This window comes from Dama dama, chromosome 25 (genome assembly GCF_033118175.1).
Source record: "Dama dama isolate Ldn47 chromosome 25, ASM3311817v1, whole genome shotgun sequence".
NCBI lineage: Eukaryota > Metazoa > Chordata > Mammalia > Artiodactyla > Cervidae > Dama > Dama dama.
This window is the reverse complement of record NC_083705.1, coordinates 14,062,972-14,194,947: the sequence shown is the minus strand read 5'-3', so window position 1 is coordinate 14,194,947 and position 131,976 is coordinate 14,062,972. Positions and strand designations below refer to the sequence as shown.

Sequence of the window (131,976 nt, the reverse complement as noted above, 5' to 3'; positions counted from 1 at the left end):
ATGAACTAGCCCTCATAGTCAACAAGAGTCCAAAATGCAATACTTGGATGCAATCTCAAAGACGACAGAATGATCTCTGTTCATTTCCAAGGCAAACCATTCAATATCACAGTAATACAAGTCTATGCAACCAATAATGCTGAAGAAACTGAAGTTGAACTTGCAGGTTCTATGAAGACCTACAAGACCTTCTAGAGCTAACACCCAAAAAAGATGTCCTTTTCATCATAGGGGACTGGAATGCAAAAGTAGGAAGTCAAGAAATACCTGGAGTAAGAGGTAAATTTGTCTTTGGAGTACAGAATAAAGCAGGGCAAAGGCTAATAGAGTTTTGCCAAGAGAACTTACTGGTCATAGCAAACACCATCTTCCAACAACACAAGAGAAGACTCTACACATGGACATCATCCAATGGTCAACACTGAAATCCAATTGATTATATTCTTTGCAGCCAAACATGGAGAAGCTCTATACAGTCAGCAAAAACAAGACCAGGAGCTGACTGTAGCTCAGATCATGAACTCCTTATTGCCAAATTCAGACTTAATTTGAAGAAAGTAGGGAAAACCATTAAACCATCCAGGTATGACCTAAATTAAGTCCTCTGATGTATACATGATAATAATTAATTTATACTTTACAAATAGCTTTACCATGAACCATCTCTTTAAAGCCATGCAGCATTTTACAGCAGAGGAAGCGGGGGGGGGGGGGGGGGGGTCCAAAATGTTGAGTGACTTCCCCAAAATAAGAGACAATGACAGAGACATATACACTCTTAAACTTTTAAAAACTGAATTATAAATATGTGCAGAAAAATGCTCCAGTCAACAGTGTATAAAATAGATAGATCTATAATGTATAGATAGATTTTCACATAGTGAATACATCTACATAGTATCCACTGAGGTTCAGAAATGATGCACAGCAGAAACACTTCATGTCCTTACCCAGTCCCAGGTAAGGACTTCTTTCTTGACTTCAAACAACATCAATTAGTTTTTCCCATTGTGTTTAATTTCTCTTTCTTACCTTCATACAGGATCAATTAGGTTTGCCTGTTGTGTTTGATTTCTTTCACCTGTTATGTTTATGAGATACAAGTTATTGCATAAGTTTATATATATTTGAATATACTATCATTGATTCAGTCATTCCACTGTTGATGGACATTTGGCTGTTTCCAGTTTAGGGTCATCATCAATCATGCTGCTGGGAACATTATATATTAATATATATATAGCAGAATATATGTTATAGGATATATCTTAGTGTGGAATTGCTTAGTGTATTCATATTTTCAGCTTTAGCAGCTACTGACAGAGAGGAATTTAAAGTGGTTGAACCAATTTTCACTCCCACCAGCCAAGTTTGATAATTCCAATTGCCCCATCCCTTGGGGTTGTCTGTTTCATTTTAGCCATTCTAATGGATGTGTTTATCAGGACTCTGCAGAAGCAGAACCAGTAGGGTGTGCGTGTACATGTGTGTATGTGTGTAGACAAGTCCAAAATCTTCATGACAGGTCAGCAGGCTGGAGACCCAGGGAATAGTTGATGCTGCAGTTCAAGTCTGAAGGCCATCTGCTAACAGAATCCTCCTTTCTTCAAGAAAATTCATTCTTTTTCTATTTTTTCTATTAAGGCTTCCAACTGAGGTAATAATGAGTACCATCCATATTATGGAGAGTAATCTGTTTTACTCCAAATCTACTGGTTTAAAGAACTTCCCAGGTGGTGCTAGTGGTAAAGAACCTGCCCGCCAATGCAGAAGACATTAAGAGATGCAGGTTGGATCCTTGGGTCAGGAAGATCCCCTGGAGAAGGGCATGGCAACCCCCCACTCCAGTATTCTTGCCTAGAGAATCCCATGGACAGAGGAGCCTGAAGGGCTACAGTCCACAGGTCACAAAGAGTCGGTCACAACTGAAGCAACTTAGCATGCACTGGTTTAAATGTTGATCTCATCTAAAAAAATATCTTCACAGACACATCCAGAATGTTTGACCAAATATCTGGGCTCTGTGGACTAGGAAAGTTGAGACATAAAATTAACCATTACAATGTGATATTGCTTTCTTGTAATTTGCATTTCCCTGATGATGTATGAAGGTAAGCTTATTAGCCATTTGGATATTATCTTTTGCATTTTAATCTCTTGCCTATTTCCAAATGGGGTTCTCATTCTCATTCATTAAGAGGAGTTCCTTATATATTCCATAATTTGTTAGTTGTACATATTGCAAATTTCCTTCTCTTCTGGGCTTCACCTTTTTATTCTCTTTATATTATTTTCTTCCTTAGAGAATTTACTTGTTTCTGGCATGCAGTTAAGGTAGGGGGATTTCATGTTAATCCTATCAGGAATTGGGTTTTTTATAGGTTGGCTTCAGTCTTTATACAGGAAAGTGTATGTCTTGAAAGAGAAAGTGTTAGTTGCTCAGTCATGTCCGACTCTTTGTGACCTCATGGACTATAGCCCGCCAGGCTCCTCTGTCCATGGAGTGGGTTGCCATTTCCTTCTCCAGGGGATCTTCCCAACCCAGGGATCAAACCTGGGTCTCCTGCATTGCAGGTGAATTCTTTGCTATCTGAGCCACCAGGGAAGCCCCAAATGTATGTCTTATTTGGTCTTATTCTTTAGAATAAAGCTCTTCAGGTGTCCCAACTTAAAATCTAGTGCATTTACTAGGACCCTAGACCTGACTGGCCTGGACTCCAGATTTTATTCCTTTAGTCCATTGGACTGCCTGTAGTTCTGCTCAATGTCTTAGCCTCTAGGCTGCCACATCTGTTGCGGGAAAGCTATGCTGAATATTGAGTCATTGCAGTGCCTTTTTGTCCCTGGAACCTTGGCTCCTCAAAGTCTTAGCACCTCACTAGCTTTCCAATTCTTTTGAACAGATTTGTTTCCTTTTTTCATTCAGGGTTTGATCTTTTTCTTGGTGAAAGAGACAACAAATCTAACACAAATTATTTCGCCCTGGCAAGAACAGGGGTGGGACAACTATAGGGAAGTCTGCAGTCATGGTGCCTTGTGAAGCTAACCACATGAAACAATCACAGAGCTCACAGTCACTGTCCCTGTCGCCTGAGGCCTCCCCAGGGATCCACTGGAGCTCAGCATGGATGGATACTGACGAGATGACCAGCAGCATGACAGGAGTGCCTGGTGGGTGAAAGGGCTTTATACAGTCAGAACCTTCTCACCATTCAGCTCTCAGCCTACAGGCCCGTTCTGAAAGAACCCACCCTGGGACCCTCTCTCCAAAGCATTCCCTTTCCCCAGTCTCTGCCTTATACATGGTCTCTACCATGACCTGAAATTATCTTTTTCATATAGTGGCTTACTTGTTTATTGAGTACCATACCCAAAATTGCTACATGAAATTAAGAACCTTGGCCCTTTTCTTCCCACATCATGTTCTCGGGTGTGTAACACAGTACCTCATGCACACAGGCATTCCACATTCATTGGCTGTATTAATGAAGAATTCAGGCAGACCTTGAAGATATTGTGGATTCAGTTCCAGACCACCACAATAAAGCAAATACAGTGATAAAGTGAATCACATGAGTTTCCCAGCACATATGAAAGTTATGTTTACACTATACTGTGGCTTATTAAGTATGCAATAGTCTTGTGTCTGAAAAAACATGCACATACTTTAAAAATACTGTCTGAAATTTTCTAATCATCCAATCTGTCAACAAGTTTTAGTAGTAACATCAAAGATCACTGATCACCATAACAAACATGGTAATCATGAAAAAAGTTTGAAATATGACAAGAATTACCCAAATGTGACACAGAGACAGGAAGTGAGCTAATGCTTTTGGCAAAAAGGGCATAGATAGACTTGTCTGAGCAGGGTTGCCACAGACCTTCAATGTGTAAAAAACGCAATGTCTGTGAAGTGCAATGAAATGAATTGCAATAAAATGAGGTGTTTCTGTAGCCAAATGAATGGCCGGACAAGTTATAAAAGGACAAGAGCAGAAGGAATGAAAGGCAAAAAGTCCCGTGGGAACCATCTCTCACAAAAGACCTTTGCGAAGAGCATGTTTCCTCCTGTCCTGGCTTTTGCTCTTTCCCAGCCCCACCCCACTTGCCTGCAGCCTCCTCCATTTCTCCCAGAACTCACCTCCCTCAGAAAACCTCACCCTGCCCAAGAGGGGCTCATCCCTCTTCTCTTCTTGTGTCTTGGAATCCCAAGCAATGTCTTTGATGTCCACCAGGTAGGTGACGGCTTTCTCTGCTCTGTCCAACTGATAGAGATGGTGGTGGGACTTGAGTCCTAAGAAGGAAGGTGGATATGAGTGTCCCAATCCCAGTTGGGTCTGTCAGCACGGCAGTTTCTCTTTACTGAGTTACTTAGTGAAGATAAACCTTCATTTGCTGTGGCTACATACAGGTCAAAACTCTATGGAAGAGGTACTTCCCTGGCAGTATAGTGGTTAAGACTCTGCATTTCCAGTGCAGGGAATGTGGGTTCAATCCCTGGCTGAGGAACTAAGATCCCACGTGTCTCATGGCCAGAAAACAAAACTCAGTGGAGGAAAAGCTGGATGTTTCTCCTGCTAGCCTTAGAGGCCAGACCTCTAATTCTCTCCTGTTCCCCATCTCACCTTGTTGCTGCCATCTCAAAAGAAGCCATCCCTGATGTTATCCACTGTGTTTCCAAGGGCTGGCACCAGTTTTGCCCTATCAGTTCCACTGGCTTTCTTTGACTTTAGTCTTCTGATCACAGGTAGGGAGAGCGTGCTGACTTATCCCACTGATTACATAGCCACGTATCCTCCTACGTACAGCTAGTAGTCAGCCCTTTGTACCAGGGTGTTCTGCCTCTGCCATTCCACTGCCATGAAGGCCCCTTACAAAGTGCAGTCCCTTTCATGGGTCCTTGGGGAGCTGACTTCTGCCTGCATTTTCAGCCTCATCTCAGCTCTCCCTTGGCCTCCAGCCCTACCCAACCTCTGTCAGTTCCTCAAAGGCATTGAGTCTGATTTCTCTGTGAGCCATTGCGAGCAGCATTTGAACTATTCAAATTCTCTCCTTCTCGCCTCAGTTGGCTGCTCTTTCTCACCCTTCAGAACTCATCTCATAGGTCCCTTCTTCAGAAAACGTCCCCCTCAGCAGATGACTGAATTGCCCCTTATGTTCTCTTATGGCACTGAGGACCATGGTGGAATAAGCTTATTACAAATTATAATCACCTGTTTACAGGTCTAACTCCCTAGCTAGACCCTGGACAGGGACCATGCCTATTTGCTCTTCGAGCTGCTGTTAGTTTGCTCATGCCTGTCTCCCTCCAGACAATGAACTTGATGAAACTGAGGCAGTGTTTCTGCTCACCTTCATATCCCGGTGCGCTGCCGCGTGCCCGGCGTGTAGTAGGTCCAGAGGCACCCACAGCCCCATGTCCTCCTCCATACTAGCAGCTAGCTTTTACTGAATGTTTTCTATGTACCAGACTTCTGGTAAACATTTGCATGGGGTATATAGTTTATTTCTCACAATCACTTTGTAAAATAGGATCATCAGCCCCACTTCAGAGTTGAGGAAATGTAGGCACAGGAGAGGTTTAGCAACTCAGCCAAACTGACAATATTAAAGTCCTAGTGAGTGAGTGAGTGAAGTTGCTCAGTTGTGTCTGACTCTTTGCAACCCCCATGGACTATAGCCCACCAGGCTCCTCCGTCCATGGGATTTTCCAGGCTGGAATGGGTTGCCATGTTCTTCTCCAGGGGATCTTCGCAACCCAGGGATTGAACCCAGGTCTCCCACACTGTAGACAGACTGTTTACTGTCTGAGTCACCAGGGCATCCCATTAAATTCCTAGAGCAGAGATCAAAGCTGGGCCATGTGGCTCCCACACCCACGCCCTTAACCCCTGCTCAGGACTCTCCCTATCACGACTTCTACCTCTCTGTGTGATAGCGGGCCCCTCCTCCACTCCAACACCCCACCCGCTGCCCGCCCCCCCGTCCCAAGAGCTTCTTCCCATGAAGACAGCAGCAGAAGCGGGACCAAATGGATGAAGGGCTGACTTAAAAGTGAGCAGCCGTTTTAGCTGCTCAGCTAGCATTTTCCACCAGGTGGCAGTCGCAGCTCCCAGATAAAATCGTCTCCCTTTACTTCCCTCCACTTTGAGAAATAAAGAACTCCATTTTTATTTTTTGCCAAGGAATGAGTAGTCTGAATTCAAACCCCAACTCTTCCTCAGTTGAGCTTTTTGAAAATGGCACTTGGAGAAAGCGTGTTTCCCATCCCTAGGCACCGTAGGGTGCGTGGCCAGGGCTGCTCGGCCAGGGCAGGTGAAGTTCAGCACCCGCGTGGGGGGTGCCCTGCGTAGGGAAACCAGGAGCAATTATGAGAGATGTCGTTTCAGCACGAAAAGGAGAGGACTGCTCCTCCCTCCGCCACCTCTCATCCAGCAGCTGCAGGAGCAGAAAACCGAAGGATGCATATTCCTAGTCGTGAATTTCATTTGGCCAGCAGCAGGCCCGGGGACATATGGTCCCCTGAGGAGATAGCCGCAGATGACTGTCAGAAAAGGGCCTTTCCACCTCGTCTGTGCCTGAAATGTTCCTTTGCTCTCCGGGCTCTGCCGTGTGCTTCTGGCAGCTTCCACTATGTTCCTGTGAGTGGGATGGGCTGGCGGGCCAGAATGGTCCTTGATGCCAAGCCCGCCTCAACTTTCGAAAAGCTAACCCCAGGACATCGAGAAACAAAGAAACCCAGGCCAATTCTATGGCAGAAGGAGGGATGCAAGAGAAAAGATTTTTTTTTTATGAAGAAATTGTGATATGTTTAAAATGTTTACATCAAACCAATAAATGGCATTAACCCCCAAAATACAATGTAACAGAATTATCCTTTTCTCCAGGAAATTCCAGGAATTATTTTTAAGACTGAATTCTTTGTGCGTTGTAAGCAGCCGGTGTGATAATGGCACTCAAGCTTAAAGGTGCGTGATGGCTTGACCTATTCCCATTCCTTTTGCTGGATCTCTGCGGCCACAGTTTAATGTCAACTGTCTCCATTTGGGGCCCTCTGTGTCTGAAAGGACTTGGATCCCTGGGGGCCTAGACTAACATTGGGTTTGTTGAGAGAGAATGGATGGGAAGACCTCACCCTATGGGGAGCGGAAAGAGAAACTCTAGACTTGATAGTGGGGAAACTGCGCCTTTTCCCGTTCCCTTGCTGCCTTACCACACTAACCCGATACACACACACACACACACCCCTCAGCGCCTGGTTTCTGAGCCCGATCCCTAAGATTAACTGAATTGTCTACGTCCTCCATCTATCTCATCTTCCTTTCATATACCCTCTCCGAATCAAAATAACGCTTAATCAGAATTAGAGCCTGTTCAATGCTGCTAAGTGCCACTCAGTACTTGTTAAAGCAGGATCTCTGCGCCCTTTCAAACAAGCCAAGCATTTCAATGAGACTTCAGAGGACAAGGAGGGGACTGGGGTAAAGACCATCCTTTGTAATCAATACCCTCTTTCCAAAGCTTCTGTGTCTCCCAGTAGGATTAGGACAGGCCTTGCTTCCCTCTGCTTTCACGAAGGTTTTATCTTTGCTGCTGTGCTCCAAGGAAATGGGGTTAGTGCGCAGGGTCAATTGTGTCTCCTCCCAAAAGAGTGCAGCATGTGGGGTTTCGCCAAAGCCCAAGTCACTCGTCTCCCTCCCTCCCTCCGCACGCTTCGTCCCACACACAGCCCTCACACGCCCGCTCTGTCCTCTCTCTTGCCGCCATCCTAGCTCAGGCTGTTGCAGGAAAGAACGTGGAGCCAGAGAGGACGGTCACACCCAAGTCTCCGGCAAGCCCCTGGAACGGCCACTGAGTGTGGGTTCTTGGCTCCGCACAGGAAAGAATTCAGGACTGAGCCACAGTCATGTGAAAGGTTTATTTAGGGAGGCACACACTCCACAGAGTGGGGGCCATCTCGAGAGGCACCAGGGTAATGGGGCTGTCAGCTTTTATAGGGTGGGCAATTTCATAGGCTAAAGACTGGGAGGATTATCCCAACTATTTTGGGGAAGGGACGGACACTCCCAGGAGCTGGGCCGGTGCCCACTCTTTGGCCTCTTATGGTGAGCCTCGGGGCTGCCATGGCACCTGTGGGCGTGTCACTCAGCTTGCTGACCTGTTACAGAGTGCACCGAGGATCAAGGTCCAGTAGAAGCCAGTTGTTCGCCATCTTGGACCAAGCTGGTTCTAACCAGTTTATGTAGTGTTCTCAATGGCTGTCATTCTTTTAGAGATTGTGCCCTGTCACTTTCCTGTCTCAAAGGCTCTGTCACCCACCAACATCATCCAGAGACCCACCACCATCCCCTGCTAAACGGTTCTTCTGCTCCCATGCTTCTTCCCCTACAACCTATTCTCCATGCAATTGCCAGTTCAGTTCAGTTCAGTTGCTCAGCCGTGTCCAACTCTTTGCGATCCCATGAACTGCAGCACGCCAGGCCTCCCTGTCCATCACCAACTCCCGGAGTTCACCCAAACCCATGTCTATTGAGTCGGTGATGCCATCCAACCATCGCATCCTCTGTCATCCCCTTCTCCTCCTGCCCCCAATCCCTCCCAGCATCAGGGTCTTTTCAATGAATCAGTTCTTCACATCAGGTGGCCAAAGTATTGGAGTTTCAGCTTCAGCATCAGTCCTTCCAATGAGCACCCAGGACTGATCTCCTTTAGGATGGACTGGTTGGATCTCCTTGCAGTCCAAGGGACTCTCAGGAGTCTTCTCCAACACCACAGTTCAAAAGCATCAATTCTTTGGTGCTCAGCTTTCTTTATAGTCCAGCTCTCACACCCACACGTGACCCCTGGGAACCACAGCCGTGAGCAGACGCAGAGCGGCCACAGGTTAGCTCCCGTCACTCTGCTTCAGCTCCTCTGCAGTGGCTCTCCACCTGATTTAAAGATAAAATCCAAAGTCTGCACCCTTGCTGGGAATGCCTTTCCTTAGCTGGCCCCTTGCCATCTCTGGGCTCATCTCCTGACCCTTTCCTCCTGTCACTGAGCCCAGTTGCAGTACTCTGCCTTGGATGTACCAAACCCAGTACTGCCTCAGGACCTTTGCATGTGCTGTTTCCTTTGCCTAGAATATGCTTCCCTCAGATTTTGGCTTGGCTTGTTTTTTCTCTTACTATTCACATCTCGTCTTAAATCTCACCTGTCAGAGATACCTCCTCTAATCTCCCAGTTCAAGTAGCCCCATTCTCAGCCTCCACCATATTATCATTTTGTTTCTCTCATAACACTAACAGCACTATTTTTTTCTGGTTTATGTATGTGCCTGCTTGTGGATTGTCAGACTTCATCTTCTGAAATATAACTGCCAACAGATAGGGACTTTGCTGGCTTTGCCTCCCCAATATTTTTAGAGCTTAGAACAGGGCAAACACTTTTATAAATGATTGAATGAATAAGAAAATTCCTTGATATGATTCTCCTTTGCAAATTGCCACCTTTGTTTAACAGAATGCAAGTTCAAAATTGAGGTTAGTGGTTCTGTGAACAATAATAATCCCTTATCTTTGTAAGGCATTATCTCCTAAGATCCACCCAACAACTTCCAACACTAGGTGTGGGCATCTCATTTCACCAGGGCTCAGACTGCTGAAATGAATCACCAAAACCACACACACACACACACACACACACAGCTGAGGGCTCAAAATGTAGGTCTTTGTCTCTAGGATGTAAATGCCAAGAGGACAGAGATTTTGTGTCTTATCCCCAGGTGGCGCAGTGGTAAAGAATCTGCCTGCCAATGCAGGAGACATGGGTTCAATTCCTGGGTTGGGAAGATCCCCTGGAGGAGGGCATGGCAACCCACTTCAGTATTCTTGCCTGGAGAATCCCCATGGATAGAGGAGCATGATGGGCTACAGTCCATGGGGTCATAAGGAATCAGACATGACTGAGCACACACACACACATCCCCACAGTATCCTTAGAATAAATAATATGAAAATAATTGTTGAATGAGCAAACTCATGGATAGCATTCTCTCTTTGGGGCTAAGGCAGATTCTGAGACACAGCCTCAGAATCTGTATCTGACCGGTCTGTTCTGGCATCAGAGGAGGCCAGGTCTCTCTCGTCCTCCACCCTCCCTTCCAGGTCCTGGGTGCCCCCCCAGGGGCCTCCCCTTCCAGTCCGGGAGCTGCACCCACAACCCAGTCAGACTCTCTTCTCCCAGCACCCACTCTTGTTTCTCCGAGGTTTCCACAGGGACTAGGTTCTGGCTTCTCCAGCAGGTTCGGAGAAGCTTGTTAGAAATGCAATCTCGGGCTCTCTCGGGGCAGAACTAAAACCTGCATTTGAACAATATCCCCAGGTGAACCTGGCACCCACTGGCATTTGAGGACTCTGAGCTGCCTTTATCAAGCATTCCCATCTCTATCTTGCTTGGGAAATACCTGAGCCTTGAGGCCCCATGCAGCCCAGCCGTCCTCTTAATGGCAGTTTTGAGAGCTGGCCTTGGAAAGAGAACGAACGTCAGGATCCTGTGAGTCACCCATTCGGCAAACATTTAATAAGCACTTATGGTGTGCAAGGCACATGACAAGTCCTGAGGACACAAATAGGATTCAGGCAGCACTTGTCTGCCTCACCTAAAAAAGCAGGTACACAAATTATATATCGCGATAATTAGACACTGTAATAAATGCCAGTCAGAAGAAGAGCTTCTGATAACAAGTCAAGTGTGATGACGGTGAGTGCGGGAACAGAGGGCGTTTAGAAAGAATGATTCAGGAATTTATCTCAGAGGAGGTGATGTTTAATCTAAGCCCCAAAGGGTGAAGGAAGAGCCAGTTCTGTTCTGAGTTGAGGGTGGAGAGGGTGGGGCAGGGCAGGCAGATGATTTCTTACTGGAGGTAAAAAGGAGTGGGAAGACCTTGCCCATGGAAAGTGGCTTGCACTGGAGGAAAGAGAGAGGTCTGTCTTGTGCCGGGAAGGTTTGATGGAGAAGGGTTAGGAGAGGAAGTTGGGGTGGGAGCAAGGCTAGATCATTCAGGTCACCCACACCTGGGAAAACATGCTGATTTTATTTCCAGGGCCTTGGGGAGCTGTTGGAGGGCTTTATCAAGGCTTGGCGAAGCCAGATTTCTGCTCTACTCTAGCTGCATCGGGCAGAGCACTAGGCTTTCACAGCACCTGATCCAGTCATCGGAGCTGAGGATCACTGCCCCCTCTGACCAGAGATGGGTGGGGTTGGGTGTAATATCACAGAGGGGAACGGACTGGCCACAATGTCAGGATCTAGGACAATAATGGTCATGATAATAAGAGTCACCAATGTTTATAGTTTGTGGGTTTCTTTTTCTTTTTCATGATTGCCTCATTTAATCCTCATCTCAGCCTAATGATGGAGACGTTATTATTTGCCCCTTCCGATGGATGAGATGACCAATACTCAGAGGTTTCCTAGTGTGGCTGAAATCACTCAGCCAGGCGTGGCAAAGGGACAGAAATCCTGGGTGGTGGGGGGAGAGGGTCTCACCCCAGAGCCACACCCTTAACCCCACGGATCCCAAGTGGCCTCTACTATCCCACACCGTGCCTGGGTCACATTTGCCTGAAATTTGCTATTCGTGAGGGCAAAAGGGAAATAATTGAGGAACTGAAAGTCATATTTCCTCAAAGGCAGGATAATGGAGTGGTCAGCTGGGAGACAAAAGGCCTACTTTCAAGCTCCCACTCCTCTTTTCCTGCTTCTTTCCCTAAAGTGGAAGATTCCAGAAAACAAGTCCCAGCTCATGGCCCCTTGGCGTTTTGCTCACGTTGGTAGCAGAGGCTCAGCCCCTCTGCTACAGTGTATGGATTCCCCAACCCCCACCCCATAGGAGGAAGAAAGCAGGAACTAGGCGATGCGGTGCTGGGCCTGGAGTCTCTGCTTTCTCCGTCACCATGGCAACTCTGCCAGTCTAGATCCGGTGGAAATGTGAGACTAAGCAGGAGGTGGGAAGGCAGCATCAGAGGGTTCCCCCCGCTGCCAGTGACCCTGCCGCCCACTCCTGCCTCCCACCCAGCACAGGGTCCTGCAATCTGTACCAGTGTAGATAGTCACTATTATGATGCTACTAATCATACGTCATTATGTTGCTACTAGTAACAGGTAAACGCATTGAGTACTCACTCTGTGATAACACGGCAGTAACTCTTACCAGAAACAGACATGTATAACCCCAACGTTTGAGAATTACGGTACTCCACTCTCCATATGTATTAATAATTTAAAGAAGAAAATATAATGATATAAAACAAGTATGCATGCACTCTTACTCACTGAGTCGTGTCTGACTTTCTGTGAGCCTTAGGGCTGTAGTCTGCCAGGCTCCTCTGTCCATGGGAGTTTTCAGGCAAGAATACTGGAGTAGGTTGCTGTTTCCTCCTCCAGGACTGTGTGGATTGTGTTAGTAGCTCGGTCGTGGCCAACTCTTTGCAACCCCCTGGACTGTAGCCCACCAGGCTTCTCTGTCCATTGAATCCTCCAGGCAAGAATACTGGAGTGGATTGCTATTCCCTTCTCCAGAGGAACTCCCCAACCCAGGGATCAAACCCTAGTCTCCTGCCTCACGGGCAGATTCTTTACCATTTGAGCTACAGGGACGTCTCCTCCTCCAGGGGACCTTCCCAACCCCGGGACTGAACCCAAGCCTCCTGTGTCTCCTGCATCGCAAGCGGATTCTTTGCTCGCTGAGCCATCGAGGAAAACAAGTGTAAGGAAAGCCAAGCAAGATTCCAATTTCCCCCCTTTATGGGTGACCACACTGCAAAATCACCTCACCCTAGGAGAAAGAGAGGTGAGATTTTCATCAGGAGTGTGGGAGGCTACATCCTGGTTAGGGTGTGGTGTGCGTTGAGGGAGGTGCCATTGGCTTCTGGACACTAAACTGCACTTGACAGCTGAATTCTGCTGTCCTTCTCTTCCTGTCCTTTCCATTCCCTGCATGCGCCCCTTCACGTACCCTCTTCCCCACCACCTTCTGCTGCCCCTTGCAGGGGCTGCTGATCCTGTTTGAAGTGGGACACTTCAGGGCCGTAAATTTGAGTCCCCATTTGCATCCTTTCCAATTGCAGAATTTTGCATTTGGTCTTTGTTAGATTTGAAGACTTTGGGTGGCAAGTAAAAAGGAAGTTGCTGATGACTGTATTTGAGTATTGCCTAATGTCTCCCTCAGAAGGACCTTTTTGCAAATCTATGTTCCAGAATTCTAAGTTGCTTCTTCCAGGCTCCACAGCATCACATCTGTTCAGGAACAGCTGTTCAGGCTGCAGCGATGATCAAAGCCCTGCATTCCACAGCTCTGGTGCTCTAAAAATGGCAAACATTTCTTCTTTCTTTACATATATATACATATACATATATGGAACATAAATTCTCAGTAGAAATCTATTTTAACGATTTTGACATCTCGGCCCAGAAACAAAATATTCAAGTGCTGTTTTGAAATTTGACAGGAGACAGCAGTAAGAAAGCCTCTCCCTCTCTCCTTTGGATTTTCAATACTATTTTGGTTCTGATGACAGAGATGGTGCAGAGTCTCAAAGAGGCTTGATTTCTATATAGAACGTGTTCTATAGAAACAAGTAAAACCCTTTCATTTTGGTGGGATTTTCTTTGAATTTGAACAAATGATTTATAAATATATACAAGTATATTTTATCTGTGTTTGTCTGTCTGCCTACTTACCTATCCATTTATCCATTCATCCTTCATCCATTCATCCATGTGCCCCTCCATCCATCTACCCATTGAATCCATCCATTCAGCCAGCTAACTAGAGATCCTTCCTTAGCACCCATGTGATCAGGATTGGTTGGACCACTTCTTAGGCTCATGACAATTTAGCAGACAACATAATAACCACAAAGAATAGCCATCACCTTATTGTTAAAGACATCCCTGTCAAACAAAATGAATTTTTTTGATAGGAAGGACTGATGTTGAAGCTGAAGCTGCAATACTTTGGCTATCTGAGGTGGAAGAACTGACTCATTGGAAAAGATCCTGATGCTGGGAAAGATTGAGGGCAGGAGAAGGGGATGACAGAGGATGAGATGGTTGGATGGCATCACCGACTCAATGGACATGAGTTTGAGCAAGCTCCAGGAGTTGGTGATGGACAGGGAAGCCTGGCATGCTGCAGTCCATGGGGTGGCAGAGTTGGACACAACTGAGTGACTGAACTGATGTATCCTTTTAGTATAACTTCTTGGTGACTTCTTAGTCAATGCAGTGGGGAGGGTTGGAGGATAGAGGTTTAATAAAATTTTTCTTGTTAGAAACTTACAGGGGGTGAAGTGAAACAGCACCTGTGTGTGAACCCTAACTTTGCAAACCAATGAACCTCTCTGAATGTTGACCACCTTTAAAATGAGCATGCCAACAGTACCTGCCTCATCGGGCTGTGGGGGCAGGCAGAGAGGCACAATGCCTGCACTTGGTGAGCACTCCATCTGTGTTAGTAGATGTTGTTATCGGGATCATGACTAGTACTCTCACAGCTATGGATTGCTTGTGTTTCTGGGATTGGGAGTTCACTGTGCTGGAGAAAAGGTCCTTCCTTTTTCCTTGTTTCCTGCCCTCAAACTGATGTGTGTCCTTTCCTGGTAGTGAAGTCAAAGAGAAAAGATATGCACTAAGGAATCTGGAGTTCTTTGACGTAAAAGAAATGACAAGGTTTCAATTCCTTTGCCCCTACTCCTGGAAATGTATAACCCAGTCTGACTGCTGAATCACAGACACACTTTTAAGGAAGGCCAGTGGGACAGGCAAGAATTGTACAGGTGAATGGGAGTCACCCAGGCTTGACAGAAAAGACTTGGCTTCCTTCCCTGGCCTCTGCTACCCACCTATATGACCTTAAATAAATCCTTAAACCAAGAACTAGTTCTTGAGGAGCAAGCGGCCTCATGTCTGGGTTCACAATCAAAACTCACCTTCTCTCTAGAGAACTGCTTCATCATCCTCCCTCTATACTTTCAAATATGACAGCTTGCACCCAGATTATGTTTAGGAATTAATTTTTTTGTCTTAAGAATAAAAAAAATTCTATCCATCGCTATTCTAGGAGCAATGAGGGTTCAATTCAATTCACTCAGTCGTGTCCAACTCTTTGTGACCCCATGGACTGCAGCACGCCAGGCTTTCCTGTCCATCACTAACTCTCAGAGCTTGCTCAAACTCACGTCCATTGAGTAAGTGATGCCATCCAACCATCTCATCATCCTCTGTCGTCCCCTTCTCCTCCTACCTTCAATCTTTCCCAGCATCAGGGTCTTTTCTAAGGAGCCAGTTCTTCCACATCATGTGGCCAAAGTATTGGAGCTTCAGCTTTAGCATCAGTCTTCCAATGAATATTTCAAGACTGATTTCCTTTAAGATTGACTGATTTGATCTCCTTGCAGTCCAAGGGACTCTCAAGAGTCTTCTCCAACACCACAGTTCAAAAGCATCTATTCTTTGGTGCTCAGCTTTCTTTATAGTCTAACTCTCACATCCATACATGACTATTGGAAAAACCATAGCTTTGACTAGACAGACCTTTGTTGGTAAAGTAATGTCTCTGCTTTTTAATATGCTGTCTAGGTTGGTCATAGTTTTTCTTCCAAGCAGCATCTTTTAATTTCATGGCTGTAGTCACCATCTGCAGTGATTTTGGGGCCCCCCAAAATAGTCTGCCACTGTTTCCATTGTTTTCCCATCTATTTGCCATGAAATAATGGGACCAGATGAGGGTTACAGGGGAAGAATTGGGGATGTGGTAGGTGGGAATTGGAGTCCAGGCTTTACCATGCACTAGCTGTGTAAGCTTCTAGGTCACCCAACCGTTACGGGGCAGAGTTTTCAGTATTTCGCTCAGTACCTTGTGGGCGAGGAGTGGAAGGTGTAACCTGCCGACGTATGTAAGTGCCTGACCCACCACAATTGATGAGCAATTGCTAGTTTCCTCTTCCCAGAACCAACCGCCATCGTTGCAGTCATGAAGCCATTCCACATCCATTCCCCACCCCTGCAGTTAGACACACAGGGGGCCGCCTGGCTTTTCCCTCTAATGAGAGGTGAATTATGCTTCGATTCAGTCAAATAAGAGGGCTCAGGTCTTTCCTGGATTCTGTCTAAAACCTTATACTGCTTCAGAGACATATCACTGCCAGTTCTCTTCCTGGTAACAAGTTAAAGACGCTTGAGTTTAGTGGGGATCCTTCATGGATATGTTTGGTTCTATTCTTGCGTCTTTTGGTGTTGGGGATGGGGTTAGAGAAATGTTGAAAATAGTCTCTTTAAAAATGGTGACATCTGCTTGACTGCATTGACATTTTGATGGTGTTAAAGCACTGCTTACTGAAATAGAACTCCAATGAAAAGGATGAAGCAAGCGGAGGCTGAATTTCTGGCACTGTATTCACTGACTCACCACACTCTACCTCCCACCTATCCACAAGCAGGTTTTTACTGACACTTAGTCAGATTGTATGCTATAGAAAATACTGTGTTTGAGCACACACTGGATTTCGATGCTGCTGTTCATTTTTAACTTCTTTGAGTCAAACTGTACTTTTCCAACTTGGTCACCATAATGAATCACAGTGACACTTTTTTTCCCCCAGCCCGCCAACAATGACACCTGATTTGACTAGAAAAAGATTCGAAGTTAAAAAACACCAGAAAAGACTCAGGCATGCCAAAACAAAATGTTCTCTAATGAAAGAGGCTGAATGAGTGCTGCCAGATGAGGAGTTCATAGTGGGGCACAAATGTGCGTGTTCTGATTTCTCATTTATCTGAAGCTTGTGGTTCCTATTCTGAGCATGGGGTGGGACTGTGTACTGAGGGAAGTTGGCAAAAGACATTTTTGAAAGAGAGAAGTGATAGGCATTCCCAGAAAGGTAGACAGCATCCCACAGAAGACCAATTCAGAGCACAGGTTTTGTGGGTGACATGGTATTTGTGGCACTCATGAGCCATAAGGCTTGATCTGAGCTAGAGAGGAGATAATCAAAATAGCTTTGCAAGCTGATAGTTCATGCATACTAATCTCTTTTTCTCCTGGGGTGGGAACAGAGGGAGGAGGGGAGGAGCTGAACTGGGAATCGGACAGGGGTTAGAGGTTAGGCAAGTACGTAGAATCCCAGTTAAGTTCAATGCAGGACGAGGCGACAGCCGAGGATAAGACTCGGCCAGGACAGGAACAAAGGCTGATGCCAGCAAACATATTAACACGTAAAGCAGGGTACCCCAAAGTACCCCAGTGCCAGGAGATCCTGTTTTACCTGGAGACAGTGTTCCACAGTCTGAGCAATTTGGGGGGAAAAACATTTGAAACAAAGCAAATAGGTTTTCTTCACTGCAGAATTTCTCAAAGCCAACCCAATTGCCTATTTTCTAAGAAACAGGATGCTTTACTTTCTAAGCTAATTTAATGACAAATTTTTGTTGTTGTTGTCCTTTTCTCACAGTAAGGACTATTGGGAAACAAATATTAAAAGTTTCTTATTTATTATTCTATCAGTACATACTTCAGAAAAATAATCCCTTAAATGTGTCTGACTCTCTTCATTGACATCTTCAATGCTCCTTAATTTTTAAAATCAGGGATTTACTTTCCCAGACTTTTGAGCCAACTTTTAAGTATTTCTCAAACTTGAAAAAAAAAAAAAATTCCTAACAAAATGACTTATTTTCCTTCTGAACTGGGTGTGAATACAAACCTGTTACCAAAGAAGTTATGAAATGACTTCATTGTTAAGGACAGTTAAGAATGGAATAGAGCTTTCCTTGTTGGTTGGATTTAGGTAAGTGACCAGTGAATAAAATAAGAAAATACAACCCTTATAACCTTGCACACCCTTTCCAGAGTCACCATTCTGTGACTTAGGACAGCAGAAGTATTGCACCTATATATTATTTCAAGATACAGTTGTTACATCACTTATAGTTGATACAGTACTTGCCTAAAATAATTATTTCCTGAAATAAAGAAGCTAAATCTACCTATGTCTTCCCCCTTGCCCCTACAGTGCTGAAACCATGCCAGAAAGTTCAGGGATACTGCAGAGGTGGCAACCAAACATCACCCACATTCTCCTGCGTCCCTGGGGCTGTCTCACGGGCATGGCACGGAACTCTGAACATACTGTCAGACAAAGCTGCTGTGACCCAGTATTCTTGGGGGGTCCTATGCACTGCTGGGTTTGGTTACTACTATCAGAAACTCCTATAGTTGAACGAGTTGCATACTGGGAATATTTAGGCAATTTAGAAGCAAAAGACCTTCAGAGTCCATTTGTCTAAGGACAAGAACTGCTTCTTCCAGGCTTAAGAATACTATGCTCAAAGTAAGAAGGAGTAGAAATTAAATTTTACACAATAGGATATATTTTAGGTTTAGGTTCTAGGTATGTGGTTTCAATCCCTTGGTCGGGAAGATCCCCTGGAGAAGGAAATGGCAACCCACTCAAGTATTCTTGCCTGGGAAATCCCATGGTCAGAGGAGCCTGGCGGGCTACAGTCTATGGGGTCGCAAAGATTCAGTGACTAAACAACAAAAACAAAAACCTTAAAAGCTTGAAAGTGCAGTCTTAACATATAAATGACTGACACACCACAGTACTCAGTGGTCCACATGATTTATGGACCAATCCAAAGATAACACTTTCAGTTCACATGCTGTAAAGAATATAATCCCAGAGGCCACGTCCTGTGATGTGAGGACATAGGGAGGAACCGGAGGGTTAAAATTCAAGAGACACTTGTTAACCCAGATCCTCTTGCTGGCATGGCCAGAAATCAAGGTTCTTCACTGACAAAGACTCAAAACTGAACCTCTCAGACACCGACTTTCCCTATTAAATAAACACATGTTCCCCTACTTTCATCGGACATTTGGCCTTAAGCAGATGACTGAACACTGGGATCGCGGGCTCAGGCCTCACACACATGCTGAAGACTACAGATAAAAAGCTCTCTGCAGGGCAGCGTGTAAGTAACTATGCAGGCCAAAGACAACCACCACTGACATTTAGGTGTTTGCATAAGCAAGGCACATCTGCCAGGAGCACTTACACGACCAACATCTTTTCATTTCAGTTTCTTCTGTTTTGGCCAAAGAATATATTCCTAATATTTTTTAAATGTTATATATTCCCAACCCTGGAAGCACAATCTACTTATGTTGAAAATAAATAAGTATATTAAAAGAAAGCTGAGTTAAAAGTTTTATTCATTCAACATCTCACATTACAAATATTTAAAAATTATACGCATACTGGTATAAATAGTCATTTGCAAACTATTTAATAACATTAATTTTCCACTAGCACTTCAACAAATGAACTCTTTTAAAAAAGGAACTGTGTTATATAACTTAAGAGTAGAACATACAAAAATAGGAACTTAACGTGAAAATGACTTTAATAAAAAATGAATTACCCTTATTTAAAATGCTATAATAAATACTACAACCTCCCCATACACAGTAAAAACTATATGGAAATTCAGCCAAGTAGTACAATTAACTGACATACTTAAATAACTTTTCCTTCTGATAATATGAGCAATACACTGGAAAAAAAAACATTAGGGATTAGTAAAAACTAGACATCCACTTGCTAAAAGTTTCACTTCCAAAAAATATAACAAAAATCTGATGAAAATTATAAAAACTAATTATACTTTAAATTTTAAAAATATAAAAAATAAAACAGTTGAATACAATATTGTCCCAATTCTTACAATGCTATCAATCACAGTAGCTTTAAAATAAGATAATAAAATAAAGCAAATGACCAAAACCTCTTTTATTCCATTTTTAAAAATAATCTCAAATTTACATTAGTAGAAAGATTGATTTCTGATTCTTTTCTTTAGAAACACCAGCAAGAAAGAGGATTACTCTTAACAGTAGAAAATGACATTTTTAAATGTCTGCAATTAAAAACAAAGAATTACACTGCAAAGATCTTTCAAAAGTTTGAAATAAGTATTGCACATAACTTGAAGTTAACTTGCCACAATTCATCACATTCAAGTTTTAAATCACCTTTTAACAGAAGATTCAACTCTTCAAAACAAAAAGGGTGAATTATCAAGTCTTTCCAACAGCACTCTCATAAAATGCTAAATTCATTCACTGCAAGTTTTATTTTGCATTCTGCAGAGGTCTGTGTATGGAGAAGTATATATATTATACCAAAGCGTGGGGACCAGAAGGGGAAGGGAGAGGGTTCCTTTACATAGAAAATAATCAGAAACACTTTATTTTACATTGCAAAAATAACCATGTAATTACTCTGTAACTACATTGTAAGTACATGGCTGGTGCCATGCTAGTGCGCTAGAACTACATGCTTGGTAAATTGAAGTGATACCCTAAAATCTGTAAACTAATTACATGTTAATTATGTTTTGAGTTACATGGTAACTCCCAACTACAATCCCATGTAATCTGAAGGACATTTAATCAATAAAGTTCAGAGTAATAGATAATAATTGTTTATGCCCTGTAAATTGAAGTGTAACCAAATAATCTGTAAACACGCTTGTCACACAATCACAAGTAAATATTAGTAGAATAACAATTTCTTACATTAGTCATGCATACTAACATTACACACCTGTCCCACGGCAGGCTATTTTTTTTCTTTATATATAATTTAAAAGAGCAGACATCTCTGAATCAAACACTTAACATCAATTTATTAATATTAAAAATGGCTAAACATTCACCAAAAATGTCTGCATTATGAATAATTTTAAAAACTTAGTAAGAAGCTGTAGACAATTTTGTTAAATTTCTACCCTATGCTTATGCATTTAATTTTTTTTTAGGAACTACAGTGTTATCTGTCATTTTCATGCGAATTTTTTTTCATTAATTTGTTACTTTACATAGACTATCTCTTAAATTATAGGTACACCAATAGCTGGTGCTGGGGAAGGATGTTTAAGCAACATGCTTTCTCTTCTCTGCAGACTCTAAAATAGCATTGCCAGTGCACAACATTCATAATTTAAAATGTATGCAGAGCACTGAAATGTATAAAAAGCAGAATATAAGAAAATAAAATTTATTAAAATTATTTATATTAAAAAATGAAGTATATGAAGATCTCTCAGTAATAAAAGTACAAAAAGCTACTCTTTGCAATATGAAAAATTGAGGTATTGCATAAAGAGATATCCCGTCAGTGAAAAGTGTGCCTAAAAATGTTCACTGTTGGAAAAACAAGATATACAAAAGTAGTGCATAACAAATATACATTATGTGCATGACAAAATAAGTTAGCTACAAAAACACTGTACCGAAATTCAGCAGGTCATGTACAAAGGGAAAAATTATTATTCAAAGCTAGTTCTCAAACAGTGTTATTTCTTGTTAGCTCATCACACCTGTTTACTGAGTAGGAACAGCACGACAGCACACCCCAAGCCACCTACAAGCATTGAAAAGAATAAAAAGTGGCAAATGAACATTCCAATTAGAATTATGTTATTCAGGAGAAAAGAAGAAAAAGTCCCTGACCAGCTACACAAGAGCACCCTCCGTTCACATGACCGCTTTCAATATTTGCAGGGGATTCTTTAATAAGCAGCTCCCTTTCTTGTGTCTGACTGTTAAGACAGCAAATGCCTCCATTTTGACCTTTGGAACTTAACAGGTATACAGTTCATTAAAGCCTGGATTAAAAATAAAGGATTGCTTTTCCTAAACATGATCAGTAGGGGTCATCAGTCAGGTGGTTTCACCGCAGTGCTAGGGCAAGTCTTTGGTTTTGAAGGATCCAAGATGGTACTGTTAGGTAGCACAACTAGCAAGATTGCCATTCGATTTTTGTTTTTAATGTTTTGCACACTGATGATAATAATCCTTTTCATGGTGGATAGGGCATTTCATAAGAGAATGTCCAGTAAAATAAAAGTTACTTCCAATGACCAGGGCTTCAAGAGACTATTTTTCAATTTACCCCTGAAGCATACTGTTCAACATATAATAACGCCTTTCAAAAGCTAGAGTTTTATTTATAATAAAGCATGCATTACTTGATGAAGTTGGCACTTCAAACACTGACTATGTCCCATGCTAAATTCTGAAACTGTAATGTTATTTTATTTTATAGGAAGAGTAAGATAAACATACGTACCTTTGCACAGATTTACACAGTTACTTAGTTCAACAGTGCAAAACACTTTGCAACTACTTTTTGTTTTCATTTTCTATGTTACAACTAAATTACAGGATATCCAAAGTAACTTTAAATCTAAAAGTAAGCCAATCAGCAGCCAATTTGAATATTGGTTTTGTCTTCCAGTTTTGGCTACACATGGTAGTCTAACACAAAATCAAAAATGATATCCTTGAGGTATCTCTTGATCTGTTTGCTTGCTTTTTTTTAATGTCAAAATGGAGAGCAAAGGCTGACACCTGATGAGTGTTAGGAAATTAGGATATAGAGTTTATATATAACATCAAAAATAAAATTTATACATTTGTTCTTTAGGAGAGGAAATGCTAGTTTTCCCACCAGTTGTCGTTAACTCTAGCTTTGGTAGGTTTCCTGGGGCTGTGACCAGATAAGTAAAAGTTTAAAAATAAATAAGTGCACTCCCCTCAGAAATAAATGTACCCAACTTTTACATTCTAAATTTAAAAACCTGTTTAAAAGAAAATAAATCTAGCTCTGCCTACTTTACTTTTTTTTTTTTCTGATGTGGTAGTAACTTTGAGGCATAATGAAATAATATTCTGCCTCTAAACCCTTAAAATTAGTTATAATGCTGCTTCAATCTTGCTCATGCATTTGTGTTTGCTTTAACATGCTCTTTCCTGTTAATAATTGTTAACTTCCTCCACTGCTATTGAAAGAACAGAAAGGGAATGGGAAAAAAAGAGAGGCAAAAAAGATGAAAGAAAAGAAAGAGAAAGGCAAAAGCACTTCCCTGGGGGAAACCCCGCATCAAGAGAGACTGATAGTGTTATTGTTATGTGGTTATTTTAATAAAAGTATTCTTATCTGTTATATTATCAACAATAATTTAATTAAAAACCCAAAATACTCTATTGTTTCATTTTTCTTTTAATATTTCTCTCTCTCCTCTAAGAAAATGCTGCAGGAAGTTTGGATCCTCTTAGTCTCCAGCAAAACAAGAGAATGAAACTTCCATGCAACATGATGGCAATACAAAAAAGGAGTTCATACATCTTGTTTTCAGTGACACGGGAATCTACAAAACACCTATATTATAGGTCATTCTCTCTGTTAGACTACTGTTAAGTTACAGACTGCACAAAAGGACATGCCAGCGTGAAGAGGTTGAGGAAGGGGGCAGAATTAACAGAAGAGTGCACTTATTCTGAGGCCTGAAAATGAGCACTGTAGTTATCCTTTAGTTCCAGCGGAATGAAATATGTCGAGGACGGTCACCACCTTCCTTCACCAGGGGCTTGTGGAATTCCCTGCCAGCACGAGAATGAATAGCAGCCCAGCAATATTCACAGTAATACTGCAGACAGGTAACATTAGCACAGAAAAATGGAGCGAATTTCCCCCCACAACGGGCCCCCTGACATTCATCACACAGCTGATCATCCAAGACATATGGCTTAACTTCCACCTGCAATCAAAAATAAAAGAAAGGCGGTTAACACTTCTCAGTGAATGGACCTAACAACTCAGACTGTGTGTGTACATTTCCATCCACTGTCTGAATGAATCTGTGCCAAGGTGTCCAAAAGGAAGGGTCAATAACTCCTTTACTGAAATTAAATTATCATCTTTTAAGAAACTGGTAAGGTTTTTATGCCCATTATTTTATATTTTTGTCTTATTAATTAAAGAGGTTTCAAATGAAAGACAAGGTTCCAGCATAAATTTAAAAGTGAAGCCAACTTAATGTTGGGAGAGTTTTCACAGACACAAACGATCACTTTAATTAGTGGATCTGGATTCTTGTCATACATGGAATTATAATTTGCACAAGACCAACTAAGAGATTCCCAGAGCCACAAAATAACACTTCAATGTACAAATCTGAGGGAAGCTTCCTGACTTCCACACCGTAAGCCTCTGAGCTGTAAGAAGGCTTGGGTCATGGTTTCTATTTACAGTGTACACATCCTGGGTATTATAATAAACCTCAAACTCCAGGAAAACAAGACTCAGCCATAGTACTCATAATCTAAAACCTTGCTTTGTTCTTTGTCAGGAAGAATGGTTTACTTCAGTCTAAAAGTCAGAGGTAAATTTATAAAACTGGGTCTGTTCCAGTGTTCAATAGGCCAATCTGTCATTTGAGCCTCTCAAGCATTAAAAATAACCTGGCTCTTAATTCTCCAGTGAGAAAAAGAGTTGGTTATTTTTAGTCTTGGAGAGACTCACGATTGAAACTCCCTTACACCAGGCTATTACTACCACTGGTGCCATCCACTTCTGACAAGGAATCCTTACAAAGGTAGACCACGAACAAAAAGAGGAGTGACACACAAGGCCAGAAGAGCAGATCTAACAAGAAGATTAGGCTTCTGGCCCCGAGGCCATTCCATAACATCTACAGTGTGGCAAGAACACTGGCCAAAGAACTGGAGATCCTAGCGGAATACAAGATAAGTCTGAATTTCTAATGGCTAACCTTACAACTCCTAAACCGATGATGGAATGAAGCAATGAGGTGGGAAAGACTGTTACTCAAATGTACATATTTTTTTAGTGTAAATAAAAATCAAGGAGGTATGTTAACACATACAGCAACTAATCCTGCCCCCTTCCTCCATATTTATTAACAGATCTATACCTTTCTCTTTAACATATTCACAGTATGATGACCACTAGGATGAGAAATTTTCAGCTACCACTTATGTGGAATATACATGAAATGGAACATAAGCAGTAAATGTAAACCACTGCTGCTGCTAAGTCACTTCAGTCGTATCTGACTCTTTGTGACCCTATGGACAGCAGCCCTCCAGACTCCTCTGTACCTGGGATTCTCCAGGCAAGAATACTGGAGTGGTTGCCATTCCCTTCTCCAAAGCATGGATGCATGCTCAGTCGCTTCAGTCATGTCTGACTCTGTGCAACCCTACGGACAGCAGCCCTCCAGGCTCCTCTGTCCACAGGATTCTCCAGGCAAGAATACTGGAGTGGGTTGCTATTTCCTTCTCCCACGTAAACCACTAGTGACTGACTTTTTTTTTTGAGCACAGGGCTTTGGAGTGCTGGATATCTCAGTCAGCCCTAACCAAAGTACCAGTCTGGCATGAAATAAGGAGCTGACACCAGAATGAAAATCAATGCACTGCTTTCTTCATCAAGAAGGTCTTTCTGTGAAAAAATTCAACTGAACTAAACACTGTGCTTCTTAGTGCAGTGGATTCACATTTTAGGGTAAATTTCTACCTCAACACAATGGATTCAGAGGCCACACTCCATCCACCAGAACATAAACCCATGAGTACCTAGGCACTAAAGTATTTGTTGAATGCATGAAACACAAAGCTAAGAAATTTGTGAATGCAAACAAGACACATAAGGGAACACAGAGTCTCAAATACAATACATTAAAAAACAGAAGAGTTATCTCAGAGGTTTTCTCCAGCCTTTTGATACAGAGGATAAACACAACAAAGAGGAATTTAAAGTGTGAAAATAATTCTAATGAACTACCACCAAATTTCAGGTGGTAAAAGAGATTACAAATAGAAGGATTCTGAGTTCTTCTACTTAATTTGTTATAATGAAATATTATTTCTTAGACACAGTCCTTGAAGTGCATTATTCAATCATTTGTTACACAGTGCATAGGAAAATAGAGCTTGCTGAGGTGTTCTTGATATCCCAGGTTAAAAAAAAAGGTGAGGAGATCTCAAAGGCATTCAAGTCTATACACTTAATATAATGAAGTACGAAGGATCTGGTAAATATTTACTGAATGACTAACTGAGCAAATGAATGGATGGCAGGTGATAGCTTAGGAAAGATTAAGTGGACTCAGGCAAAGTGCCTGGAGTACTTTGTCAGGCTACTCAGAACAGAGAGGCAGAGGAGGCCACAGGAGGTTCCTAGATATGCTCCAGAACTAGCATCTAGTGGATCCAATGGGCGTAAGTCAGCTGTCACCTTGCTGACACGTGAGTCTCATCCACTGCACGCTTGGGAACGGCACGGAGGGCCCCTCTGAGAACTCCGCAGAAGGCAGCCTGGGACTTACCCGTTTATCTATTTCTCCATGCTGCAGCTGCACGAAGCGGGCACTGATAGCAGCTATGTAACTCTGTTGATTCGAGAACGCGACTCGCCCAGCTCCTTTGGGGTACTTCAGCTCAGGGTCGGTATCGATCCCAGCATAGCACACGCCTCCGTACAGCCGGTCCATTATCATGGCGAGCTCCACTACATATGGAAGGAGCAGAGAGGACATCTGAGGCCAGGAAACATCATCTGGCTCACCAAAGGTTTCATCAAAAGAAGCTCATCTATCCATCATTATAGTAATTATTACAATGAAACTAGTTATTATAATCAGTTGTCCGCTGTGTTCGTTTTCGTCTGCTGTGACTAAGGACAGGGACTCTGCTGAGTGGTTCACATATAATCTAAACGACCCTATGACGCAGGTAGTGATTTCCTGGGGAAACTGAGGCACAGAGAGGACGATCAACCTGCGCAAGGCCACAGGTAGTAAAGTGGTTGTGCTGGACTTGCTACCCTGGTCTATCTGCTCCATACCCCGATGCCACTGTAAATTTACCAGTTAACAATGTAATGCTTAATAATCATTTAACACTAGAAAGCTAACTGGTAGACTCTCTGGGAGTCCTTTGAAAAGATTTCCATTAAAACCCTTTTACCTTTCCCTATAGTCTAGCTAATTTACCAAATTTCACACAGAAATTTGAAATAATAAATGAATCTTATTCTCCATGAAATGTTACAATTTTGAAATGGCACTCTTGTTCATTTTATGTTCTTCATCTCACCTATAATATTAAAACTCATATTATTTGAAGTTAAGGATGAAATTTCTTCTGTGAGTACTGCTCTAAAAACACGATGCACTGCTGAGAACCGTGTTGTATAGAGCTCAGTAAGTAGCTGTTGCACACATGGGGTCATGGGAACAAACAGTGAACATCTTGATACCTAATCCACCCCAGAAAGGCTTTCTCTCTTGGATGATGATGAGAGTGATGAGCATGAGCATGACGGGACCCTGCACTAAGCACCAGGCATCTGTTACCTCATTTAATCCTCAGAACAACTCTACATAAAGGACATACTTATAATTCCATTTGACAGATGAGCAAACTGAGAATTAGAGAAATCAGTTTGTCCAAAGTTACTCAGCTATTATAAACTGGAACAGAGCACATGAATTCAAGCTAAGACACTTGGAGTCCAGGACTCTCACTATTAAGAAATTACGGAAAATTTATCCTAAAAAAGTCTGTATAAGATATTTCTTATGCTAAAGTATAAACAGAGTTTTTGTTGCTCTGTTGGGTCATACCAGCTCGCAATGGTCGGGGAACACCACCAACAAATATAGTTTTTCGTGGGTCAAGAGGCTGTGAACCATCCATCACGAAGTCACTGTCACTGAGATTCCAAGGTCGAATCTGTACCTAGGGAGTGTGCAAACCAAAATGTCTCAGTCTCAACACAGGCGATTTATGTGGAAATGAAGTTTAAAATTATTACAGAATATTTTACTTTACAAAGTTGTAATTTATATAATTAAAAATCAATAAAGCTGGAAAACCAAAAAAGATTTAAAAGCATATCCCAACCCTTCATTTCATTTTTAAAAGTAATCTAACCAAGGCTAGAAATTTCAATTTAATTGCCTATTATAAACCAAACTGCTTAACAGTAACATAACTTTAATTATCTGTAAGTTAATTAACTATTTTACAGCTTATTTGGGCCTCGATCCTACCCAACCGCTCAGCAGCCATATAATTTAAATTTAGCATGGTATTTGATGTTGATTAGTATACAGTGCTAAGAAACTAGGATTGTGTGTCCAAATCTATGTCCAGGAAATGCAAACTACTCCTAATATTAACAAATCTATTGCATTGTAAAGCATTTCAAAATAAAAATATTGATATCTGCAGTAAATGTTTTATGATAAAACACTTCAGTGTGTCCATTACAACTAATCAATACTCTGGTTTCTCTTCAGGTCATATAAATCTTTCTCCTTTTTCAACACCAAGAATCAAGTACCTCTATTTAACTGTTTGCATTTATATAACCATTACAAATGCCCACACCAAAGGCTAAGGGGTTAACAGCAGGGTATTCCCAACAGGTACACCAACCAAGTCCCAAGGCCCGAAGTTTTCAAAATTAAATACCTATGGGGACCAGTAGGGGACAAAAATTCAAATAGAAAGAGTCTAGCCACACAGAAAACTGGGAACAAACCCAAGACACTAAGAGGAGCTCCACAAATTACTGCTTGAGCTAAGCCTACTGGAGCCTCCATCCTGAACTGGACCCCACCACTACGTATTAGTCAAGGGATAAGATTGTGGTTTGCCAGATTTGTCAAAATAGGCCAGTTGCTATTGCTACTATTCCTAAAGACTGTGTGAGCGTGTGCACAAGTCATGTCCAAATCCGTAACCCCATGGACAGTAGCCTGCCAGGCTCCTCTGTCCATGGCATTTTCTAGGCAAGAATACTGGAGAGGGTTGCCATTTCCTCCTCCAGGGCATCTTCCCAAAAGACTAAATTTTATAATAAAAACTCTTTTAGAAAGAAACAACATGTAATGGACATTTATGTATATACATAATTTATTTTATTAATACTTGGCAAGAGCACCATATGTAGTAAGTTATTTGTATAACGTAACTTGCTGCATATGGTATTGGGTAAAATCTTGACCAAAGAGAGGAAGGAGAAAGACAGGTATATTTGTGATTCTGAGTTCTATTATTCAGAGGAAATTCAGCTACTTTATATTTATCAAATGCATACTAGGTGACATCTTTTAATAGGAAGATTCACCAATACTTTAGTTAACCAAAAATTCAATGTCAAAATAATGTGCACAAATATACAGAATCTCAAGGTTAGGAAAATGACAACAACAAACTTTTTCATTTTGATTCTACCTACAAATGTTTCAATTAACAGATAAATTAAGATGTCTGTGTATTTTTCAGGAAAAATGAACAGAGGCAAAAATGAGAAGCTATTTTCATACTAGACTGCACTTACTGGCTTGTCCTTGATAGTGGGACTTGATACACACAGGTAGAGTTTTCCATCTTCTTCAATACATGCATCAATGAGAGCCTGAACAGAGCTTTCATCTTGAAACAGCAGGAATGCATAGCCTAATAAAAACAATTTTGAAAGACTTTTATTTTTCCCATTTTTTTCATAATTCTTCAAGTGAAAGGAGGCATAAAAGTAAGGAAAAGGTTAGAAAAAAATGAAACAAATAAACAAAAACCCCCAAAACTTAATCTCACCCAAAGTCTGATAATATCAACATTAAGTTCAATTTGTTATTATCATGAAACCTCTTTTAGAGTAAAATCAAATTTGAATTAAAAGTATATATTAAGTAGAAATTTTAAAGACACATTGGGAAAATGTTAGTTTAGCAACAAAAAGTTGTACACTGAAGGAGAACATTTATGAAGAAAATATAAGGATAAACTACACATGTATTTGAATCTTGAGAAATTACCTTTAGGAGGAAAATAGGATTTGCTCTCTGCTTTATGAGGCCAATCCACAATCAAAGGGCCAAAGCGACGAAAACTAGCTGTGATCTCATCTAATGAACAACAAACCAAAAATGCAGATGTAAATATTTTTATGAGCATTTTGGGAAATCGTTTAGAAAGAACAGTTTCAAATCTACTATTTACAAGAACAGTACACCAAGACCTCCTGCATCTCCTTCATCTGGATTCCCCCACTGTTAACACTTGTGCATTTGCCTTCCCCCTCTTCCTTTTTCTCCTTCTACTGATGCACGAATCTATTGATTGATCTACCATCTTTTTCTGATATGATGCTCTAGTACCACAAAATACAACTACTGGTAACTGCTCAAAGCAAGGTCACTCCCTTATGTACCAACATACAACTCTCCTCCAATAAGGAAATCAACAGTGATACAACATTCTCCCAATTCACAGACTCCATCCAAATTTTTAACTGTCACAGTAATATTTCTCTTTTCCTTTCTGATCCAGAATCCTATCTAGTATCATGCTACATTTTAGATGTCATGTTCTGAGGGTATCTATTTTTTTCAGTTTCCATAGTTCCTCATTCTTTCCTGTCTTTTCTATAATTGACAGCTTCAAAATATACAGGTCATCCCTTCTGCAGGATGGCTCTCAACCTAGGTCTGTACTAGTTTCCTATGAACTAGTAGTCCAACCAGGAGAGCTACCATGATGATGCTATGTCGTCCTGTCCTTGCACAAGGTATGTTAATCTTGATCTGCTAGTCGAGTTGCTAAATGTCTGTATTTCCCCACCAAAAAGAAACCATTCCCTTTGGATACGATCAATATTTTGTGGGGGAATACTGTGTTAACCATCAATATCCTGTTCCCTCATTAGACCTGGCATTTACTGAAAATTCCCGCCTATATCAACTACCACAATGATAACTGCCAAATGCTGGCTATCTATTTCTATCAATCCTTCTACATGTACTAGTTAGTATAATTCAATAAGGAAGAGTGTTCCCCTCTCCTCCATTTATTTAGTCATGCATTTATTTATATCAGTATGGACCTATTTTATTTAATGGGCTATAACCTGATTCTGGAGAAGGCAATGGTACCCCTCTCCACCACTCTTGCCTGGAGAATCCCATGGACGGAGGAGCCTGGTAGGCTGCAGTCCATGGGGTCACGAAGAGTCAGACACAACTGAGCAACTTCACTTTCACTTTTCACTTTCATGCATTGGAGAAGGAAATGGCAACCCACTCCAGTGTTCTTGCCTGGAGAATCCCAGGGACAGAGGAGCCTGGTGGGCTGCCGTCTACGGGGTCGCACAGAGTCGGACACGACTGAAGCGACTTAGCAGCAGCAGCAGCAGCGTAGCTTGATTCTCTATCATTTATTCAGTTTGTCCTCAAAATTGTCCCTGATTTGGCCAGTGGGTGTTCCTATATCCTTTGACTTACCCACCCCCCCACCGCCAAATCATTCTTCAAGTGCTTCCATACTATCTGACCCAAGAAGATAGCCCAGGCTTTCATCTTGTTCTTTTTCTGCCCTAGCCCCAGAATCAGCCTTTTTCCCCTCCAAGATATCCTGGATCCTTTCAGTGACAGAAGATACTTAGAAACTCAGATTTGGGTATTCCCTATAGTCATTGTTGATGGGTATTTATTGTTTCTAAGTCTTCTCAGAGGACAAAGCTAGGAAATACATGAACATACACAGACATATTTATAATTGTTTCTGTATCTGTGTACATTTATAAAACCGAGTTCATATTGGTACTTGTAAGTCCACTCCAACATCTCATGTCATTTTCTAGCCTTTCCCCTTCTCCTGTTTGTAAATTCCCTTCTCACTATGAGAAACCAAGCTCTCACTGGCCTCATTTTTTCACTCAACATAACCCATCTTTCAGCGAGCTGCCCTGGCAGTCTCCTCTGCCCTCCACCTCTGCACATAGTCCGTGCTGGCCTGATCTACTGGTCCCACACACACTGCTGCCATGGCCTCGGCACAGGCCCCTCCACATGTATGTCTAGGACACACCTCCGCTTGGCACCCTCTTCCTGCTCACCAACCATCCTCCTTGGACATCAACACCTCTGAGTCTTAGGAGGAAGGAAAAGGAAGGGGATATGGGATGGACAAGGAAGACTTAATCATATTTTACTATTAATGCAAATGACACCAGTCATGCTGTACTATATATTTGGACAACTAATGAACAGACTTTAGGAAAATAAATTTCCAAGGAACTTCTAAGAAAGAGTAGGTGAGCATGTGCAGAGAAGATCTGGGAGTAGGGCGGGACAGGAGAACAGAGAAGACAGATGAGAAACATTTTGAAATTCCAGTCTGCTAGGACTGTTCTCACCTCCTCCAGATTGTGAAGCAGTAGTCTGTATGAACTACTACAATGCCTGTTTCTACATTCAGCCCCCGTGAGATCACTAAATAAGGGAGTGATGTCAGTGTAACCTAGAGATACTGGTTCACAAATGACTCTTCCTAAGCAAGGTGAGCCAGCCTAGTAGGAGAACCATAATCTTCAGCAGGAAAGAAAAAAAGCCTCCAGCAGGCAGGAACTCCCTCAGATCTATTACAGAAAATTAAAGTGAGCACAGCAAGCAAGGCTCTCTAGTCAGAGGTGTCCCTACAAGCTTTCAGGGCTGCCCCCTAAGAGTTTGCACTCCTCAGGGCCCCAAAGGTCCACTTTCATCTGTGCTGCCTCCAAACTAGCAAGCCAGAATTTCTGCTCTATTGGTTTTGTGCTTTTCAATATTCCTTGAGGCAGCCTCGAGTAGGTCGTACAGTGAGCTACTTGCTTAACTGTCCAAGTTATTTTTCAAAGTATTAGCTCTCTTTTAGTTAGTGCTTCTGGTACAAAATTCATTAGGTTCTAAGTGATCTGCCTCTAGCCCACCTGCCCCATAAACTCTGTGATTCTTAGCATATAATTCTACAGAACACAGTATTTTTCAGAAATACACATTTCACATTTTAATAGAAAGGCCTGTCCACCTAAACTGCTACTGACTTATCAACATATGTGGTATGAGGCTAAAACAGGAGGACTAACACAATCCCCATTAATTCTGCTCAGTTTAAACCACTTCCTGTGCCAAACCACTTTCTGGTCAAATTTACCTGGGCTGCCAAGAATTTTAGGAATGATACATTTATGATCTCTTGGTAATTTTCCAAAAAGATACAGGTTATCTAGGCCAGAGAAGAAGTTTATCCTAAGCAAGGTCAGATAAAATTCAGTCTTCTTTTCTTGCATAAAGCATATAGTTTCCTCACTGAAGACCATCCAGGGCTCAAGAGTGTTAAGGATTTGACCTCTAAAGGGTCATAAAACCTAGAATTCATAATGCTAAGGAAACTGAGGATTCCAGCTAGAGAATGAGGAGGCTGCATCTGGGAGCTTACTGGACAACATCGTGATGAAGTGTTTAGCCCCAGATGAACACTCTGAACAGAAGATATGCTTTCTGAGGAGAGAATGGAGACTGAGTTTGCCTGCCCTGAAATCTCAGCACAGCTTCCTCCAGGACATTTTATCAAAGAGGAAAAAAAGAAAAAAAATCTGTGTTTATTTCAATCTTTGGCCATTTGGAAGCCATTTTGCCTCAACCTTCCAAAAGACTGATCATTTTAAGGAAAATGTAGTGGCACAGTAAATTAAATCTCAATCTAAATGGGACATTATTAAACCTCATTATTAGACCTTACAGGTTTTTAGAGAAAACCTTTCTATCCTCCATAACGTTTCTATTTCCATTCAGGAAACCAAGACAAAATAGATAAGGGAAAAAAGCAAGCAAGGACATATGGTTGCTATATGGTCTGCTACTTTGATTTCTGTCAGGGTCACTTAGACCCACAGTTAAATGAAATACTTCTGGATAACTAGTTCTCTGTTTTTTTGCACGATTGGCTTCTTACTCAGCCATCAGCTCAAGTATCACATCTGCAAAGAGGATTTACTTAACCAACAAATCTCACAAGTCTCTTCTGAAATTTTGCATATCATATCAACCTGCTTTCTTTTCAGGACTTACTGTCTAATATTTTCACACTTATCTCCCTTCGCCCACTAGAATACCAACTCTGTGTGAGCAGGGGCTTTCTTTCACAATCTTATTTACTAAATAATCCTAAGAATAGTGCACAGCATTCAGAAAGCATATAAATATTTGATGAATGAAAAAATATTCAGAAAATGATATAACTCTTAAGATTCCCTACAACTCTAGTTACATTTTTCAAAAATTCAGACTTAATCTAAGATTTTAAACTTATAAACAATTAACTGTACACTATATAGTCCATGGAATTCTCCAGGCCAAAATACTGGAGTAGGTAGCCTTTCCCTTCTCCCGGGGCACTTCCCAACCCAGGGATTGAACCCAGGTCTCCTGCATTGCAGGTGGATTCTTTACCAGCTGAGCCACAATGGAAGCCCAAGAATACTGGAGTGGGTAGCCTATCTTTTCTCCAGCGGATCTTCCCAACCCAAAAATCAAACCAGGATCTCCTGCATTGCAGGCGAATTCTTTACCAACTGAGCTATGAGGGAAGCAGCAGTCATAAAAGGTAGGAAATAGGAAAATGCATAACTGAATTTAGCCAAGGCAGGACACACAGACAACAGTGCAGTTAGCAGCTGTTTGCCCACAACAGAATCCTAGAGTTTTCCAAATGATGTTTACGCTTTTTGATTTAGTCCAACCACTTGCTTCAGCTGGTTTCCAAAGTCCTACTCCCTTTCCTTTCGAGAACTAATTTTATACGCTGTACTAGGAGACAGGACAAGGGAACAATGAAATCACAACTGAACACCTGGAGCCAGATAATATTATTATTATACTAACAGCAACCACTACCTATGTGTTATCTACTATGTGCCACAGTCTGGGCATTGCGCTGTGAACGGCTCTTTCTAAACATACCTTCATCGATGTCAGGAGGCAATCCACCCACAAACACCTTGCGAGAGTATCGCTCCACCCTTTCTCCATTCTGGTGAGTGAAGCAGTGGGGCGAACCCAGACCGCTGTGAAGAGGCTGATCCCCACGGCCATCATCCAGGAATCCATCTTCCATTGGAAACAGTGAGGATTGACCTGGAAGAGAAAGCAGGAAGGAAAAAAAAGCTAACAGAAAACGCTCCTTGCCATTGATTATCTTACACAAGAAACAAGGAAAACAGCACATCCAGTAACGCTGCTGCTTTTACCTTTCTCACCGAATAATAAATCACTTAGATATGCTCTTGAATTTCCATCACCTTAAGGTCTCAACTGAGTCAGAGAGAAAGTACATGGTTAAACAGAGGGCTGCTCAACCATCCCACTGGGATCCAGAAACTTGAGAGAGGTGAACTGGAAGTATAGTAGGAGAGAGCAGTCTTTTGAAAGTAGTTGGCAGAGACTGCACTGCCTTGGCAGGGCCCCATGGCCACTGGCAATCTAGATATATACACTAAGTATTAAATTTAACCATCAGATGCTAGATCACTTAAATTTCTTTAAAACATCATACAATATAGCCTGCCCAATTTCCTTTAAGACCGCCCCTAAAATGAAGAAGTTGATTTTTAAAGTAAGCACTCATCTTGGTTTACCTTAACTAATGGAAGGTCATGAAAACCCATTTATGCTGTTTCCTAACTTCATTAGCTACTCTGACAGAATTTAAGATTTTTAGGTATGCTGAAGATAAATTTTCTTTTAGTTGAGTAATCATCAGCTGGTACAGGTAGTATCTAATTCTAAAAACTAGTCATTAAATTTGCTGTTAGAAAATCCTATCGTATAGAATATAAAAGCAGAAAAGATCAGAGATACCAGTTGTGGTTAATATTCTTGCCATACTTACCTGCCAGCAAAATACAAACTTATAAATCATAAGCAAAATAAAGAGCTACAAAGAACTGTAGAATCTCTCAAAAACTGTTTTGTCACTTTTCAGGCTGCCAATTTACTTCTAGGTTCTGCATAAGGAATTTGTTAATGGATCCTGCAGAAATATATCTTAAGTGCTCTTCCTTCACTGAAACATTCCAATGTCTTTCTGTCACACTTGCCTTCCTTAACAGTATATTTAGTGCGAATTTACCCTATAAAATCACAGTTCAAAAGTTACATAATAAAGATAAAAAATGACTCTAAAATTGGAGGTTATTTCTGGATTTTCAAAAGTCACTTTTATTTTAAAGCTACCTTATTTAACTGACTTTCTTATAAAAAGGCAAAACTAATACAGGAGGGAAAAATAAAGTTTATTCACATACCTCTAGGAAATGATTCTTCAAAAAATTATCTAAAATGTCTAGAGCTTTTTCCCCCAATGTCTGAAATCTCTAGGATTAGGTATCTACTTAATCTAATTTTAAACAAAACACAGAACTATGCTTAGTAATAAATAGATAAATAAATAAATAATTTTGAAAGTAGATATAAGGTATTCAAGCATAACTTATACCTCCAACCTAATCAGGTATTTTGAGACTAGTCATACCATATTTTCCTTTTTAAATATTCTTAATTTTATTCTAAGATACTCCCTTCAGAAAGGAAAAAGAGAAACAAATCTTTAGATATAAATAAAATGAGTTTGAAATTATTTCAATTCAAATCCAAATCCTACCATTCCAACTCCCTCAGTTAGAATGTCTGTGATGTTAACTATAACACATAAAGTATATATCGATCACAGCTATATTTCACTCCCCCTCCCCGCTTCCCAGTAAGGGTTAGAAATTGAGCAAACTTGGGTCCTCTCCAAATACAACTGATACATTCAAAAGTTAGAAATAATAATGTTACCTCTCCTTCGCCCATATGTCCTTGCTGCATGTCAAATGAGAAAACAAAAAAACAAAAAAAAAAACCTTTCAAACATTGTCAAAAGAATCAACTGTGATTTCATCTACCAGCTTAAGAAACTGAAAAAACAAACAAACAAACAAAAAAACTGGCTATATTCCTTGTTTCCTGGTAAATGTCTCAAAAAAATATGGAATTTTGATGCCGAGAGGTCAATGAATTTTTTTTTAAAGTTCTTCAAAGACACTGTAAAAATCTATCGAGTCTTACTTGTATTAAGGGGAAGATTTCTGCTGTAACTGTCACCTGAGGTCCAAACTAGTATGAAACTAAGAAAGTATGTAACAGGGTCTAAATCAAGTTCCACCATATTGATCTTAATTTCTCTCAGAATTCCCTGCTAACTAGCCATTTAATTCATGACTTTTTTTTTTTACCACGACAGGATAAAGAGCAATTCTGTACTATTTCTCAATTATTCCCTAATGAAGAAACTCATAACAAATGAAATCTTTAGGCAATTTATAAACTTTCTTTTAGCCAGTTTCTTGTCCCTAACTAAATCTTCCATCATGACCCAGAAGTTGAAAAGCATTTAAAAGTTTGGCATTTTATCATGAAGTAGATTCCAACTAATAAGAGAAGAAAAAGAATACAAGATAATACAGACATATAATTATAAGTATATATCTGAATACTTGGGAAATGGCAGGATAAATTTCAAATCAGGAAACTTTTGAGAAAATGTTTTCCTCAAATGAACTGGAACTTGGTTGTGTAGTTACTCTAATTCTATTCAACATACACTTCCTGAACGCCTGACCTTGCTAATCACTATAACACACTGCTGTGACTGCAGGGAACTTATAGGCTCTTCAGCCTCATAAGCAAATAATGATAATGTGACTATTATAGCAACAAGCCTGTTAAGTGTCAGGAGCAATGGGAAAAGAGGAGGAGGAGAAACTGGTTTTGATTAAAGAGTCAGAGAGGAGAGGGTATGGCTCTGAGATAGATCTTAAAGGTAAAATAGAGAAAGGGCACTGCTGACCTGGCAATGGCACAAATAGGGGTGCTATAATACTCAGGGAAAGATGCCCAGAACAGAAGAATATGGAAGAAGTGAGGTCTTGGCTAGAGAGAAAATTTAAACAGAAAGCCTGGATAGGTTTTCCAGTTAGAAACTGTAACCTTTTAGGAGATCATTATATAAACTGGTCAAGGTTTTCACTCTTAGCTCTTTAGATAAATGCTAAGTACAACTCAGTTATAACTGAGTTACAAATATAACTTAGAAGTACCATGTGCCTATTTTCCAAAATGAAATCGTGTCTCATACCAAAGTAATTTCTAACATTATTAGACAATATTGAATTTCACCAAAGTACTTGGGCAAATGTATTAAAACCAATAAAACCTCCCTCTGCAGTTAGGTTTTTCACTTATAGTAATTCGTAAAATTGGGGTGAGGGTGGAGGTGTTTTCTTCCTTAGTGAACCTAACACAGGTTAGGAAGAGAAAGATATCACAGAAGTAGATATTTGTTTAAGAATATTCTATTCTTATGACCGCTTCAAAGACAATGGAGTTTGGGGAAACAAATGATTTGAAAATCTTGGTTCTGTTAATCTTGAAAAGTTGAGTGATGCTGCTTGGATTTCCGAGAAAACAGTTATTTGAAAAAGAGTAGGCATTTAGAAGCTACAAAATTAACATTAAAAACTCTCATGTGCATGCTGCGTGCTAAGTTGCTTCAGTTGAATCCAACATTTTGCAACCCCATGGACTGTAGCCCACCAGACTCCTCTGTCCATGGGATTTTCCAGGCAGGAATACTAGAGTGGGTTGCCATTTCCTTCTCCAGGGGATCTTCCCGACCCAGGGATCAAACCCACGTCTCTTATGTCTCCTGCATTGACAGGTGGGTCCCTTACCACTAGTCCCACCTGGGAAATCCAAATAGTTTTCACTACTTTAAAAGTAAGTTTCACTATTTCAAAAGTAAGATTCAAGAACAGTAAAGCCTATACATCAAAAGCAAAAATTGAAGACAGTCAAAGTCTTCAAATGTGTACTTTCAAACTTTCATTCTAAACCACAAAATTAAGCTGGTTAATACAAAAGAATTCACTTAAATTCAGAGATTAAATGCCAAAAACAACATTTTCCCACATTTAGGTTATAGGCGTATAATGCTTAAAGCAACAAAAACTGCCCAATTAAATAGGCAAATCAATATAAACTAATACCAAAAAATAAAAACAATGACATTCTGGAGCACAGAAAATAAGAATGCTTAAATTTTTTTTCCACTTATTATAATGATATACATTATTTTAATGTAGATTTGGATGTATGATATATATGTGTGTACTTTCATATATATATATATATATATATATATATATATATATATATATATATATATGATATCATAAGCATACACTTCAATGAACTTTCCATAACATGAACACATCTATGTAACCAGAACTCAGGTATGAAATGAACAGTAAATGATGTTACTTCATCTATGTATGAAAGAGGTACTAAAGCATTGTTCTCTCACTAGTTTCAAATTACACTTGGTGCAAACTGTATTATGATGAAATGCTTATAAGACAGATCTTCATCAGTTTCCTGAGGAAAATGTCAGACAGATTTCCAATCTCAAGAGTATCAAGCGTTACGCATTATTGCACATTTTACAAACACCAGAGGTAGTGGCAGTTTAAAAAATCATTTAAATAATGTTTAAAGAAATATGTATTTTGGAAAACTTCTAGCTAAGTCAGCAGAAATAAACTCTGCTTAGAATTTTCCAATAATTACCATAGAATATACACTGTTAAGACTTCCCTGGTAGCTGAGCTAGTAAAAAATTCACCAGCAATGCAGGAGACCCTGGTTCGATCCCTGCGTTCAGAAGATCCCCTGGAGAAGGGAAAGGCTACCCACTCCAGTATTCTGGTCTGGAGAATCCCATGGACAGAGGAGCCTGGCGGGCTACAGTCCATGGGGTCCCAAAGAGCTGCACACGGCTGAGTGACTAGGCACAGCACAGCACGTACACTGTTAGTTTTTAAAGGATGTATGTTAGTATTGAATACAAATCCTCTGGCTCCCATCAGAGTTAACATGAAGACTATTTATATGCTTATCACTTATATTACTTGGTTTTGATCTATATAATTTGTTGTTCAGTACTAAAATGATTCAAGAATGTTCTAAATGGGCTGGAAACATTATGGCTATAAATTTTTATAAGTTTTGGGTGAATGTTGCTATTAGATGTATTGATAAGTACATTATTTCCAAAATATCTTTACAAGATTGCTTACAAATGCCCTATATTCATCAGCAAATTTTCTCTAGTAAAATATTTCAGTAGTCTGGCATTCTAGACTTGCAAAAATGTACAGAAAGACTCTTATCAAGTCTTTTTCAACACATATTATACATATATATATATTATAAAAATGAAAATATCTCTTAAAAGTATCTTTTTCTTATTTGGTTGTAACATGTGTTAGAAAAGGAACAAATTAAACATAATAGTGGTATATTCACAAAATATATCACAAAAAATATAGTCATTTAAAAAATATGGTACATATTCAAGTGCTGATATTAAACATCTCGAAAATGTAGCTTGCATGAGGTACCTAAGTGTATACTGTATGATTCTTATTGTATGAACTTAACAATAAAGGAAATATAAATAGATACATGGGAATAAATATTTTTTCTAGAAACAACCACAAGAACCTTTGGGGCAGGAACTGGAATGATGAAAGAAAGACTGATTCCATTTCTTGTTTTATCCTTTTCTGTTGTATTCAAATTTACACTTTTACGTGCACTATATTACCATATTTGTTAATGGATCCTTTTGAGTTTTCTTCTTGGTACTTATATTAAAAACAAGACTTAAACAGGCATTTCTCCAAATAACAAACATATGAAGATGGCTAACAAACATATGAAGAGATGGTCAACATCACTACTTCAATGCAAATCAAAACTATAATCAGGTATCTCCTTCACCCCAGACAGGATGGCCATAATCAAAAAATCTACAAACAAGTGCTGGAGAGGGTGTGAAGAAAAAGGAACCCTCCTACACTGCTGGTGGAAATGTAAATTGATACAGACACTATGGAAAACAGTATGGAAATTCCTTAAAAAACTAGGAATAAAACCACCATATGACCCAGCAATACCACTTCTAGGTATATGCCCTGAAGAAACCAAAACTGAAAAAGACACATGTACCCCAATGTTCACTGCAGCACTATTTACTATAGCCAAGACATAGAAGCAACCTAGATGTCCATCAACAGATGAAAGGATAAAGAAATTGTGGTACATATATACAATGTAATACTGCTCAGTCATAAAGACGAATACATTTGAGTCAGTTCTAATGAAGTGGATGAACTTAGAGTCTATCATACAGAGTGAAGTAATCAGAAAAACAAATATTGTTTTTCACATATACATGGAATCTAGAAGGATGGTACTAACGAATCTGTTCGCAGAGCAGCAATGGAGACACAGACATAGTGAACAGACTGATGGACAAGGGTGGGGGAGAAGAGAGAGAGGGTGAAATAAACAGAGAGAGTAGCATGGATGCATATACACTAACATATGTAAACATACAGCCAATGAGAATTTGCTGCATGACTCAGGGACTCAAATGGGAGCTCTGTAATAACCTAGAGGGGTGGGAATGGGTGGAAGCTGGGAGGGAGATTCAAGAGGGGGGGCACATATGTACACCTATGGTTAATTCATGTTGATACATGTTGATACATTACAACCAATATTGTAAACCAATCATAAATCAAGTAAAAATAAATAATTTTAAAAAACAAATGATATATTAAAAGCATCCTTTCCTACATGAGGGCATCTGATTCTGTAAATAGGACTTTAATGAAAAGGAAAGAATTTGAGCCAATTGAACTGAGGTGAATGAACCTAGAGCCTGTTACACAGAGTGAAGTAAGTCAGAAAGAGAAAAACAAATACTGTATATTAATGCACATTTATGGAATCTACGAATATGTTATTGAAGAATCTATGTGCAGGGCAGGATAGAGACACAGATGGAGAGAACAGACTTGCAGACACAGCAGGGGCAGGAGAGGGCAGGACGAATCGAGAGAGTAGCACTGAACACACACACATCAGCATGTGTGACACGGAGAGCTGGTGGGAGGTTACCGCACAGCACGGGGGCTCAGCTCAGCGCGCGCTGACGACCCAGAGGGGCGAGACGGAATGGTGGCGGGAGGGAGGCTCAAGACGGAGGGGATGTGTGTATACTTATGGGTGACTGACGTTGTTGTACGGCAGAAACCAACACAACATTGTAAAGCAATCCTCCTCCAATTAACAATAAATTTTAAAAAAAGAACAGGACTTTAGGCTATAAAGGATAAAATATGGCTAGCTTTTAGTGGGCAATGAAAGACCTATACTACTTATGCTACCTCAGGCTGGTCTACCTCCATTTAGGCTCCCTGTTGAGAAGGTAGATAGCAATGCTACTTGGAAAAACAAGGGGAGATGGGTCAGAGTAGAAGATGTTATCAAATAACTTGTTTTTCCAGTAGGACCAAAAAAGAAGTATGTGGGACAATCAGTCAAATTAGTAAACCAGTTAAAAAGATATAAATCAAAGACTGGATGCTGAAAGGAGTTAATCTGTAACCAAAAGAATAAAGGTGGCAGAACCAAAAAGCAGACAATCATCACAAAGGCCAAAGTATATAATTCAACAAAGATGCAAAGAATCATTTTAAATGATTTTATAAATCATCCCCTAATTTCTTAATGGGTTCACTGTCACAAAATTATTTTAGATATATGCTTTATGGGTTTCCCTGGTAGCTCAGCTGGTAAAGAACCCGCCTGCAATGCAAGAGACCCCAGTTCAATTCCTGGGTCAGGAAGATGCCCTGGAGAAGGGATAGGCTACCTACTCCAGTATTCTCGGGCTTCACTAGTGGCTCAGCTGGTAAAGAACCCGCCTGCAATGCAGGAGACCAGGGTTCGATCCCTGGGTTGGAAAGATCCCCTGGAGAAGGGAACAGCTACCTACTCCAGTATTCTGGCCTGGAGAATTCCATGGACTGTACAGTCCATGGGGTCACAAAGAATCAGACACGACTGAGCAACTTTCATTTTCATATGATTTATAGAATTTCTTATGTCACATTGGCTTGTGTTCATACTAGCTTGCTATACTAATTCAAAGAATGCTGACAAGATATAATAAATATATGAGAGGATTATTTAAATTGCTTACAGAAGGGCAGAGACTGAATGTAATTCAGTTTCTGTATTTCCCAAACCCTCAGTTTATTATTTATAAAAATGGAAAAATGAATAACAAAAGATATCACATATATATATGATGGTCTGACAGACACTCAGTAAATAATAATTTTCTTCCTCCCTTAAAAGTAAACTCATATGTATATATTCTTAGGTTGATCTTCAACAGTTACTTTCAGCTCTTCATTACTATTCCAAGGCTAACGACTGTAGAGCACTGCAGAGTTTACAATAGGTTTTCATATTGTCTTTTTCATGAAAGGATCTTTCAACATGCTCCTTCCTGTAGCAGCTATGAACCATATTACATACATTTTCAGCATGTGACTACAATCTACATTTCTCCTGGGCAAATTATGCCCTCCCTTTCCATAGATATCTGTCCCCTACCCTCCCTAAGCAAACAATCTTCTCCCTTTAAAAGAACTGTAATTAAGAGATATTTTTCTATGCTAACTTTTAAAAGATTTCTTACTAATCTCTTCTGGGACAAGCAAGTACTTTAGCTGATGCTTCTAAGTGAGAGACATCCACAGAGGAAAAGAAATACATACATGCATCTGTTCAAAACTAGTCTTTTTTGCTGCTCTATAAACTTTCCCTGCCAGAAGCTTCATTTTTGAAGCAGCTAATCCTAAATACTAAAGCTGTAAAGTGGGAGGCTGAAGAAAAAAGTACCACACACAGGCACTTTTATACAGAGGTGGTGGTAGTGGTTAAATGTTAGTTTTCTTGGATAAAATAAAGTTTCAAGTTGGGTAAAAGGAAAATTAACCATTCAATCTGATATCTAGCTCAGAGCTAAACCAAGACACACCAGAGACATATGAGATGAATCTGGCCTATGCTTAGCACTGCTTTCTGACTTAGCTGAGAAACTGTTTCAGGGTTGTTTTTCACAACTATAAAATAAATACTCTAACTATAGTCCTACTATGTAAGATAAACTAGGAAATGTTATCCGTTAAGGGATGAATAGTGGTCCCTCCTCAAAATCCATATGCTAAAGTCCTGACCCTCAGAACCTCAGAATGTGACTATTTGAAACAGGGGCTTTAAAGAGGTGGTTAAAATTAAAATAAAAGAGGTCACCAGACTGGCCCTGATCCAATATAACTGGTGTCCTTATGAGATTAGGACATAGACTTTCACAGAGGGGAAAACCGTGTAAAGACAAGGAAAAGACAGCTATCTACAAGTCAAGGAGGGAAGCCTCAGAAGAAATCAACCTTGCTGACACTTTGATGTCAGACTTCGAGCTTCCAAGACTAGAAATAAATTTCAGTTTAAGCCATCTAGTCAGTGGTACCTGTTATGGCAGTCCTAGAGAACTAATTACAGTATCCAAAATGTAGCCAGAAAGTTATTTTATTTGTTTAGTACATTTAAAATCCAAGAATCTCCCCCTAAGGATGCCCCTCAAAAAAAATCTCTACAACTAGTAACACAACAATAATAATTCCCTAGGATACACAATTAATATTTGTTGAATTATACTGGCAATGCCTCTTAAAAGTCATGAGTGGTAATATGAAGGTAATTGCATAGTCTGAAAACCAATGATTGAGTACAGCCACGGGGAAAAAAGAAAGTAATCTGATCTGCTGGGTGAGCAAGCCCTTTTTTATCTTTGTACATGTAAATACTGATATTATTCCAATATAACTGCTGAAGCTAGTAGACTAAGTATTCTGAATCTTTTTATTTATTTAGAATTTAAACCCCACTTCTTCCCCCAAACCTTTGATTGCTTGAAAATTTCAAAACAAGTTATACAATAAAAGTCACGTTGAAATTCAAAAGTACATATAAGTTAGGAAACAGTTCTTTCATATGTTTATTCAAATAAAGCAAGAAATGGTTCTCAATTCAACAGAGGTTTGGAAGAAAAAGCTGAAAATTATTAACTGAAGCAAAGTAAAGTAGCTATATAATCACCTTTCTAAAGGTTTTTAAAAGCCTGAACAGACTACTTGTGATGGACAGAAAAGAACAGCTCCTGCTGGTTCCTTTAAGTCTCAAAGTTGAATAATGAATACAAAGCAACACAACATATTAGGCCTATTTTCAGCTTTCAGAAAAGGCTGAATGAATGTAAGATGTAAAGAGACTGCATTTAAAAGTAAATAAATTAAATTTCAGGTTATCTATCTTAATAAGAAACAAAGAAAGCATGTTCAATATTAGATAATTTTTTCAACTCACCATAATCTCTTGGTTTGTGTTTCTTTGTCCCCTTGCAAATCGTTAGCACTAATATTCCCAAAATGACATTCTAATTAATTTAGTTTGACTACATACCAGGTGCTATGCTAAATGATTTTACATGTACTTAATCTCCCCCACAATCCTACAAGATGGGTATCATTTGTGATTTTTGAGTTTATCTTCATTAAACACAATACATTAAACTAGCTCTGCAATACAGGAGCCCCCAAAACTTGAGCTATAGTGAGAACAAAGTGCTATTAAGAATTATCATATGAATGAGACCAATTTATCTACATGAGCAATCCACCATGGAAGATGTTTCAAAAATCTGACTGAAGAGAATGGGCAATTTGTTATTGCTGTTTAGTTGCCCAGTCATGTCCAACTCTTCTGCGACCCTGCCAGGTTCCTCTGACCATGGGACTTCCCAAGCAAGAGTACTGGAGTGGGTTGCCACTTCCTTCTCCAGGGGATCTTCCCGATTCAGGGATCAAACTGGAGTCTCCTGCATGCCTAAATCAAGGTGACTAAAGAACTGTCTTAATATCCCTCCACCTTGCATTAATTTCAAGATTTTTAAGCAACCTTCTATACTCTGGACTCTGCTGTCAGAGAGGGAATGGATCTATCCAGTATCTAGAGATACTGGAAGTATTTCCCCATTATGAATGTATAAACTGGCATCCAGTATAAGTCAGCTTGTTATTAAGAACTAACACTTGATCATACTGACAAAATCAAGTTCTGGGACCCTACAAAGCTGAATACTGGATCTGAGACCATGGCAGCCATAACCCCATACTCTGGGTCTTGCCTGAGGAGGTAGCAAGTTTCCCCTCTTTGACATCTCTTTGTTCTTTATCTTCCTATCTTTCAGTTTGAGATAGTGTTAACCTCAGTCAGTTTACTTCTAGAATAAAATTTCCATGTATACAACAGTAAAAAAACCATCTAGTCTACTTCTAGAGGGTGTAGGCAGTAAAATTTCAAAACACAAATATTTTTTTGGGGGGGAGTTACCTTTATTTTTCCTTTGCCAAGTGAGGGTCATTAAAAAATAACCTAATCTTGAAAGAAAGGATATTAAGGGGGGTGGGGGCGTATAAGAGGAAAAAAATCTTATAGTAGACTCTAAAAAACTAAGTGAATTTGGCTTTAAGGAAAACCCAGCAGAGAATGTTTCTTTTTCTCAACTCAACAAAGATACTCCAGGGACAACTGACCTAATTAATAATTTAGCAGTAATGAAACAATTGAGAGAATGAAGAGTTGATCCCTTTGCCTAAGACAGAACAACACTATCTCAGATCTTGGTTGCTTGCAATTTCCAGCACCTGACTCTGGAACTCATTCCACAGGAAAAGATGAAACCACACTACAATGGCAACCCTTATATTACTCCTCCTTATCCTGACGCCACTGTCACCAGTTTGGGATTTCAGTCTATACACAGTTATGCTGAAAGACTGTATTTTGGCATTATTTCTGGCACTGTAGCATGTAAAGACCAAAGACTGATGAACAAGGGAGGTTTTTACAAGCCACATGGTCTCCAGAGGATCTAATGCATGCAGCAACTCTCATAAATCAAATCTCCTTCTAACTTTTCTTGGCTCAATAATCCTATATTCTACAGAACACTGATTTTTAAACACTACAGAAAAAGAAATCCAGTTAAAAAAGTAAGTTTCAACTCCTAATTCATACTAGACCATGGACAAGGAGGAGGATTTTTTTTTGGTTTTGCTTTGTTTGGGGAATGTGGAGAATATGGTTATTTGGTCAAGAATATTTCACAGAAGTGGTGGGACTTAAAATGAGTTTTAGCAACTCATTTAGCAACTCATTCATAGTAGATGGCACTATGAATACACAAATTTGAAATCCATATACAATAGTAAAAGAGTGAAAAAGAAGTAAACAAGACTTCTGTATTCCACCCAATTATTTTAAACTATAGTCTTATAAAAAACTTTTAAAAAATTCTTAAATTCCTTCTGTGAGTAGATGGCCCCTCCTTCCTTAATAAATATAGTTTGCTTCAGAATACACATATAAAAAGAGAGCAGCTCAGGGGTAATATTTAGAATAGGCAAGGAGAATTTACTAAAGGCACTACGAAGGCTGATAAAACTTCATTTTTCTTGTTGTCATCAGATAACAAACAGTGAATGACCTTGTCCTTTGCAAGGTCAAGCTCTGTGGTCTTAGGCTGTTTTTTCTGATTTTAGATCTCTGATTACCTTCCCTTTCCTTTTCCAACTACACAGAAATGGTTTTCGTGTTGACATTTCAAAGGTCACTCTACAGAAGCAAACACTGAATTAAGCCATTCTTTATGTGTCATTATGGGATCTTCATTTATTTTCACTGTCACCAGTTTTAAGACAGCAAATTAGTTGGCTCTCATAGTTTAAAAAAAGTTTCTGCTCTAATTTGAAGGACCAGTAATTATTCATAAAGTATCTGACAGATTAATAGCAACTTGCAGTTATCATTGCAGGGCAAACTAATGTCATTTCTCCACCTGCTGAAGCACAACTACTATATTTTCTAACCAGTACTAACTTGTTTAAGTTCTGTGAATTTCACTAGGGTGAATCAATTATTATCACTTACCATTAATAAGCAGAGAGCTATCGGATCCTGGATATGAATAGTTTAGACGACCTAAGGGTAGAAGAAGGCCATTACTATATTTTTTTCATAGATGGTTTAAATGTATTCAACAACAAAGCTGAATTAACTGCTTAATAGGTATTTTAAAAACCATATTATGGGAATAAAACTTAGCTGTGCTAATAAACACACAGAGTCAGAGGACATACCAAACAGCATATTCACAAACATTCAGAAGGGAAGGCCTGAAAGTGGGAAAATAAAACACCCTTATATTTCACTATTCAGTCATTCTAATTTCCAAATCCCCATCCAAAGCAATCTTGACACCATGATGTTCTCATATCAACTCCTAATAATAATCTTCATGTTTTTCCCCCATAAATGTGCAAGTTTTCTTTCATGTGCAGTTCTTTACTGCTTTTTTAAAAGTATGTAGCTAGCAGTAGTATTTTTTATATGAATCATAACAAAAGTGCCAGTTTTATGCCTACATGTACAGACATGCCAGTAGGTTTAAATTCACATCTAGGGGAATAAATACAGAAAGTGAAGGAACACATTTCACTGTACTTACACATGAAGAAAATAGCAAAGCACACAGCAAAATGCACAGAGGCAGAAGAGCATTCAATAAATGCTGGGTTAATTTTCTCTGAATATTGAACCTAAAATGGGTATGCAAGATACCCATGAGAAAAGGGCTTATGAAAGTCTAAAATTTTTGGAGGATACACCATCTTCCACAAATAAAGGGAGGAATGCATTTCTACTCTGGAAGAGTTTCTACATGTAAGTTGAGGTATCCAGACTGCACATACTATGAACCTAGATCTATGCTATAAATTATAAAACTCATTATTACAACATTTTTATGTCTCCATATTCCACATGCCCTTCATACGAATGGTAAAGAACCCTCAAGTCTTGCTCATCTAAGCAATGGAAAGGGGAACTTGATGGCTAATTACCTACCAGAGTACAGCACTCTACGCACCAGGAGTAGTGTGGGAATATAAAATTGACTCAGAATTACAAACATTCCAATTAGGAAACAGCAGTTTAAACTGTGACCCCACAGAACCATAACAGACTCTCCAAGACAATAAAAACGGTGGGTAAGCAGAGCTTCTCCCGTGACGAGCAAGCCTTTCAGGATGCCGGGAAGACTCCAGACCCCACCTAGTTCCAATGAGCACTGTGGGAGCCGGTGCGTGGTCCTATCCACCAGCAGCCACACATTTAAAAGCATTTAGATTAATCCTTTGTCTGTTTCTTCATTTGCTATTATTTTCTCCCAATCTGAGGGCTGTCTTTTCACCTTACTTATAGTTTCCTTTGTAGTGCAAAAGCTTTTAAGTTTCATTAGGTCCCATTTGTTTAGTTTTGCTTTTATTTCCAACATTCTGGGAGGTGGGTCATAGAGGATCTTGCTTTGATTTATGTCGGAGAGTGTTTTGCCTATGTTCTCCTCTAGGAGTTTTATAGTTTCTGGTCTTACATTTAGATCTTTAATCCATTTTGAGTTTATTTTGGTGTATGGTGTTAGAAAGTGTTCTAGTTTCATTCTTTTACAAGTGGTTGACCAGTTTTCCCAGCACCACTTGTTAAAGAGGTTGTCTTTTTTCCATTGTATATCCTTGCCTCCTTTGTCAAAGATAAGGTGTCCATAGGTTCGTGGATTTATCTCTGGGCTTTCTATTCTGTTCCATTGATCTATATTTCTGTCTTTGTGCCAGTACCATACTGTCTTGATGACTGTGGCTTTGTAGTAGAGTCTGAAGTCAGGCAGGTTGATTCCTCCAGCTCCATTCTTCTTTCTCAAGATTACTTTGGCTATTTGAGGTTTTTTGTATTTCCATACAAATGCCATATGACCCAGCAATCCCACTTCTGGGCATACACACTGAGGAAACCAGATCTGAAAGAGACACGTGCACCCCAATGTTCATCACAGCACTGTTTATAATAGCCAGGACATGGAAGCAACCTAGATGCCCATCAGCAGATGAATGGATAAGGAAGCTGTGGTACATATACACCATGGAATATTACTCAGCCATTAAAAAGAATTCATTTGAACCAGTCCTAATGAGATGGATGAAGCTGGAGCCCATTATACAGAGTGAAGTAAGCCAGAAAGATAAAGAACATTACAGCATACTGACACATGTATATGGAATTTAGAAAGGTGATAACGATAACCCTATATGCAGAACAGAAAAAGAGACACAGAAATACAGAACAGACTTTTGAACTTTGTGGGAGAATGTGAGGGTGGGATATTTCAAAAGAACAGCATGTATGCTATCTATGGTGAAACAGATCACCAGCCCAGGTGGGATGCACGAGACAAGTGCTCCGGCCTGGTGCACTGGGAAGACCCAGAGGAATCGGGTGGAGAGGGAGGTGGGAGGGGGGATCGGGATTGGGAATACATGTAAATCCATGGCTGATTCATATCAACGTATGACAAAACCCACTGGAAAAAAAAAATAAAAATAATAAAAAAAAATTAAAAAAATAAAAAAAAAAAAAAGCATTTAGAAAGGAACTTTAGACCTCAGCTATCCTTCAATCTCTCAAAATCCTCTTTCAAACAGTCTCCACAGAAATAAACTCATGCCATGAGAAGAGAAAAGTGTTCTCTGTTGCTTTAATTAATCCACATGTGAAACTTGGGAGTCTAATATGAAACAAAATCTGAAAGTTTTTCTACAATTTAAAACCAAATACAAGGATTTTTTAAATTGCAAATTGCTTCACTTAAAATTTCAGTGTGTTCTTGTTTAGGGAGGAAAGGTAGGGATGGAGACAGGCAAGGAGGAGGTGAAAATTAACTTTGATATTTCAATTTCTTCCTAAAAATTGGCTTTGTTATTTAATGTTTATATACACAGCCAAGTATCTAAATCCAGTGAATTCCAGCTTAACTGCTTTAATTGCAAGCCCAGATCATATGACCTGTCACAAGAATATCTTTAAAAAAGCACAGCCTTGAGATGCTGGAACAAGAACATGACCTTAACTGTTAAAAACTTGGGAGGGAGGGAGGGAGTAGTGTTTCTGAGTCACCTAACTCGGAGCAGCAGCTGATTTTCTGTGATGAAACACTTGCATTACTTTTGCAGCTGTAAAACCCTTTAGTCAATGAACTAATAGTTATCACTCATACCATTTTTATCATAAAACACTTTTTAAAAAGATGATATAAATCAACACAGAAACAAAAATACTTAATGATATTAACTGAAGTTAAGTTTCTGCTATTTCTAAGAAGATACTCTTAACTTTTTAAAAAGGTATCATTAATGAAACCAAGGCTGTTCTGTATGAACTATAATGCCTCTTATTTGATACTAAAAAAGGATAACTAACAATGAGAATACAAAGATAAATTCCCACACTAGCTGGCCCAATTTAACTAGTCAAGTTCCACCTTATCAGAAACTCACTTTGGGGTACCTTTTAAGGAGAAGGAGATAATATTTCAACAAAACAGGCACAAAAATACCCCCTCACTCAGTTCTCTCAGTCTGCCTCAACAGACACCTCCTGAGATGCCACCCTGCACTCACAAAGTAGGTATCCTTTGAGACTTTTTCTGCTCCTCAGACTTCTAAATACTGTAATTCTATCCTTTAGCTAAGACAATAGGGCACTGAAGAATCACTGGCAAAATTTACAGTTTAACTATGAAAGTGATACTTGTTTTTATTTTTTGACCTGTTCTTATGATGAGTCCTATTGGGCTGGAATCAGTTATGCCCTCTGTATAGAAAATACACCTGTTAAATATTTTGTTAAACAAATAGCAATCACTTTCTATTTCAATTTTAAAATATTAGCAGTGACATGAGAAAACTTTTGGAAAAAACTTTCATAATGCTTCCCTACCCTTCCTGCCCTATCCTATAAATTCTTTCTATAATTAAAATATTTAGAATCATCCATTCATGACATCTGTTATGAAGAACACAGAGCCCTTCCTTTCTGGAAGTCCTCTGAAAGCTCCCATTATAAGTTCCATGTTACTCTAAAGTCTTCTACAAGCCTTTCACATTCTCCTTGTGTCCCTTTCATTTCTGCTCTACTGCTGCTACTGCTAAGTCACTTCAGTCGTGTCCGACTCTGTGCGACCCCATCCCTGGGATTCTCCAGGCAAGAACACTGGAGTGGGTTTCCATTTCCTTCTCCAATGCATAAAAGTGAAAAGTGAAAGTGAAGTCGCTCAGTCGTGTCTGACTCTTCATGACCCCATGGACTGCAGTCTACCAGGCTCCTCCGTCCATGGGGTTTTCCAGGCAAGAGTACTGGAGTGGGGTGCCATTACCTTCTCCATTATTTCTGCTCTAAAGATGCCAATTTTCTCCAGCATTTTTGCATTTTTCTATTCCATGGCTAGATTACTAACAACCCCCTCCCTCCAAGACCTCTTTGTTTCCAATGGAGAATATTTTCAAATCTTTTTTGTTTGTTTACTTGTGTTTTTTTCAATTATTTTCCCTAGGGCACCTTTCCCAAAAAAGAACCCCCCTTTTTAGATTAACTCACCAAATTTTATTTCTATCTATATTGCAATAGACAACCATCTTAGGTAATCATTTCAGCTACTCACTAACTATCTTATCTCTTTTAAGTAATAGCCCCTCTCTTTAAGCACTAGAGCTTCGTTGTTGCTGATGCTGTCATTAAACCTAGGTATCTTGAGTTTCCTGTTTGGGCACCAAATAAGCATTCAATGAGTTTATTCCACTGAACTTAAAACACCATCATTTCACAAATGAATACACTGAAGTAAAATAATCTAAATATGAATATAACCCAGTGTTTGTTGAGTTTTGTTTTTTGGTTTTTTGATAACTCATTTATCTATAAACATAACCCAGGCTTTGGTACAATTAGAATTGAATTCCTCAAGGGAAAAGGAAAGCATTAGGATTTCTGGCAAGTGAATCTATTTCGTGGATAAAATTCAGTCTGTGGAGGGTCTTACAATTGATTTTGTTATAAATACAAAGAAATACTGCCAGATCAGCAGTCCTAACCTTAAGGGACGCTATGACAGGAAAAGTAGTTGTCCCTGGAGGCCAGCTGTGGCATTTGGAGCCAGAAGCCTGGCATACATCATGCAGAAGGCATAGACTATATTTGGTGACATGACTCAACCTAGCCAAATATAGGCAACTGATACAGTGTGACTCTGGGGAACTACACTACCAAATTCTACAGCTTAGAAAAGATTCAGATTCCAAGTAGGCATTTGTGAGTTGGAAAGAACCAATATTTACCAACCAGAATGACTAAGAATTACTGGGGGGAGGAGGTGCTCAAAAGAACAGTATGTACTATCATAACTATCATATTAAAACACTAACTAAAGTAACCAAGTTAATAAGATGAAAGAAGGAAAAAAAAAACTAGGAGGAAATACTCTAATAAATTAGTATCTCTTATTTTCAAAATTAGGTAAAATAAGTTATTTTCTAAAAACTAACCCAGATAGTATTGCTACTGATGATGCAGCAGGAAATGATATAATAAATGCTGCCATTTCAAACACACAAGCAATAAAAAATATCAAATGTTCTACAGTGCTATTAGATTTCATGCTATGACCTTCTCTTTTTCAGTCATGCGAGCATTGTTGGGAACATGGTATAGGCCAAGGAGAGATACAAGGGACAACTCTGCAAGGCTGTGTAAAATGCAGCCATGCTGACCAAAACAGTGACAAACAGCCTGGAACTCTGAGTTACTTTTGTTAGATACTAACAAAAAGGGAGAGGCTTTCAGTGGACAGGCTTCCCTGATGACAGTAAAGCATCTGCTTGCCATGTGCGAGACCTGAGTTCGATCCCTGGTTTGGGAAGATCCCCTGGAGAAGGAAATGGCAATCTACTCCAGAACTCTTGCCTAGAAAATCCAACGGACGGAGGAGCTTGGTAAGCTACAGTCCATGGGGGTTGCAAAGAGTCGGACACAACTTAGCGACTTCACTTTTCTTTCTTGTCAGTGGACATCACTAAAATTTCTCACAGGGAAAGGATAAGCATGGACTTAGGTCCATTTCTAAGACATATCAGTTTATGAACACAGCACAACACTCACACAAATATATTCATACATATACATACACATTATTTGTTGTTGTTTAACTAGAGATGTTTCTCCTGGTTCTGCTCTTACTGCCATAAATAACTGTTTAAAGGAGGTGCTGTTCCTGTCTTTCTACATTTGCTGTTTCTACCAATATTGTCAGATTTGCAGCAAGATGGCACTGTGGGGGCCTGCACGGCGTAAGCAAGGCCCAAGAAATGATAAATTCAGTTTCTGAATACTAACTTTATACTTAAATGCAGAATACATATCAATATGAACTGATAAAAATGTGCTCATTATGTTCTATCACTTAATGATACAAAGGTCATTTTGTGTTTTATTGTTGGCATGTGGGAATATTAATTCTCCGACCAGGGATTGAACCCGCTGTGATCCCGGCATTTGAAATTCAGAGTTTTAACCACTAGATCCCCAGGCAAGTTCCCAAAGATAATCATTTTTAATAATTTCTTCCACTGACCTAAAAGTAACTCCACAAAGCATAATCAGTAACTTTATTCTACCTCATGACCTATCTGTGATACAATCAACTTCCAGTAAAAATGTTTCCATGCAAAATTATGAAGGAGACACCAGCTGGGACTGACATCAACTGGATGAAGGGTCTTGCCCCCCTCCCCTAAAAGCCATTTAAATTACACACACACACACACACACACACACACACACGCATACACACAGAATTCAGACTACACAAAACCCCTTTCCAGGATAGATTTGACTTTCAGTTTGAAGTCTGGAGCTTGTAAAAAATACTTGAATTCTCTTGCTTAACTCACTGCCATTTCTCTTCTAGATACTCTAGATATTCAGAACTACTGGCCCATTAACTTTCTCGTCTGGGTCCCTTCCTCTGTCTGGAATGCCTTCCTTTCTCTCTGTCTCCAGTGTTTCACCACTCAAGCCCCCTCCCTTTTATCCAGGTGGCATCTTTCTTAGGCCTCACATCCTATGGAAGGTACCTGCCCAAAGCCACCTGCTCCTTGGTTCAGACAGCCCTGTCGGCTCCATACAACACTCTTTACACTTACTATATACTGTATTTAAATCACCTATTTCTAAATTCTCTTCCTCTAGGACAACAAAATATTTGAGGACAGGTTTTGGGTCTCACATCCCAGAGCTTAGAGCAGAGAAAGGCACTCAATAAAAAGCTGTCGAATACATAAAACAGAGCTAGCAGCTAGTGGTCTCTCTGGCATGAAACAGACAGTGCAACGTGTAGAGCTGGACCAATCTCATCCAGTGAGGCAGGTTCAAGTCACTTAGCTTCTCTGAAGTAAAAACGGAGATATTTCCATGTACATGTGAGAAATTCGTACGATAACTTTTGCAGAATGCCCAAAAAAGTCCCCCTGGATAGATTATGTGTTCAATTAATAGTAATTCCTTTCCCTTCAGTAACTTAAAAGCCAGAGACAATTAACAGTTTCCCACTTGTGAGAGAAAGAAAGAGGAAGGATTCCTCCTTGCCAAGTAAGACCCAAACTGGAACCCTGAAGAAGGGAGTGGCCATCTGGGGGATTTTTCAGCTTCAGAGAAATGAGAGTTTGCTAATATTCTAACTTACAAACAGGGATATAATTCTTCTTTCAGGAGATGAGAGAAAAAAACCTAACTCTTTTCTTTTATGATGGCCAAACTGGCAAAGTAGCAGCAGTATTTTAGGAAATGAAAACTCTGGAAATTCAACTTAAAAATATTCTTTTCAATAAAAGCCAAAAAGGAGCTTCTTTTTGTGCCAATAGCTCAGATTTAATTTTTCAATTGTGATATGGTAGCTGAAAATCAGAGTATAGAGGGGCAAAAAAAAAAGGACAGAGAGAAAATAACATTTTATCTTTAAGATAAGTAAAGTCAATGGGCTATGCTTCTACAGATTGAGGAAGGTTTTATAAGGATTGCTTTAACTACAACCGAGGGCAGGTACAAAGGTGGAAGATCTAAAAGCATCTAAGAATTTCAGGCAGAAGGGAATGTCTAGAGAGACACCAGCAAAGAGCTGACCCAATTAAGGAATTCAAAAGATTTCCTACTGGCAGTAAACCTAACAACAAACCAGCAAGCAGGAAGGCTATTTTTATCCTTGCCAGAGGCCTTCTGACTCTGGATCCTACATTCAGAGGACACAGCAACAGGATAACTTGCCTTAAGAGGATGTTATGATACCAGCGATTAATGGCAACTTTTCAAGCTTTAAAATATTAGGCATGCTTTTTATTCAAAGTAAGCCAGCCAAAGCCAGTTAAAAAAAGAAAAGATAATATAACGGAAAGAAAAGTGGAAAAACAGACCGATGGGTAGTAAAAAAGTTTTAAGCATTCTAAAAACAAAGCCAAGGCAGTTAAAATTAAAATTAAATTAATTAAAATTCTATCTTGTAAAAAGGTTGACTAAAACAAGCATGTGTTATAAGAGACATATTTTAAAAGAACCAGTGGTTAAAAATAAATAATTGTAGAACTGACCTGAAGGTAAAGATTTTGAGAAGTGGCTCCCTGCACTGACACGAAGATCAAGACAAATCTATGGAGTTCCTAGGGACTATAAAATAAGTTGCTTGCAAATGACTGAGAACTTTAGAGACAAGCCACTCTTAACATTGGCTGCTTGCGTGCTGCGTCGCTTCAGCTGTGTGACACTGTGGACTGTAGCCTGCAGGCTCCTCTGTCCGTGGCATTCTCCAGATAAGAATACCGGAGTGGGTTTTCATGCCCTCCTCCAGGGGATTGTCCCGATCCAGGGATCGGACCCAAGTCTCTTATGTCTTCTGCACGCACAGGTGGGTTCTTTATCACTAGTGCCACCTGGGAAGCCCCTTAACACTGGTTACTGAAGTCCAAATCCCAAAAGCAATCAGCAGTCAGTAACTGGCATTCTGCATACACACCTATCAGCAACTAATCACTTACTGAATATAAATTCTGATGACTTGATTGAATCTTAACATTCACTTGAATTTCATATCTAGTTTCATTTGTTATTTCTCAAAAGGCCCTGTTCTTATTTTCCTTTATTAATACTAAAGGCACTTAGTCTTCCTCTTATTCATTAGTCTTCAAAACTAAATAATAAAAAGGCTGTTCGAAGGTGTCTGCAAGTTATCTGGAGGATAAGCTACATGAGGTCGAGTCTTATTTTTTATTTCCTGATATATCCCAACAGGCTAAAATAGTGTTTGGCACTATCTGCTTGATAACATATTTGTTTTATGAACAGCCTCCCATAACTTCAGACTTTACATATATATTCAAAGTGGTTCTCAAAGCAGAATGAGGGTGGGGTGAGGAGGGAAAGCAGTCTATCTGAATCACTTCTGGAATAAACATGCTTAAGTCTCACGACAGACCTGGTGAATCAGAATGAGGAAAAAGAAAAAGCCAGCTTGGAAAAGTTCCCTCAGTGATTCCAGACCTTCACCCTCTGAAAGGTACCCTCCAATAAGAAATTGGCAGGTGTGTGAAATGTGAATTTTTACAGAAGATTATGATAAAATACAGATTTTAAATTCTGTCCCCAGTTTCCTACAAAGAAATTAAGACACTTGAATGCCTAAAGTGTATTAAAATAAACGTTTTTAATGTTTGTCTCCTCATAAATGCCGCACATAAATATCTACTGTGTGGCTACTGGACCATCAGCCGGAGGCTATGTGTTCCCATCCTGATTCTCTAGGCACCAGTTAGTCGACTGACTTCCAAAGCTATTGTATCTCTTGGAACTATAGTCTCTTCAACCATAAACTGGAGACCACAAAACTCACATGGAAGGTTATTGTAAGGCTTAAATTAGAGATAATTTTCAGAAGGGGCAAAGCATAAAAGTCAAAGAAATGGTATCAGAAGTAATTGCCCTTTCACTTGAAACTTGTTGTTAACACTGCTTCCTATAAAGAATGTCCAGGTCCACATCAAAAAAGAAATATATAGACCAGCATCAAATGTGCACTGTGGTCTACTGCTACCCAATACATGGAGCGGGAATTTAAGCTGTAGCTAAAATGTAGAAGTACTACATGGCTTGAAGAAGGCCCTCTCCCCCTCCTAACAAGGGCACCGTGTTACCCCACACCAGGGTGCACCCCCGTTGTCACAGGGCTCCCTGTGCCCCTGGCACTATGCCAGCTGTAATCTGAACAGTCCACACCCCTAGCCATGCTTCAAAAAGCAAAAAGATGGCTACAGATGCCCCCGGAGACAACATTCCAAAATGCTAGTAATACGTGGTGGAGATGATACGCTAGGATAAGGTAAGTGACTCCTTACTCCCCCTTTGTCCTCATCCTCACCATTTTCCTCTATGGAATTCCTTTTTCAGTTATGTTCTTTTTGGTAATGGGGAACATTCTAATGGCAGGAGTTTAAAGCTGAACAATTAGAGAAGTTCTCCACAGCAGTGTTTCATAACATTTCATAATTATTAAGACCTACGCTAATCAAAATTTTTGCAGAGGCTCCCCACCATAACTGAAGCCCTCAAGCCCCACTCCAGTGGATATTACAAGTAAAACCATCACAAGAAAAGCCCTTAACAATAAAAGGCTATTGTGAATTCAGCAACACCTTTAAATGTATTTTCATTGTATTACATCAGCATCTGCATGCTTTAAAAGATAATCATGCAACATACACATAACACATCTATCATCTAACTGGAATGCTTGGTTCTAACAGTGTCCTGAAGTGAAGTCGTTCAGTCATGTCCGACTCTTTGTGACCCCATGGACACCAGGCTCCTCCGTCCATGGGATTTTCTAGACAAGAGTAGTGGAGTGGGTTGCCATTTCCTTCTCCAGGGAACCTTCTCAACCCAGGGATCGAACCCAGGTCTCCCACATTGTAGACAGACGCTTTACCGTCTGAGCCACCAGGGAAGTCCAACAGGTTCCTGGATCCCATCAAATAATTACTATGGCGGAAGAGGCCCATGATCCACAAATTAAGAACAGAAACATTACACAAAGCCAAGTGTAAACAACTGCTTTCTAGACATAGCATTTTTAGCCTGTCTCAAAAAGAAAAAAGGCACTCTAGAAACAAAGCCTCCACCCAACTGAGCAGATCTGACTGACTTCTGGTTTATCCCTTCTTCCAAGCTACTCAACAGTAAATGCTCACATGAAACCCATATGCTGTTTCCAGTCATTAAACCTTTAACCTTGACATTTAGGAATACCATGCCAGAGACTGTAAGGAATTGCTGATAGTAACTTAAACTTCACCAAGTTCAATCCCTTCACTTCCTCTTTTAGGTGAAGACACCAAGATCTAGAGGGAAGTGACCAACTTAAGCCATGTAACTGTTAATGGCAAAACCAGGTCTTAATATACTCCTCAGTGCTTCTCTTTATTTCTTACATTTTGGGAAAGTCTACTATAAGCTAACAACTTCTGATCTTTTACAATAAGGACATCAAGTGGCCAATTTATAAGCATCTCCATTAAATTAATCATGACAGACATTTACTATTTGGAATATTATAGCCAGTAGAAGTAAAGACTTTATTTTTAGATTCTTTATACAAATTAACAGTAATTAATCATGGCTGCTCTTCAGAAGATCTGCACTTCAGTGCTGGTTCTCAAGAATTAAAAAAAGTTGCTCTATTTGGTTGATTCCTCCTTCTCTTTCCCAATGTATAGCAACTGGCATCAGCTCAACTGGATACCAAAGAGATGATGGAATGACTTTCCCTTCAGAGTTTCACTAATGTTCTTAATTGACTGGTTACCAGGTAATAAGCAGAATAAAAAAGAGACCTGCTTTTAGAATGGAGTGCACTGATGTGCAACTGAATTCAGACTCAGTCTGTCAGACAAATCAGACAAAATAATGAAGCCCAGAGGCAGCCAGGCCATCTCCATACCTGACCTGAAAAGTAGTAACTAGTTTAAAAGTGAAAAAGGAGAGTGAAAAAGTTGGCTTAAAACTCAACATTCAGAAAACTAAGATCATGGCATCTGGTCTCATCACTTCATGGCAAACAGATGAGGAAACAGTGACAGACTTTATTTTGTGTGGCTCCAAAAGCACTGCAGATGGTGACTGCAGCCATGAAATTAAAAGATGCTTGTTCCTTGGAAGAAAAGCTATGACCAACCTAGACAGCATGTTAAAAAGCAGGAACATTACTTTGTCAACAAAGGTCTGTCTCAAGGCTATCGTTTTACCAGAAATCATGTATGAATGTGAGAGTTGGACCATAAAGAAAGCTGAGCAACAAAGAATTGATGCCTTTGAACTGTGGTGTTGGAGAAGACTCTTGAGAGTCCCTTGAACTGCAAGGACATCCAACCAGTCTATCCTAAAGGAGATCAGTCCTGAATATTCATTGGAAGGACTGATGCTGAAGCTGAAACTCCAATATTTTGGCCACCTGATGTGAAGAGCTGACTCATTGGAAAAGACCCTGATGCTGGGAAAGGTTGAAAGCAGGAAGAGAAGGGGACGACAGAGGATGAGACGGATGGATGGCATCACCAACTCAATGGACATGAGTTTGAGTATACTCTGGGAGTGGTGATGGATAGGGAGACCTGGAGTGCTGCAGTCCATGGGGTCGCAGAGTTGGACACGACTGAGTGACTGAACTGAAGTGAACTAGTTTAAAACTAGTTAAAAGGTACTTCTTTTGCAGAACAGCAACAAGTTCATCAACACTTCTCTCTTTTCCCTCTTTTAAATTTGGTAGTGAGGAGAGTGGCAACATGAGGGGAATAAATAAGGAGTAGCAAATAAAGAAATTAACAAATCAGGTATACACAACTGATGACTGAATCAACTGCCTACATTATTTAGGTTGAGATTCCATACATTTCAGGAAGAAATAATTTGTGGCACAGTTAAGCAACTGTTCTGCTTCCTGTTGTTAAATTGAATACAAAGAGAATCTCGGATATTTTTATGAGAGCTATGAATCAAGTGGCATGGCTTCCCCTCCCTCAATGTCAGCAAATAACATTCTAGGATTATATAACAGGATTAAGGAAAGTCTTAAACCTTCACAGACAACTCACCATTGTATTACTCCATAATCAAAAGGGCTTTCATTATGCAGATTAATAGCATATAGAGCTGTTCTAGTAGCTATCAGGAAATGAAACAGCAAGTCACCTCTCTACAGAATTTTACCATATAGAAGGAAAAAACAGAAAAATAGTAAGTGACACTATCAAAAGGTACAATATACTATTATTAATTTAGACATGAGGCATGAACAAAATGGATCTCTATAAATGTTCTGGACCTCCTTCTACTCTTTATACAGTAGGGAGATCCCTAATATTTTGACACTGACAACCTGCTGACAAAGTCTGAAAACCTTACTACTTAAACGCTATTCAGATTTCACTTCTGAATGGAAAATAATATTATCTGTCCATGTTGTAATATCTATATTTATTAAGTTTTACACAATACTTAATGTGAAAATGTACATTATAGAAAAGCACTCATAAAATTGCTACCTGATTGCTGCTTGGGTTTTGATATGGTATTTCTAAGTGTAAACTGTCACATATATTTATTTCTTAACCAATAAATATTACCAATTTACCAAGAAATTTACCAATTTCTTTACCAATAAATATTACCAATATTTATTTCTTTACCAATCCCTGCCCTGAATGTGAGTCTAACAAAATTAAATCACAACAGCCATAAAGTATATGAGCTTTAATACAGCTGCAAAAAAAAAGAAAAAGCTGTGTGAGTTAAAAGCATCTTTAGAAATAGTTAGGCTTTTTAACCTTCTAAATAACAAAAAATTTATCGTCACTTTCACCTCTGGCTCCCTTTACCCTCACTTCTCAACTGGGTAAAAACAGTGTTACAATAATGTTTTAAGATGCCTACTCAATTTTCCTGGACTCAAATAAGATTCTTTGTGTTCAACGTTCAGGATTAAGATGTGGAGACTGCTTGAGTAATTATGGACCAATCATGGATGACATAAGACAAATTCCCCTCTTGTGACACCTACTTATATGATTTTCAGAACAAATAAGAACAAGGGTCAATATTTCATCACCAACACGTGGAGGGCAAAGGATCACGACTTTGTATTTACCAGCACATGTTATATAAAAAGTCCGGCAGATGAGGATCTGGCCAAGGCACAAGGAGCATTTAGTATGAACCAGGTTGGTTTCAGTTCAGAGCTTAGAATAAGGAAGACTTCAGTCTCAGGCTACCAGCACATCAGTGTTCACAGACATCCCATTCTGTTCTCCTAGGAATTTCCCTTTCCCCTCCTCCCCTTGAAAAAGTTAAAACAAAACAAACCTGAAACAACAGCAATCCTCCAACCTGGAAAAGTACAGTCACACAGTTTGAAACCCACACCTTTGTAAACTCTGTGTACACAGTGCTATGAGGAATCAAAGGAATGCTGAGCAACACTGAACCAGAAAGGAGTGGGTCTGAATTCAGAAAACAACCTGCACCAGGAATAGAAAAGACAATCATGGTCCACCACTTTGTCCCCTCCTTCCTCACAAAGGAAGTTACCTCAACGCAGAAGCCCAGGTCCCATCCTTCAGCACAACTAAGCAAAAGAAAAAGACTGTTTAGGATGTTCCATTTCAGCAGTCAGGAAAGGGAGAGTGTAGAAGGAGAGGAAATCACTTCACTTCTCAACAGCCACACGCAAAGTTCACTATAACCAAGTTTATAAACTGTATTCTCTGCTGTGTGCCTTACTCCATTACTCAAGAGGCTTCTAAGAGTAAGGCAATTTTCTCCTCCCGAGAGCCCTCCGCTACTCACTCCCCTGCTATGCTGCTTTGAATTATTTGGTATCATCCAAACTGAGGAAGAAAGAACCAGCCAGGTTTGCAGAGCAGCTGCCTGGAAGACTCTTGAGTCTTCAAGGCTTGTAGTATTTAAAGATATTCCAATTCACCAAAAGACATGTGATACCACATAATGGTAATTTGCTAGGAAAGAGAAATTTGAATATGAATCCAAGTATAATTTAGTTGCTTTGCATTATCCATATCTTCTCTATGGTACTTTGTATCATGCACCATTAAATATGGTGCATATTTAAGAAAAATATGCACTGAAGAAAATATGCATTTTTCCTTGAAGAAAAACATCCATCTAATCCTTTAAAAAGGTGACTGGGGACTGGGTTGCATAGTAGTACATAGCTGTCTTTCCACAAATTGCCACTGATTTAAACAGAAAATGATGAAACACTATAAGAAATTATATCCCCCCCACCACTATTTCAAATAATTCATTTTAATAGTGTAGCAATAGAAATTACTTTGTAAAAGTTCCTTTCCTATTTAAAACTGCATGTACTCTGAAACTCACATTTATAACTGAATATAAAATTTAGTCCTATTTTCAGAAACTCTGATGGAAGGTTTCTAGAGCTATCTCGGTGTACATAAAGTCATATACAATATCTGTTCAAAACATCTGTATCAGTATATAAAACCTGTTCTTGAAGACACAGAACTACGTGACTACAATTTTACATATAGGAATATGAAAAGAACTGTGAATCCAAGGAAAATTTAAGGTTTTCTGGTTATTACTTATGATATCTTTTTAAAGTAGCACTAACTTTACTCCTTCCACTGCTGTAGAGATACAGAATTTAGGTAATTATTCCAACAGTCACTCTCTCTCTCACAGTGACACAAAAAATCTTACTCAAAATTAACAAAACTGGCTTTGTGTACTCAACTTTCAACTGACTTTCAAGATTTTCTTCTAGAGAGATTATTTTAAATGGTTTTTCTTAGCAACAAAGAAAAAAGGCACAGATGGAATCATCACTTGCGCACTCGTTTAGGCATTTGTTTCAAACAAATTCACACATATGAAAAATAGTCGGGGGAGAGCCCTCTAATTTAATGTGCAGATAAAGAAAAAAATTCCCAGAAGTTGTTTTAAAATGCAAGGTCACAATACCTTAAGCAGTCAGGAGTTAAAATACATAGCATTTGGGGGATAGGTCCAGCTCTTCAAATAAGTTCTTATTAAATGAATACATGACGCAAGTAAGGCACTAAGGTTTAACTGTACAACATACTCCCACACTTACTCAACATATGCAATAGGTTTCTCGGGCACCAGGGGAATATGTAAAAGACTGGCACTTTTAAATAACTTCCATTTCTGAATGCAATCATCATTGCCCACATGCAAATTAAGTATTTTAAAATGCCTGAAACTCAGCGAGACTGGGGTAGATAACACTGAGCTCCCCCTTCCAAAACCTGGAAGCAAGATGCATTCTGTAACAACATGAAGAGTAAAAGACTCTAATTTCACAATATTTCGAGGAAAATTAAAATGGTATTCTGATCATAACTTAGTTAATTAATATCTGAAGAACAACTATATAATGTTTTGACAATTTACAGATTGCCTTTGTTCACTCAATAATTTTGCTGTCTCATTAGGCTTTCCAGTGAAATGAAGCAAACTGGATATTAAATTGTTTTCATATATAGGATTTAAAACACTCAACCACTAATATGAAACTATGGATTGTTCAACTGTCTGACATCTGATAGTTTTCTTTCTGATAATTTGTCTCTTTATTCCAGTGCTGTCTCCCTCTGCTTCCAGTAATAACCATAAACCAGAAAACTGGTTTATGCCTATATTCCTTTATTCCATTCACATACAGAAAAGAAAAAAAAAGCCCCTTAATTTTTAGAGGACTCTCCTACGTATACTGAAAATAATACCACTTCATGAGTCTTTATTTCTCTGTGTCCACGCTATGCTTCAGAGACTAAAAGCAGATGCATTGGCACGTGATTTTAACCTATTTCATGGTGCTCCATTTCTAAACAGTAAGTACCAATTTCACAGGCAAGAGAAAACACAAATAACACTAAGACACAATATTTCCCAAATAAACATCTCAGCATCTACAATGGTAAAAGATTTTCCTGTCCAGGTGAAGGAATTACTTGATAAGCCTAATAATTATTGTAGCAATGTGCAAGCTGCCATCTCGGAGATAACTCAAAAATGGTGTACAGCGCAGGCTCTTAGCTTAGGAGACTGGGTATACAATGAGGAAAATGAAATCGGTCTCTGGGGAAGAACTGCTACAGATTGTCACTGGTGTTAGCTATGGAGAAGGCAATACATAATTTCATGGGTAAAAATAACATACAGACATGCCAGCTGATCAGTGAAAGGACCTAGAGATAAGGCAGAGGGAGGACCTTTTCCTCTCAGAGGTAAACCTCTGTACATGGAAAAGATGATAAGAAGCCTTAAAATTCTTAGAAAAACTATTTTTAAATAAACTGTAGGAAAAAAACCTAATGTAAATTATGAAATGAAAGCTAGCTATTCCATTTGCACATTTCTTTTATCTTTTTAAAGGCTGCTAAACAAGCCAACTGGAATCAACAGCATATTCATAAAAAAACTGAAAAATTATATTTGAAAGTTGAAAGTTTCTAAACATAGACATATTAACATCTTGTCTGTTGATGGCAAAAATAAAATTTTAAATCCTCTTTATTAAGGGAGTTTCTTCCCCCCCCCAAAAACTAAACTAATTTAATTTTTTTTAATGTAAATAAATAATACAGCCTTACAAATTCATTCAATTGACAGATCTTGTATAAATTTTAGGCTTTATTATTTAAACATATACACACAAACCACATATCTACGTGGGATTGCAAATGAAAATAAAAATAAATGAAGTCATTCAAAATACATTTTATAAAATCATTTTAAGATAAAACGAACCCAAATATAAAATCTGCCTCCACATGATAGTTTTTTAAAAATAATTTTCATATTAGTTCTTTTAATTGCATCTTTATACCATCTTTCTGAAAACCATATTGTTCTACACTAATCTCACAGAAATAATGCCTATTTTCTGTCTACTCTATTTCTAAGGAAGCAAAGCACATGAAGAGGCCACTTATTTCCTTTAAAATGGATAGGCATTATTACTTTAAAAGGAAAGAGGAGACTCTGACAAGAAATAAAGTGTTCCCATGAGCAAAACTGCACTGCAATGGACTACAATGGTACAAAGTTCATCATCTTGGTTTAAAAAAAAAAATAAATAAAGCACAACTACTGTCTGACATTTTAGGGCCATGAACTCATCTACGAAGTCCTTACTGCTCTTAAAAGGAAAAAATACACAAATTCATGTAATATGCTTAAGTCACCTTGGCACCTTATATTGAAACTGGTTTTCTCATTTGATAAGCATGAAAACAGACAAATAGATGTTTAGTAATAAAAATCAATACCATATATTGAGTGTTTTCTCAATGAACTGGGCAGTATGCTGGATTTTATAGACATATCATATCATTTAATCTTCTAAATCACCACAAACCAGTGGCAGAACGGCAATTTAAATCCCAGTCTCTCTGGCTTGAAAACCCACGGTCTTTCCATTCTGGCTTATTTCCTCTTATAAATCACAATTTTACAAAATCTTTGTGTTCCCATATTAGATCAATCAGATTTAACTCTGTCACCAGACTTATCTTTTAATTATCTCTAGAAAATGAGTCTAGGTAATTATTTAGGTAAGTATTGGTAATAAGAGATTAAAAAGGGAATATGGTGATTCAGATAGTAAAGACTACCTGCCTGCAATGCAGGAGACCCATTTTCAATCCCTGGATCAGGAAGATCTCCTGGAGAAAGGAATGGCTACCCACTCCAGTATTCTTGCCTGGAGAATCACATGGACAAAGAAGCCTGGTGGGCTGCAGTCCATGAGGTCACAAAGAGTCGGACATGACTGAGCAACTAACACTTTCTTTTCATAGAATAAAGGCAGAAGTTTATACAATAAGCCACTTACTGAACTAGAAAAGAAAAAATAAATCTGAGTTGTCCTGACTACATCTGATAAACCAAGCAAACGTTGTTAATCCTATTGGAAAAATGTGTACAAACTCTTATAAAAATACTAGAGGCTTACTTCTTAGAAGTGAAATGAAGTGAAGGTCACTCAGTCGTGTCTGACTCTTTGCGACCCGATGGACTATGCAGTCCATGGAATTCTCCAGGCCAGAACACTGGAGTGAGTATTCTAAAAGGAATACTGGAGTCTTTCTCTTCTCTAGGGGATATTCCCAGCCCAGGGATCAAACCCAGGTCTCCCACATTACAGGGGCATTCTTTACTAGCTGAGCCACAAGGGAAGCCCTACTTCTTAGAAGCATGACATAATAAAGGGTTTATGACTGCTGCCATTTGTAAACTGTTTCTCTGATAAAAGACACAGGCACTTATCATGAAAATGAGTTCTAATTATTATCCCTAGTATCTACAACATAAGAGAAGAGGCTCTTAAAAGAAGTTGCTGATTAAATCAATTTAAATCAATTAAGGAAACAACCACAGATTCACAGCAAGTTACAAAAAGTAGTACAGAAATTCTGTGTACCCTTTACTCAGTGTCCTTAATTGGGAACATCTTATGTAACTATAGTACAAAACCAGGAAAGTGAGACTCTACAATCCACAAACTATATTCGGATTTCTCCTTTAGCTACTTTATTTTAAAGTGTGCAGTTTTTCTGGTGCTATGAAGAGCCTTAGACTCTCCTCACTTATCTGCTGGGAAAACAAAGGGTCAGAGAGGCTGAAGGACTAGCCAAAGTCAGAGTGCTAAGAAGTAACAAAATAAAAAGCCAATTCCGAAAGACCATCTTTCCTCAGAAACAAAGCATACAACCCCACTGGAGAACATCAGAAGTCCATGAGGAATTCAGTAAAGACATTCAGAATAATCCTATTTCAAAATCAGAGAGATACATATTTTTTCACATAGTTTTCATCTTTCCAGACTTAAAAAAAATTTCTCATTAAAAAAGTTACTGTTATAGGTCTGCTGAAAAACAGTTTTACTGCATCAGAAATATGGTAAACCAAACAGAAAGAAAACTAGGCCAAGATAGTTACCACTTAAAGTCATAGGCTCCTTGCCACCTTTGATCCTAGTACAAAGCTGTCTTGGCAAAAAGCAGGCTCATAAACATTGAATGAATGAACAACTTAAGTGATAGGACCAAATATACCAAACAACCCAAATGTTTTTAAAAACAAACAGGTAAATTCTGCAGTATAATAAAATGAGAATTTTTGCAGAAAAATGTTTATTTTGTGGGGTAGTTTTCATAACATCAGAGCTAGAATGGCCCTTAAAGAACACCTAATCTGGTCATTCTCAACTCTGGCTACACATGAACATCATCTGAGATATTAAAAAAAATCATAAGCCACACCCAGGCATCTGTGTTTTTAAAGTTCCCCATTATTAAGTCCCTTATTATAAGAGTGGTTCTAAGTACTTTATTAGAGATGAAGAAATTGAGGCCTAGTCAAACTGCAATATCTTACTCAGTAAAAGAATTGAGACCAGGATCCAAGTGGGAATAGCACGATTTTTTTAACATAATATATAAAAAGGATTTCAAGAACTACAAAGTTTCATTTTAACTTTGAAACTGTTGGCCATTTAAAAAAAAAAAAAAAAAAAGGTGAAACTAGGCCAAAAGATCTATCAACATTTGAACTCTTCCTAGTGTATAGTTATTGTCATTGGTGAACAGACATACAGGTGAGCAATACTAAGCAGGTTTTGACTTAAAGAGTAAAAAAATGAGAAGCATGGTTCCCATCTTTCCAGTTAACTGCCCTCCCTTAGCAATTAGTACTCTTGTAGTTCCCTTAATTGGTATTGTAAAGAGCTTACAGTGGATGTCTATCAAGTAAGTTTGATTTTTGAACAAAATGAGATACATGTATAAAATAGATGGAACTGGATATTTAAAATGTGAACCTATAATACTTGCCATATTGCTCATCAAGTTACACAGATAATAATACACATTTTACACTATTTACTAAAATCAAATAGTTACATTTGGAAAATTACCTTTAATCGAATCATTTTCAGCTCTCATTATGTCAATGAGTGAACTCTCCAATGAGTGCATGTCAAAAGTCCTGGGGCGATCCTGTAAACACAAACAGCCAGAAACCACTTTTAAAATAGCATATAATTATAAAAGAAAATAATAAGCTGCATCTGATGGGACACAGATCAAAAAGCCGGAATTTTCTTCCCTCTCCATGTAAGGCACATTATTACTACATTTTATTTTTAACACTTGCAAAACACCAAAATCACAAGTACCCAGGACTCAGCAAAGACTGACTTGATTTCCAATAATAATCATCAATAAAAGCATTACTTTCAAGAACAAAGCAAAAACTATTCTCATATGGTTAAGAATATTAAATACATATAAAAATAGAATTCATAGACTTTCTCTGTCACTTAAGATTTCAGTAATGTGGCAAAGTTTCCCAAACTTGTTCCAGCAGTAATCTGTTAAGGTGACATCTACATGTGCTATTCAGAATAGCTATATTTACTCACAAGCCAAGATCTGAAAATAGTCATCAAATGTCTACAAGACCACTATGTGGCCAAGTAGTCTTGATTTTTCTGCCATTAGAATAAAGGGAAGACAGGATATGGAGAACACTGCTGGTCTCAACCCTTAACAAAACGGACTTCATGAGTGGGTGAGGAATCTGAAAATATACAACCATGCTGATGCTGCGGCATTCTTCAGGGTATTAGAGATCACTAAAACCAAAGTTTAGCTTGATAGTGAAAAGGAGATGAAAACATTTTCAAGTTAAATACTAAAGGGAAAGCAGTACAATACATGTTTCTGACCTACCTTGAGAATAAATATACACCTACAAAGATTATTAAGGTTATTAAATAAAAAGGAGCTTCCAAAGGAATTTTAGAAGTATGATTTCAGAACTCGCTCTTCAATGATATTTTTCTCTCATTACTTTTTAATTCAAAGTTTTGGCTTTTTCAAATAATATGCCTAATTTTATCCCCTCCCCCCTTTTCTTTCAGACTTAGGATCTCATTTTCCACATTCCAGCTAACTTCTAGAACTTTAAGTTTGATAGAGTACTTCTTCCATCTTTTGATCATTCTGACATTTCTCCTTTGTCCTTCTATAACACTACTCACCCTGTACTATTATTATTCTTCCCTGAAATAGGGACCACTCCTCCTGACCCCACCCACCAAACAGATATCCAAAAATGTTCACTGTTATGGGACACAAACTTTTTTTTTTTTTTAAGTTCCACAACCTGAAGGGTCCAAGGGTAGTTATACTTGGATATAATCTATATTTAAAGTAGACAGTGTTACAGGTTTTTTCCCCTGTGATGGCAGGGGATAAAGATGGGAAGGGGAGTCGATGTCTTAACATGCTCTTCTGCTCTAAACTAGTATGGCTCCCCCAGAATATCTTTCCCACTTTTCCTCCTGATTCTTTCCTCATTGTCCTCATCTTCTCAATATGGTCAACAGAGAGAGGCAAGAGGACAGGTGGCCAGAATGAGAACTTCTAAGTGTGTTCACAAAAAGGAGAAACTCTTCTGTTTTTAGCCTTCCTCATCTCAAGCACTGAATTAAATCAAAACTTTATTGCATATTCTTTTGGAAGTCAAGTGGATTTGAGGCATAACTGGAGAAAGAAGTTAAGAACAAATTCCACTATCTCATTCTGCAGTCACTGGATCTGTCCTGCCTTCAACAACCTATAAGTCACACTCAAAATCAGGCCAGCCACTATCTCTATTTCCACAACAAAATCAGTCTTGGAGACACTAATGCTCAGTGTCTTCACTTGCCTATGTCCTCTGACTGTCAGTTTCCCAAAGGTAGGAAGTATGTCTTACATCAAACATTCCCCATGTGTACAATTCCCAAAGGGTGATGGTGTGTTGAGATGTTGATCTCCTCAATACACAGGACTGCCCAGAGGGCCTGATGTGGCAGGAACTCCCGGGCAGACGATTTCTGCTTCTATATTTTCATTTTCTATGTATGCCATGACGTGAAACAGGCTGAAAAGCCTTGTTCCACGTATCTGTATCACTGTGCCTCACACAGGGTATGGCAGCTTAGAAAGCACACACGTTTCCTCAATTGATGAATGAATGAATTCCTTTGAGTAATTTTTATTAAATGTTGAAAGTATTTTTCCTCTCCTATTTCCTTATCTTGAGGTTTGTTTTTTAAATCCCCTTTCAGAGCTGGGCGGGGGGTAAGTAATCAAAATAAAACTGTAATGGCTGTGTGGGAGATGTAAGAGGAGACCTCAGCCTTTTTTTTTAATGCAACTACAGTAGTGAGCAACCTGTGAACTTTTAGGACTTACATTTTGCCAATCACTGAATGACAAGAGCACCCAAGAGAATCAGTTGGGAAAAAAAATTAGTGTTTTTGTTTGGTTTGTTTTATGACAGCTGCTTCTGGTAAGTCAAGAAGCATCCTTTTCACCTAGAGGTTTCCAAATGTGGTAGTGGAATTCAGCAAAGCCACTTCATACTGCCCCGCCCCAGGACTCTCCAGACTATTGTCTAAAACAAAAAGGTTTTTGCTAAAATAACAACCACTGACTTATGATTGGTAGAGTACATTAAAACTAAAATCCTAAATGAGTATCTAAATTTTCAGTAGTGCTTGATGGAATTAAAAAACAAACAAAAAACTCTCTATCCTTTTTATACTTTGACTAGCTTTCTTTTCATTTGTCACAATTTAATATAAATCTAATAAATAAATACCAATATACAAACTCTGACTCTCAGATGCAATGTGTTAAGAAGAATTTTCAGGCTCTGAATGGATTTAGAAGAAAACAGTGCCTCAAAAGACACATGGAAATGCAAGATACAAGTCCTACTGGCACAAGAACCACATTTTTGCCAACCCTGGTCTAATATGTTCACTTTCCTCGTAGCTCAGTGGGTAAACAATCTGCCTGCAATGCAGGAGGCCTGGGTTCGATTCCCTGGGTGGGAAAGATCCCCTGGAGAAGAAAATGGCAACCCATTCCAGTATTCTTTCCTAATATGTCTAACATGTACTTCTCCCCACAATTCAATCTTATTTGAAATCATAATTATTACAACTACTTTACATTTATATAACACTTTGTTTCTTATGATGCTATAGTAATTCAAGCCACATATTTTGCCAAGCAAATGTTCTGTTCTCAGACAGGGTCCAAAGTTTATCATTTTTGATTACTCTCTCACTGATTTTTTTCTATTTTAAATACCCAATTTTACCAAAAGGACTAAAGTATAAACATCTGTGCCATTAAGAAGTAGATGGAGGGGGACAGACACAAATAAACCCAAGAAATAAGAACAGACAGACAATGCTGGTTTTTCTGCCCAAAAACCAGAGTGTCAAATCAAGAATGTTCTGATTTCTACGTTTCATCCTTCGATTTTGCCTTTTTGGTTTGCTAATTGAGCCAAACGTCATAACCATTTATTTACTTTCTAAAATTCATTTCCCAGAAAGTAAACTAACTATAAAATAGAAATTGTTAAGTAATAGAATTTTCTTCTATTAGAATAGAAGAAAATTTCTTCTAATAGAATAGAATCTTCTTAATTTAACTTGAGATGGTGACCAAAATATGGACATCGGCCTAAATCCGTGGAACATTAGACACTAGGAAGTGTGACATGTCATGTGAGCTTGGGCACTTTCATCCTCTAGACCTCATTCCTGATCTGAAACAGGAAAGAGTCTAATTAAACCTCTAAGGTTCCTTTCCCAGCAACAAAATACATTTGTATTTTAGCTTTCCCATATCCTAAAATAGTCTGTGCTCTTTCAAGATTTGCAGTTTAAATTATAATGAGTTTGGCAGGAATCAAAGATGTGAATGAGGATGACTGATGAAAGTTTATAACTTCTTGCCCATAAAAAGGTGGGAGTTAATTAATTTTATTGATTAATAAGAAAATGAACTCTTATTAAGTCTTAAAAGGACAATCACTATGTTTTCATTATGCTATACATAATGCAAAATAACAAGCTTTATCAAAAAAGAAAAAATACCACAATTTATTGAAGGGGGAATGTTCTGATTTCCAATAAAAGCTCAAAATAAAACAAAAACACTGATGACTCTACTTGCTTCAACCTGCCACTGCCAGTTTATCTTGGCAGCCCACAGACAAAAGCAGATCTATTCTTTATTGAGAATCTACTAAGTATCTGACAATATTCTAGGTAGTTTTTAAATACTGTCATTAGTAATCTTCAAACCTCCTTATAATTTAGATTGTATTATTCTCAATTTTGGAGAAGGAAATGGCAACCCACTTCAGTATTCTTGCCTGGAGAATCCCACGGACAGGAGTCTGGGGGGCTACAATCTATGGGGTCACAAAAGAGTCGGACACAACTGAGCAATTAAACAACAATTCTCAACCTAATGATACAAACTAAGACCAGGGAAAAACACAGTTTATTGCACAGGTAGATTACTGCTTAGTTCAGCAGCTTAGTCTGGATTCAAGAACCCAAGTTTCACTCCAAAGTAGGTGGTGCTACTTTGGGTAAAATAATGGTCATGGCAGTCAAAAGACCACACTAATTAAGATACATATTAGAATAAATGAGACACTCTGCCTGCCTTAAGGGTCCTGGGGTGAGGAACATGCTGCCTAGTACCTAGCAAATAAGAGGCACTCAAGCATGACTCAATAAATGAAAAACAAAAAAAAAGAACAAAATGTATATAGGAAATATAGGATAATACAAAACTAGAGATACTAAAAACATAAGAGATAGAGAAGGCTTATCTTCCTTCTTCCTGTTGAGATGACACATTGATGTCTCCACAATTTTAAGAGACCTAACATGCATCTCTGATGCTTTTGAACTGTGGTGTTGGAGAAGACTCTTGAGAGTCCCTTGGACTGCAAGGAGATCCAACCAGTCCATCCTAAAGGAGATCAGTCCTGGGTGTTCCTTGGAAGGACTGATGTTGAAGCTGAAACTTCAATACTTTGGCCACCTCATGCGAAGAGTTGACTCATTGGAAAAGACCCTGATGTTGGGAGGGATTAGGTGCAGGAGGAGAAGGGGATGACAGAGGATGAGATGGCTGGATGGCACCACCGACTCGATGGGCATGGGTTTGAGTAAACTCCGGGAGTTGGTGATGGACAGGGAGGCCCGGCGTGCTGCAATTCATGGGGTCGCAAAGAGTGAGACATGACTGAGCAACTGAACTGAACTGAACTGAACTGAACATGCATCTCTAGGTTAACTAGAGCCAACCACAGGAGCAGCTATGGTAGTAGTGGTAGTAATATCAGTAGATAACATTTATCAAGATCTAATGCTTTACATGCATAATCTCATTTAGTCCTCACAAAATTCTATATAAAAAGTGTTCAGTTATTATCCCATTTCACAGATGAAGGCGTAGCTTAGCATGATTAAGTAACTTTATCAATGTCAGGTTAAGCACAGAATGCAGAATGAACCACCAGCCTGACTTCAGAAACGTGAGCTTAACAACCACGAATGAAAACAAAAGACCACCAATTATTTTCAAGGCTCAGCAAACTTGATTACAATGCGGAGATGATTTTTTTCTTTTTTTTTGGTAACCTCAATTGTTGTATTTAATATATTGAGTTGCATCAGTAACTGGTTGGTTTCAGTTTATGTCATCTCCACTTCACAGGGCAATTTCTAAAGGAAAAACCACAAAAGCCACTATGAAAATCAAAGTTGATAAAAATAACCTTCTGGCAAAACAAATTAGCATTTCAAAGAGCAAGACCTGTCCTTTTAATATACACCTGAATAATTCTGACTGCCACAGCCAAATAGGAAGATTTACATCAGCAAGTAACTGATGACACGGCTTTTTGTAACATCCCAGAAGTAGCCACAAGAAGCACATGAATCTGTAGGTCCATTACTACCAGGAGGAACAACCTGATTACAATTATGCCACAAACCAAAATTACAATTTCATAGACTTTAAAAAATATATCCAGATGAATAATAAAAGCCAGTGTTACTCATACTTAAGAGAATATCAGAATCATTTGGAGGTCCTATTGAAACAGCCTACAGGGTCAACACCTAAAGTTTTCCATTCAGTAGGTCTCAGTAGGTCCAAGAATTCACATTTCTACTAAATTTCCAAGTGAAGATGGGGACCACACTTTGAGAACCACTGAGTTAAGCAAGTCCATTCCACAGGTTAATTTCATTAGATACTTCAGAATGTGATTTATAGCTTACACCCTGTTTAACAATTATGATGCAGTCCAGCTTAAATATCAACTATTTTACAGTTTCCTTATGAAGAGAAAGCTTTTGCTCTCAAAACCAAAAACAAAGTCCTCTCTTCCAAGCTCTAAGATGCAATTTTTTTTTTTTACAATTAAGTTCAGTTTCAACAGAACCACCACTATAACCACTCCATTACTGGTTCTTGTCTTGTCATACTTGAGTTAGTATGTTTTAGCATTAGTAGACCTGACTAAAGCACAAGAGTCCCTTGGACTGCAAGGAGATCCAACCAGTCCATCCTAAAGGAAATTAATCCTGAATATTCATTGAAAGGACTGATGCTGAAGCTGAAACTCCAATGCTCTGGCCACCTGATTCAAAGAACTGACTCATTGGAAAAGACCCTGATGCTGAGAAAGACTAAAGGCAAGAGGAGAAGGGGACAACAGAGGATGAGATGGTTGGATGGCATCACCAACTCAATGGACATGAGTTTGAGTAAACTCCAGGAGTTGGCAATGGATAGGGAGGCCTGGAGTGCTGCAGTCCATCGGGTTGCAAAGAGTTGGACACGACTGAGCAACTAAACTGAATTGAACTGACATTCTTAAGAATCAAAGCCAAAATTCAGCTATACCCTTTACTCACTGTCTTCCTATAAAGACATACATGACTGTGAGCATCATTCTCAGATTGCTATGTATCTATACTAGCTCTTGGAACTTTCTCTCTCTGGCTTACTCTGGAAGTTTCTCCTTGGTGAAGAAGGGAAAGAAAAACATTTTGGTCTGAAAGGCAAAGTCTGTGCCAGTATAACAGTTGCCAAAATAAATACGAAATTTGAGATGCCAGCAGAACCCATAATTAATCAAAGGTAACTATGACAGTTTTAATCCAAAATTTGCCAAAACATAAATATTGCCTTGGATTAAATATTTAAGGCCACAGACATCAAAAGCTGACAATATAGTCAACTTTCAAGATTCCACTTTCAGATGACCCTCCCATCCCTATGCAAGCACAAGTCCCCTTTTCCCATATCCGCCAAGCACACTGACAGCCCATATTTATGAGCAAGTTCTGTGATGGCTACCCACTCCCTCCTTCCCTGGACTGTGAGCTCCACTCATCCGCAAAGCCACAGACTGCAGCACCTGTGCAGCCCATGGTAAGCCCCTCATCACTGCCGCCATCATTACTGAAATGGCGAACGTCCCTTCTGGCTCTGTGCTGTGTCTCAAATAAAAGATGCACGATTTCTGTGCATTAGTTCCTCATGACCATCATGTAAAGTGGGTACAATTATTGCCCCCATTTTAGGCTTCTCATGAAGCTATGAGAAGTTAAGTACTTGCACTCAAAGTCACCAAGTTAAGTGGTGGAGTCTACTTCATAGCAGAAGCTCAGAAAAGTGGTCTGTTATTAAATGAACTTTGTCACAACCTAGAAATTTCAATCTCTCAACACCGGCAAGGTATGAAATCCTTCACTGTATACAGGGTCTGAATACAGAGAACAAGTGTCAGAGGTTAAAGTGAAAGAAGTAATTATCTTAAGTAGGAAAAACCACAGTTACTAGCATCTCACATTTCTTAGCAGGGTCCCTCTTCAGTCAGTGTTTTCTCATTATGACCACTTTATAATGAGGCAAACAGTCTTACAGATCTTAGGCTACCAAGTGCTTCCTAATAGAATAATAAACTATAACAAAACAGATCAATGTATTTAGTATATTACCCTGATTGGATCAATAGCTCGATTTTCTCCCATGTGAACTGATGAACCAGATCTCTCCAGAAAGCCTTTGAGAAAATTTGCTTTTATTCCACCTTCACTAAATAAACCACATTCATGTTCAGTATTAGAAATCCTTAGAGTGATAAATATTTCTTGTCACCACTTGACCATATTAAAAAAACAACTTGGCATTCTAGACTTGATTAGTCAGTTCCTAAATCAATAGACCCCTTCTTCTTGTTAACCATAGATTCATTTCCACTTTACCTGGCAGAGGAAAATAACTAAAATCTATTCTAAGACTTGTGTTTAAATCACCACTTACTAGACAAGTGGTCTTGACACCATATCATCTCTGAACCTTGATTTCATCAGTGAAATTAGGATCTCCCTTATTTCACGTATCTCCCTTATAAAACTGGGCTGAGGAGAAATGAAATGAAGTCCATGATAGATCATGCACAATACCCACCAGTTAGGAGATCCACTCAGCAAACATTCCCTCTCCAGTGCGATGGCAGAAGAGCCCCAAACCAACATATTAAATTAGGTATTGTTTGTATCTGGATAATTCAGCTGTTCCGTGCTACTTCCTATAGCTCATTTTCAGAGGGAAACAAAAAAGGGGGGAAAAGATCTTTCCTACCTGATACACTATTCGGGGCAAGAGATCATTAATTCAGGATAGTGAGTAAGTTCTACTAAAACTCAGGCCTACCTCTGTCTTTGGCTGCTTACTGGCAGTCAGCATTCCTCTGCTACATATCTGCTGGGTGTGATCAGGGTCCGGAGTCATCAGAGAGAATGGTCACCCAAATACACAATCTTCATTCCTAAACTGAGGCTTGTATCCTGTACCCCATACAATCCATAGCATTTCTTCTCTTCCATGAGCCTTGACCATAACGTCAAAAGGCAGCCTGTGCCCACTGGCAGCCTCTGGGCTCTCACAGCTACCACCCTCACATCCTTAGCTCTCCAATGTCTCCTCAGCAGAAGGCACTTCTCAATATTCAGGCACAAAGCAAGAGGTCACCGACAGTTCAGTTCATAAGGAGGAGAGTGTGTCTACCTTGGTCATGTACTCCCACCATATGGTCCATAGAAAGCATAAAACATTTGCGGGTTGAAAAACAAGAGATGAAAAAGTGTGATGCAGTCCAAAGGTCTGCAAAAGATCCCAAACCTTTAAATTCCCCTTAAAAACAAAAACAAACAAACAAAAATACAGCCAAAAAGCTCTGAGTCCTGTCCTGTTCTCTCTCCTTTTGGAGAGCCTTCTCACAAATTCACAGAAATATAAACCCAGGAGAAAGCTGAGAAGGCGGAGAGAAAACTGAACAATCCCCTCCCCCAGATACCTGGTCATCAGCTGATATTCTAATGTTTTGTTGGATCTCTCTCCCTTTTCTTTGACAGACATGTGACCACCAGCACCCTTCTTGTCTGAGAAGGGAGATGTGGCCAATAGTGGCTTTTTTAGAGATTAGCATCAGGTTGAGCAGTAAAACAGGCTGAGCAGGTACAACAAAAATATGGGCCTTGCCTCAGTTTCTCACTGTCTTTTTTTAAAAAAACAACTAGAAGATATCTTTGTGTGTTTTTAAGAGGGGAAAAAAAGACTATCTTTTAGAAACACATACTAAACCATTTACAGATGAAATGATACAGTACCTAGGAAATGCTTCAAAATAACATGAAAGCAGGAAGAGAGGGTTAGGAAGATAGATCAAAGAGGACTGTCAAGGAGCTGATCATTGTTGGAAGCCAGGAGACATGTACATGGGATTTTGCTATATATTCTATTATTGAATATGTTTAAATTTTTCCATAATAAGAAATTTAAAAGACTTGGGGATGGGGGGAGAGACTTTACCCAAAGAGGAAGCAAACAAAAAAGCCAGTTGGTCACTAAATTTTCCAGCAGTGTTCAAGAAAATGAGAGCATCATCTGGGCCGATTCCCTAGTGCACTGAGTTTAATAAACAAAATTATAGTTCAGCTTATAAAATTCTTCTTTAAAGTTAAGCGCGAATTACCACACAACAGTTAAACAACAGTTTTCACATTTTAATAATCTGTGTGATTTCCAAATTTTGAATTAGTATTTCTAGTTGATGACCTTCTCTCTTATACCAACAGAATCTTTTGGAAGCCAAATATTAGAAATACTTCATCTTATTTCAAAAAAACACAAGACAAAAGAAATGAGAAAATGAAGGCTCAGGAAAGCTGAGTAGCTTACCTTACGTCACAGAGCTAGCAAGTGGCAGAGCCATAGCTGAAACTCAGATCTGAATTCCATACAATAATTAATAGCTTTTTCTGAGTAGCAATGTTCTTACATCAACTTTGTTTGGTTCTTTTTAAGGTTCTTATAGACAGTAAGGCTACAGCAACTGTTTTACTGACCAGCACCAGATGCATTCCTCAAAAACACCTGCAAGAACTATTACTAAAAATATGTTGTATAATGGGGCTTCCCTGGTGGCTCAGACAGTAAAGGATCCACCTGCATTGCGGGAGACCTGGGTTCAATCCCTGGGCTGGGAAGATCCCCTTGAGGAGGGCATGGCAACCCATTCCAGTATTGTTGTCTGGAGAATTCCCATGGACAGAGGAGCCTGGCAGGCGACAGTCCATGGGGTCACAAGAGTTGGACACGACAGAGCGACTAAGCAGAGCACAGCACAGCACATGCTGCATAATATGTAAATACAAACATGGCTTTAAAACGTATAATACTGAGGGATTAACTATAACTCATTATAGATCTGCAAGAAAACAATGATTGGGATATGTGTGTGTGTGTGTGTGTGTGTGTGTGTGTGTGATTCAGTCATGTCCGACTCTTTGTGACCCCACGGACTGTAGCCCACCAGGTTTCTCTCTGTCCATGGGATTCTCCAGGCAAGAATATTGGAGTGGGTTGCGCTTCCCTTCTCCAGCGGATCTTCCCGCCCCAGGGGTCAAATCTATGTCTTCTGCATCGCAGGTGCTTTCTTTACCAACTGAGCCACCAGGAAAGCCTGGTTGGGATATACCTGGCAACTATTCAGCAAACAGTAACTGCCCAATCTAAATATCCTACAATAGGAAAAATAAGTGTTTAGCTTAAGACTTTACACTTTAAAAATTCAGTTTACAAACATGAGAGAGGACCTGTGAGTGGTCCTTGACATATAATGAGACCTGAATTCTGTGACTCACAGGTTAAAGTTTGCCTTTTGTGGTACCATTTTGTCACAGAATTTTAAAAAAGCACATGTGTATAAGTGTATATTTATAAATGTAACCATTAATAAAATATTTTAAAATGCCCTTTATACATTGTTTCTGCTATACCTAAAGCTTAACCTGTTAGTTTTCCTTAGAGTTTAAACAACCCATGGATTAAGATGAAATATATATAACTATTGGGCTAGTTGTTAATATTTTTATAATGAGAAAAAAATCAGGTTTAGTATCATTAGAAGATTAGAACAGATCAGAAATAATTACAAATCAAATCGAAACCATTTTTATGAGATATCCAGTCCTGTGCCTAGCTCATAACATAGCAAGTTCTCAATAAATGTGTTATATTTGCTCAGTTACATCTGACATTTTGTGACCCCACAGGCTATACACTCCATGAAATACTCCAGGCCAGAATACTGGAGTGGGTAGTCTTCCCCTCCTCCAGGATATTTTCCCAATCCAGGGATCAAACCCAGGTCTCCTGCATCACAGGTGGATTCTTCACCAGCTGAGCCACCAGGGAAGCCCATCATACAAATTAATTAAAATATATATTAAAAAAACTTAATTTCAGGATAAAAGTTAAAACATATCCAATTTAAATCTATGGTGCCTTTCCTGTCTTTTAACCAACCCCATCAAAGTACAGTCTCCTTTAATGTATACAAAAACAATCAAATGTTGTAAATTTCTTAAAAATAGGCAAAATCTTTTAGACTACTGAAAGATGCAGACTGCTATTGCTAACAAAAGTTTAAGTACATAAACAATTTTAAACTCTTCAAAGAAACTGACAATTCTGCTAAATGTTTTATCTGCCCTGGGTTGCATCTAGCTTATTTAAAGGAGTATTCTGATGAAATTTCCTGACAGTTCAGTAGTTAGGATTCTTCCCTTCCATTGTAGGAGGCATGGTTTGATCCCTGTTCAGGGAATGAAGTTCTTGCATGCCAGGTGGCATGGCCAAAAGAAAAAGAAAAAAAAAGACGTATTCTGAGAAGTGTAGAATGTATGATAAGATACAATACTAAGAACTGCTCAAAAATCTGTCATAGATACTGAAGCTTTTTCTAATTAATTTCAAGATTGTACTCAATATTAGAAATTTTAATTTTATTTTAAATTAAACAAAAAAAATCTAAGCTACTTAATATGGCCACATAAAGTACCTCACAATAACCCTTCACTTATAGGTACTAATATCTTGATCAGGTACTGTTTTCCCAAATTTAAGTGACTTGCTCAAGGTCAAGCTAAATAGAGATCAGAGTCAAATTTAAGTCTGTTTGGATTCAGGACCTGTGCTTGAGTATACTGTATTTTTGGCCTCACATGACGGCCTTTCTCAGTAATTAGAAACTGATTAAAAATAGGATCTATACCTATATATTTCCATATACTAAGAATTTCCTAAAAACTTGAAAGTGGAACTCTTTCTAACTTTATAAAGTATTATAATATTATAAACTCCTTCTAAAAAATTATACATTACTATAAATGTATCATGGCAAAAATACACTTTAATTTCTGCAAGAACAATTTTCTCTGAACAACATAAAATGACTTCTGTCAGGAAAAGTTAAAATGAATGCTCATGTTACAAGCTCCCTGAGAAATGCATTATATATACTATCTATGTTGGGACCAAAAACTAAAGTACAACGTAGTGCTGAAAAAAATGTGATAATGGTACTTCAAGCTTATTTTCCTTATAGCAAGAGAGAGAAAAGTCATACGGAAAATAAATTTAGACTGCAAAATTCAAAACAGGCATATGTTAACTTTAAGCCTACTTTTCCATTTCTTTCTTATGAATACCAACAAAAACTATTCTCAAAAGCATAAACTCATAAACTAACAGCATCTTTCCAACTGTAACTAGCAACACAACCACATTCACTAGGCTTGCAATAAACAGGCATTTCCTGAAAGATGTTGAACAGTGTGTTGATCATATTCCACGGCTTTTCTGAAGACACAACAGAAAATAAAAATTTTCAAAACTACCCCGCCCAAGTTTTGATTTCATCATAAAAGCAATTAAACCTAGTTAAAAGGCTTTCTACAAAAAGGAGTAAAATTGTATCTGGTAGATTTTTCCCAAAGTTTTCCCAATATATCAATTCTGCTGGAGCCAGAACCATCTAACCCATGCTTTACATTTAAAAATAATGAGTTTCCCCTCTTCTAATATAAATAAATATAATAAGTCAAAGAAAATGTTTCCTATGCAAAGATCTCTCTTGGGACTACATGGAAAAAAAATGTAATAAAGTTGCACTTTAGATAATTTTAATAATTCACTATGACTTTTGAACATAAAGCAATGCAGTAACTTTCTGTTTTCAAATATAAGATGCCATGTAGAATTTTGTAGATCAATAAATTGACAACACAAGGAGAGTTATTAAAGTGACATGAATTATTTTGCCTGGTTAAGACAACTTAACAAATCCATGGTGACCAAAGCAAGTGGACTCTAAATCCTAAAATGTCTCCCTAACAACCCAGTTTTAAGACCATCTTTGTGACAGATTTTGTCTCCCCTCTTTCTTTTTGTTTTCTTTTTCTTTTTTGGCCTACTTCTTGGTTCTTAGCTAATAGAGATGCGGGCATAACTGAGCTAAATATAACAGAATACTAGAATCTATAGCACACAATTTTCATTTACTTCCTGTAAGGACAGAAGATCTAGGCACCCCTCCAAAAACGTGCTATATTCAAATATAATTATTGGCAGGTGCCCAATACATTATTTGGTTTGCACATCAGGATTCCAGGATGTGTTCGGCAGGACAGGTAGGATTCTTTTCCTCTTGAAGTAAGGGTCAAATCATGCCTTTAGTCACAAGATATGGACCTTGTTTCTTCATTTTGAAATTAAGACAATAAAACTAAACCTCATAGGGTTGAAAAATCCTATATAGGAAGTGAGATAACAAATATGAAAGCACCTAGCTCAGTGTCTGATATCTAGCATGTACTAAAACCAAAAAAATACTCATTTGAGAGCTATTATCTAAGTTTAATATTTTGAAGTTGACAAATATATTCTACTACTTTCCACTTTCAAAACTTTATAATTAGCTTTTGAACATCAGGTATCAATTATTCACTGTAAAAATTTTCTTCTTACCTACATGCTTCTGGCAGGCATTTCTTACTCCCACCCCCAACTCCTCATCTGCATCTATGTGAATAGATACTGTAGTATAACGGTTAAAAGCCTAATCTCACGTGTGAATAGTAATAATAACAATAATGTTTACTTCATGGGATTGAGTGAAATGAATTAATACATGTGAAAACAGATTATCATAAGCAGGCAATTATTAAATATACATTAGTTATCTGAAAACTGGATTTGAGGCATGTGATCTGAATTCACATAATGAGAACTTTAACTCGCTTCGGCAGCACATATACTAATACAAAGAAAATGCTAAGATATAATGCCTGTCATATCACTTATTTAGAAGATAATTCAATATTTTCAATCTTTGTTCCTGGTTCCATAAACATGGACAAAAGAGAAGATTAAGACTGGCCAAAAAAAATTAATTTAAAATGTCATAATGAATTTTAATTCACTGTATGTGGCCAAACCTGTGTTAAACAAATGTAAAAACCATTCTGATTCATTTCAAAATAAAATAAACATTGCCCAGTATTAGTTACATTTCAGGTAAATTATTTCCTTTTAATATAATAATTCCATGCTAGACTTTGAATACCAATATTATAATATAACCATGTAAATTCTATCCTGTAATTTCTGTAGTAAATTTTAAGATCTCTCTGTAACAACTAAGGAATTCTTTTTAATAGCGATTGAAATTGAACTACTAATGTCTAAAACATCTTTCCTAAAATTAATAGTTTAAGTTAATAAAGTTAAATAAGATAGCAGTGTTTAGAAAAAAGTATGGACTGCGAGTGCAGCAATTTAAATTTCACAGTAGCTTGCTTTAGGATCAAAAGGAACTTAGAAATCACCTAGGTCACCCCCCATGCCAATTTTATGAAGCAACTGAGGCCCCCAGATGCTATGACTTTGACAGGGCGAAGACCACAAACTAGGTGTCTGAGCTCCCAGTCAAAGAAATGTTCCTTCAAATATTTTCATATCAAATTTAACAAAGTAATTCATACCAACTCAAAATGGCATTTTTTTTAGCCAAAAATCTTTTCTAAAGAATAATTCTTTAAACACACACACACACACACACACACAAGTAAGCACCAAAGTACTCAGTTTACTAATTTCTTATATTTTCAAAACTCAATTAGGAATTTTTTCATAAAGAATTTTTTCAGATCACTTATATTTATTGTGACTTTCAAATCACCCTTCTCTCAGCTCCCCAACTCCCAACCTCTCTCTCTCTTCTCTTCTCTCACACACAGAAATACACACATTCTCCTAAAAATGGTGGGAATGGTATACAGAAATCAACAACTTAGTTCCTAATCCTACCATATTTGAACCAGGTATATTGACTCATCGTTTTTCCCACCCTCAGCATAACAGACAATTCTAAGGGAAGAGCTAGTTTCTAACAATATCTTTTAGTATCAATCTTAGTCTACTACATTATTATTTCATACATCAGCTAATCTCTTAAGAAATCATCTGACTGAAAAAATCTCACATGTTAAACACATCTCATCAGCCCCATAAAAATATTAATAATGTGTATATATGTATAATTTAGTCACTTTTTGAAATTAATTTCCCAAAGCAAATCTTTATCAAAAGTCAGTAAACTGAGAATGGAAAACAAACTATGCAGTCACACAAATCCATTCTGTCACTTGATTAGTAGCAAAATAAAAAAGAAAAGTATTTTCAATTGTGAGCTTAACCCAGTTAAAATGTTGAGAATGCCATCTTGGATTTTTAATTTGGAATATATGAATAATTTGCAAAAGTTACCTTTGCATTAAACTTCCCTTAAATTTATGTTCAAAGGACTATCAAAACCAACTTTTTAAAAACAGACTTCATGGAATTGCCAATGTATTAAACAGCCTTTTACCTGATCACTAGAGCATGAAAATTGCTCTCTTCAGTTTGAGTGAAAACCTTTTCTAAAAACAAAAGCCAACATCTTTTATCAACCTGGGCAAAAAAAATACTAAAAAAAAAATTTAAAAACAGGTTTCACCAAATATTTTGATACATCCTAACTATTATACCTGAATCCTTAGAGAATGGATAGTTAATTCCTGGGAATGACACAGAGTTCTCTTAGCAAATTTCCCTCCCTCTGAGCAAATTATTAATTAAAACAGATAACTCCACTTGTGCTGACATCATGTCTGGATACAGTACAACTATTTTGAAATCTGTTTTAGCCTTTGCAGAAAGATCTCTAAAATAACTTTTAAGATATAGCACAGTATGTTTTAATCCTTGCTTTTTAGCCTAGTACATCAGCTGTGTGCTTTTTGGCAAGTTATTATATCTTGCTGATGCTCGATTTTCTCATCTCTAAAATGGGGGTAATAATAGAACTTTCCTTGTGGGGTTCATTGTGAGGACTGATTCATATAAATTTCCTAAACACTTATAAATGATCATACCCCCAAAGAAAACAAATTTAGTAGGGCATCTGATGCTCAATTAACTCTGAAATTCCCTTTATATTATATCTATCAACTAGACTGACTGCTCATTAATTCAAAAACATCAAACAATGTGACTCTTGGAGAATAAGAATACACTGGTGGCAAAAAAGACAAGTAATCTTTGTCTGGACCTATTTTTAGGAATGGTTTAATTATCTACACCCCTAGTGTTAACACTGGGAAATAAACAAATGGGTGAAAAGGCATCATAAAAGAGACCAACAGTTTCATAGTATTCAAAAATAATTGGGGGTCAAGAAAATATTTACATCATTTCTCTAGCAGTCCTTACTAACACAAGGCAAGCCAGAATTTGCAAAAAAAATGTTTAATAGGAATTTCCAAATTGATGAATGCAAACTGTTCAGACTGCATGGTTCAGAGAGGTTTGGGGTTTAAAATATGACCAGAAAGAAAACTGTATTTCAGTAGTTGGTTTTCAGCGAATCACTACCTTACAGTGGTGAAAAATAAATTTGGGAGGGTATATAGTTATGCATATGGGCAGAAAATGCTAATCAGTTTCCATAATGAAATATATTTATATCTACATTATTTATTCTCACTTAAATAAGTAGGAAAAAACCTACCATGATTTTCTTGTCAGGCTAGAAAGGTACTGCAGTTAATAATCATGACATCACTAACTACCTGGTATTCACAATTATGCTAATTTATATGGTTATCTATGGAAAGATAACAATTAGAAAACTACAAAAAAAGAACAGTTGAATATTTTGTTCCAAATTACACTGCTCTCCTGCCAAAATAATGTCTGACAATGAACTCTTTTTCTAAGAAGAGCTCTGATATGAATACAGACAATTCAAACTCTCTTAGTTACATAGATATTACACCATGCCGTTTCCTTATTTCACCTTAATCTATTAATGGAACATAATCTTACCGGAAAAGGAAAAATGTTGTCAGCCCTGTTCAAGCTATCTTCCATCCAGGATTTAGGAGCAAAGGCAGAGCTGGGGCGAGCATACTTCTGGAGCTGAATATGATTGCTTGCAAAATTCTTCTTCAAAGGCGAGATGGAGTTCAGGGGCGTTATTCCTCCGTTCAGCCCTCTACGGTGATCCCGGCCTTGGGACCCTCCCCAGCCACCATATCCACCACCTCCTGGGCTCCAGGAAGAAGACGGTGTAGGAGAGGGACTCTGGTAACTGCTCCACGGAGAAGGGGGCTTGCTAAGATTATTCGCCAAATGAGGCAGCTGGTTAAAAGCAGCATTTCTATGTGTGAAAGGTGGGGGATGGGGACTGGCAGGAGACCTCCTTTGCTGCTGATGCTGGCTGTGATGATGCTGGAAATGAGGGTGATGAGGGTGGTGCTGTGAGAGAGGCCCAATTTGAGGAGAGAAGCTGCCTCCGAAGCCAGGGCTGACATGATGGGGGAAATTTTGAAACAACAGAGCACCGTTATTAGCCGAAGCAGCTGGGACCCCTCCCTGGTGAAAGAAACTTGCATCTTCATTGATGATTGTAGAGGAGGAAGGCGCTATCGCTGCTGACCAGTTACTGAAACCAGTGAGAGACGATGCGCTTGATGTCAAGGGTTGGGTCGAAGTACCTAGCCCCGTGGCTTCTTGATAATCAAACCCTGTCAACACTGGTGATTCGATTCTTATTTTCTCCTTCCCGTTGCCATTTTCTGAAGAATTGTCCCCTTGATTTTCTTCAGGTTTAGCCTTCTCAGTTTCAGGCAGTATTCCAGCTTCCTGACCTGGACTGGGTGAGAGCTGCTGCTTTTCCAAAGGGTCTTGCGGTTCCTGTTGCTGACTTTTTGCTTTTTCTGATCCCAAGATCTCATCCTGAATGTTATGGGTAGCCGGAGCAGGAAACAGCCAAGCTGACCCGGCACTGCTGCCATTGGCAGCTGTGTTATTATTTATAAAAGCAGCAGGGCTGGGGGTGGCATTTTGGTGATGGTGTGGAGGCTGCAGATGTGGATGGAATCTGACTGGAAAAGCAGATTTATTCCCAGTATTGCTTTGCACTAGCACTCCAAACCCGTAATCCCCCATTTATTATTTTTAGGCTCAGAATCTTAAGATAAAAAACAACAACCTGGTATCTCAAGCCTTTGTATCCTCTACTCCAAATGTAAGTTGCTTGTTTGAAACGTCTTATTTTAGCTAGCTCAAAGATGCAGCTTATCACCCTAAATAGTTCAGATTTGGAATTCTGGTCTCTGAAAGAAAAAAAAAAAAAAACTAAAAAAAAAAATCTTAAAACACTGACATGAATTCAACTAGGCTTATTTCTAGGAGGGAATAAAAACAAAGAGGGTAAAAATCAAGTCTTTGGTTAGTAAAATAGGCGCTTTCTTTTTCCAAAGGAAAACGTACATGAATGACAAAAACACAGCTTCTCAAGCATCTATGGATGTAGAAGAATAAGCATTGCGAGGAGTAAAAATATATATATATATAATTTAACAATCACATATGGTCTTCTTCAGCAGTTTAGATTCACTCACATAAAAATTAGAATAGGGCTAAGAGGAGAATAGGTTCTTTTCTTGGCAGCTTGGTTAAAAAAAATCAGGAATAATTTAAGAACATTATATATTATATATTTATATATATAGATTATATTAGGTTATCTGGGATAGGGGGCAAATTCCTGGTTGCGGGAGAGGAAATCAGCATTGACTAATGGAAAGATGACTGCAGGGAGGTTTCTGCTCTTCCTGGTCCTGTTTCTGCTCTTTCACGGGGTGCAGTTTTGGCCTCTGGGGCTGTTCCTGAAGCTCTGGGTGCAGATCTTGCTGCGGTCGCTGTTCCTGGGCTCCCCCTGGCCTCCTCTCCCCCATGAAATGGTTTGGAAACACACCCGTTTCTCCCTCGTGGGGGTGTCGCGATCAGGATGGATTAGGGAGACTCGACGAGGACGAGCTGGCGGCCCGGGGGTGCGGGGACCAAGGGGGCGACCTGGAAGGTCCTGCGGTTTCGGCCTCTTCCCCTCTCTGCGGCTCCGGGGTTTTTTTCCCTCATGGGACCCAGGGGCGGTTTGTTCAGTTCTCTCAGTTCGATTCTCCGCGGGGGGGAGGGGGGAGGGGGTGCGGGGGGGGGGGGAGGGAAAAAAAGAAAACCCCACTAGCTTAGTTGTTCTAAAAGAGAAGGGCCTCCCCCCTTTGCTCCCTCTCTTTTTGCCCCCAGATTTTTTAAAAAACTATAATTTAGAAGGCTTTTGTTTCTCCTCACGGTTGCTGGGCCGTCGTCGTCGCCGCTGCTTTACCCCGGTCCCGCAGTCCCCACTGTCGTAGTTGCGAACTCCGCCTGGCTCTTCTTCTTCTCTCCTTCTTCCCCCTCTTCCTCTTCTGCTGTCGCCGCCGCTGCTGCTGCCGCTGCCGCCGCCGCCGCCGCCGCCTCCCGGTGCCCGGGTCCAGCAGCCGCGGCTGAGTCCTTCTCCTCAGGACCTAGCCGAGTGAAATGACAACCAGCTGGAAAGACCTAGAGACACTTCCGGTTCGAAAAGGGAGGGGTGGGTTAGGGTAGACACCCCGCCCACCTGCCTAAAGGCCAATAAGCTGCTAGAATTCAGATAAGGCCACGCCCATAACCCGGGTGCCCTCCCAGGAAGGTCGAAAAGTTACGTCGAGAGACGCCCCTTCCGTCTGCGCCTCGCCCAGTGAGGCCTGGAGCCTGGAACTCGCTCTACTACCCGGTGGGAGCCCAGCGAGTCGCCATCTTTAGTGTGGGCAAAGGACTACTGCGCTGTTTATTTCGCTTAACCGCGCTCTGCAGGAGGAGCGTACCGGGACGCGCGGAAGAGAATGGATTGCCCTAACACTGTGGAAAAGAGCCCAGGAGTAGGAGATCGGAGTGGCTACCCATGAAACCGCGGATGAACGAGAGGACTGCCCAGAGTAAACGTGGTTCCCCAGGCATCTCGTGCTTTGGCTCGAGCTCCGCCCCAGAGGGATCTGGAAGAGGAGGCGGGTTTTACCAGCTGCTGTAAGGTGCCTAGAATTGCGTCTGTCCTTGTCCTGAAAGTGGATCTTAAACGGGACTCTCCCTTCACCTTCCATCCCCCCCACCCCCACTCCTCCTGCTTGGTTTAGGCTCCCGTCCGGTGCAGTGTTTCTGGCACAGAGATACAGCTGCTTTAGGCGTCCGTGGCCGAGCCCTCCTTATTCCCATCCGCTCTAATGGACCCTACACGCTTATTAGGGGAACATTTCCAAAACGAAGAATCTTAACCAGGATCCTCACCTGTTCTGCTCTCTCTACGACTGCCCACTACCTCCTTGAAAAAGACAAAACTTTTTATCCTGATATTCAAGGGTTTTGCACTCTGGGGGCAGTATATCTTAACATCTCATCTCCTCCAAACGCCCCACACCAAGCTCCTCCAAATATAATCTCAGTTCCTTTTTACCTTCCGTTTCCTCTCTCCTCCACCTGGTAAACTCTTACTTAGTTTTAGGAATCGGTTCAAAAGCTACCAGTTCTGTCTTCTGAAATCCCTCTTGAATGAATATCCATGGCCCAGTATATTTCTCATGCTTGTCACCCTCTATTGTAATGGTTGGTTATGTCTCCTGGACCTGTGGTCACCTGTGGGCTCTTTGAGGAGAGGACCTTGTATTGATAGATAGGAATCATCAGCGAATGGATGCTGAAAAAAAGAGTGAACAAACCAATTACAATGATATCCTTCCTGAATCCTCTTTTCAGGTCTGCCATTTGGTTTGGGGCTAATGTCTCTCAAACTTTCATCATTTAGGTTATTCATTTGCTACTCAAGGGTTCCTTGTCTTGTTCATATTTGTACATACCCACCACTATGACCACCATCAGGACCTGTATTAACAGCCCACTCTCAGCGAAGGTTCTAAAGATGTTGGGTAGTGAGTGTTTTCCTTTAGTAGAAAATGAAAAATGAAGAAATCACAGAAAATCCACAAGTGACTATGGCAAAAGTAGTGAGTAAAAAGGAGAGAGATCACAGACTTTTAAGAAAGATCTCATGAGAAGAAATGACTTCCACTTCCTTTCCCTAGCCTTTCCTCAATGGCCCCAACTTCTGCTGCCTCAGTTTATCAATCCTCCCATACTTCCCTGTAGAACACCTGTTTGGGATCTTCATCAGTTATTTATTTATTTATTTATTATTTATTTATTTATTTTCTTATGTCCTGAACATGAGTCTTTGTGACTCTGCTTTGAGTTCCTTGAGTGTTAGGGGTTGGGTCTTATTCTGCTGTTTATTCCCCATAACTGGTCATACTTTGAGACTGAGCTGATTCAATTAGGTGTCCTTTCCTCCAGCATGGTTTCCCTGACTCTCCTTTCTGTAGCATTTTGTAGATTCTTCTCATTTAGTTATTGCTGGTTGTCAGTTTTTTTTCACAGGCGGAGATTTTGTTTGATTTATCTGTGTGTTACTAGTGGCCATCAGAGGATTTGGCACAGAGTGGACTCAGAATATGTTTATTGAATGAATGAATGTTCAGTGTTCAGTAGATGGTTGAGAGTCTTTTGGGGCTGCCAATTCTTAGTGGCTGAAATGGCTGCCATGCTTGAAGGAAAGAGGATTATCTTTAGAACCAAACTGGTTATTTGAATCCCAGATCTACTGCCTAATTGTAGAGCTCTGGGCAGGAATCACCTCTACAAGCCCCTGGTTCCTTATCAATAAAATGTGAATGATAGTTCCTCTCTGGCTAGAAGGTAGTAAATTACATGAGATACAAGTGAAGTGCTGGGCTCATAGGAGGTTTTCAAAAATGTCAGTTCCTTATTGACATATTAAGCATAGAGAACTACTTCACTAGTGTCTTTTTCCCAGAAGCTGCATGCATGAGTGAATCTAGGAACAGAGGTCACTTTGTAGAAGGAGGAGGCACACCAGCACCATAGTCAGGATGCTGGTTGGTCAGCCTGATCTTTTAAAGCTAAATCAGGGTTTGGGCTGGGCTGAAGCTAAGATGATCTCTGTAGACATCAGACTTCTGGGTAGCAATTAAATTAAGAGCATGGGAGAAGGAAGAGGGAAACAATTCTCTTGAGTCAGTTGACTACTCAGAAACCCAGGACACCCAGCTCAGGGCTGCCTTCCTTGAGAACATTCTGGCTCAGAAACTGCCCCAGGTAACCATGACAACAATTCAGCAGCTCTATTTAGGATTTCCAAAGAGATCAACAGTTGCAGATGAGTGCTGGCGTGAAAACTCTGTTAGCAGAAGAGAGCCCCTCCCATGAAACATGCTCACTGGGAAGCTTTCAGGTTGCAGAGAAAGGGAGCTGTGCCTGAACATTAAGGAGCTACCAGATTATTTTTTATTAAACCTTAAAAAAACAAACTCTCCGTTCCTGTCCATTGAGAGCCGACACACTTTCCAAGATGTTGTAGGCTAGTGAGTGGACTCTGCTGGCCCAGCCCCCTCTGGGGTTTGAGGTCAACCAAACCCAAACTCAGAGCCCCCCCCTAATATTTCCTTCACCAGCCTCTTTTAAACTTGACAAGTGGTGTAAACCTCACCCCATAATCACACAAGCCTGAACTCTGCCCCATGCTAGCTAATGTCTTCCACCACTGCCCTTGAAGCAGACATGATCTTCTCCCAACAGCACACACCCAAGCTCCTCAGGGGCCTGTCTGATGACTAGCAATCAGAGCCACCACCCAAGGTTGCCTAGGTTGTGCACTGTGCAACTCCATAAGGCACCGCAGACTATGATGTGAATGCCACTCCCCTGGAGTTGCACAATGCAGTCTGCTTTGGTTCATTTCCATGAGACACCAAGGCACATTATGGAAATATGACACGTACACAAAGCCAACAGAAATGATCATATCTTACAATAATCTTACATGCTCATCACATGCAGAAATATCTAAAGCAGTTGATCTTTTTAAATTTGGTGGCCCAGTTCTGTAATGGAACTGAAGGACACAGTGTCCTTGGTGTTGTCCTGGGTGGGGAGCTATAATGAAAAGATAAGTCCAGGCAAGTATATGGTCCAGTCCCCTGAGAGATTAATACCTAGCAGTTATTTTGCCTAGAAGCATTAATAAGCATTCTAACGTAGTAGAGGAATATGTATGTTACTGAAATAAAAATATATAATAATGACATTCAAAACCAGGTCCTGTGAGGTTAGGGGAAGAGAAAAAGGTGAAATTACTTGTGGAATATCCTCTTTTCCAAGAGTAGAAGCTCACTATCAGAAGGCAACCTGGACAGAAATAGAACCAGGTCCTGAAAGCAGATTTCATTAAACTCACTTCTGATCTTCACCTCATTTCAGTATTGGAAGGTGGGTATATTTACTTGGAAAGCACCATTTTATTTTTACAGTTAATTGCTAGGTTACAATTTCTCCTTTTGTTTGTTGTTTTATAACCTGTACAAGCCCTCTGCATTTTAAATACTGTTTTCTTCCTACTTTCACATTTCAGATATTATCATTACTTTGAGGTCCATAGTTAACAGCCCACTGTGGTGGTGACTGATGAAGCCAGTTCTTCAGTGCACTGTCACTTAAGAAAAGATTTGGAAAGGTCTCGGACAGAGTCATGCTTCACCTGAAGTCACCAAATCCCGGCAAAGATTTAGGTGAGCTGAACGGAGGGTTGACCTTCCAAACTGTGACTTATATCACATGGAATGACTTGGATTCTTCTGTGGCTCCAGTCACCTGTGTGGATGGGCAGTTGACCTAGATTGCCCCTGGCTGTTTTGATTGGACACACTTCACTTCCCTGTATTAAAACCAGAGCCAGGCAGCCGAACTGCTGCCATCTCACACGCTGTGGCTAGACTAGGGGATTTTCACCTGCAATGCTGGAAAAAGAAGAGCTTTTTGGAGCTTGCAGAGAATCTGCAGAGTCCAGAGGTCAGAGATCTAGGAGTCAGAGACCAAAATTCTAGTCCCAGTATAGCCTTGAACCCACAGGCACTGGTCCAGTTTGATGATTTCCTTTCAGCCAGGATATTTACCACCAAAGGAATTTCATATTGGAACTGGTAAGCAATAAAGTTTCAAAGAAAATCATCTATTAATATATTTTTTTAAAAAGCACTAGAGATGGCCATTTTCTTTTACGTCCGAATTTCTTGATTCTGTATTCTTGGAGTGTATATATATGTATGTATATTTATATGTTGTGCCTGCCTAGTATGTCCAACTCTTTGCGACCCCACGGACTGCAGCCCGCCAGGCTCCTCTATCCATGGAATTTTCCAGGCAAGAATACTGGAGTGGGTTGCCATTTTCTCTCCAGGGGATCTTCCTGACTTAGGGATTGAACCCACATCTCTTGTGTCTCCTGCATTGGAAAGTGGATTGTTTACCACTGCACTGCCTGGGAAGGGAAGCCAGATTCATAATCATCCAACCTTAAACTATAATCAGTCCCCATAGGAGCCCATCAAATGCAAATTCTCAGGTCCTGCCCCCACAATGTTCTGATTAAGTTTTTTCATAGTATTTTCTCATAAAGTTATAAAGTACAAAAGATTTTCTCATAATAATGTAAGAGGAAAAATCCAAATGAAGAATAATTAACAAAAAGTGCCTTGCTTGCATAAAAGAAGTTTGCAAGAGTCAATAATAGGGCTGGTGAGGTAGTTTTAGGAAATCATCAGAACCAGTGTTCCTTTTATTTCATTGCTCTTCCCTCCTCGGTATTTAACTTCTGCCTGGGATCTAAGATAGTTGATCAAGCTTTTGCAATCATATCTGTGTTCCAGACCAAAGGAAAAAAGAATGACACAGTGCTCCTCTTTGAGGAAACTTTTCAAGAGACATACACGTCACTTTCATTCTCTTCTCACTGGGCAGAATTTGACATATGGCCACACCTAATGGCAAAAGAGGTTGGGAAATATAGTCTTTATTTCATGCTGTATGTATGAAGTTAAAAAGTGATATTTTATTACCAAGGAAGCAAAGGGAGGCAGAAATCAGGGGTGGGGTATGTAGGCCCAGAGAGGTTTCATGACTTGCTTTTGGTCTTAGAGCCAAGTCAATGACCTCATTCTGCAGTTGAGGAAACAGGTCCGGGGAAGGGCCTTGTCTAAAATAACTCAGTTATTTTGCCCAGGTATCTTGACTCAAAACTCCTCCCTCTTATTCAGTGGTCCTCAAATTTTGACAAGCATCAGAATCACTTGGAAAACGAGTTAAATCGGAATTTCTGATTGAATAGGTATGGGGTAAAGCCATGAATCTGCCTTTCTAACAAGTTTTCAGGTGATGCTGATGCTGTTGGTTTCTTGAAATCACTCTGAGAGCCACTGGTCCACAGGCCATCTCTATTTGAATTTAACAAGCCCCTTCCATTGAATGTGACCAACTGAACCCTTCACTTCACTTGGCTCCCCTGCCCTGCCCCACCACCCCAGCCCTGGTGCTCGTCCCATCTTCTCTAGCTTACTCAGCGGTGCCATGATTTGTTCTCTGGGTTGCCTCAGCCACACTTAGGAGTCATTCTAAGCTCCTCCTTCTACTTCTCCATCAGCTAATAATTGGTCCTGTGTTTTCTTCATTTTGCTACGTCATCATCTCCCTTTTCTCCCCACCTTCTGCTTTGGTTCAAACCTGATTATTTCTCACCAGGATTTTTCTTTTTTTTTTTTCTTTTTGCAGAAGCCAGGTTTAATACCTGGCCTTGCTCACTGGATTTTTCTAAATAGTCTACTGACCTTACTGTATTGCTTAGATACTTTCAGTAGCTTCCTGATGTATTCAATTCTGTTCTTCAAACTTCAGTGTTTTTCATCCCAGCCTTCCAGTTTTTGCCATATGGATGTAGTTCCTACATTGTCACTCCTTTAACATTTTTATAAACTGGCTTTAAAAAGCAAACAAATATACAGTCCAGGCAACTTGATTTGCCACCCAAAATCAAGAGGTAATTATCACATTTAAAACAATGAAAACAAAATAATGGTATTGAATTGCTCTTAGATCCTCTATATATACAAAGGCCATAAGTCTGAGACTTTCTTTCTCTTTGTTAAAAGGGAAGATTAATAAGGTTAGAGAGAGGTGCTAAAGACTCGCCAGCCCAACCTGGAAAGGTCTTCTTTACTTGTGAAGGACTGAAAGAGAATGGAAAAGGAACTAAATTTCTCATTGTGTGATTCAAGATTATATACTGTCTTATCTGTATACCATTGTCTCATGTATGCCAGTGGGAAGGGAGCCATTGTCTGAAAAGCACTGCCAGATTCCTGAATGTGGTACCTGATGAACCTGCATGAGATTTCAGCATCATCACCTGCAACTCTCTGAGAGCACTGTTCTAGCCATTCTGAAAAATCTGAGGTTCCATGAACTTATAATGTCAGGAATACTATTTGCTGAAAGTAACAGAATGTATGAGTAAGACTGACAATAAGAGGTGATTTTCCTTGCACATGAAGAAGTCTAGAGGTGAGCAGTTGCTGATGCTGGCTGGTCAAGTGTGACAAGGCTCTAGGCTGGAATCTCTGGATGTTCTTTCCCTTGCCTTCAGGGTCTTAAGATGTCTTCCACAGCCCCAGTCATCATACCATGACATTCAGAAGCAAGACACAGAGGGCTTCGAAGAGCTGAGCATTTCTGGTTAAGAGCTGTCCTCTGATCAGGGAGAAAAGGCCTTTCTTAAGGACCCTCCAAGCACACTTCCTATTATATCTTTATGCTCAAGATGGGGTCACATGCTTTGATCTAGACCAGACCTGGGCCAACCTTCCCTGAGACCCAAGGACCCCAAGGTAAAATAAACAAAATCAGAATTCTCCTAGCAAAGGAGTAGGAAAGTTTCTGGAGGAATCAACAAATGTATCCTATGCTCACCACACAACTTCTTAGGCAGACACCTACCAGGGAAGCTTGGACTCAAGCACCCTCACTTCCTTCCCTGAGCCCGCCTCCCTGCCCCAGCAGAGGTGGGCATCTCCTAGGCTGGCACAGACACTTGCTCACGTAACTGAACATTATGTAATAGACTAGATCACACCCACTGCAGTTGCTCTTCCAAGTCAGGAAATTCTCTCCTTTGTATCCCCTGAGCCTGGCATTATGCCCAGCACACAGTAGGCCTTTAATGAGTGCTTGTTGAATTAAGGTTTAATTAATCAATTTTCTTTCTTCTTGATATATGAGTCATAAAAAAGTTCAATGTAATGAATGTTAGGTTGACTTTAACAACAAGCCTTGGAAAATTTGGGAAATTTCCTAATAATGTACATCAAGTTTCAATTGACATAAAACTTCTAAAACGCTGATCATCTTACAGGAAATCCATCACTGTAAATCCTGGCAGGTGGTTTTTATAAACTTAGTAAACCATTTCATTCTCATGTAAAACACATTATACAGGGTAATAGCTTCATTTGGCCAAGTCATCTTAGGTGCAGTTCCATGATTGCATTAAGCTAGTCTTTATTGATATACCTTAGTGTTAAACTGCCTCTTAATGAAGCAAATTGCCTAGAAGCCATTGAATAGTGCACATACACACGTGTACACATATAGAAAGTTATCACCACCTGAAAACAACAGCAGAGGCAGTAATTATGTAATATTAACGAGCAATATCCCATAGAACTGAATGTGTCAGTTTCTAATGTAGCTGAGTTGATTCTCAGTAATGGGTTTCTTGAAATGACCTAGCCCCTACAGAAGTAACTTCAGGTTCAACAGCCCATGTAAAATATAATAAATGCATAAATAATTTAGCAAGGGAAATAGGTAGCATTATGGCTGCACTTCTGTGCTGCTGTTATTTAAAAGCCTGGCAGCTTGGTAGTTAGAAACCACTATGTCCAGGGGTGTTGTAATTCACCATTTGCTCAGAGTTGAAATGAGGCAGAGGAGAGCTCCAGGCCCCTAGCTCATTTTTTATTTAGAGGCAGTTTTTTTTCATCCATTTGGCTATTTAAGTTCCAAAAATAGAAAGAGGAAAAAGAAATAAACACGCTTCAAATTTAGAACTTTAGAGTCTAGTTGGAGTCCTCTTAGGTAGACTCTGGGATGTGTTTTTTAAGCAACATTCTACAAACTTGTAAGTGCATGGTGTGAGTTTAAAAGTTAGTTTCATTGTGTGTGTGTGTTTCGTCCATTTATGCCAGTTTATGAGGCAGTGTTTTTCAAATTTTAGTCTTTATATAAACTCAGACACATAATTTCTGCTTTATTGTTATATGATCCATCTTACTTATTACTCACCCAACATCATTTGTAAATGGACTCAATTTTTTTAGAACTTAATAAATTTAAAAGGAAAATCCTGTATCACTAACGTAAATAGAAAAATCAACACACCATGCCATAAACAGATGCTGTCATTTATTTTTTTTCCTAACACACACTAAAATAAGTACATACTTGAGTCCAAAAAATGCCTAGTAATTGAAATAAGAGTTCCTCTGTGCTGTCTAAAAACATCTTGAGAATGGTCAGTGGCACTTTTAAGGAAGCCTGGCTTACTGGTTGAGTAATAGTACTGCTAAGGAGGATACCCTGTGTCCAAGGCGTGGCCAAGACAAAGCTTGGGGCAGGGGAGGGGCTGAAACTTGAATGCGCAGGTCCCAGGGGCCATCCACCTGCACAAAGGTCCTTTCAAATCAGGCAAGATTGGTTCAGTCGACCTCTGACGTTTGTCAGCTGAATGTCCATTTTATTTGTTATTCACCCAACATCGTTTGTAAATGGCCTCAATTTTTTATCTGTATATTTTTTCATATCTCTGAGCCACAGTTTCTGTATCTGGAAAATGGAGATGAAAAATTAGTTGAGAGGACTATATGAGGTAATACATGTAAAGCTCTTAGCATGGTGCCTACCTATAGCAAAGAACCAAGAAATGTCACCTATGATGATTATTCATTTGTGATTGGGGAGATGTGGGTCATCACAAAGAACCAACCACCAATGAATTCAGTCCAGAACAAACAAATGTGCTAGGTGTGTACCATATGACAGGCTCTGTGGTAGGCCCTAGGGACATGGAGGTAATTCTTCAAGTGACAGGTGTGTATAGAGCTAATGACAGTGGCGTAGGGAAGTGCAGTGAGAGGTACTTGCCCAGGTTATCGTGGCAAGCCAGAGGATAACATGATGAAAGTCAGTGTCAGGGGGGAAAAAAGTAGAGATCCAAAAATCAGGCCTTTCCTGATAGCTTAAGGGGACATATGTTCATCATTACTAGGAGGTACCAAGTAAATTAGATTTCTACTGGGGAACAGAAAGTGCATGAAGTGCAGACATATATATGGTGATGGAGGCGTATCATTTACTTATGGGCTAAAGTGACATTAATTAATTGGTGAGTATCATTTTCAGAACCAAATGGTGGTCAAGCAACTTGTGAATGGAATTTTAATTTTCTTTCCTTTCATAGAGGTCACAGTGGTTCACAGATACTTTTAATTTGACCAGCAGAATGATTGTTGTGTTTTCTTAAATTATTATCACTACTTGGTAATGTAAAAATTAGGCAGTTTCATAAGAAAGCCCAGATTGGGTTCCTGTCTTTTAAAAAAGTGGAAGAGGTAGCCATCTGAATCCATTCGCCACATACGGCAGTTTAGGGCTGGCATTGAATAGCTGCTGCTGTTGTAAGTGGGACATTTGCTCTACAACACAACGTGGTCCCAACCTTCCCAAGGCAACAGTGCTGCCCTAAGGCTCAGGCAAGTGGGACCCCTGCCCTTGACCCCATGTAACCAAGGGATCCCTGCACTACCCCTTCTAGACCTGGAATTCCCTCCCCACATGACCCAAGCCTGCTTCCAGAGCCTGCAGAGATCTCTTCCTCAGTTATTTCTCCCAAGGGGTGGCCAAGACTAAGTTGGGAGGAGGCAAGGGACCAAAGCTTGAATGCACAGGTCCCAGGGTCCATCCACCTGTAGACAGTTCCTAGCTACGGGAGATGAAGTCAGGCCTGAGGAGAGAAGAAGAGCAGACACGCTGTGTTGAGTGGGCTTGGGGAGGCCTATGGCATGGGTACCAGTGTTCTCCATCATCTTCAGGTAAGGAACTCTGAGGAGTCTGAGAATGCTACATTTGAACTTGGCCTTCCAGGTCATTATAAAGGTATGTTTGTCAAGGAAGGAGGCTAGAAGTTATTTCAATTTGTTAGCTTGATTTCTGACTTAAGTATTGAGTTATCTGGTAAATGGACTTCCATTTAAACTTTTTCCCAGGGCCTGTAAATGTTAGCAAATATTAGAAGTGGGTCCACTGGTGGCCTTCACTTCTTTCTCCTTGCTGCCTGGCCCCCGTTACTGCCTGAGTTTGTGGTCCCCACTAGAACTGTGAGCCTCATGAGGGTGGGACGTGTACCTGATGTTGCACCTTATCCCCTCATCCCTAGCATGGTGCTCAGCTGTGGTACCCGATTCATACTGAATGAGTGACTTGTCTAACCTGAGAGGTTAGTTCAGGTGAGTCCTCTTGGAATTATCTTCTTCTGTCATAGCTGTCCACACATCACAAATTATTTAAAATTGTCTTCTTACAAACTTAATTAATTGCTAGAAGTGGTTGTGGTTGTTTCTGTGTCTCTGACATAAAATGAATGTACGTACATGATAACATAATCTGAAAGGCTTTTAAAAAAGAGTAAAAAGATGAAGAAAGTCACATCACACATCACCCCCTAACCCCACTGGTGCGGCGATTATTAACATGTTGATATATTTGTTTCCATCTTCTTTCATGTTTCTTTTCAATGTAGAGATCTTACCCAGAGATTTATGACAATAAGCTGCCATACTCCAACTATTTGAACGGCTTTCTGGCTGCTGTTTGTCACTCCCTGTGATGCACTTTAAAAGATAAATTGCGTAAGAAAACTTCTAGATTTCATGGAGAAATACTGACGTGAAGAGAATTATAAATGTTTCCCAAGAGGTGAATGACATGGTTCTACATTTGTGTGTGTGTGAGAGTTGGTGATTTACCCTACTTACCCACCGTTCATCATTTTTATCAACATATTCACTGGTAAGGGTCAATTTCACCATCTAATTTTTTACAACCCTTTGCTGTTAAGCTTGATATGAAAAATGCTGCATACACTTGGTCCCCTCTCTTTCAAAGCCAACAGCTACCATGCAGACAGGCTTGTTCTGTCAACAGTCCACAAACACTGATCAGGTGATGCCTGAGCGTCATGCGCCACTGAAATCCTGAGGCGACCTAGTGTAACAGGGATGAGGTGAGTAAATTCCATGCTGCAATAAGCATAAGTCAGTAAATAAGGGTGCCACAGGGGCATGAGCGAGAAGCTGCCATATTCAGTCTGGGCTCCAGGGAGGCTTTCCAAGAAGAGGGGATATTGGAGCGCTGTCTGGAGAGATGAGCTGGGGATTGGCAGCTGCGGAAAGGAACCGGGTGTTGGGTTGAGGCCCCTTGAGGGTGTGATGGTGCAGAGGAGAGGACCTAACTGGTACTTATGGACTCTGCACTATGTATCAGGGGCCATGCTGGATCCTCAGAAGACAGAGATGGGTAGGCTAGTGAACGAATACATGAGCAGACCTTTCGGTGACATCCTACCTGATGAGACACTTCAGAACTACATCCTGATAACTAAGCCCCAATCCAAGGCATTCTAGAAGATCCTTAATAAAAATAATTTAAAATTTCCTCTACAATTTGGGAATATCTATTAAAAAGAAAAAGTGTGCATACCACATAACCCAGAAATTCTCTTCCTTCATTTCTACTGTAGAGGAAAATCCTCTTCAAATCACTTCTTGTATAAAAAGGTGTACATTGCAGTATTTTGTGTCAAAATGAAAAACTATTGGATCAACCCAAATATTAATGCCTAGGTGAATGACTGTCAAAATGAGGCTGAATCCATCCCAGAGAAATGTATGAAAAGTTAGAAAGAGTAAGGTTGATTTATATGACATATATACAGCAAGGCTATGGAGAAAGCTGAGGAAAAGGAGTCACATACTATACATACAATATGATATCATTCACATAAAAAAAATCCACACACAAAACCATGTTTTGCATAGTTACAGAGATATGCAAATTTATATTAGTTTGTAGACACACATTTCATATAAGCACATGCATTATAAATGCATATATAAATGCATTGATTGAGGGCTTTTTAACTGAAAACCATGGCTGCCACTGAGGAGTTCAGGGACTAGAGGAAGTGGTGATAAGAGATATAGGACTTACCTTTTAAAACCTTTTACAAGGAGCTTGTATTCTGTGAATGACTTCTGCAATTAAAGGTTAATTGAAATGATGAAAATGTTCTTTCAGAGTAAATCAGTACCGCTTATTTACAATCAAATTGGGCAACATGAAACAAGACACTAAAATGTTCCTACCCTATGACCAGTAATTTTCGTTTTGGGAGCCCATCCAAAGGAAATAATCCCAGAGAGTTGCAGAGATTTTGACAGAGAGATGTTCAATGCAGTATTATTTACATAGTAAAAAAAAAAAAGAATTATCTGAAATGTGCAATAATGGGTAAAACTTAAATGATAAGTTTACATAATGGAATGCTGAGTAGCCATCAAAACTTACTGAAGAGGAATTTTATTGATTTATAAAAATGTGACCAAAGTTATGTTAATATAAAAAGTGAAGGTAGAATGATCTCAAATATGATATAAGCACGAATACACACAGTTAAGACCCGTGGGGGTGAGGTAAGGGACCCAGGAGAGCGATTTGACTTGGCCTCACATTCACTGAAGGTCTCAAGTTTAGATTTTTGACAGGATCTCTAAATACAGTTCTATAAATAAACACAGGGATACTCTCATAGTCACACAGTCACAGATATACTCTTGCTAATATCATGTGACTCTGATTGTTGCATGTAAATATTTAAAATACAGCACAGTGTTTTTCCATCCTGCCTTAGCATTTGCTTCACAAATAGAGAAAGCCCAGACTATTCTCATTGGCTGAAGTGACCTGTTCTGCCACAGGCAGAAAAAGATCAGAAGGAAATACCCCCAAATGGGAATGTAGAAGCTCTTGGCAGTATGATTTAGATTATTTTTTAATGGAGTATTTTCTGTTTTTCCTAAATTTTCTACAATGAGCATGGTAAATTAGGAGTTTGGGATTAACATATACATGTTAATATGTATATGTTGTATATACCATGTATAAAATAGGTAAACAAGGACCTACTGTACAGCCCAGGGAACTATATTCAACATCTTGTCATAACCTGTAAAGAAAAACATATATATGTATAACTGAACCATCCTGCTGTACGTTTTGAAACTAACACAGCATTGTAAATTAACTAACTTAAAAAAAAAAAAAAAAAAAGATAGCTCCTAGAGTTAAAATTTTAAACACGAACAAGGAGAAAAAACAAAAACATGAAAAAACAGAAGAGGAAGTGTCCTCCTTTAAAACACAAAAGCAGTGCCTGGCTGGAGAATAGGCCACTTCAGGATGTCCCGGGGCGGGGTCCTCCGGCAGGCTGGCACCAGGGCTGGGCAGAAAGAATGCGGCTGGACCCTGCTCCAGGGTGTCACGGGAAGGCCAGCGCCACGCGGGCCCGCCCGGCCCTCCCCACCTCTTCTGGGTGAGGCCAGAGCAGTTCCGCAGGCCAGAGGGGCAAGAAGATTCGGGTTCAAAGCCAGACCCGGAGGGAGTGGAGTGATTATACCAATAACACAGGGGAACCTGCATCCCCGGTTCTAAATCGGAGTGCGCAAGAGCAGGGAGGAGCAAATTTGCAGGAGCAAATGGGACACTCATGTCGGGCTGATAAATAAATCCCTTTATCAGGGGACTTCAGAACGGAGGATTTATTTGCGTGGCAGACAAGCTGCACATGAGGAAGACAAGAATTACTAGATCACAATGGAATCTCTTATTAATAGATTTAGGCCCTAACTCTTCACAGGTTATGGTCCAGGGGCGGGGTGTGTGTGTGTGTGTGTGTGTGTGTGTGTGTGTGTGTGTACACTGCTTCCCACTGTGTGTATGTGTGTGTGTATGGTTCAGGGGTGGGGTATATGTGTGTGTGTGTACACTAGTTCCCACTGTGTGTGTGTGTGTGTGTGTGTGTGTGTGAACAGGGCGGGGTGTGTGTGTGTGTACACTGCTTCCCACTGTGTGTGTGTGTGTATGGTTCAGGGTCAGGGTATGTGTGTGTGTGTACACTAGTTCCCACTGTGTGTGTGTGTGAACAGGGTGGTGTGTGTATGAACAGGGCAGTGTATGTGTGTGTGTGTGAGAGAACAGGGCGGGGTGTGTGTGTGTACACTGCTTCCCACTGTGTGTGTGTGAACAAGGTGGGGTGTGTGTGTGTGTGTGTGTGTGTGTGTGTGTGTGTGAACAGGGTGGGGGGTGTGTGTGTACACGAGTTCCCACTGTGTGTGTGTGTGTGTGAACAGGGTGGGGGTGTGTGTGTGTGAACAGGGTGGGGGGTGTGTGTGTACACTGCTTCCCACTGTGTGTGTGTCTGTGTGTGTGAACACTCCTTCCCGCCACCCTCCGCCCCATGCCCGAGGCCTTTTCCCCCCACTAACAAAGCAGGTATAACTGGTTCCATCAGCAGAGCAAACACAGGCGTCCAGTTCTTCCCCTGGCGCGGAAATGGCTCGCATCCTCATCAGAGGAGCACGTGCACGCATAGGTCAGGGAGCACGTGGAGCGTCTGGTGATGAACAGCTGGGACCTGGAGCCAACACCCTCATTAGAGGAAGCTGCTACTATTTCCAGCCTGCCTCTATTCACTGAAAGCAGGTCATTACAAACACAGGGTATTTTTTGCATATTAACCAAATTAAAAGAATAATATGTTCTTTGCTTTCATGTGCTATACTGATAAATCCCAATTTATGAATGAAACATGCTGATTAGTTAGTTAAAAAATAATTAGTCCCAGAATGTGTTTCAGAGTAGGGGACTTAATGAATGCACACACAAATACGGCTTCCTGGGTCCTCTGCACATTAGTCTTTTAAAGAAAAATATTCATAAGGTACCTTTGTGAGAGACTAATGTTGAAGTAGCCTGATTTTATTTTTATTTCTTTCTCACCATGTAGGGTAAAATTTGGATGTTATTTGGTGCCTGTCAGTCTGAGTCACTTTGGAAATATGAGTCCAGGTGATGGCTGTTAATCCTGGGTTGAATTTTGATGTTCAGATTGTCAAGAGAAAGAGTATCAGCCCAAAATTACCTTCTTGTCCTGGAGAGAATCTTCCAATTCTTTTAAGAAGACTTCATTTCTGAGGTCCAAAGGTTAATAGCAAAAAGACTGCAGTGGAGAACTGGGGGTAGCATCCAGGTGGGATTCATTAGGTTTTCATTGTATTCCCAAGCTGGGAAAACCAATACCGGGTTTCAGACAAAATCTTCCAGATGCTCCAAGACAGGTAAGGATGATCATCAAGCCAAGGACCCTTAACCCAATACCAGCTGACCATGCCTAACCCAGGAGGCTGTACACAGCACAACTGCGCCTTAACAGTACATGACAGTTTATACTGCAGTGTATATTGTAAAACCGCCCAGCAAACGCCTTCACCCGTGTGTGCTATGGTAAGATGGCTTAGCTTCCATCCGGGTGCCAAGTCACGGTTTCTTTGATTGAGCCCCAAAAGGAGTATAGGTTTTCATTTGGGGGCTTGTTGTGTAGAAATCACACTGAACTGCTTTGGCCATGAGAGGCCTGTAGGAACAGAGATGAGTCAGGCTCCTACCCCATAGATACTCAAGGGAGCAGGCCGTTGAAAATTAAAATGTTGTTGTTGTTGTTTTAATATGTATAGTACAATTCACAGAAGTGAAACAGTCCTACTGCAGGGTATGGGCTAAGAGAATGGGATTTGGTGTCAGACAGGCCCGGCTGTCCAGACTGTCATCATATTTCTCTGTTTCCACATGTGTATCTGAAACTTTGGAATAGCAATAACTAACACCAATATAACACTTACTATGTGCCAGGGACTTTTTTAGATGTTTCATATGTATCTTCACTCATCTAATCTTGGCAATTCACCTCCCTCTGACAGGCAAGACAGAACACAGTAGACGACAATAACTGAAAGTTCCATTATTGTCTTGGGCTCCCCGGTGGCTCAGACGGTAGAGGATCTGCTTGCAATGCAGGAGACCTAGGTTCAATCCCTGGGTTGGGAAGATCCCTTGGAGAAGGGAATGGCTACCCACTCCAATATTCTTATTGTCTTATTGATGCTCTTCAGTATCATCCTCTATGACTGCCCACCCCACTGCCTCCACTTCATTTATTCAACAAATATCTCCTGACCACTCTGGGCCTCTAAAGAACCAGAGATAGAGATCTCAATAGTGTTCTCCTCAGTCTCTCTCCATCCCCACTCTTGAAGTATGTTTGTCTAATGACCAAGCCCTCACAACTTGGTCAATACCAGTTGTAAAATACCATGAAAATCCTCCCCCCACCCCCCTACCCCCTCCCTCCTTCCCTTACCCTTCTCTGAGCTCCCACAGAACTCTGCATGCATCTCCATCTTTACTTCATCATCCTGCATATTCATCATCAGTGTTTCCTCTCCTGTCTCCCCTACATAACCGTGAGCCCCTGCAGGGCAAGTTTGAAAGTCATGCATCCATCTCTAAAGCTAGGCCAGGGCTGGCCACTAGAAAATACCAGTAATGGAGATGGAGGGAGAGGAGAGAGGAAGATGGGTAGAAGATCAGAAACCTGGGGAGAAAGGGAGCTGCTGCGGTGTGTATTTTTGGCCATGTGCTGATCACCAGGAGGAAGTGGCCACAGGCTAAAAAGCTGTCTTTATAGACACCTCCCCCAGCCATCTGCCCCAAAACTCTGGCACAAGAAATCTCTGCCTCTCCTATAAAAACGTCAGCTCGCATGCAAATTGTATATGCGTTTTGTATTCTCTGAGTTTTGCATTTGGAAAGGAGGAAAAAATCTCTTTCTCTCGCCTATGTCTGTTCCATTGTCCAGCCCTTTGAGGCACTGGTCTGTGGGTATCTGTGCCAGTGTGTGTGGCCGAGAATGGATGCTTTATGTGCAGAGGAAGCAAGGCTTTTCTTTGGCTGCTTCTCTGAATCCAGCTGCCAGTCACAGAGCTGGCTGTCTCGAGCCGCTTCAAGGAAGTCTCCCGTCTGTGCTTTAGCTCTGTTTTGAGGAGGCGGCTGCCTTTCCAGGCAGGCCTTTAGGACATCCCTTGTGTCAGGAGTGTCCCTGGGCCATGGAAGGTCCACAGCCCAAGTGCCAGGCAGCATAAGGTAAGGCACTGGGCCCTCATAAGCCTTCTTCCCCGGGGAGCTGTATGCTGCAACGAAGAGGAGCCAGGCAGAGCCATGGGCCTGACCTGTGCTCACGGAAGCTCCAATGGCAGCACAGAAGGGCAAGGAGGGACATGGCCCATGGCGGGTCAGGGATGAGAAAAGTGGGGGCTGGGTATTGGGGCCTGGGGAGTTGTTACACTCAGAACAGCAGTAGGAATGTCAGCCTGGGGACTTTGTGAAGGAGATCCTGTCCTGAAGGAAGTCCTTGAAGGCCGAGACCAAGATAGGTACTGGCCAAGTGGAAAGCTTGGACTTGTCATCATAGATGGTCCAGCAGAAGCCTTTCCAGAAAACCTGGGTGTGAAACTGTCAACCTCCAACATCTGTCAGACTCAGAGAGGGAAACACCAGTCTTCGACAGCACCAAACCATTGAGAACTTTCCTATCCCCTTCACTTTCCTTCTCTGTCCCTTTGTGATCCTTGGAGGGACCAGAAATCAGATTAGTCAGCTAGGAGAGGAGCAGATAGACCTGACCAAGAGGATCCTGCTGGCAGCAGGCCCTGGTGGAAAAAGGAGAGAAGCGATGAATTAAGGCAGTTGCCCTGACTTGAAGTGACCACAGGAGCTTTTTGTTACCTAATAGTGATTAGAAAACTCATAAGACTGCTCATAATCTGATTCTAGAGTGAGGAACAGATTGCATGCCATGAATATGTTTAAAGGGAAATTGGAGACAAAAATCAAATTACTTTTATAAGAATCCTGCTTGTTTAATGTATTGGATACATTGTTTTTACTTAGGTAGCACTAACCATCGGCTAAGGACTGTGCAAAACACTATATTTTCAAACTAACCCACAATGAAGTAGGTCCAATTATAATGTCCATTTTGCAGGGGAAGAAACAGGTTCAAAAGTTAGATAATCTGATACAGGTTGCAGGATGGATAAGGAGGAGCCAGGGCTGGGAGCCAGGTAGTCAGGCTCTAGAGTGCCATCACGCCTTCCCACCTCCCTGTCTCAGGAGGCAGATCAGACAAAGGCTAAAGTTGTCAAAGTATCTGCAGCTAAAAATACTTCAAGAGTTCACAGGAATTTTCACCAGTCCCTTTGGGGAAGGACTTCAAGGGGACGTGCTGTTTGGGTTAGAACGACTTGGTTTTAAATATCAAGACCCATTCAAGCTAGCTTAAGGAGAAAGAGGGGAGGGAAACATTGTCATAAGGATACAAGGATGTATTCTGGAAGCCTGTTCGGCCACTCTCTGCCTCCATCCCTTTCTGCTTCTTGCTTCTCCTCCTTTTCGCACTGCACAGTCCTTAGTCCTTTTGCAGATCATAGCTGCCTGATTCCAAGTGCAGAGAAAGATTCATTTCAATATATACTAAGTATCTGTGCCTGGCATAATCTCAGGCACTTGGGATTTAGCAATGCACAAAATAGGGGGAAAAGAACCAGAACAAATGCTGCCCTTGTGTATGTTGGCGGGGGGAGTGTCCCTTCCAGTCAGATTCTGATTGGTCTATCTCGGTCAGCTGAACTCTCCCCCCTAGACCAACCAAACATGCCCAGGTGCGGGGTCACAGAGAGCTGAGTGGAATCCAGAGCTTCCAGTTCCTAAAGCCAACCCAGCCGGAAGATGTCCACCCACTTTGGGGCTGGTTCCAGCAAAACTCCAGCCCTCCATAGTGGCAGCTGCCCGCTGCTGGGTCCTATTGGCGTTCCTTTTCAGGAGGGCCTTTCCCTTATCAGCCTTGTCCCAGGTCTCTTTCATGCTGGGATTGACACATACACTGTCCCTCTTTTGTGTTGGATGAAGCCAGATCTTATTTTCCTGTTGCTTTTTGTCCATCTGTCCTCTGTGAGTGAAGGTTTTTAAGGAGGACACGGGGTCATCTCCCCCTTCCCTGGTGCAAGCAGCCAGTTCAGGCAGGCAGAGTGGGGTGATGACAGCACATGCAGAGGACGGACTCTATACTGGGGTGCTTGTCCCCTCAGATGGTCCCCTCTGAGGCAGTGATGCTCCTCTGTACAGCTGGGCCTGCCTATGGGCTCCCCGCTGAACTGGGCCTTGTTAAAGTGTCTTCATCCTTCATTGTCCTGCAGGGAGGGATGGTGATGAGCTCGGCAGTTAGGGTTCTCCCCTGCTTCCTGTTTGATGGCCATCATGCTCAGCTTGGATAATGCCAGCTGCTGCTCTGCAATTGGCTGGGTTCTGGGCCTCCTGCCTTCCTACCATTTCTACAGCCTTTCTTTTCTTTTTTTTTTTTTTCTTAACGTGAGCTTCTGCGTATTCAATAATGGAATAGATTACGTCAGATGCTGTGTTTGCCAGCCTCGGTGCTAAGCTACGCACCTCACTGCTGCAGCAGAGGCTGATGCCAACTTTGTTTCTATTAGGATAGAGTTTGCAGGGCAGAATCCCCCCAGACAGGTTGCTGGAGGATCCCTGAGTTTTGTCAGTTGAGAAGCATGGTACTGTCATTTCTTGGTTAAGAACATGAATGTCTTGAGTCAAGGGAGACCATGATTCCATCCTGCCAGAGCTGCTTAATATGCATGACCCTACATGTGTAGTTAACCCTCGGTGCCCAGTTTCCTCACTTAAAATGAGGTTAATAATGGTTTCCTGGTTACATCATTGGAAGTTGAAATCAGGGTAACGTATGTAAGGTCCTTAGCATAATTCCTGGCAAGCATGGTAGAGCAGCCATTGTTAATGTATTCATTACATCCCTCCTAGAACTCCCCACAGCTTCATAAACAGTGTGCTATCACCAGGCCTTGGAGCCAGACAGATCTGCAGAGCTCTGACAATCACATGTATCTCTGGGGTGGCTATGAGGATTGGATAATTGTAATAAGCCTATGTAAGTTCTTCTACACACTAATTCACTGAATCCTCACAACAAATCTAAGGTTGGGACCCCTATTGTATACACTTTACATATGAGGAGACAGGCTTTAACAGGGGCCTTAAGTAACTGGCTCAAGGTCACAAGTTGGTAAATGAGGCAGGGAGTGGGTAGAGTAAGCATGTCTGGTCACTGTCAATCCCACTCTACCACAGGAGCTCAAATAAAAGTGAATTATATTTCTACATGTTGCAGATGTAAAACGACAAGGCGACAGAGCAGAATGGATGTCTGAGACAGTATCTGTGTGAATCTGTGAATCGTCAGGGAGTAAAGTCAAACCAGTGATACAACCAAATCAGGTTAAGAATGCCTACTGTTTACCAGGTGTTCTCCTGAGGGCTTGGCATGTATAATTGCAAATTAATTCTGAGAACCTCCATGCGTGGTAGATGAATAGGCCCCAGTGGTTCATGTGAATTCTGTCCACACATGCATTTGAGGTTCCTAATCTCAGATGAGGCTTGAAAACCACTTTTCCTTAGAGCTGGGAAGAAAAGAGACTGTGGCTGGTCCAAACCAAAGAGCAAACAGGATGTGCAAAGATTTTGAAGGGCAGCTTCATCGTGGCCAAATTTCCAACCTTATTTTCCACTGGGCCAGAAAAATATATGCGCAGAGCAAAATGATCTCCAGGCTGAGAACCTGGAGGTGTCAGTCAGGGGCTGGCAGGAAACAGATGGCACGCTCAAATTAGGCAATTCGAGGAGAGTTTAATAAAGGAGCCATTTACAAAGGTGTGGGAGAACCACAAAGATAGTGCAGTTCCCCGGAGGCTGGGAATAGCTGAGGGCTGTCACCTTCCCTAGGCCTGAAGGGAGAGGGGACAAAGCGGTGACCTGAACCCTGAGATAGAGTACTGTGTGGGAGTCCCACCCGGCAGGAGCTGTGGCCTTGGATAGAGGGACTTACCCAACCCACACAGCTCAGCAAGGCAGAGGCAGGGGAATAAATATCCCCAACCTCGGTTTGCTCCTGTCTCCCCATCCCATCTTCAGACTCCCCATTTTTGGAGCCTAAGCAGAGGATGAGGCGCTCGTTGATTCAAATCCACCAGGTCAGCCACCTGGAGCAGGCATAGAGCAGGTGAAAGAGCGTGGAGTGTGGTCTGGATGGGCAGATGGAGGATTTCAGGAGCACTAGTTCTCAACTGGAAGTACACTGAGGCTGTTGCCCCTTACCGCCAGGACTGGAGATTGAAAGGCAAAGAATAGTTGAGGACCTGAATGTCTGTTCCTGGGATTGTGGAGGTGGATGGCTGGTACATGACTAGACTCCTGCTGGCCAAACTGGGGGCTTGACCTCATCTTCTGTCCCTCATATTTAACCAGTTCAAACTGAATCAACTATTGAACCTCATTTTTTTTTCTCTACATCTATGAGCTCTTAAAAGCTAGAAGTAGCCAAAAGCACAAGTGTAGGAGTGTCTCTGACTACAAACCCATTTGTGTCCTTCAAACCTGGCATAAATTTCACTTCTGTGATGTCTCTCCTGATGTTTTTGTGCGTGTGTCCCACTGTTTAAAATATAGACCCCACGATGGCATGTTTTATTCATCTCCATATGCCTGGTACCTGACAGGAAACTGACATACAGTTGGATCTCAACAATATCCGTTAAATCTGTAGGTCCTCCTAGTCGTCAGCGCCTTCCAATTTAACTGGCATTTGTTAAATCTCTACCACTTTCCAAGCTCAGTGTTAGGTCATCTTCATAGCAAATCTCTAATTTAATATTCTCTACAGCCCCCATTATTATCTCCATTTATACCAATGAGGAAACTGAGGCTTAGGGAAATGAAACAGGTAGAGCCTGGATTTGAACAGACTTCCACTTCCCCGGCCTATGCTCTTTCCCTTCCTGCTCAGAAGATATCCTTTGATTGGTCATTGAACAGTAGCTTCATGCATGTGCATGAGCTGACTGCTTGAATGAAGTCGGCGGAGCGTGTCTGTGTGTGTGTGTCAGCCTGTCTGTGTCTGTGTGTGTGTGTGTGTCTGCCTGTCTGTGTGTGTGTCTGTGTGTGTGTGTCTGTGTGTGTCTGTGTGTTTCTGTGTCTGCCTGTCTGTGTCTATGTGTGTGTCTGTGTATGTATGTGTGTCTGTGTCTCTCTGTGTGTGTGTCTGTGTGTGTCTGTGTCTGCCTGTCTGTGTGTGTGTCTGTGTCTGCCTGTCTGTGTGTGTGTCTGTGTGTGTGTGTGTATCTGTGTGTTTCTGTGTCTGCCTGTCTGTGTCTGTGTGTGTGTCTGTGTATGTATGTGTGTCTGTGTCTCTCTCTGTGTGTGTCTGTGTCTGCCTGTCTGGGTGTGTGTCTGTGTGTGTCTGTGTGTCTGTGTGTGTGTCTGGGTGTGTCTGTGTATGTGTGTCTGTGTGTGTGTGTCTGCCTGTCTGTGTGTGTGTCTGTGTCTGCCTGTCTGTGTGTGTCTCTGTGTCTGCCTGTCTCTGTGTCTCTGTGTCTCTGTGTCTGCCTGTGTATGTCTGTGTGTGTGTCTGTGTGTCTCTGTGTCTGCTTGTCTGTGTCTGTGTGTGTGTCTGTGTGTGTGTGTGTCTGCCTGTCTGTGTCTGTGTGTGTGTCTGCCTGTCTGTGTGTGTGTGTCTGTGTATGTGTGTGTGTCTGTGTGTCTGTGTCTGCCTGTCTCTGTGTGTGTCTGTGTGTCTCTGTGTCTGCCTGTCTGTGTGTGTGTGTGTGTGTGTGTGTCTGCCTGTCTGTGTGTGTGTTTGTGTGTCTATGTCTGTGTGTGTGCTTTGTTAAACTCTGAACATTACTGATGCTCCTGGCGTGTTCATGGTGCTCACCCCAGTTGGACGGCTGCTGCCAACTACAGCACTTGTGGGGATCCTCCTGTTTAGACTCCCCAAACCCACCCTGCAATATGATGATGAGATCAGTTGAGACGGATGCTGGATTCTGCCCCTGAACCTGGCTCTGAACTGGGTACAGGAGGCTGGCTGTCCGATAACTGGCTTGCCCCCATTGATTTGGAGCACACCTGTTGCTGCCAGTTTCCTTTGCCGAATACTGAAAACATGACATTGTCAAGTGTCTACCCTTTAGCTGTCCTGCAACGGAGCTGCCAAAATTCTAATCAGCCGATAATATCCACCTGTCTCAGAAGGGGCCCGAGTACACCCCACTCATCAAAACCAGAGCGAAAGGTGGTCCTTGTTACAGATATTCCATATGTGCTGAACTTGCACGCAGCTCTCGCAATCCTCATAGCAACCCTGTAGGTAGAGCTGTCGTCGTTCATTCTGCTTTACAGGTGATACGCCAGGGGCTTCTGGGTGCTGGGCTGTTGGTCCAACATCACACAGCTAAGAGGTGGCAGAGTGGGGACTCGGAGCAGATCTGGACTTCTGGCTCTTGCCCATGGATGACACCAGCCCGAGGGAGCTTTCTGCTGCTTCTAAACCTGCTGGCCCCAATCACAGGTAGGATCACCTCGATTCCTGCTCATTACCTTCTGCCCTATTTTACAGAGGATTCAGGGCAGATTTGAATCTGGCCTAGAAAAACATCTTCCTGACCCCTCAGAGAGGAGAGAGAGAGAAAGAAGGAATGTGTTTCTAGGCTGTTCTGTAGAAACTGAGGCATTGCCACGAGAATGCCTGCTAGTCCTCAGGACACTTTAAGTGCCTCTTCTTGGCCCCTGTGACACTCTGCCGTGTCGACCTCTGCCCTGTCTCCCCTTCAGGCAGGGAGCTCTTCAAGGACAGTGTCTGAGTCTGACCCTGTGTCTCCTTTCATACCCAGTCTCGCTGTCCATCAGCATGCGCTGAAACTGGCTGCTCACCACGTTCCATATCAGACACTTTCACAGTCACAACCAGCTTTCCTGTTTGCAGCAACCCATGTGGAGTCAATTGTACAATTAACCCATCTTACAGATGAAGCTACTGAGGCTGGGAGTGGGGCGGCAGGGAGGGGGAGAATTTGCACAAGGCCGCAGAGCAGGAAAGAACTTGCCCAAGGTCACGGGCAGAGCTGGGAGTTGAGCACTGGCCGTGTAGCCCCACTATGAGTGATCTTTGCTCAACACTGAAGCTGCTGCCGAGGAAATGCTTTGTAAATGTCTTCGGTTGAATGAGCAAGAAGGCAAGGGAGGAAAAGGAGGGGTATTGAAAATAGCTGAAGAGAGCAAAATAAAGAGAAACAACAAACTATTTCAAAGCAGTAAATTGATAGAAGGTTAGAGAAATGGGTCTGGGGTCTAACTTCCTTTCTTCTAAGGCCAGGAAAAGACAGGCACGCCCCAAAATCAGAAAAACAAAAACAAGGAAGCAGCTGGAATTTGAGCTTCTGAGTGGGTCTTTCCCTGGGCTTTCTGTGGGGATGGACACGCTCATACAGTTCACCTCACAGCCTAAGAATGCATATCCTAGCTCTGTGTCCGAGCAGTAAGATTCTTTTCAATGAGCTTGACCAATTTATAGATGCGATAGGCATCTACCTATAGAAGTTAGAGGTTTCTTCCCTTGGAGTTAAATAACCAAGGCCCAAATTCTAGGTCTGTTCTGTCCTAGCTGCCCAATCTTTGATAAAACCTCTTATGTCTCTTACCCTCAGTTTTCTCATCTATAAAATAGACATGGCAAGATTCTTCATTTCACAGAGGGCTAGTAACTCAAATTAAGTAATGAATATAAGCCCCTAACAGGAGCCTAGCTAAGTATTTCCCACATTGTTCTATCTAACAAATTCATTTTAAATGAGGAGAGACAAAACAGTCCCCGCTGCTGTGAGTTTCCACTCCCCACCTGGGTTAGCACATGGAGACAATTGAGCGCAGGGGGCTTGCAGGGACCCTGGAGCCAGCCTGTCGGGATTTAAACCTGGCTTCTCTATTTGCAAGCCAAGTGACCTGGAACAACTTACTTTACCGCCCTTTGCCTTGATTTTTTTCACCTGTAGAGTGGGAATAATTATAGGACTTCCTTCTTAGAGCTCTTAACAAATCTGTGGCCCTTGGAACCCTGCCTAGCGCACAGCGAGTGTTCAGAAGCTGTTAGTTATTACAGTATTGTCATTGGTATTATTCTGTTCTGAGGGTTTCCTTGTGGCTGTTTCACTGCCCCTTCCCCCTCTACCCCCATCTTCCAACTGAGGATTTGGAGGACCCAGATCTGCAGGGCAGAGAGGCACTACTTAAGTGAGAAGAGAGCTTCGTCATCTTTCACTGATGTCAGGAGGACTCCTTATCAATAATTGAACAGTTTTTCCAGGAACCCAATCTAGAGAGTGCAGCGCCCTGGCTGCTGCAGAGCCTGGCTGGCTGGGGCTCCCGGAAAGCTCTGGGCACCGTGGGGATGGTTATCTGCCTGCCCTGTGGGCGGACGGGTCTGGTTGCTACTGGAAGGGCTCCCAGGGCAGGGTGGGACTCAAAACTCAAGCCTCCCAGCAAGGCCCTTGATCTTCCCCCGGCCCTGCCCTCACTGTCCCATCCTGACAGCCCCAAAATAGAAGGTCTATTCCGCACGCGGTATGCTTGAGCCCGAGCCTGGAAGTCATTCTGAACACCTCTGCTCGCTCACGGCTCACTTTCAGACCATCCCTAAGTCCTGATAATTTTGTTTTTAAGTGTGACCCCACTCTGCCCCCTTTTTCCAGTCTCGTTACCGCCACCCTAGTCCAGACATGCTGGGGCCCCCACAGCAGCCTCTCTCTGCCTTCTCTGACACTCACCTGCAACCCCACCCCACCCCCAGCACACATATTCATGCACATGCGTGTGTGCACACACACACACACATAGCAGCAGCAGCTAAGAGTACTCTTTCTAAAATGCAAATTTGTTCATGTCACTTCCATGCCTAAAATCTTCAGTGTCTCTGTGCTGCTCACAGGACAATATCCAGTCCCTCCCTGTGTCCTCAAGCCCAACTTTCACCCCAAGCCCTTCTTGTCTTCACTCATGACCTTCTGGACGCACCACCTTCTATCAGTCCCTGTCACAGAGCCTTCCCACCTTCAGGTCTTCCCCCATCCTGTTCTCTCTTCCATATCTGCCTCCTACTTATCATGCAGTTCTCAGATAATGTCACCTCCTCAGAGAAGCCCTCCCTGACCTCCTGTCCAAAGCAATGACCCCACACCCTCATCCCTTCTTCTCTCCACAGCCCCTGCATACTTCCACCATGAGACTCATCCCAACCACAGTGATTGTCAGTTATCAGCTTCTTTATTTAGAGTCCCCCTCCCTTGCTAGAAGGTGAGCCCAAGAAACACAGACCCTGTCTGTCTTGCTCACAGCTGCATTCTCAGGACCTTCCATAGACCCTGATGTTTGAAAAGTGGGCAGCAAATATTTATCACATGAGTGCATGGAAGCTAGGATGTCGTGTAGTGTTACGGGGTGAGTGCTGAACCCAAAACTAGAGCCCTGGGCTTGAGGCTCAGCTCCCTGTGTGCAGTGAAGCCCTGCATTGGACCCTCTGAAGCTGCAGTAGAGTCAGGAGACCTGGGGTCTGGCCTGGGCTCTGCCACTGGCTGGCTTGGTGAGGTCGGACCACCCACCTTATCTCTTTGAGCCTCCTTTTCCTCATCTGTCCAAGGGGTTGGCACTGTCTAACTCAAAGGGGACTTGTCAAGATTCCTTGAAATGGTGGGTGTGGAATCTGGGCAGGTGGACAGTGACTGACACATTCTGCGGCTGATGGGAGAGGGGTCTCGGGTCTGTCAAATCAAATGCTATGGGCAGTCTGCATGGAAGGGGCAGACAGACCCCATCTTCACTCCACAGAACCCACAGCCAGAGGGGTAAAAAAGTAACCAACCATCCCAAAGTCTGGTAGATGGCGCCTACTTCAAAAGAGCCAAGACAAAGCATCCACACTCTCCGGACTTCACCGAGTTTCCCTTTGGGAATGAGCTGCTAGGGAGCTCAGAGAAACCTTGGGCCCTCAGTCACAGACTTCTCTCCTACAGCTAAGTGTCCATTGTGCAAACTGGCTATAACTGGATGGATAATTTAGAGTATACAGTTGGCCTTACAGGGCCCCCTGAGGGAACCACAAGGGTGATGATAGGTGAATGGCTTTGAAGTTGTAACCTTTGCCTTGAGAACTTCATCATAACACTGGCTGAGATAGATGATAAAGAGGATAAAAAAATACCTTGGATGCTTTGCCCCAGTGTCAGAGCTGATGGCCGGCTGTCAGAGGAGTAGCGTGTGACCCAGCATCGCAGGAGCTGCTGACATTTAGATTTTATGGCTCTGAACTCCCGGCTACAGAAACACTTTCACTGCTGGGACTCCAGGAGGAAAAATTATTTTTGTTATTGTGACTCTAAAGCTCTCTAGTCCAAACCCCCTTATTTTTTTCTGATATTGAAACAATTTATTTTATAACTATGACCCCAAACTCAGGATTTCACTGGCATTAAAGCCAGAAATGGGCCACCATTGCTTAGCAATCTGTGTTCACTTGCTTGCTGGGGTGTTCTTTTTTTCTTTTTTTTTCATCTTTGGAAAAACATTAATGAGGGTAAGGCACTTAACTCAGGACCTGGTATCTAGTAAGCACTCTGTAAACACAGGTTGCTCTTATTCCTACTCCTGTTTTATTAACAAAGTGTGTATAAACACACTTCATAGTCAATAGCCTCAGATCCTTTGTAGGGGGTGAGATGAATGGTAAAGAAATCCTGGGGGTATGGTGTAAGTTCCAAGTGTCTGGATGGAGTGAATTTGGTTCCATTTCCTGGGGATCCTACATCCATCAGGTAATGCCTGTCTGTCTCTTAAAGCTGACCTAGATAAGCCCCGAATTGGATGGGAGAAGGAAATTTACATAAAGTAAGACGCTACCAGGTAGCTCCAAATAACCTTATCACTTTGAGGCCTCAAGGCAGCATTGGAAGATAAGCCTTGTTTTCCCCGACTTACAGACAGAGAAACTGGGTCTCAAGTACAACTCAATAACTTACCAGGGGATGGAGACAGAAAATGGCCAGGCTGGATTTGAACCCAGATTTTTATGATTCTGTTCTCCAGAATCAGCTCTCAGGTCTCGGCCAATGCTTTAGGGGGCTTCAGCAAGTTTGAGCTTACAAGGTCTACATTTTTTGAAAAAGTAACATCCTAAGTTGCAATTTGTTTTTTAGTGTTCGTTCTCCATATTGTATGGGCTTCCCAGGTGGTGCAGTGGTAAAGAATCTGCCTGCCAAAGCAAGTGAAGCAAGAGACGCAGGATCAACCCCTGGGTGGGAAGATCCCCTGGAGAAGAAAAGGGCAATGCACTGCAGTGTTCTGGGAAATCCAGAATTTCCTGGAAAATCCCGTGGACAGAGGAGGCTGGTGGGCTGCAGTTCAGTGTTGCGAAGAGTCAGACATGACTGAGCGGTTGAGCATGCACGCGCACACTCCAGGTCGCAGGTAGCCCTGCTTCAGACCTCTGACTTCTCTTAACTGGTCAGACCTCTCCTCTGTAATCCAATCCACAATGCTGGCAGAATCCAGTCAAAATAAGTTATCAGCTGTCAGAGCTGCTTAAATATTTCATGGTGGCCCGGATCAAGCTGGAGGCCAGCTTGATCTGCTCTGGGGACGGGCAAGGAAGCTAACAGGTCAGCACTGGCACCAGATGTCCTGGAGCTGGGAGAAATGGCCCATCAGATGTGGCAAGCTGACAACGGATGCTTGAGGATAAGCATCTTTTAAGAACAGTGATGCATGTTTATAGAAGATCAAATTTTTAAATGCCTGATGTAGATGGACATTGAAACTGGCCTTAAAGAATAAGCTGCTTTGGTGTTTATATAAACATTATATCAGTCCTTGCCTGATCTTCTAAGAAACATATACACACACAAGACCCATGAGGCTGGCTGAGCGTACCAGTAGGCAGATGGGTAATTAGAGGCTCACAGAATTTAAATGACATGTTCTCGGTTACCCTGGAGGTAATGGCAACTTGGGGTGTCTGATCCCAGTTTTCTCTGTCTCCATCTAATAAAAGTAACAGGTTATTGAAAAGATCTTGGAATCCAAAGAGAAAGGAAACCAAGATTCTCTTCCAATCACTGCCTGTAGCAAGAGCACTTTCCTAGTCTGAGCTACAATTTCCATCTTCTGATGGAATTCTTGGGAGTTGTTGCCTATACAGTCTCTGTCCCTCTGCAGCAGATCAGGTGGGGGCCTCTGGAGAGAGGGCAGGGAGATGTACCGAAAGATGAGAAAGCCATTCCAGTCCTGGGCCTGGAATCTCAGCCTGGGGATCACAGACATCATGGGCAGAGAAACCAACTGCAAACCAGGAAGCTGCTTATGTGTTGGTTGTCTGTTTTTTAAGGGTTTGGGTGCAATGACAGAATGCTGATGATTAGGGTGAAATATCAGTGAGATTAATCAACTTAAGCTTGCCTCCTAGAGCTGGTGGGCCCACACTGCTAGAGAAAAAAAGGAACCTGAATCTGAACAGTGGGAGGGGAAGAGTTCTGAAAGGTGGTGGCTAACAAGTGAGAGATGCCTCAATTTGGAATGCCAGCTCTCCACTTCTCATTCACCCAGAAATTATTTCTTGAGTGCCTGCTACATGCCAGGCACTGGGCTAGGTCCTGGAAAGTGAGATGATGATTAACCCTCATGGGACCTGCATTCCAGTTTGGGGGAAAAGATTGCAGTCCATAAACCAGAGGTTTCATGAATCCCAAGTGTTCTGCAGGAGACAGGACAGGATGAGATGGGGTGATTGGCAGGAGGTATGTCCAGCAAAGTGCTATTGCCACAGGAAGGTGACAAGGAGTGACTTCAGAGGTGGACTTGAAGGATGGGCTGGAGCCAGCCCAAGGGAGAGGGTCAAGCAAGAGGAAACAATTTGAGACTGTGCACACATTTCCAGCTGAAGATAACAGAAAACCTGACTCAATGTGGCTTAAATAATAAGGAAGTTTCTGACTTCTATGACTGGGAGTTCTCAAGTACAAAGGCGAGGAGTGGGAGACACAGCAATGCTCAGCCATGTCATTAGAATGTGGGGTCTTCCACGTGACTGCTCTACCAGCCCCAGCATCCCAAGGCTGGATCCCTTTTATTGTTGTAGGATGGCTGTCAGTAGTTCCAGGTGTATTTGGACCTGTGTCTAGGAGAAGGAAGGAAGAAAACTTCTCATATGTCATTTTGAAAAGGGAAGACAATTTCCCTGGGACATCTTCCCCATGACAGGACTCTTTTCTTAAACCAGAACTGGCTCACAAGCCCAGTCCCCAACCAAACACAAGTGAAAGAAATGGCACTACCCATGGTTAGACTAGAGATCTCTTCAAGAAAATCAGAGATACCAAGGGAATATTTCATGCAAAGATGGGCACAATAAAGGACAGAAATGGTATGGACTTAACACAAGCAGAAGATATTAAGAAGAGGTGGCAAGAATACACAGAGGAACTATACAAAAAAAGATCTTCACGACCCAGATAATCACAATGGTGTGATCACTCACCTAGAGCCAGACATCCTGGAATGTGAAGTCAAGTGGGCCTTAGGAAGCATCACTAGAAACAAAGCTAGTGGAGGTAATGGAATTCCAGTTGAGCTATTTCAAATCCTAAAAGATGATGCTGTGAAAGAGCTGCACTCAGTATACCAGCAAATTTAGAAAGCTCGGCAGTGGCCACAGGACTGGAAAAAGTTTTCAATCCAATCACAATGAAAGGCAATCCCAAAGAATGCTCAAACTACCGCACAATTGCACTCATCTCACACGCTAATAAAGTAACACTCAAAATTCTCCAAGCCAGGCTTCAGCAATACGTGAACCATGAACTTCCAGATGTTCAAGCTGGTTTTAGAAAAGGCAGAGGAACCAGAGATCAAATTGCCAACATCTGCTGGATCATTGAAAAAGCAAGAGTTCAAAAAAAAAATCTATTTCTGCTTTATTGACTATGCCAAATCCTTTGACTGTGTGGATCACAATAAACTGTGGAAAATTCTGAAAGAGATGAGGATACCAGACCGCTTGACCTGGCTCTTGAGAAATCTGTCTGCAGATCAGGAAGCAACAGTTAGAACTGGACATGGAACAACAGACTGGTTCCAAATCGGGAAAGGAGTACATCAAGGCTGTATACTGTAACCCTGCTTATTTAACTTATATGCAGAGTACATCATGAGAAATGCTGGCCTGGGGGAAGCACAAGCTGGAATCAAGATTGCCAGGAGAAATATCAATAACCTCAGATATGCAGATGACACCACCCTTATGGCAGAAAGTGAAGAAGAACTGAAGAGCCTCTTGATGAAAGTGAAAGAGGAGAGTGAAAAAGTTGGCTGAAAACTCAACATTCAGAAAACTAAGATAATGGCATCTGGTCCCATCACTTCATGGCAGATAGATGGGGAAACAGTGGAAACAGTGAAAGACTTTATTTTCTTGGGCTCCCAAATCATTGCAGATGGTGACTGCAGCCATGAAATTAAAAGATGCTTACTCCTTGGAAGGAAAGTTGTGACCAACCTAGACAGCATATTAAAAAACAGAGACATTACTTTGCCAACAAAGGTCTGTCTAGTCAAGGCTATGGTTTTTCCAGTAGTTGTGTATGGATGTGAGAGGTGAACCATAAAGAAAGCTGAGTGCCAAAGAATTGATGCTTTTGAACTGTGGTGTTGGAGAAGACTCTTGAGAGTTCCTTGGACTTCAAGGAGATCCAACCAGTCCATCCTGAAGGAAATCAGTTCTGAATATTCATTGGAAGGACCAATGCTGAAGCTGAAACTCCAATCCTTTGGCCACCTGATGCGAAGAGCTGATTCATTTGAAAAGATTCTGATGCTGGGAAAGATTGAAGGCGGGAGGAGAAGGGGACGACAGAGTATGAGACAGTTTGATGGCATCACCAACTCAATGGACATGAGTTTGAGTAAACTCCAGGAGTTGGTGATGGACAGGGAGGCCTAGTGTGCTGCAGTCCTTGGGGTCGCAAAGACTCGGACATGACTGAGCAACTGAACTGAACTGAATGGTTATATTGGGTACCTAAATGCAATGGGGTATAGGATAACCCTTCTGTCCACCCCCACAAGTGGACACATCTATCCAAATCAGAGTTCTGTTGAAGGGGTGGGTGAGGAATATTAACAAGACAACCAAGGGTACCCAATACAGAGTGGCATGAGCTGGGGTTGAGAGGTGGGAAAAGAAGACATGTGGTACAAGAGGCAGGTGTCCTCGGAAGAGGGGAGATCAGGGAGATGGACAGGAGACCCCTGATTCACTTGTGAGCCAGGCTATTGCTCATCCATGAGAAATGAAGGTGATCATCATACATTTCATAAATAAAGGCACCAGCAATTATAAAGCAAGCCATTATTTAATAAACCACTAAGAAAGAATTGCCACTATCACACTATGACATGCTGTTAATTGTAAATTATGCTCTGGTTTCTCAGGTGTTAAAATGTGAAATAGAAATATGTGTAAATTCAAGTCACTGAAATACGGTGGTAGCAACCTCTGGGGCAGAGGCAGAACTGGAATTTAAATCCAGGTCCCCTGTTTCTCTTGCTATGTGGAGGTTTGCTATCTGTTTTTTCCCCACTGTGGTGGTATAGTTCCTTGGGGGTGGCTGTTAAGGCCAGACCTTACATCTAGGGCTGACATGCTTGATTCCTGATGGGGTGGGAAACATACATGGCAGAGAGTGAAACAACCTAAGTGTGGTTTTTCTTGGGCCACTCGGCTGTGACAGGACCTTGGACAAGACCGTTGTCCTCTCTGGGCATGTTTCCTCTTCTGCCTCTCCACGTGCTGTGAGGGTTCCAGGAGCCGCCTAGCCCATCACCCAACACATGTGCAGGTTCCCAAGAAAGTTCGCTCTCCTGCAACTGGGTAAAGATTCAAATATAATTCCCCAGAGCCAGAAAAAGCCTTTGCTCTCAACCCCGCTTCCAAACCCACCGGCCCTAATGTTGCATCTGGAGTCCACAGTGCCTGGAAATGGACATCACCATGGACTCCTCTGGATGGCGGCCGAATATGCTCTGTCCAGCCCATCACGTGCCACCAACACACTTGCTATTTCAGTCACAGTCACGGAGTGCTCCCATCTAAACCTCTTGAGGCTACAAGGTACCAAATGTTTTGAATTAATTGGCTTCTATTTTCCTTCCCCGTACATGTGCCTCGGTGCCTTTTTAGGGCAAGATTGACTAGAGGAATCCTTCCTGAATTCTGGCAGCCCTGATTCTACTTGGAGTTAATTATCTCTAATATGCTATATAATTCCCTCTGTACTTTTTATGACACAGAGTGGAGGCATAATTTATCTGAGTCGATCATTTGAGACTTTTTCTACAAAAAGACAATTATTAGGTGTGTGCCTTATAAAAATATTCATTCTGCCATCATTGTGTATCTGTGATATGTTTATGCAGGACACAGTTCTGTGCCAAGCATCACACTACATCCCTTATAATTCATTACCAGGCTAACTACTCACAAGTCTATCAGGTCAGTAGTCTTACCCCCCAGTTGGCAGAGAAAAATCTAAGTTCAGGATGAAGAGGGAGCCCCGCCAGGATCTGTGTCCGTCCATGACTTAATTTTCCATAACCTCTAATAACTCGATTTCCTCCCTTTGTCCCCCAGCCCTAGGGCTGCTCCTGGCTTCCCTCTGTGGCTTCCCCTGCTTGTCCTCTAACCCCTTGCTGTGAATGACCTTTCCTCCAGGGCTCTGGCTGGCTGGTCCCACCCGTGTAAGACCACGCAGCTGACAGATGAGGGGTGACTCTGAGACCTCAGGTTCTCCCTCTGTCCACCCTCTGCATTGTTCTGTCCTCCAACCCTGATAACTTATTTTTTGAGGATAAGAGAAAGAGAGACATGTTACATCTTCTAATGTCTCTGTACTTTTCATAGGACATTTAGAGGAAGGAAGGCCTTTTTAGAATCTGGTGAAAGGGCATGTATTTTGCTTCCAAAATTCTATTCAAACTGAGCCAATTGACATCTATCACCCGGTTCCTTTTGACTCTTGTTCAGAGGTAGAATCAAAGATGACTTTGGGGGGCTGTATTGAGTTCCCCAGTTTCCCATAACATAGCACACCCTCTGGGGGCTTAGAACAACAGGAATTTGTTCTCTCTCAGATCCAGAATACGGAAGACCTGAGTCACAGTGTCAGCAGGGCCCTGCTCCCTCTGAGACCCTTGGGGGATCCTGGGGATCCTTCCTGGTCTCTCCCCAGCTTCTGGTGATAATCGGCAATCTTTGATGTCCCTTGGATTATAGCTGTGTCACCCAACCTCAACCTTCTCCCATGTGTCTGTGTGTCTCCTCTTCTTCTAAGGCACCAGTTTTACGGGATCAGGCCCCCCCCCCCCCACTCCAGATTGACCTCATCTTACCTAATTACATCCTGAAGAGCCCCATTTCCAAATACGGTCACTTTCTAAAGTCGGTGCGGGGGAGGGGGTGAGCCTGGCTTCCAAAGTATCTTTTTGAGTGACACCATTTAACTGATAACAGAGCTATCACGGAAGACTGAGGGTCAACTTCGTGGGGGTCTGACTGCCACTTGGAGGTGGTTTTAGAAAAGAAGATTTAAGAGCAGAAAAAGATGAGGAGCCACAATAAACTTTTATTTTTTAATAACTTTATTTATTTATTGGCCCTGCTGGGCCTTTGCTTCTGCCCGGGCTTTTTCTCCAGTTGGAGAGAGCAGGGGCCACTCTCTAGTTGTGGTGCAGTGGGTTTCTTGTTGCAGAGCACAGACTCTAGGGCGCTCAAGCTTCAGGGTTATGGCGCATGGGCTCCATAGCTGCCCAGGACTCCCAGGGTCCCAGGGCTCTCAGGCTCTAGAGCACAGGCTCAATAGCTATGGCACACAGGCTTAGTTGCTCTGTGGCATGTGGGATCTTCTCAGTCCAGGGATTGAACCCGTGTCTCCTGAATTGGCAGGGAGATATCTTTACCACTGAGCCACCAGGGAAGCCCCCACAATAAACTTTTAAAGGCAGCCTTTAAAAAAAAAAAAAGGACTGTAGGCAGTATTTGCATACTTTGGCTCACATCCATTTCAGTTTCCATTTGGAGAGATGAGAATGGTGGTGGTGGAGACTCTGAGAGGTGGGTGATCAGACAGCTCATTTCCATAGAACTAACAGGACCTGCAGACGCAGGCAGTGTGTGCATGTGTGGTGGAGTGGGGGGATGATGGGGGATGATGGTAGGCTTTTAAAAAATCCCCTTTTCTTATGCTTCAGAGAAACATGTATTGATCTGCACCAGTCTGTGTAATATGCAAGAGCATATTACACAAGGAGAGAAGGGGCAAGGGAAACCTGGGGCAAGGAGCAAGGGTCTGGAGGAGGAGAGGCTTTGAAGAAGAGTCTGCAAAAATGCTAGGATCAGCCCCCTATCCCCCTCTCTCCCTGTCTCCTTCTTTCTTCTCTTCCATCCATATTTCTTACAGGCCTCCTCTCTCCTCCTCAGTTGACTTTCAATATATCCCACATCACATCTTTCCCAATGGCTCAGTGGTGAGGAATCTGCCTGCAGTGCAGGAGACATGGGTTTGATCCCTGGGCCAGCAAGATCACCTGGAGGAGGAAATGGCAACCCACTCCAGTATTCTTGCCTGGAAAATCCCATGGACAGAGGAGCCTGCTGGGCTACAGTCCACGGGGTCGCAAAGAGTCAGACACAACTGAGCATAAGGCACATATCCCACATCATGATCTTGCTTAAAAAAAAAAAAAAAAAAAAGATCGGGCACTAGGCCACCTGAAAGTCCCAGATTAAAGGTCTAGCCAGGCAGAAGTCAGGGCTCCTGAAGAGGGTGTGTGGCGAGGAAGCTGTGGGTATATAGATGCAGCATCTGCAGCAACGACGGGACACGGCCTGTGCTGTCTGCAGTCTGAACAGGCATTTAATGAACAATGCAGAAGCTCCCCAAGGGCGTTATAAAACAGTTTTCCCTTTTTATAACTTTATTTTCTGTTTAAATAGGCTGGAGTTCTTTTTTAAATGTGAATATTTTTCATATTTGGTATATTTGGTTTTACACATGTAATGTACGCAAATGTAGTATCACATTTGCTTGTTTCCTTTAATCAAGTAATTTACATGTAACTGATTCATAGTGGGATCATTATTGAAGATATTGCCATAAAATAACAGTTCTGAGTGATTTTAACCAAAATATTAGAAGTGAAATAGAAAGTTGTTAAAACCCTCAAAACTCTTATCTTACTAAGCTATCAGTAAGATAATGTGCCATTTTTGATTGACCATCAGAATCCTTGGCTCAGTACAAGCATATTTTCAGATGCTTTCTGCCAATAGATTAGATTTTAGAGTTATAAATAGGCTGGTGTTCTGATTGCAGTAGAAACCTGACTGAGAGGAGCCACTGCCCTGCAGAATTAGAGGATCTGGGAGGAAACTGAGTCCGGTTAAGAGAAAAGGACCTTGGGAGCCCCGCTCCGTGCGCTCTTTTCAAGACGTCTTGTTACAGGAAAAATGGAATTGGTCCTCTTTGTGTTTAACTATGAGTCGTATCAATGACCAACCATGTGCTCAGCAAAATAACTGTGACCAAGAAGAAACTCTTTCAACATTTGAATTTCCCATGTTTAAATTCTTAATTTTTTTAATGATAAACACCACATGTACATTAGGAAAAAATACTTAGACAAAGAGTAAACTGTGCAGCATAGACTTTTCCACCTACCTCTAATTCCTGGTCCTCCTAGAGGCAACCTCTATTTTGGACTTTCTTCAATGAACAATCTTTATAAAATAAAAAGTCAATGTCTTCTTTGCTGATAGTGTTCTGACTGTTCCAAATGGAAGTGCTTTAAAGTAACACAAGAGGTTTTTCAATTTTCCCCTTCTTCCCCAAAATAAACTTGTTTCTTTGGAGAACTGACTAAGGTTTCTTCTAATTGGTCAGACCAGCTCAAGGGTAACCAACAAGGCTAGGACACAAGCAGTGAAACCTGGAGATACCGTGTGATATGGCTATTGTCACTCTCACTGGTAGGCATGGTTGTCCCATAGTTTGCTCATTTGACTGAGGAGCAAACTGAGATGCAAGAAGACTAAGGGACTTACCTAAGGTCATAGGAGAAATGAGGTCTGACCACAGGTTTGACAGGCTCTCTTTAGCACATGGAGCTGCCTTCTCACATATGCCAAGACTGTAAATCTGTTTCAAGGTCAATGATTCCCAAATTAATAAATAAGCAAATGATGGAATCAACTGATCAACCAGTTTACAATCCTACTCTGTATGGATGATTTAGGAGGTTATTCAGGTAAGGTGCAGTCAAAGATGGCTGCACCTTTTTTCTGCCCCTTCTCCCATGAAGAGGTAGTGGTGGTTTACTCACTAAGTCGTGTCTAACTCTTTCAACCCGATAGGCTGTAGCCTGCCAGGTTCCTCTGTCCATGGGATTCTCCAGGCAAGAATATTGGAGTGAGTTGCCATTTCCCTCTCCAGGGGATCTTCCTGACCCAGGAACCGAATCCCAGTATCCTGCATTGCAGGCAGATTCTTTACTAACTGAACTATGAAAGAAGCCCTCTCCCACGAAGAGTCTATTTCAAATCTGGATTGACCTGTGACTTGCTTTGACTAAGAGAATTCAGCAAAAGTGATGCCATGAAACTCACAAGACTGGGCTTTAGATTTGCAGCTTTCATGTTCACACCTTGGAAATGCTCTCTGTTGGAGTCCAGCTGTCCACGCCACATGGAGATACCACATAGAGAACAGAATAGTCAGGTTGACAGCCCCAACTGAACTCCCAGCTGACAGCCAGGACCAACGACCACCCACCACGAGAGCAAGTCATCTCAGCCGAACTGAGCTGCTAGATGAAAGCAGCCTCTGCTGACACCATATGGGGCAGAAGAACTGCTCAGCAGAGCCCAGTGAGCCCGCGGAGTCATGAGAAATCATCTCAGGTTGTGGCTGTTTTAAGCCACTAAGTTTTGGATGGTTTGGTACACAGCAACGGATGGACTAAGATACCTAAGTCACGTCCTTTGCCATATGATAGCTTACAGACAAACTTCTAGTGATCTCATATGCTGCTCTATACCCTTTTTATACATTTATCATCCGTGTAAATAGGCTGGACTTCTGATGGGAGCCACTGAAGGCATTTTTGCTAAGCAATGTCAGGATGTCTGAATTTTGCAAAGACCCCTTTGGCTATGACTTGGAGAACATCTGGGAGAAGGAGAACACGGGGAGGCAGGGAGGCCAGTTAGGAGGCCACCGAGGATGATGGTGATGTCAACTTGCAGTGGCAGGGAGGAAATAAGCACATAAGGAAGATACTGAAGATGTAGCTTTACACGTCTTGGTGATACAGAGGTGGGGGTAAGGAAGATGCCCAAGTTTCTGACTTTATCAACTGGATGGATGGAAGTTCCGATTACAGAGATGAAGAACCCTAGAGACAGAAGGGAGAATATTAGCTTCTTTCTTTCCTTAGTGTGAGATAGTACTGAGCAGTTGCTGGCTTCAAATCCAGCCTCTAATTTATCCTCCATCCTTAGGAGACGTGAAGTCTGGGTGGTCATTCCAATAAGCACATCTGATCATGACATATTGCTACTTAAGACCTTTCAGGGCATCTCCATTTCTTAAAGGTGACTCCACAGTCCCCCGTGACTTGCTCCATACTCTTCCAGCCTCCTCCAAAACCTTTTTCTGCAAGTTCCAGAAACACGTGGGTCCCACCATGCACCACGCTCTTGTCTGTTTCCAGACCTTTGCTCCCACGGCTCCTTTTACTTGGATTATCCTCTCTTCTTTGAGATTATCTTCTCTTCTTTGTTCTGCTGAATCTTTTGTCAAGGTCCTCCTCCAGCAGCTTTCCCATCTGAGAGCAGGCGTCAATCCATCCTCCAATATCCAAGAATACCCTCTGTTTACTTCTGGAGCCGGCCTGCTCAGATTCCATTGTAATGGCCTGTTTATGCATCTGGCTCTCCCTCTGGACTGAGAATTCCCTGAGTATTTATGTCCTCAGAATTGGCACAGAGCTGAGTGAGGGCTTTTCCCCTGCATTACCTCATTTCTTAACTATACTATAATCGTCAGCATTTTTATTATTGTTCTTTCTTCTGCTTTTGTAAGGGAATCCTCTTAGGGAAACACTGTCCAAAGGAAATCATAAATGTACTTAAAAGAAAACAACAAACAGCATTTCAGAACTGAAAAACTAAAGAAAGAGGCCCAAAGTTTGTACACAGCTTCCCGTGGTAGTGTTTTCAGCGAGAGGACAGTGAGTCTGCAAGTAGTGTTCTACAACTCCAACAAGTCCCAGGGGACATATGCAGAATCTAAGGAGTGTGAAATTGCGCAAAATTGGAGAGCTTCACCGGAAACCAGCTTCTGGGAGCTACAGCAGCCTGGCTTATCCCCATCTCTTCGATCCCAGACCTTTTGCCCAAACGGCTGGCAGGCTGGGGCTCCCCACCCCCACCATACACCCTGGGGTGATGTCCCCAGCCTCTCTCCTAGGGCTGTGTTGGGCAGCAGAGCAGAGCCCAGAGAGAAGTCCCAGAGCACCAGTACTGCTGGTCCCACGGGAAAACTCAGATTCTCTCCAAATGCTCCCAGTGTCCCATCCCTGCCCTTCCTCAAGGACGCTTAGCTGCAGATTTAGGCGGCTGGAGTGGTGAACAGATGCCATGGGACCCCACTGTCAGCTATGCAGGCAGCAGATCTGGGGAAGGCTGCAACTGCCAAGGGGACAAGGCCAGCGACACAAACAGGTGAACTGGCCAAGGGTGTGGTGGTAGGGAAAGGAGGGGGATGAGGCAGATCGGGGGGCCCTGCTCCATCTCAGGTCATTTGCTGCTTCCCAGGCCCCACTGATTTTTTTGCCACGAGAGAATGTCAGGCCAGAGAGGCAAGATCGTCTCATGTTTCTTCAGTTGTACCCAGAAATAAGAACTTTAATGTGAATCTCTCCCAATATTTAATACCAAACATGAATTGATAAAATTTAAAAAAAAATCTCTTGCCAAACAAAACACAGGCAAGGTAGTCTCTTTTCTATTGACAGCATGTGTCCAAATTAAGATTCATATCTGAATGTTTGCCATAGCAGGGACCTTTCCAGGTCTGGTTTATTAAAAGCCACAGGTGGAATGAGGTAACACAAAGATTTAGGTTGTCAGAAATAAGTGCGTTTGAATCTCAGCTTCACAGTTTTCTAGGTATGTGGTCTTTACTGAGCTTTATTTTTCACATCTGTAAGATGGGTGCAATAATTGTTTGCATTGCAGGCTGTTGGTTGCCTGCAAGCAGTCACTCCCTACCCCAACCCTCTGATTGGTTCTTTCTAATAAGAAATAATTTTGTTCAGGCATTGGAGGGGCAGCAGTGAGCTTACTGCACTTATTAGAGAGAGGATAGTGTCCTTTCACGGAGATATCTTATGTATCAAGCAAAGCCAAAGTGTTCAGGTAGACCTTAGCTTCTTTCATTCTGTCTTTATTTTCATCTGAAGACATTTGAAAAGGTAGTGTTGTCCAGCCAACCCAACCTGACACGGGTCCTGCCTAAACTAACAGTCTAAAATATACCTGGAGTGCTGTTCTCAAAAAAATATTCATTAAGCAAATAGAAAGGACAGTGAAATTGCCACTGTGTAACTTCCCATAGAAGTTACTTCTCACCTCCAGCGTGTTTGAGGAACCTCCTCAAAACATGAAGTATGGGCTGGCTTCTGTACAAAATGTCAACTCAAATCTTTGATAAATGTAATCGACCGAGACACAGCTCTGGTTTTGCAGTGGAAGGGCGTGTGATCAAGAATTTCCCAGTACAATCTCCCACGTGGGGACTTTAACTTACTTACTAGACACCCACCTAATCATGGCCAGAAATTGGTGTAACTATCTACCATTATCTCCCATCAGAGTGGAGTCCCTTCAAAGCTTCCCCAGAACTTCCTCGGGGACTCTTGGTTTGCTCTCCCCTTATGACCATGCTTTTTCTTCTTTTTTCCTTTTCATTGACATCTCTAGTCCTATTTCCTAAGAATCCTTTTCTTATTCCCTGAGCCTTCTGCATTTCCCCTGTTCAGACTGTGTTGATCTTTTCTGCCCAACTGAAAGGGCTCAAGGGGACACAGTGTGGATCAGTAGAAATAGCACAGCAAAATCTCCCTGAAAAGGCAGCACCCCCTGGCTCCCGCCCAGCTTTGTCCCTCTCAGGGGAGTCAGCTGATCTAGGAGCCTTCAACAGCAGCCAGCTTCTCAAACTTCCACGTACATATCCATTGCCTAGTGATCTTGCGAAAAGGCTGATTCTGTCTAGGTTGGGACCTGAGATTCTGCAGGTGCTGTAAATTCTGCTGGCCCCCAGGCCACACTTGGAGTAGCAGTTCTAGACCTGCACTGCCAAACGAGACAGCCGCTAGCTGTTGAGGGGCTGTCAGGCATCCAAGGGGAAGCTGGACTTAACTGAGATGGGTTGTCTGGAATTCAAAGACAGTATGAAAAAGCGGATGTACAATTTCTCAAGAATATTTTTTTACATTGCTTACAAGTTAAAATGATAGTATTTTGCATATGTTGTGTTAAATAAAATGAATTACTAAAATTGATTTGACCTGATTCTTTAAACTTTTTTTTTTTCCTAATGTGATCTAGGAGTAAATTTTAAATTCCACACATGGCTGGCGCCTGTAGCTCCTGTTGTATTTCTGTTAGATAGCACCTTTCTAGATCACACTCTAAGCACACATACTAGGGACCATAGAAACCTTGCCCAAAGGGCTAACAGCCCAATTCTAGAACCTGCATAGACTTTCCCCTGTTTGTCCTCCCAAAGGCTGAGCAAGCTGCTCTTGTGCAAACCTGAAGGCCCAGTGGAGGCCAAAGTTCAGCTGTTGGAGGGGAGAGGGAGTAGATGGTGTGGCTTAGACATGAGGCTGGGGTGCCCTCGTGCATGTTTGAGGTCTGTCTCAGAACAGGACAGGGCCCAGAAGGGGGCAGGGCCCAGGCCTGGGGCTGGGGCCTAGCTCTCCTATGTCACAGAATTCTGAGGCATCTGAGATTTCTCAATTCCATCTTAGCCTTCCAGATTGTGAGGCAGATATATTTGTAAGGTGTGTGGACAGGCCGTATTTTATTTAGCAGTTTGTTAGCTTGATTTATAACTTTCAATATTTAGACCTATGATATGGGGGTCTCTATTTGTGCTCTCGCCCTGGGCAAGGAAGGTAATTAGCACAGAGCTTTGTAAAGGCC

At 41.0% G+C, this 131,976-nt stretch overlaps 1 protein-coding gene and 1 long non-coding RNA gene across 4 annotated transcripts; one reads left to right on the top strand and one right to left on the bottom strand.

The window, feature by feature from the left end:
* Positions 1–19,240: 19,240 nt before the first annotated feature.
* CPEB4 (cytoplasmic polyadenylation element binding protein 4) lies at positions 19,241–88,682 on the bottom strand. 3 transcript variants are annotated; one of them, XM_061129521.1, is made up of 10 exons: positions 86,535–88,682; positions 68,786–68,867; positions 47,755–47,805; positions 36,580–36,603; positions 34,702–34,875; positions 29,743–29,832; positions 29,265–29,383; positions 27,541–27,655; positions 26,242–26,423; positions 19,241–23,649 (listed from the first exon to the last, which is right to left on the bottom strand). In XM_061129521.1, exons 1-10 carry the CDS (start codon positions 87,657–87,659, stop codon positions 23,422–23,424), a joined length of 2,190 nt encoding a protein of 729 aa, XP_060985504.1. In that variant the 5' UTR covers positions 87,660–88,682; the 3' UTR covers positions 19,241–23,421. The 3 variants fall into 3 exon arrangements, with proteins under 3 accessions (XP_060985504.1, XP_060985505.1, XP_060985506.1); XM_061129522.1 differs by lacking the exon at positions 36,580–36,603; XM_061129523.1 differs by lacking the exons at positions 36,580–36,603; positions 47,755–47,805.
* A 663-nt stretch (positions 88,683–89,345) lies between these two features.
* Positions 89,346–101,396, top strand: LOC133046579 (uncharacterized). Its single transcript, XR_009690536.1, has 5 exons — positions 89,346–89,599; positions 93,046–93,202; positions 100,318–100,586; positions 100,683–100,800; positions 101,061–101,396. It is a non-coding gene; the product is annotated as an uncharacterized LOC133046579 (long non-coding RNA).
* The last annotated feature ends 30,580 nt before the right edge of the window (positions 101,397–131,976 follow it).

What these genes read in the sequence shown, in the direction of transcription:
- CPEB4 (XM_061129521.1), bottom strand. Translation starts at nt 87,659, where the DNA reads ATGGGGGATTACGGGTTTGGAGTGCTAGTGCAAAGCAATACTGGGAAT. An exon ending in GACATATGGGCGAAGGAGAG is followed by an intron (nt 34,876 to 36,579) that starts GTAACATTATTA and finishes TTTCTCTTCCAG; the next exon opens with GTCAATCCTCACTGTTTCCA. An exon ending in ATGGAGAAATAGATAAACGG is followed by an intron (nt 23,650 to 26,241) that starts GTAAGTCCCAGG and finishes TTTTGATTGCAG; the next exon opens with GTGGAAGTTAAGCCATATGT.